The sequence below is a fragment of the Moschus berezovskii genome, chromosome 7 (assembly GCF_049115385.1).
Source record: "Moschus berezovskii isolate FMDL1 chromosome 7, NW_MosBer_1.0, whole genome shotgun sequence".
Classification (NCBI taxonomy): Eukaryota; Metazoa; Chordata; class Mammalia; order Artiodactyla; family Moschidae; genus Moschus; species Moschus berezovskii.
Window position 1 is genome coordinate 104,947,964 of NC_142466.1, and position 144,179 is coordinate 105,092,142.

Below are 144,179 nucleotides of genomic sequence, written 5' to 3' on the forward strand. Positions count from 1 at the left end.
TTTGCATTAATTTTTTTTACTGCCTCCCCATTCAGTGGCTCCAAATTAAAGGCTTTTTAACCACAAAAGTTTCTTACTTGAAACTGTCTCCCAGATTTACTGTCTCATCATCAAACTACCACTCTTCTGGCTGAATGGAATTGATGTGTCTTATAATTTAGATATGAAGATTCTGCACCTTGCCACTAAAGAATTCTCTGAATGGCTTTGGATGAGGCATTTGAGATTTCTGACTTTCCGTCTTCTTCACTGATGAATGGTGGCTTGTTTGCATTCAATGTAGGATTGCGACAACGGTCTGAATATGTGAAGGATAGCAGAGAAAACTATTAGTCATTGCCACTAAATACTAAACCAGACCTTGTGACTCAAGTTTTGGGTAGTATTTATTTCCATTAGCAGAGAAGTACTGCTGCTGCTGCTGCTAAGTCACTTCAGTCGTGTCCGACTCTGTGTGACCCCATAGACGGAAGCCCACCAGGCTCCCCCTTCCCTGGGAGTCTCCAGGCAAGAACACTGGAGTGGGTTGCCATTTCCTTCTGCAATGTGTGAAAGTGAAAAGCAGAGAAGTACTAGGTCATATGAAGCTTCTTGTTTTATTGTGGCATGTGGGAACTTAGTTCTCCCAACCATGGATCGAACTCGCAGCTCCTGCAGTGGAAGTGTGAGACTTAACAACTGGAAGGCTAATAAAGCCCCTTCATTTGTTTAAAAGCAGCGCTGAGGCTCGCCGCCAAGCACTGGGGATTTAAAAACGAATGACACCAGCCTCGACCCTCACAGCTCCGTGGGGTTGGCAATTACATAAGCCAATTACTGCAAAATATTGTGGTAAGAGCTTCAAAAACAGCATATTTTTCAAAGTACAGCGTTCACAAACCCCTTGCTCTACTTGAGGAAACAGAAAATGCTCAGAAGAAATACTGATTGAGCTGAATATTGAAAGATAACAAAAATGTAGTGGTATATAGTAGGCAGAATAATATTCTTCTCCCTAAAAGACATCTATGTTTTGATCCCTGGTACCTGGGAAAGAAGGGACTTTGCAGCTTGATTAAGATGAAGGATCTCAAGTGAAGAGATGGGCCTGGATTGTCCAGGTGGGCGCCATCTAGTCAACCACACAAGTCCTTCAAAATGGAGAACCTTTCTATTTGGGCTACAGACACAGAGAGATGTGAATACATAAGAGTGGTCAGAGGGATGTGATGTAAAGACAAACCGCTGAAGGTGGAGGAAGGAGCTGTGAGCCAATGAATGCAGGTGGCCTGCCTGGCAAAGGCAGGAAAAGAATTGTGCCGAGAGACTCCGGTGACAGCTTGTCTTTGTCCAGAGAGACCTGTGCTGGACTTCTGACCTCCAGAACTGTGAGATAGTAAATGTGTGTGTGTGTGTGTGTGTGTGTGTGTGTGTTTTCCTAGCCACTGAACTTGTGGTAATTTGTTACAATAGAAAACCAAGAAAATGGGGAAGATCTACCAATATGGAAGCTTAAGCAAATGCCCAAAGGCATATGAGAAAATGATAACTTCCAGTAACTGCAAGTATTTCTGTGTGGCTGGAATGTAAATTGTATGGAGGAGAAAAGACAGGAGAGGGGCTGGAGAGACTCAAACCCTTGGTGATAACAGCAGCAATAACAATAGCATAATTATGTTAATGTTTATTGGGCACTTAATGTGCGCCAGATGCACATCTAAGAATTTTCCATGTATTAACTCTCAAACTCAAAAATGTCCTATGAGATAGTAACTATTATTATATCTCTGAAACCGAGTTACAAAGAAGGCTAAGTAGCTTGCTTGAGCTTAACACAGTCCAGCGCAGCCAAGCTAGGATTCAGACCTTGAAGCCTGGCTCCAGTTTCCTCCCTCTAATCACTACGCCCTGATGGGCAATGTTGGAGGCCAAGGAGGAGGTTAAACAGCAGAGAGAACATCAGAGTTGAGGCTGGGGAGTGCAGAGGGGAGATATAGAACTTCATTTCTTTATCGTTTGTGAGCTCTCTCTGTCTCCGTGCTGGTCTTGTTTATCCTGGAGTGAGAGCCAACACAAGAGCAGACAGGCGACTAGAAAGATCTACAGGAAAAAAGATCTACAGGAATTGAGGAAAATGAAACAGCAAGAGGGCCAAGGAGATATTTCTCAAGGATGGATACATCTGCTGCAAACATTTCCAGTGAAATTGGCTGTTATTATTTCACAACTCCCAGAGCCTCTCTCCTTCCTGTCTTTTGACAAGAATCAGGAACCACTTCCTTGGTCCACACTTCCTGTCACTAGCGATCATTTGGGGTGTGAACGTGGGTGTGTGTATGCCTGTGTATATGTGCTCTTAATTTTTACAGACCAAAATATTTTCAGATACAAATTACAATGTGGTTAGATCATTTAAAACTAAGCAGTATCAGTCCGTCTTCTTAGTGGATCCCACTAGCGGTTTCACTTAGAGACCAGTCCCTCCTGGTATACAGACAAATTCCCACAGATCATGGGTATTCTTTTTGCTCCTCACCTTTTTCTGCTTAAGGATCTCCTCAATGAATAAATGAGTAAATGAATGTCCCTGGAAGCGGATTTGACGCTAGCTCCAGAGGAATGAGGAGCTCTTCTGAATGCTGTAAGTAACAAAACAAAACAAACAGGTTGCAATCTTAGAATCATCTGAAGATTTTAAAGTATACCAGTGCCCAGAACCCATTCCAGATCATGGAGACAGGACTGTTAGGAGTGGGCTTGTTTAGGCTTATTTTCAGAGTGATCTGCTCCTCACCTCAGGTGATTCCAACGTTCTCTATCTCTCTAAGCTTGTGAGAGCTCTTTTAACCTTCAAGGAGAAGAAAAACCATGACTTTGGAGTCGAAACACAGGTTGGATTCTTATCTCTCTCCTTTAGTAATTTGAGGACGTTGTTCAGTTTTTTTGAACCTTCATCTTTAAACTGTGATTTAATAGTTTTCTCAAAGGGTTTTTGGAAGAATTAAATGGCATCAAATATGGGAAGCCACTGGCACAGCTTAATAATAGTAGGTGCTTTGTGTCTTGGAATTTTTGTCTCCTTTTTCCACATTTCTTCCCTCAGAAATCCAGGTAGGACATCTGTAGGGAGACAAGCAGCATTTTCCCCTGAGAATCTCAGTGCCTCTCTCCAGTAAGAAGACTTATGCACAAACTCTATTTTTCACCAGGTCTTCAAGGGCTCTTCCCATCACTGGTTCACATCTTTCCTGGGCAGCTGATGCTAGAACTTGAACACACTGTTCCCAGCTTACAGGACTGCTCCCTTCTTGCCCTGCACCAAAGAGGATCAGCAGGGTGGTCCCTATTCTAGAGTGTAATGTCATGGTGTGTTCAGCTGTGCCTGGCCCTGACCACCTGTGCACTGGGCACCTGTGTAGCCCGCTGACCTTTCCACCTCTGAGTTCCAGTTTTCCAGAACCTCTTATTCACCACCTTCTTTCCAAGAGCTTGTTTGGGACCACTGTTTGAATGCCTCTGCTGCAAGGATGCATTCTGAGGAGCAATTGTCAATAGTCCTCTCGCTATCTGCAAGCATCAAGCCTTTGGCATGCTTCCAAATGATCTATATGTTGAAACTGCTTGAGGTGCTATACTTTTGCTCCCAATACTGATGCAGGGTCTTTCCCACACCAAGCAATTATCTGATATCAGCTGGGTGTCCTACAGTTCAACTCATTTCCGACACTGTCGACCTGGAGATGGCATTGGAAGCCCACAGGTGAAGGCTCAATCCTAGTCCTACAAGACTGCCCCTCCCATCACTTCAGACACCAATCGCAAGTCCAGGTTGTCACCTGTGCTCCTGACTGACTGGCTATAGATCGGATATTCCAATGACCCGCTCCTTGGAATTTGCCAGAGCAGCTCACAGAACTCAAGAGAAAACTTTTACTTACTAGATCACCAGTTTATTATAAAAGGAGATAAGCCAGGAGCAGACAGATGAAAGAGATGCTCAGGGCAAGGTGTGTGAGAAGAGACAGAGTCTCCGTGCCTTCTAAGAGCAGGCCACTCTCCCCAAATCTCCATGTGTTCACCTCCCCGGAAGTTCTCTAAGCCCTGCCCCTTGTGCATTTGTGTTGACTTTATTACACAGGCATGGTTAATGAAATCATTGTGAGTGAATTTCATCTCCAGTCCCTCTTCACTTCCGGAGGTCCAGCAGGTATGGGATGGAAAGTTCCCTCCGTCTCATCACATGATTGGTTCCTGCAGTGACCAGCTCTTAGCTGTAAGTGACCCAGGGCCATTCCAAAGTCACCTCATTAGCATAATAAAGTATACCTTAGCCGCTCTCATCATTTAGGAAATTCCAATATTTTAGGAGCTCTGGGCTTCTTTGCCAGGGGTAAAGAAGGTGCATGCCAGGGCAGGAGATGCAAGAGATGGAGGTTCTATCCCTGGGTCAGGAAGATCCCCTGGAGGAGAGCATGGCAACCCACCCCAGTATTCTTGCCTGGAGAATCCCATGGATGGAGGAGCCTGGTAGGCTGTAGCCCATAGGGTTGCAAAGAGTCAGGCACAACTGAAGTGACTTACATGCACACAACTGCCAGAAAAGGGGACAAAGACCAAATAAATATTTCCTGCTATAAATCACGACACTGCAAATGCGCTTACAAGTCTGTCCTTCACAGCATCAATGTCATCTGAACAGTACTCATACCCCAACCGGGAAGGAAAAGCAAAAGCGTTACCCTTCCCTACTCCTCAGGAATGCCACATGGTGCTGAACATCTGTCTATTCTGTACAAAACACTTTACAAATGCTTTCACAGTCCTAACCTCCTATGGTTCCTTCCCAGATGCCACTGGGATAACAGGAAAGACACTGTTAGTACATCACCCCCATTTCACCAAAGAAAAGTCAGAGTCAGACTTCAGAATTAAGCTCCCTCTCACCAAATCAGAGGCAAAATCACAGAAATGTACTTTACATGTTTCAGGAGATGAGTCCTGGGTTTCATTTACAGACAGGCATGCTGACTGGCTGTTCAGTCCGAAGTGACTTGAGACAGGAACTATAGCTCAGTGAACACATGTCACTGTTACTCTTGGAAAATGAAAGGCGCCATGACCTGGGTGATGAACTGGCAGGTAAACGAAATCCACGCCCATGTTCCAAGCTGTGCTAGATGTATTTGTTGACAGAATTTCCAGAAAATTGCCGGAAGTTGTTACTCTTTATTTGCATGATAGAAGGAATTTCTCCTTTGTGGTAAATCCTTCCCTGGGCTGGGATTTGGGAGGTAAAATCTTCTCCCATTTGGAGATGCCCCGTAGCTTTCCTGAGACACGTCTCTTTTTGGCATGGAATGGATCAAGGCTCTTTTCTCTAAGCCCCAAGCTCTTCATGCCTGAAACCACAGACTCCTTTTCAATAAGACCAATAAGCTGAAATTTCTGGGGCCCTGGAAAACACACCACTTTCCCAACTCCAACTACTGGAGGATTTGGGTTGGATCTCTGAGTACTTGCATAAGCCAGGGAAAAAAAAAAAGGAGAGAGGAAATCCATCCCTTCACCGAACTCTGAACAGCTGTCTCTCTAGTTGTTTGCTGATAGTCAACAGATCCTTTGGAGGCACCATTCGGATCTGAGAGACTCTCCGCTACCCTGGGTCCTGATGTCACAGCCTGCCTAGGAAGTCAGGTCAGAGGGAAGCCAGAATCTAGAACATGGCAGATGCATCTTAGATGGGCCTCAAGGAGAGAGATCTGCCAGGTAACCACCTGATAATAAAGAAGATAGATGACTGACCATGTGACTCTCTAGTCACCGAGTTGCCCAAGGGATGCAGAAGAACCAGGTGCAAGAGAAAGAAGAACCGCAGGGCACGATCTACCTCTCACTGCCGGCACCGCTCAGACACCCAGCCACACAGCCACGTCATTACCGTCGTGAATGTCGCAGCTCACTCTGAAGAAGGGCATGGTATCCCCTATTCTCAGATACTTGGAGAGAGATCAAAACAAAGCTCCAAAAGCCACTGGAGGATGGAGACTTGAAATGATTCCCATTTGTACTCCATCAGCAAACAGTGTGTTAGTAGATTCGGAAAATCTTTTATTGTTTCTAGACACTGAAAAACTCCCAATTTGGAGATCCTTCCAAAACGTGCTGGTATTCCACAGTTAGAGCCATCCCCCCAGAGACCTTTCAGCTGCCAAATGCCAATTAGAAATGGACCTGAAGCATTTCTTGCAATTTTAGAGAGACACAGTAATTGATCGCAATCTAAATTTTTGGCTATCTGTTGGTAAAGCATCTACAGTACAGCTGCTGCTGCTGCTGCTAAGTCACTTCAGTCGTGTCCGACTCTGTGAGGCCCCACAGATGGCAGCCCAGCAGGCTCCCCCATCCCTGGGATTCTCCAGGCAAGAACGCTGGAGTGGGTTGCCATTTCCTTCTCCAATGCATGAAAGGGAAAAGTGAAAGTGAAGTTGCTCAGTCCTGTCCGACTTGTAGCGACCCCATGGGCTGCAGCCTTCCAGGCTCCTCCGTCCATGGCGTTTTCCAGGCAAGAGTACTGGAGTGGGGTGCCACTGCCTTCTCCAACAACACAGCTAGTTCTTGTCATTTCTTCCCAGACTTCAGATTGTTGTTTCCCTGCCTTCTGGTCCATAGGGAAGAGCACAGCCAGAAGGAAGTGTGAGAGCCTCCACTTTCTCTGCTTCCTGGCTGCTATGTGCATCTGACCAGGTGTCAGATGATGCTCACACTGTTCACTGCACTCTACAGATGCTGTTTATTAGCAGTCAGGGTACTTTTTTCATGCAAAAGCTGGAGTGTCTTCCCTGATCTTCTCAGTGTGGGTGAACCTATTCTAGAATGCTCTGTGCTTCTATCCACCACCAAACTGTCTTCATTGCATGAGTGTGTGCATGTGTGTGTGAGACAGAGACAGACAGACAGAGAGATTGAGATTCCCGGCAGTTTTCTACCCATTTGGTGTCATATTGGTATCTTGGTGTTGGCCATGGTTGGCAATATTCATGCCATGAAAATTGATAAATGCTGTAACTGAGGCTTTACTTTTTTCCCCTCCAGAGATCTAGTTGTTAAATAATTACCAACACACCCCTAACTTAAAGTTGCATTCAGCTGTGGGGACCCACAATTTCGCTCACACCTCCTGCTTATATCCTCTTTTCCCTGCCTCCCCTGTTGCTATTGAATTCTACCCCTAAAACTTTCTGTGCCCTCCTGGAGAAATTCTAGTATTATGTTCACAGAGGTCAAAGCAATTGACTGTTTATTTACACAGAGCCTTTACATCGTTGGAAGTAATTTCACACACATTTATTCATTTTGAGCTGTACCACAACCCCGAGAAAGGCAGAGTTTGCATTCTTGTTTCCATTTTGCAGATGGGAAGTCTGCCTTTCGGAGTGGCTCCATGGGAATTACAGGGCCAGGTAAGGACCAGGGGATTCTCTCCACCACTCTGCGGCCTCTGAGAGTCCCTAGACAAAGCAGTCACTATTCCCAGGACAGACTGTGGCTGGCTGGGGAGAGCCAAACTGCAGCGAGAGCAGAAACAGCTTTTATGTGGTTTGGGGCTGCGTTCTGTGATTCTTTATGAAGAAACAAATTGTCCTTTTAATTATTGTGTGGGCTGTACTGAAATAGATGTGCATTCCTTGAGCCACTGGCAGCAGGCAGAATGGCCCAGGTGTTCAACCTGAAGATCCGCCAAGTTTCAAACTTGATGCTCATAATTGGGAGTGGTATCTGTATTTCTATGCGGAAAGTTTTGTGCTTTTTTTTTTTTTAAACTAAGCCTTTGGGATATTGTGAATAAGAAGTACAATGGAATCAAGGCATTCACAACATATTCATTATGAGAAAAGGCTGGGGACAAGGCTGTGGTGAGCAGTGAGTGGTCACTGGAATGTCAGAGGACTGGGGCCTGTTCACCCTGATCTGTCTCAGGCATGGGAATCTTATAACTGTTGCCAAAGGGTAAGCTCGTGTGGTTGAATGGCTTTTCCAAAGGGACCATTACCTTTGGAAAATATCCCCCTATATTCTCATATAAGTTTGATAAAGGGAAGTATGTTAGTGTTCACTATATGTAGCCTACATACAGAATCAGGGTTCCCAGGCAATGAACACCAAGAAAAAGCCATACCCCTATCATGTATTTCATTGTTGCCCTTCTGTCTCAAGGCCAGAGTGATCCTTCCCCCCTCACTGCCTAGCTCAGATGACCTCTCCCTTTGCTCTTTCCCAAACAACTTGAAAAGGAAGCACAGAACTCACCCTGCACAACAAGGCTCTGGTTCACCCCCTGAAAGTTCACAGGACTCCCCAAGTGAGTGAGTGGGTAACAGTGCTTGTCCAATGTCCCCTCCCACCTCTTTTCATAATGTCACCCCGACCGTTCATTAGGGCACTTCTGCTTCTCCGGGTCATGCTGTCTTTGTGGGAATGAGTGTCAGCCTTCGTGGGATTTTTAACCAGAGTGTCTTTCCTCTCTTGGCCCAGGAGAACCCCTGCCCCAGCTAAGTCACTCAGACTCTCTCCCAGGAGCTCTGAGCAGTCCCACAGGGGAAATACACCTAGCACCAGCTCCTCCCCAGAGAGGAGGTGTGAGAAAGGTTGTCCACATTCCCGCCACCTGGGTCCTCAGGGCTGCCCCGGATCCTGGTTTTCCCGATTTTCTCTCCTGTGATTTCAGTTACACTTTTCTGATCAATTTTGGTTTGGGTTTGATTTCTTCAAGTTAGCCAATAGATCTATTGCTAACGATCAAAACAACGTTAATTTGTAGAGCCCCAAATAAATAAGATTTTTGCCTGCTAAGGCTAGGGGCCTCTAGTCATTGCCCACTGGCATCTCTGGGCAGGTTTGAATGTAGAGTAGCAGTGGGACACCCCCATGGAGATACAGTAAACCAAAGTGGGGGTGGGGAGTTGGGAATGAACCTGAAAACAATGTAAAACTTTGGGTTAGACATGACCAAGACCTTTCCTGGCCCTGAATGAGCACAAACAGGGAACTTACATATCATCCTCAATCGGTTTCTGAGTTCACTCATCTGTAAATGATGAAGCTGGGCCAAATGACCAGATCCTGAGAGTCTATGATGTTAACACACAGGCATTTTCATCCATTCGGTAACCGCGAACCGAGCATCTTCTCTGTGCTAAGTGCTGGCCCAAAGAGGTGGGTAGGGTGAAGCTTCTGCCCTTGAGTGACATGGTTTGATTTGTGTTGAAGGAAAACTCCCAGGCTGGAGGCATGGTGTGATATCCTGGTGTAGGATGGTTGGGGCTACAGCCACTCTGTAGAGGCAGAGGGGCTCGGTGACCCAGTTAGTAACATAGAGGGAGCAGTTCACGGGAGTCCGTTTACTGACTTCGGTGATGGTTGTTGTTCTTTAGCCACTAGGTTGTGTCTGACTCTTGTGAGCCCCTTGGACTGTACCCTGCCAGGCTTCTCTGTCCTCGGGATTCTCCAGGCAAGAATACCGGAGTGGGTTGCCAATTCCTTCTCCAGCAGATCTTCACAACCCAGGGATCGAACCTGAGTCTTCTGCACTGGCAGGCAGATTCTTTACCACTGAGCCACCTGGGAAGCCCTAGGTGACGGTATGTCCCTGATATTAACTGGTCCCCATTTGTTTCTGCAGCGGGTACTTGAGAGGGAATTGAGCCATAAGCCTCAGAAGTCGGTCCCTTTATAGTCTGTTTCTCAGGATGGTTGCACTTTTCCTGGCCGCCCAAGAAGAGCAGCCCCTCCGCAGCAGATAGCACAGAGACCACACAGCAGGCCTCCCGGACACCTGCTTTCCTCACAGCCCTTGTACTTTCCAAGACCGCGAGAAACGCACACAGCAGGAAACTGCTTAGCAACTGCACGTAGCAAATTAGGATTCCAAAATATTACTGTGGGATTTTTCCTCCCCGCTTTGTTCTCCTGTTTTGTTTTCAGTTGTTCGTGATTCAGCCATTGTTCCATCACACAACAACATGCCAACCGGTTCTGCAGGCCCTGGGGTGGGAACCCTGCTGGGCCACAGCTCAGCTTCCTGGGGGGCTGCAGGCAGAGATCCTAGGTGATTGCCCTCCAGAGCCGGCTGGCCGAAGGGCAGCCGCAGGAGCTCGGAGTGGGCGGCTTCCAGCGTGAGGCTGTTCTTAGGGCCCCTGGGTTTCTCTGGGGCCGAGGCTGCAGGAGTTTCTTCTCATCTCTTTCTCAACTTGTCAGGCCCCTTGCTATCATTCTCTCTCCTCATCTCTGCACTCTGGCCAGCTCCCAGCATTTCCACTTCCTCTCCCGGCAGGACGAGTCTCTTGCCCATCCCACCTCTGTCTCTCTGAATATCCGTCTGTCTCCTCCGTGTTTCTCCAGGTTACCGCGTCTCTATATTCTCTGTCTCTTTGCCTTTCTGTTCTCTCACAGTCTCTCTCTGCGTGTCTGTACTTCTGACTCTGTCTCTTTCTGCCCCTGTAAGTTTCCATCTGCGTCTCGCTGTCTCTCTCTCTTGGGTTTTCCTTTCTCTCTCTTTCTCTCTGTTCTTTTCTCTCCTGCTGTATTTCTCTCTCTCTTCCTCTCTTCTCTTTCTCTTGCCCTCTCCTTTCCACCCCCCATCCCTCTCTCTTTCTGAATCTTTTTGAAGCTCAGCGGCTTGGCTCCGTTCCCAAATGAAATGGGCTCATTTTCCAGGAGAGGAAATACTGCACAGGGAGGGTTAATTTTTCTCCCGCATCATCAGCTTTCCTTTCATTTCAGAATCCCTGGGTCTGGCCGAAAGAGCTTCCTAGGAGAGGTTCCACGTGCCGTGGCAGAAGCCACCCAGCCACGCTGCACCCCTAGAGAGCTCTGGAGAAGAAGGGATTGACAACTGCAGCGTGAGCCACGCCAGGATTTCTCTGGCCGTGCGCCAGCTAGTCAGAGGCAATTAATATGAAATCAATAGGCCAAATCGACGTTTTCAGAAGTTAGCTCAAAAAAAATCCCTGAAGATTAACCAGCCTGTGGCCTTTGCTATGAAATTGTTACCACACCACTTTCTTTTCTTTTGAAAGTCCAGATGGGCAGATAAATCCAAAGTGGATCAACCACATCTGTCATTCCTCCACACAAATTACACCCCCTCCCACCACTTCCCTCTTTACTCTCCAGAATGCAACAGCACTCAGAGCCCAAGCCGAATTCATATTTTATGCCGCACAGTATGTTTTGAATTCCCTATTGTATTAAGAGGAACCGCATCATGACCCCTCTGAGGCAAAGAGCTGGCAGATTCTGAAATCTGCTTTTTCCAAAGGGGAGAACTGTAGGAGTGGAGGCGACTGCTTTCTTCTAGGCTCAAAATGGACTGACAGTAGAACTCAACTCATCCGCTACCTTCTCCACTGTTCTGAACCAGTATTCAAACCAAAAAGGTCACGTGGCTGTGTTCCATTTCCAAAGCCCTCTTTTCTACATCTCCCAAGGAACGTAGTATCATGTCCCATTTAGAGATGACTTTAGAACTCAAGTTCTTTCCTGATAGACAACAGGGAAAGGAGAGACACAGCAGGACTCCTTGGGTGAATGTCTCTTATACTCTGTGTTGGGAAGATCCCCTGGAGGAGGAAGGACACAGCAACCCATTCCAGTACTCTTGTCTGGAGAATCCCACGGACAAAGGAGCCTGGTGGGCTACAGTACATAGGGTCACAAAGAGTCGGGCACAACTGAAGTGACTTAGCATGCATGCATTCAGGGCTTCTGAGCCAAGTCTGAAAAGTTAAGACTGGTACTCCAAGATGTCTGTCTAAAGGGTCCTTGAAACAAGGAGAACTCAAAGTAAATGTCGGCAATGGGAAAACTCCAGGAAGACCCAAAGCCAGAGTATTGGGAACACAGTAATAGGAAATAGTAAAGAGATTATATCTATGCTGCTTTTCAGCGCTTCATGGGTGGATACACAGGGGTGTTAAAAAGGCTAAGGGCAGGGATCTCCCTGGTGATCCAGTGGCTAAGACTCCACGCTCCCAATGCATGGGGCCCTGGCTTCTATCCCTGGTCAGGGAACTAGAGCCCACATGCTGCAACCAAGACCCCGTGCAGCCGAATAAATAAATATCAAAAGGCTAAGGGCAGAGAGACAGAATCTCAAACAAAGTTAGGAGACTTTTCAAGCCCAAGGCTCCTAATGCCAAAACACATGCTCCTTAGGTAAAATAGCATTTCCTGAAGTTTCTTTATACAAAGCAGCCAAGTGAATGTGCATTCTTTCAGGTCAGGGACACCTATTACTTTCCCTTTAGGATTATTAAGAAAAGTATGGAGAATTTTCTGCTTTGCGTGAACGGAAACTCTTGGCACCAAAACTAGGTTTCACATGAAAAGCTACAATTGTGGGATTCCAGAGCTGGCGGATATTTAGAGGTTGGAGGATCCGTCCTCTTCATTTGACAGATGAGGGACCAGAAGCTGAAAAATAGAGTATCATACATAAGGTCACACAGTAGGTGTGCTGGGAGGTAAGCATGCTTCTCAACTCCACTCCAGCACTGCAAGTTCATTGTGTGGTTGCACCGTTGCTTCATGCCATGCTTGGGGGAATGGGGAAGGAAAAAGACATTGCCTGAATAGAATGACACTCCTGGGATTTGAGGCTATAAACTATGGCTGTTCGGAAAGTTGAGAGAGGCTAGACTTAGAGAGAAGAAACATGCATTTTGCATGGTGGTGTCAACACAACCTGCAGAAGCCCTGGTCTGTCCTGAGGGTCTGACACTGGCGATCTCTGTGCTTTGATCAGAGTGCCTCTTTGCTCCTGATCACAGCATGGCCTGGGTAGATTCCCCGCTCCTTGCTAGACTCCACCTTGGACCCTGAGAAGCCCTAGCTGTGTCAGCAGCTTTGTCTGTGTCTGGCCCTCTGGACTGGAGCAGGTTTGTCCCTTCTTCGCCTGGCCTGACTTCCAAGCCGGCTGTCTGGTCCTGGTCCTGATGTTGGCTTGAACTAGAGAGCCTCTCTCACTATCCCTGCTACATGTTCAAGCTGGCACTGGGAATCAATAACTTTTGCCACGTGCTCGATGTGACCTTGAAGTGCAGAGTTAGACCATCGTCTGGTCCAACCACAGTTTCTCCCCACCCCTCCTGCCATCTGCCAACACCTGCAAGCCCGCACATGCACCTGTGTGCACACTTTACAGATCAGTAAGTTGAATCTCACAAAAGAGAAGCAACTTGCTCCAAAGCATACTGTCCTTTGTGACAAAGTTTCGGCTGAGATAGAGACGTCACTCTACCGAGCCACCTCCCCACTTCTAGTTCTAATGAGGAAAATCCCTTGGGGTTATTGTTCCCACCTGCATTTTACAGAAGCACATTCTCAGTTCCAGCCTAAATTTTAGGTGATGTCAGCAGAAGAACAGCAAAGCCAGGTCTGGATCATTTCCTATGACTGCAAAGTCACTGCAATACCAAAATGTATTTTTTGAAAAATGCTAAATAAACCAATATCCATTAAATGCTCCCTAGTTGTGGGCCCTGCTTTCCATAGCTTTATGTGTACTAACTCACTTAATCCTCACAATATCCCCATGAGGTCCATACTAGCACTTCTCAGCTTTACAGATGAGGAAACTAAGGAATGCGGAGATTAGGTTAGCTTGCCCAAGACCACACTGTAGTAAGTAGCAGAGCTGGGATGCAACCCAGGCGGTCTGGCTACAGAGCCACACTTTTAAAGGCTATTCTGGGTTGTCAAAAATACTGTGGCAGCGAATAAATAGTCCAAATCAAATACAATTAAGTTTATTGAAGAATAACCGCTAATCTCCGCAGGCTTTGCATCTTCTTTTTCAGCAGTGCTTGGTCTCTCACTGGCTGCCCAGGCTCCGTGCAGGATGTGGAGTTTCCTAAAGGAAAGCGACTTTAATGATTGGTAACAGAGTCGGTCCAAATGAAGAAACATTACTTCATCCTCCATTTTACGGAAAGGGAAACTGATGCCTAGAGGCCTTAGGTGAGGTATACCCGTTTGTCTGCAGGGAATCTGGAACAGCAGTTTGCACAGGGCCAGTACTGAATATATATGAAGTTCTAAGTCAGTTCCAGCCTCTGGACTGAATTAATTGGAGGCCACCGTACTCCTTAGACCCCTTGGGGAACCTGGGATCTCCACTGCCCCCATGCTGGAGAGATGAGATTTTCCTGTGACATAAGCAGACACTCTTCCTGTGTTTAGGGGATGGACCCTTGATCTGGACATCCTCAGGGAGGAAGCAAAGAGCAACGATCTGCTCCAACAGGATGTAGGGTTTGCCCTCAGTCACACAGCTCCAATCTCCAGACTGGCCACCCTGGAGTCTTACTTGCTTCATGTGTAAAGTAGGGTTGAAATACTACAGATCATGGTAAACTGTTTAGTGATTGAGATAAAAGAATGTTTTCTTACTGATGGGACACAGTGGGCTAGGCAAACATTTTCCTTTCCCATCTTCTCTATCAAACTCTGTTCTCGTCAATAATGATCTAGAGAAGGTATTGTTGCTATTGCTGTTGTTGTTAATTGCTAAGTTATGTCCAACTCTTGAGACCCCATGGGCTGTAGCCTGCTGAGCTCTTCTGTCCATGGAATTTTCCAGGCAAGAATACTGGAGTGGGTTGCCACTTCCTACTCCAGGGGATCTTCCCAACCCAGGGATCGAACCCGCATCTCTCGCGTCTCTTGCATTGGCAGGCAGATTCATTACCACTAGCGCCAACTGGGAAGTTCCACACTCAGAGGAGCATGCCCATATTATATAACTGCATTGATAAACAGCTATGTGACCCGAAACCCATTCATTCCATGTGACTTGTCGGCAGGCTCTCTGTAGGGACTCTAACTGCTGAAATGCATGTGTTCCAGATGTTTATCTCCTAATTACGAGTCTCTGATGTGCCACTTACAGTAATGTACTTGTCCATGCTAATATTGTGTCTTCCCCTGGAGGCTCTGCCAGGGTGGATTTGAGGCAAGGAGAGACAGAGTGTCTCTAGCCTGTTTTAATTAGGAGTTGTGCCCCTGTCACAGCCAGCACCGGGTGCCAGGCCTCCGGCAAGGCTGTTCACATCAGCAACTATACACTGAGGTCTGTTCCGACCAGGCAATCCTTGCTTTTGAGGGGTCTCAGCTTTCGGGGAGGGCACACAATAGGCTGCTACTGCTAAGTCACTTCAGTCGTGTCCGACTCTGTGTGACCCCATAGACGGAAGCCCACCAGGCTCCCCCGTCCCTGGGATTCTCCAGGCAAGAACACTGGAGTGGGTTGCCATTTCCTTCTCCAACACAATAGGCACAGGTTGCTAATTAGCATGCAAGGCGACCAATGTTCCAAACCCATTCTGGGCAGCAGGCTGTGGGCTGAGGAGCTCCACTGGAGTTCAGTGAGGACGGGACAGTGCAGCTGAGCTTTTCTATGGGACAAGTGGAACAGGCCACTCATGGATCAGTGATCAGGCCGAAGTGGAACAGGACAGCATTCCCAGCAAAGGACACAGCCCGAGGAAAGGTGCAGAGGTGTCAAAGAGCAGGATGTTCTGCACGCTGCGCCGCTGGGTTAAGGGGAGAGAGTAGGGAGGGATGAGGCAGGAGAGGGCGCTGGAGACGTATCCATCGGTGCCTTGAAAGTCAGGACAAGGCGTTGTTCCCACAGACACGAAAGGGGTATGGCCACGTTCAACTGGGAAGAAACATGATCAGGATGGTGCTGTAGTTAAGTCAGCTGCTGCCGCCCAGAAGACTGATGAGAGGAGGCCAAGGGAAAGAGGAAGGGAGAGAAGCTCCATGTTCAAGTTGATGGTGGTCTGAATGGGCCAGTGCCTGGGGAATGGGCAAGTGGAACTGATAGGATGAGAGGACTGTCCATAGGAGGCTGAGGCAGGCAGGAGTGGAGAAAGATATTGATGCTTCTGTCCAGACTGACTCAGATGGATGATTCTCTTAGAAGAGGACTGCAGGAGGAGGCACGGTCTAGAGGAAGTGTTGGAAAAGGTGCAGTAGAGATGAGGAGGGTTGATTTTGGAGCCACCAGCTCACCATGAGCCCCTCCTTTATGTTGAGTGGGCTATGCCATTTTAGGTGCCTGAGGAGAACATCAGTTTGCCTACTCCCCAAAGTCAGGTCTGACCATGCAATTCAAGGACTGCAGCCAAGATTCTAAAACTCCTAGTGTTCTCTTTCACTTCCTCCCCCCACCTTTCTCATTCCTTCCATTGCATTTCTTTTCTTTTTCTTTTTTTTCATCTTTCCGAGGAAGACCTTGTGATCAGTTGAGGCTACAAACTGAGGCTTGTGGAGAGGTAGTGTGTGTGCTTAGTAGGCCGGAGTAATTCACAGACATTGAAAAACTCGTCCCACGGTAACAGACAGTGAATCTGTTGCCCCAGGAGTCTCCACTTCTGCAGGTCTTTCGTCTCTGCCATCACACCATTTTTTTCTCTCTCTCTCTTCCATCCCCTTCCTTCCTTCTTTCAGTAAGTGTGAACAGAACACTTCCTCTGGGCAAGATGGGGCTAGACTCTGGGACACAGAGACAGGTATGGTGAGGAGGGTGTCCGCCAGGAGCTTGGGGTCTAGTGGAAGAAAAGAAAGCCAACACTCACATTTCCACATACGGGGGGGCCCATGACAGAGGAAAACCCAGAGGAAAGGAAGAAGCAGTTTTAGAAGAGAGATTCCTCCATGGAAATGACACTGGAGCTGGGCCTCCGAATGAGATTTCCGAGGAAGAAAAGGAGAAGGGCGTTCTGGGCAGAAGCACAGAGGACCATGGGCCACGCCCGCTCCTTTTCCCTTCCTTTCCTACCTCTCCTCCTTCCTTTCTCCATCTTCCTGCTTCTCCTCGCTTCCATATTTTTATGCCAACAAACTATTAATGAAATATGTTGAGCATATATATGCCAAAGTGAAAGCAAAAGTGTTAGTCACTCAGTTCAGTTCAGTTCAGTCGCTCAGTCGTGTCCAACTCTGTGCCCAACTCTTTGCGACCCCATGGACTGTGGCCCACCAGGCTCCTCTGTCCATGGGATTTCTCAGACAAGAATACTGAAGTGGGTTGCCATTCTCTCTCCAGGGGATCTTCCCGACCCAGGGATCGAACCTGGGTCTCCCACATTGCAGGCAGATTCTTTATCATCTGAGCCACCAGCCAAGTCCTGTATCAAACACTTGACATACATTATTTTTGATCTAATGTTGCCTACGATGTAAAGGCAACCTGCACTCTATTATTCCCATTCTAGAGGTGAGGATAGTGGGCTCAGAGATCTTAGGTGACATTCTACTAGTTGGCTACTGGGTAGTGGCAGGCACTTTCTCCTTAACTCTCTACCACCCACCTCTTTTTAGACTTCTGAAAAAGTGATAAATTTGTTTCTAAATGTCTCTTGCCTGTAGATGAGAAAATAAAGTGAATGGAGTAGAAAACACACTCAACAGGAAGTCAGGAGACATGGTGCTATGATCTTTCCAAGGGAGCGCTGAAGAAGAGGATGAGGAAGGTCCTCCCCGACCACCCCCAACTGGCATCCCCTGCCCTAGGCAGTGGAGGGTTCCTTGACCAGAACGAAGGGGACCAACCACCCAGGCCAGAGGCAAGGTGCGGCTCTTCCACAGTTGCCTTGGGCCTGTGCTTGTTTCATGCTCTGCTCTTGCCATCTTAAAATTCTTCATAATTTTAACAAGAGGCTCCACATTTTCTTTTGCATCAAACCCAAAAAATATGTAGCCGGTCGTTCTGGGGAACCGGCTCTCCTGCCCATCCGCTGTCACTCTCTGGCCGCCGCCCCTCCAGAGACGCTCCCCTGTGGCCCAACCGCTCCTTTGATCTGAGACACAGGCTGGTTCCTGGGTCCACACACAACAGCAGGATGATGGTGTCCAGCACCAGATGTGATTACTCAAATCACTTCCTCCTGTGACCAGGACCCAGCTTAATACTTCCCAGGTACCAGGTGTTCCCTGAATCTCGGCATGTGGAAGGGTTTGGGTGGCTCCATTCTTTTCTCTTTCGATAAAACAATTAGGTTATTTAAAATATGAAAAGCTTTGAAATCATGAAAGTACTTTATTTGAAGTTTGGGGAAGAAAGGACTTTGATGGTGAAAGAAAAGACAGCTATTTCCATTTTAAACAAGGGAAGAGAGGGAGAGATTTCTGTGAGAAGGTTATAGCTTGGACTTCATTGTCCAGGGTACTAGATAGAGACCCTGTAGAAACCATCTTTTAATAAACTGGGACCAAGTCCAATGGGTAGAAGTTGAAGAAATAAATCTTTGAACTTGCCGTTACTCCATTCTGGAGTCATGAGGAGGTTCCAGCATCAAGAAATTTCTAGATGGGGATTTGACTGATTCACAAGGGGTTGAAGTGCTTATCTCCAGAGGAATGGAGCCTGCTGCATGCCCATGCCCATTGCATAGCAGGCTAGAGGAACTTCATCAAAAGGGCACTCAGACCAGATGGCGTTTAAGGTTCTTAACAATCCGGGCGACATTTGCTTACTAGTTAATTATAATGACTCTGGATACTGAGTTTTTCTGACCCAGTAAGTCTATCAGTCTGTCTGTTTATACATAAAAGCTAAGGTCACCAACTTTCCTTTTATATTTCTGCAGGAGACAAGTGAGAAGTCCACATTCTTGTATCTACCATCAAATATATAAGCAGGAGAATACTGACTGGCTCATATTCTGTCATGATTCCCTGAAGTTGGGGACCTTCTCTGAAGTGAATGAATGAACAAAGACAGTGAGAAACACTCAATGTAGAAACAAGCGGATCCTTTTAGATGAACAAGATCAGAAAGGGTGGACCCCAGCTGGCGGTTCTCTCAGGTTATGGGTTTCCACGACCCTAACCAGTTCCCACGACCCTAACCAGTCCTCCCGACTGGCTGCAGCCGAGCCAGCCAGCCTCTGGGGTGTCCCTCCCCCTCAGGGTAGAGCTAACATCATTAGCAAACACCTGGCTGAGGGCCGGGAGAGAGGATGTTCATGAAACGCTAATAGAAACTTCTGTGACCCTTTAATGTCCCTGCGTTCCCAGCATTTCCTCAGGCATAAACCACATCCTGGAAATAAGCCATGCACAGGTACATGAAGACACAGCTGGAAAATGCCTGTGTTTATTCAATTAAAAGCATGGAGAGCATGGATCTGAGAGTCAGGAGACCTTGGTGCTCCTCCTGGCTCTGCCTTTGAAGACCTAGATGGCTTTGGCCGAGTTCCTTCTCCTCTTGGGGCCTCATTTTTCCCATTTTAAAAAAGGCAGATAATCGTCTTACTCAACATGATTGAGAATTGAATGAGTTAACATAATAAACTGCTTAGAAAAGTACCTGTAACACCATAAATACTATATAAATGATGAAGACCAAAGCATCACTAGTCTTTACAGAAATCTTTTAAGATAAGCATTCATATTACCAATTTGCCTGAGGAATCTGAGGCTCAGGTATCAGAGTGATGTACCCATTCTTCCATGTCCACCAGAACTAGATCAGCTATGAGATAACTGGCAAGTCTGATATTCAGTGCTTCTGTCTTTATAAACTGACAACCCTGCCTGGATTTCATCTGGCCCTTGGTTTTTATGGGTCCAAGCTAGATGCACAAAAAGTTCACATTCAAACATCTCCAATGCCATCGATGATGTGGAAAGCCATCTGTTGCATCAGCATTTTGCTCAGTGTTAGATACAGTCTCAGAGACTCTGATAAGCCCTGGCTCTGAAGCCCAGAAATTCTGGGTCCACTTTACATCAGTGATATGAAGCCTGGTTCACCCAGCTCAGCAGCAATTTTGAATATGTTCTGAGTAGCCAAAATGAATGTCTAATCCTGTTAATCCCCTATGTAGGTCAACGACATCAATAGCTACAGCCTTCCAAGATACTAGCATGTCAGAGATGTTCTCCTCCTCCCTCACCCTCATAGGTAACTGGTCACCACTCCTGTCTGCAGGCTTGCCTGCTGGTTCTTTTGGTAAAGAATCTGTCTGCAATGTGGGAGACCCACATTCTATCCCTGGATCAGGAAGATCCCCTGGAGAAGGGAATGGCAACCCATTCCAGTATCCTTGCCTAGAGAATTCCATGAACAGATGAGCCTGGTGAACTACAGTCCATGGGTCTCAAAGAGTCAGACACAATTGAGCGACTAACACACACACACACACACACACACACAGTCTTGTCTGTACGGTAAGTCCCATCATGCTGCTTGGAATCCCTAAGTGAATAACCATTATCTACAAGATACAGTCTCAACTTATCACTCCAGGCCCTTCCAGTGGAAGGCCCTCCTTAACCTCCTCTCCTAATCTCCCATCCTCCTCCTATAGCTTCCTCCCATTGGCCTCCAAGGCAGGCAACCCTCCAGTCATGGAGAATCTCTTGTGTAACCTGAATCTACCAAGCCCTCCTCAGCCTTCCTGTTCTACATTCAACACTTCCAGGAGAAATGATCCATCCTTTCCTCCTATTAAGATGCTTTGGATTCCCCCCCTCCACACCCCGCCTCTCGCAACCCCCACAACCGTTGTCTTATCAAGGACTTCATCTTGTCTCTGGTTTCTTCCATTTTCAGTTGATTTGTTCCTTTCTATGAGGCTAAAGATGCTGACTCTCTCTCATTGTAACAAAACCTTCTTACTCATGGCTCCCTCTAGCTATCACCCTTCACAGCCAATACTTCCTGTCTCTAATTCTCTACTTCCTAATTCTCTACTTTTCTTCCCTGGAGAAGGAAATGGCAACCCACTCCAGTATTCTTGCCTGGAGAATCCCATGAACAGAGGAGCCTGGTGGGCTATTGTTCGAGGGGTCACAAAAAGTTGGCTGAGTGACTAAGCACCGACTTAATCCTCAATCCATATAATCTGACTTCTGATCTCTCCATTCTATTGAAATGACTCCTCCCTATTGTTCTCCAAGCCATCTTTTTTTCCTAAGCCTAATCACTCCCAAGGAACTTTTTATCTGATGTTTCAAAGGTACTGAATTACTCCCCTTCCCTGGTGGCTCAGGTGGTAAAAAAAAAAAAAAAAACCTGCCTGCAATGCAGGAGACCCAGGTTCAATTCCTGGTATGGGAACATCCCCTGGAGAAGAGAATGGCTGCCCACTTCAGTATTCTTGCCTGGAGAATTCCACGGACAGAGGCGCCTGGAGAGCTATAGTCCACGGAGTCTCAAAGAGTTGGACACAGCTAAGCAACTAACACTTTTCACTTCTTGAAAGACTCTCTTCCTTACCCTGAAGTGTGTTGATTTTTATTCTGTCTCTATTTTATTCTAAACTCTCCACCTGTCAGTTTCCACTCAGACCTCTCTGCTTTCTCTTTAAATTCTTTTTCCCCATGATAACTCTACCAGTCATGATGGGCTAGGTTCTGCTGCCCTAAAAAACAACCATTAAAATCTTAGTGACACTCAATTATTTTTTGTTTGGGCTACATGTCCAATGCAAGGCAGCAGTAGGGAAGATCCAAGAACCATAGGGAGTCAAGAACTATTCCTCAGCATGAGCAAGACTAAATACTAACCAAGGGAATTCCAACATTTTCCTGGCTAGATTTCAGAATCATTCTGGTGATGTTTTAAGAAAAACAATGTCTACAGCAGTCATCCTATGCCTGTCCTACCATTTGTGGGCGGCAGATAAATTTTCTCTTGAGTTCACAGGCGTTCAGATCAAGGGGGTGATATTCTGGACTTTAATTTGATACTGTGATTGAATGAGACTGGGGAGAGCCTTGGGGAAAAGTGTGTTTTGAATGTGGAAGGGATATGAACCTTTGGGGGCTAAGGTCAGAGTGTCACAGCCAGACTCCAGATGGTCCTCAATGGTCCCAGCCTTTTGGCATTTTCTTTCTTGCACAGCCTCCTCCCTCATAGTGTAGAGCTGGTCTTGGTGACCAACAGCATATTTCAGAAATGATAAAAGTGTGGCTTTTGAGGCTGGGTCATAATATACAGCACCTCACTCACCCTGGAGGAAATTAGATGCCATGTTATAAGGGCATCAAGTAGCCCTATGGAAAGGTCCACATGGCAAGGAACTGAGACTTGTTGTCAACATCCATGCACATGAGTCATGTTGTAGATTCTCCAGCCCCAATCAGGTCTTCAGGTAACTACAATCCTTGTCAACTTTCTGTCTGCAGTTTCATGAGAAACCCTGAGCCAGAACCTCCAGACGAGAGATCCCCAAATTCCTGACCCACAGAAGCTATGTGAGATATGGATGTTCACTATGAAACCTGTATTCTATTTTTGGACCATAAAGAAAGCTGAGTGCCAAAGAATTGATGCTTTCAAATTGTGGTGCTGGAGAAGAGACTCTTGAGAGTCCCTTGGACATCAAGGAGATCAAACTTAAAGGAAATCAATCCTGAATATTCATTGGAAGGACTGATGTTGAAGCTGAAGCTCCAATACTTTGGCCACTTGATGTGAAGAACTGACTCACTGGAAAAGACCCTGATGTTGGGAAAGATTGAAGGCAAGAGAAGAAGGGGATGACAGAGGATGAGATGGTTGGATAGCATCATGAATTTGGACATGAGTTTGAGCAAACTCTGGGACATAGTGAAGGAGAGTGAACCCTGGCATGCTTCAGTCCATGGAGTTGCAAAGAGTCAGACACGACTTAGCAACTGAAGAAGAACAACATTCTGTTTTTGTCTAATCCATGTTAACTCTTACCTAAACTACTGCAACTGCTTCTCTAATCTTTCTCTTTGCTTTCCCTCAAATCACTTTCCTTTTCCCCAAATTACTTTCCTCATAGAAACTTAAATGAAATGTCAAAACATGAATCTGCTAAAAATCTTTGTTAAGAATTTCCATCTTTTCTCAGAATAAAGTCCAAACTCCTCAATATGGCTGATAAGGCCTATGTGATCGGACTTATATATATTTAGTCCGGCCTTTCAGGCTTTACTCTCAAGGCTCTTTCCTTTCTACTCAACATTCAGACAACCAGATTTCTTTCAATTGCTCAAATTCTTTCCTCTTGACCCTTGGTTGGAGTTCTCACACAAGCTTCTCTCTCTCTGGAACTTCTCTACTCTTCTTTCTCTCCCTAACCTCTATTCTCCTTCTATTGACCCCACATCTCTGAGAAGCCTGTCCTAACTTTCTTGCCCAGGTATAGAAGGTGACCTTCATGTTCAAGCTATGTCATAGCCCTATCACATTCTGTAATATTAACTTATTAAGAAGAATACTGGGCTTCCCAGGTGGCACTAGTGGTAAAGAAACTGCCTACCAAGACAGGAGACATAAGAGACACAAGTTCAATCCCTGGGTTGTGAAGATCCCCTGGAGGAGGGCATGGCAACCCATGTATTCCAGTATTCATGTCTGGAGAATTCCATGGACAGAGGAACCTGGTGAGCTACAGTCCATTGGGTTGCAAAGAGTCAGACACGACTGAAGTGACTTAGCCCAATGAGAATGTTAAAAATATCAACAGCTACTAGAAACTTCCCAAGTGGTGCTAGTGGTAAAGAACCTACCTGCCAATGCAAGAGACATAAGAGACACAGGTTCAATCCCTGGGTCAGGAAGAGCCCCTGGAGGAGGGCATGGGCAACCCACTCCAGTATTCTTGCCTAGAGAATCCCATGGACAGAGGAGCCTGGCGGGCTACAGTCCCTAGGGTCACAAGAGTCAGTCACAATTGAAGCAACATAGCATGCATGCATACACTAGAAACCGAGGCTCCTTGGGCCTATTTCTGAGCCATCTGCAGATGTTTCTCCTATTGAAGAGATTCTGTGCCTCTGCCTGAAGATGCTCGTCCTTGCAGAACACGTTTGACTGATACCCAGGACAGCTGGAAACTCTGCAAGATTACTCTCAAGCAATGAGGCCTACCAGTAAGTAAACAAATAACCCATCTCTGTAATTTTGTTGGGACAATCCTGTCCCAACCTTGTGTCTCAGGGAGTCCCCGAGTGGGAATGAACCCCCACTGCCCAGAGAAGTAACCTGCTCATTAACACACTCCTTATTCTCTGCTTCCTTTCCCTCTGTCATTTCATTTAGTTCTTCTCTTATAGCTTCTTGAATTCTTTTCCAAATAATCTGCTGGCGTACACAATCTCATCTCAGAGACTGATTCTGGAATATCCCAAACTTAGTCACTCAGTCAGCATTTACCATGAGCTGGACATTAAGTCAAGCTCTTTGTTCAGATTATAAATTTTAATTCTCTTAGCAACCCAGTGAGATAGGTACTAATCCACAAATTTAGGGTAATAATACTTACTCACAGGATTTTCATGAGGATTAAATGGGATAATTCATGTAAAGAGCTTAGCACTTGCTGTGTATGATCATGCATGTAAAGAGCTTTGCATTGAAAGAGAAAATGAATCTGAAGAGTTGAGCAAGGCCCTCTGCATAGTAAGCAGTTAGTTACTCGTCCAAGATCACACAAATGCAAAGTGATAGTTTTGTTTTTTTACCAAAATCTTTTGGATTCTAGATCTTTCCATTACTATTCTAAACTGTCTAACTGTAATCTTCTATTGAACTACTTTTCCACAGCAGACTGTAAGCTTCATGAGACTAAGAGTCATTCAATTACATTCAGTTTTATCCCCACAACCTGGTATTCAGTGGGTAGCAAGACAATTGTGTAAAAATGAGCTGATTCTCCCCATTGAATATAAAACAACCAAGTCTGTTTTATATTCAGTTTAGAATACTCATTACTCAGAATAATTTTCTGGGGCTTCAGTTAAAATAATCATAAAATTATATATAAAAAGAGAGTGTCTTCCATGAAAAGGCTAATTTTTCTGTTTATTTTTTCCCTTTTCAGGATAATAGTGCATTTCATCATGGGAAGGCAGCATATTTAGTGGCAGATCATGCTAGTTTTGGAGTGAAAAAGAATTGGTTCAAATCTAGTATTTTCAACTGTATGACATTAAAAAAATACTTAGCATCTGTGATTTATAATTTTCTCACTTATAAAACAGGAATGACCATACTTCCTATATAGTTATCAATTGTTGCATAACAAATTAATCCAGAACTTAGTAGCTAAAGACAACAAATATCTTTTATCTTACAAAGTTTCAGAGAGTCAGGAATATAGGAGTAGCTTAGCTAGGTGGTGCTGGAGAAGGCAATGGCAAGCCACTCCAGTACTCTTGCCTAGAAAATCCCACGGATGGAGGAACCTGGTAGGCTGCAGTCCGTGGGGTCGCTAAGGGTCGGACACGACTGAGCGACTTCACTTTCACACATTGGAGAAGGAAATGGCAACCCACTCCAGTGTTCTTGCCTGGAGAATCCCAGGGACGGAGGAGCCTGGTGGTCTGCCGTCAGTGGGGTCACACAGAGTCGGACACGACTGAAGTGACTTAGCAGCAGCAGCAGCAGCTAGGTGGTGCATCAGATATGCAGATGATACCACTCTAATAGCAGAAAGTGAAGAGGAACTAAAGAACCTGTTGATGAGAGTGAAGAGTGAAAAAGCTGATTTAAAACTCAACATTCAAAAAACTAAGATCATGGCATCTGGTCCCATCACTGCATGGCAAATAGATGGGGAAATAAAGGAAACAGTGACAGACTTTATTTTCTTAGGCTCCAAAATCACTGCAGACAGTGACTGTAGCCTGCTCCTTGGAAGATCTACAACAAATCTAGAAAGCATATTAAAAAGCAGAGACATTACTTTGCTGACAAAGGTCCATATAGTCAAAGCTATGGTTTTTCCAGTAGTCAGGTATGGATGTGAGAGTTGGACTATCAAGAAGGCTGAGCACCAAAGAACTGATGCTTTCAAACTGTGGTATTGAAGAAGACTTTTGAGAGTCCCTTGGACAGCAAAGAGATCAAACCAATCAATCCTAAAGGAAATCAAGCCTGAATATTCATTGGAAGGACTGATGCAGAAGCTGAAGCTCCAACACTTGGACCACCTGATGCAAAGAGCTAACTCATTATAAAAGACCCTGATGCTGGGAAAGATTGAGGGCAGGAGGAGAAGGGGATGACAGAGGATGAGATGGTTGGATGGCATCAGTGACTCAATGGACATGAGTCTGAGCAAGCTCTGGGAGGTGGTGAAGGACAGGGAAGCCTGGCATGATGCAGTCCATGGGGTTGCAAAGAGTTGGACATGACTGAGCGACTGAACAACAACATCTAGGTGGTTCAAGCGCAAAGCTTTTCATGAGGTTGCTATCAAGTTGCCAATGGGGTTGTAATTATCAAAAGGCTTCGCTGGGGCTAGAAGAGGCACTTCTAAGTCCATTCACATGGTGGTTGGAAGGGGTCTCAGATTCTTACCTTGGGAGCCTCTCGTAGCATGGCATCTGATTTCCCCAAGGCAGAAGATCTGAAAGAGGATTCAAGATGGAAGCCACATTGTGTTTTATAACTTAATTTAAAAGTGACATACCATAATCTCTGCCATATTCTATGAGTCACACAGACCTATGCTGGCACAATGTGGGAAGGAGTTACACAAGGATATAAATAGTAAAAGACAGGATCTTTGGGGGCCATCTTGGAGGCTAAGTACAACACTACCCATATACAGTTGTAGTGGAAGGTTTCGTGTATTTAGTACAGAGTTATCTCTCAAAATATATTCTTTCTGTGTATGCATCCCAGAGAAGATATGTAAGCTCTGGGATCTGGAAGATACAGTGAGAAACCCAGAGTTTAATAGTCACCCCAACACAACTACCATCTAACAAGTCTAGTTACTACAGCTCACATTCAGATGAGGACAAAACCAGTGATACTGATGACAGCCAGCATCTATCTACAAAGCATCTCCAGCACTTATTTACACTTATCATTCTGTTTTAATGTTGTATCATCGTATATTTCATGCATCTCTACAACTCCATGGCACATTAATTATTATTGTCACACTTTCCAAGTAAGGACAATGAGTTTTAGGAAGATTACACGATTTGTCAAAGGCACCCGGCAATCAAGCCAGGATTCAAATCCAGGACATCTGATTCCAGCATCTATTCTTTTCTAATCAATTATCTTATTCTGTATCATCACCAAGTCCTTCCCCCTGCCCCCACTGACAGCCCCCTCTCTGAATATATACATGTATGTATGGAGAATGGAGAAATGGAGAATGTTGCTATTTCTGTCCTTTGCAGTGACCTTTGCATAAGCACCCAGTACTTTCCTCAGGGTTCTCTTGCACGTGACTGTTAAGTGGCCTGGCATCTCCCAGAGCATGTTCACATAAGCAGAGCACTAACCCTGCAGTGCTGGTAGGACTGTCTTAGGGGGTTGTTTTCATCCTCTGGGTCCATAGATCAGTGACTGGTGCATTTTGCCTGACCCTTCTCCCTCTCACTACCTACCCTCCACACATGTACACGCACGCAGGGAGAAGATGGTGATTGGAAAAGATTTCTCAGCCCACAGATTCCTAGAAATTAATAACAGTCAAATGCTTTCTCTCAGGAGCCTCCTAAGCCATGAGGTGGGGGATGAAAGAGGGCTGTGTGTATAAACGCACATGTGTGTATAAGCAGCATGGGCCTCCAGCCAGCAAAGGGTCTAGGCAGAGCTGCAACCACCAGAACTTGGAGTCTTGAATGCAGGTAAGGACAAGGCACAGTCCCATAGACATATCCCAGGCTTTTGGACCATCTACAGTCACGGGTCATGATGACAGCTCTGGTACAGCTACAGGGGTAGAATTACCATTCAACCTGCTAAGTGCAGAATAAAAGAAGCAAGGGCAAGAAGGTCTGGGAGCATAGCTAGGCCAAGGGACTAGGAGTGCTGAACTGTACTGGCCACTTTATAAGTATCCCCTCACTCAGCCTCACCTACAAACCCACCTGTGGTGGCATGGGAGGGGCTATTCTTCTATTTTAATGTGAAAAAATGTTTAAACTTTTTATTTTGTATTGGGGTATAGCCAATTAACAAACAGTGTTGTGCAAGTTTCAGGAGAGCAGCAAAAGGACTCAGCTATTCATATACATGCATCCATTCTCCCCAGTAACCCCTCTGCCATCCAGGCTGCCTCATAACATGGAGCAGAATTCCCTGTGCTATAGAGTAGGACCTTGTCGGTTAACCATTTTAAATATAGCAGTGTGTATGTGTGGGAGGGGCTATTCTTATCTCCATCTGACAGACGAGGAGACTGTGACTCAGAGAGATAAATGACTTGGCAAAGTCTGACAATTAACAGTAACCACAGAGTAATGATTTCTAAGCTATTGATTAACCATTTACACATAAGAAACTGGCCTTTCAGTTGGGACTTATTAATGAGTCTCTTAAAGTCACTTATCAAAGATGACTATGCAACAGCCCTTCCTCTGCACTCGAGGTAGACTTGACCTTGCTATTATTGGACAGGGCAGGATGTAGCACTTTAGCTAGGCCTTATCAACTCTTACCTCAGTGGTAGGATTTTTAGTGACTCCAGCCTCCCAACCACTACCACTAGTTTCCTCTCTGACCCCAAAATGATACCACGGAGTGAAACAATACACTCCACCAACACACACACACTCAGAATTTTCTCTTCCACATGGCCCACAACTGGTCCGTAGGAAATACAAATCCTTTGCTCTAACAACCTAGGAAAACAGACCGATGCCAAAGCAAACATGCTCTACTGATTCTGGCCTTGAAGCTCTTAGTCTCTTACTCCCTAGATCCTCCAGGCAGGAGGGACACCAATTTCTACACCAACCAAACACAAGGAAAACACTTCCAGGTTCTTCAAGTGGTCCTATTAAAATCTCATAACTTGTCTTGAGTTGAAAATAACTTAGCACTAGAACGGTTCTCTTCAAAAAATTCTCTTAACAGAATCTACCCACTCTTATTCAGAAGTGGTTGAGGGGACTGAATTGAGACAAAATAGCTTGGGCTCTTAATGTCGTCCTGGCAGTTTCAAATGCTTGTGCCATATGATCTTGGGTGAGTTATGTATTTTCTCTATGCCTCAGTTTCATTATCTGTAAAATGTGGGTAAGAGCAGAACTTAGTTACAGATTTCCCATGAGGATTAAATGAGACAATGCATGGAGATCAATTTAGTTCAGTCGCTCAGTCATGTCCAACTCTTTGCGACCCCATGGACTGCAGCACGCCAGGCCTCCCTGTCCATCATCAACTCCCAGAGCTTACTCAAACTCATGTCCATCATGTCGGTGATGCCATCCAACCATCTCATCCTCTGTCGTCCTTTTCTTCTCCCGCCTTCAATCTTTCCCAGCATCAGGGTCTTTTCAAAGAAGGGAGTTCTTCGCATCAGGTGGACAAAATATTGGAGTGTCAGCTTCAACATCAATCCTTTCAGTGAATACTCAGGACTGATCTCCTTTAGGATGGACTGGTTGGATCTCCTTGTAGTCCAAGGGACTCTCAAGAGTCTTCTCCAACAACACAGTTCAAAAGCATCAATTCTTTGCCGCTCAGCTTTCTTTATAGTCCAACTCTCACATCCATACATGACTGCTGGAAAAACCATAGCCTTGACTATATGGACCTTTGTTGGCAAAGTAATGTCTCTGCTTTTTAATATGCTATCTAGTTTGGTCATAACTTTCCTGCCAAGGAGTAACCATCTTTTAATTTCATGGCTGCAGTCACCATCTGCAGTGATTTTGGAGCCCCCCAAAATAAAGTCTGCCACTGTTTCCCCACCTATTTGCCATGAAGTGATGGGACCAGATGCCCTGATCTTAGTTTTCTGAATGTTGAGCTTTAAGTCAACTTTTTCACTCTTCTCTTTCACTTTCATCAAGAGGCTCTTTAGTTCTTCTTCACTTTCTGCCATAAGGGTGGTGTCATCTGCATATCTGAGGTTATTGATATTTCTGCCAGCAATCTTTTTTTTTTTTAATTTTTTTTTTTAAATTGATTCCAGCTTGTGCTTCATCCAGCCCAGCGTTTCTCATGTTGTACTCTGCATACAATTTAAATAAGCATGTTGTTTAGTCGCTAAGTTTTAACTGACTCTTTGCAACCCTATGGACTGTAGCCCACTAGGTTCCTCTATCCGTGGGATTTCCCAGGCAAGAATACTGGAGTGGGTTGCCATTTCCTTCTCCAGGGGATCTTCTGAACTCAAGAACTGAACCTGCACCTCCTGCACTGGCAGGCAGATTCTTTACTGCTAAGCCACAAGGAAAGCCCATTATTCTTTATAACTAATAGCACATCTCTGTGTAAGCAGTTGACACTATCACTTAACAGAATGACTCAATAGGTTCCTCACTGATTTTGGAATCAGTTCATAAACTCCCATGAATCTGTGAGAGGATGTATTCATGAGTATGAATCTACCAGAAGAAAAGCCCTAGATAATTTTTATCACTATTTCCATGTAATTTGCTAATGAACAACAACTGATTATCAAAACCACAGTGATAACATTTCTACAGAAAATGAATAGGGCTGCTACTCCCTCATTTTGTGGTATGCTACTGCTGCTGCTAAGTCGCTTCAGTCGTGTCCAACTCTGTGCGACCCCATAGACGGCAGCCCACCAGGCTCCGCCGTCCCTGGGATTCTCCAGGCAAGAACACTGGAGTGGGTTGTCTGGCTGCTAGGAACATTGATAGTAAGGGTCTAGGATACCCTTTCTTCCTTTTGTGATTGGAAAGCACAAATTCGTCAAAATTCAGCTCAAATGTCATCTCCTCCATGAAAGTTGACCTTGACCAACCTCTACAAATAGAATTACGTACCTCCCTCCCTTATATCCTTACAGTACTTTGTATAGCTCCCTCTTCTGACTACAAGGCGTCTGGCTTCTGCTTGTCAGTGTGGCCCTCTTGAATTAAACCCTTTGCCATTTTCTTAAATACGACTTTGAGTGTTGTCTTCAAACCGGTGTTTCACCTACAGTGGACGGCTCGTGTGACCACACATTCCAGTTTGTCTCCCTTCCTCATCCTGATAATGTCATTTTCACCTTCAGACTCCTACTTGTATCTGACATTTCAGGGTCTCCTTGTCCCTAGCAGAAATTTTGAAACTAAACAGAAGTAGAATCAGAAGCTCAAATAGCATGGCAACGGGAATTCCTGTATTTGGGAGTGATGAGGGTGGAGAAGAGAGGAAAACAAAGGGTCTGAGATCTGTGTCTTGTGGGCAGAAGTGTTTTCTGGGCAGAGGTGTACAAGTATAAGTTTATTTAAGGCAGATGGAATGCACTGGCCAAACACAGAGAGGAATGGCAAAGGTTGCCATGTCAGGAACCATGAAAACAATTGACGTATGGGAGTGTAGAATGGCAGGGCCAAGGAAGATGACAGAAGGTGACACTGGGAAGAAAGGATGAAAGTTGATGAAGGCTAGCTTAAAAGAGTTTGAGTTTTCTTATTTATGCATTGTAGGGAGATCTAGAATTGTTAAAAGGAGATAGGCAGGGTACTACATTTCAGAAAGTTCACCCTGAATGCCACAAGGTTGGTTTGGAGGGAACCCTCAATAGCATTAGCCTAGAAGAGTCAGTTCTTTGATCTGTTTCAACACAGTGGATGTCTCCCATCTCATTAGTACACATCTGCTATGGCTGAGGAATGTCTCCAGAACTCAGATATAATGAGGATTCTTCACCTGGTGTGTGCAGGTGGGGAGTCAGGGAGCAATGACAGCGCAGGGAGGAATGAACAGGACGTCTGATCCTGATGAATGTTGGAGGATACATATGGCTGGGACTGTGGTCTTTACTCAGGAAGAAGACAAGGTATCCAGGAAGACACTGCTTTGAAGCAAAAGATATAAGGGGCCAGGGAGAGCAGATGAGCAGGAGAGAAGGAAGCCAGAAAGATACACAGATGACACTGAACAGTTGTGGCACAAGTGGGAACTCTGCTCCATCAGTCTATTCATTTGTTCTGAGCTTGGGATTCCCCTGGGTCCTGTTCCTGCTGCTTTGCAGACGTGAGGGCAGTCATTGAGTAATGTGCCCCTCCTTCCTGCCAGAATCCTCTGTTCTTGGCTGAAGGTCACTGACAAATCCAGCCTCTTCTGCCTTTTGCAGGATGGGATGGTCAGTGGAAAGTTTGCTCAGTGGCCTGAATAGAGATCTGGATCTTGGATTCTTAAATTTTTTTTTTTTAATTTTTTCTGGCCCAGGATGTTTAAGGGACTGCTACACCAAGGTGGAGAAGGGGATGACAGAGGATGAGATGGCTGGATGGCATCACCGACTTGATGCATAAGAGTCTGGGTGAACTCCGGGAGTTGGTGATGGACAGGGAGGCCTGGCGTGCTGCAATTCATGGGGTCGCAAAAAGTCAGACACGACTGAGTGACTAAACTGAACTGAACTGAACACCAAGGTGGACCTTGGGTATTAGGTTTTGGCTGATACTGCATCTTGTTTCTAAGTTTGGAAATAGGTACAACCAAGACCTGATCTTAATAAATGTAAATTTACTCTCTGGCCTCCAGAGAAAAGGAGTTACCAGAAAGCATTTCATCAGTATGGAATCCTAACTGTGGCCCTAGGTCATTGGATTTTAATAAATCAGTGTGGCTGAATGATGACTTAGGAGACTCTCTTTCTAGGAGAACTGACAGGATTATGAGAAAAGCTCCTAATGACTGATATCTCATGCTGGAATCTTAATTACCGCAGAATTCATAGGAAGCACCTTATGGCTCTACAGATGATTTGATTAGAAACCACATTTTGCAATCTCTCCTGGATGAGTCAGTGATCCTTTGGGAGCCAAGTGTGCTTGTAAACTCTCATGCACAGAGTAAATCTCAACACTGCAGAAGAAAAACAAAATTCCCTCAAAACCTCCATTTTTCATTTCTAGCCTTAAAAATGAAATATATTCGGAGAAGGCAATGGCAAATATATCGGAGAAGGCAATGGCAAGCCACTCCAGTACTCTTGCCTGGAAAATCCCATGGATGGAGGAGCCTAGTAGGCTGCGGTCCGTGGGGTCGCTAGGGGTCGGACACGACTGAGCGACTTCACTTTCACTTTTCACTTTCCACTTTCACACATTGGAGAAGGAAATGGCAACCCACTCCAGTGTTCTTGCCTGGAGAATCCCAGGGACAGGGGAGCCTGGTGGGCTTCCGTCTATGGGGTCACACAGAGTCGGACACGACTGAAGTGACTTAGCAGTAGCAGCAGCCTTAAAAAATTGTTACTCATTTTTTCTTGACCAGAACTTTTCAGGCTAAGATAGACTGAAGTTAAAGACAGGTTGGAGTTAAAGTATTATTCTCAATATTTTTGGTCATTATCAATCATTATAGGTAGAGATCATGGAAATGCCATGGCATGACATATGAAGTCCCACAACATAGGAAGCCAGTCTATTCACTCATGTACATATTTAGCCACTGAGGCCTTGAAGAGCTACATGCCGAATGCTGGAGCAGCAACAAAGAGAGCAAAAACAAAAATGGTATCTTGCTCTCTTATGCTTACAAGTTATTGAAGCAGACACACCTAATCAAAAAGCTATCCCATGAAATGTAAATGGGTTAGGTACAATGAAACCAATGATGCAGGAAACTGACCTATGTTAATCAGAGAAACACAGCTTTCTGAGATAAATATGCCTTTCAAAATCCCTTCCAGGGCCAATACATTGGAAACTAAATTCTCCAAGAGTTCACACTCTCTCCTCTCACGTTTCCAGACACTTTTCACACTCACATGTTCTCTCTTATCGTTACAGTCAAGGTAGGTCACCTGCCATGTCACGTTCCAGGTGTAGTGTTCTCCACCTAGGTTGTTTTACCCCAGGCATCACCAATCTCCAACTACCCAAATCTATCTAAGTGTCATCTGAAATGTTACTTTTAGGGAACTTCCAGATGTCCTCTGGGAAGGAGGCCTTCTCCTCTGAGTTCACAGTTTCTTTGCACTCCGTTCTGCTCTGTGTACATGGAACGCTGTTGGAATCCCAGTTCCCAAAGTAGGATAAACAGATGTTCAGCACATATGTTCAAATGAATGGGCAACGACTTCAACAGTTGTGTTTCTCTTTTCTTCCCACTTGGGGTAAGATCTCAGTGGGTGTCTTACTCATCTCTGTTCTCACAGCCTGTGACAGTTAACGGTGCACAATAGCATTTTTAGGTGCTTTGTTTTTGCAAGATTTACATGAATGAATCACTTATTGAGACTCAATTAAAACCAAGTTTGAGAAAAAGACTCACAGACTTAGAGAACAAACTTATGATTGCCGGGTGGGATAAGGATGGAGGGAAGGGATAGTAGGGAGCTTGGGATGAACATGTACACACTGCTATATGTAAAATGGATAACCAACAAGGCCATACTGAGCAGCACTCAGAACTCTGATCAATGTTATGTAGCAGTCTGGATGGGAGGGGAGTTTTGCGGAGAATGAATACGTGTATATGTGTGGCTGAGTCCCTTCACTATTCACCTGAAACTATCACAACACTGTTAATCGGTTATACCCCAATACAAAATAAAACGTTTAAAAAACAAAGTAAACCAAACCAAGTTTGGTAGCATCATCCAATGGCTCTAAATTGGGACTGGAACTGTTCCTCTGGGGATGGTTGTTCAGCGAAGGGAAAGGCATTTCTGGTCATCTTGATGACTGGTGAGGACTCTACTAACATTTAGTGGCAGAGATCAAGAAGGATAAATATCCTGCAAATCAAGGGAGAGCCCAGCACAACAGAAAAGTGTTCTGTCTCAAATTCCACCTGCACCACTGAAGAACTGCTCGCTTTAAATGATGTTGAGAGACTTGAAAATATTTTGAAGAAAGTTGTAGACTCTTCGCCTCTGGGGAAATTAAAACAAGAAAATGTTGTCCTGATGGCCTCTCAACCCCACCCAGCCCTGTGATACTAAAATCCTGGGGAATGTAAAATCCAGGCCAAATTGTCCAGACAAGAAGACCCACCCCTCTGTATCACGCAGGGACAGCCTCAGAGATCCCTGCTTCCATGAGAAAGGGCTGAAAGCTGGACAACTCCCCCTCTGGCCAGGAGAGACATTGCTTCATTGCTTCTCTCCTTGTGTTAATATTTTAACTTCTGGAGAAAAAACTCCCAGGAAATTGTTGTTGTTCAGTTGCTCAGTCATGTCCGACTCTTTGCGACCCCATGGAATGCAGCACGCCAGGCTTCCCTGTCCCTCACCATCTCCCCAAGCTTGCTCAAACTCATGTCCATTGAGTCAGTGCAGTCACCATCCCCAATTTTGAAGCCTATGTATATGTAGTTTTATATAATACAGTTATATTCTCAATAAGCAATAATTTAGTTTGATAATATGTGATATTTCATGTAATAATATAATGTACCATTAATGATAAGAAGAGAAAGAAGTGGTAGTTGCTCAGTCATGTCCGACTCTTTGCAACCCCATGGACTGTGCCCACCAGGCTCCTCTGGCCACGGGATTCCTCAGGCAAGAAAACTGGAGTGGGTTGCTGTGCCCTTCTCCAGGGCATCTTCCTGATACAGTGATCGAACCCACATCTTCTGCATTGCAGGTGGATTCTTTGCCATCTGAGCCACCAGAGAATCCTATCATTAATGATATGATTATTATAATAATAATTCTATTACAATAAATAATAATTTTATGCTCTCCTCTAGTCCTGGAGTTCCCTGAGAACAGCGGCAATATTTTACTTATCCTTGTGTTCCCAGTACCTAAAAAACACCTGAAAACTTCCTTATACTTCATATACATTTTTGTTTCATTCCAAAGCTTGTATGAATCAAAAAATTTATACTCATGCCATAATCTATGGCACAAAATCTTGAGAGTGGTAAGTATACTGTACTTACTTCTATATTCCCAAAATCCAGCTGAGTTCCACATACTCAGAAGGTATTCAGCAAATTTTAGTTGAATCAAAGAGAACAATCAGTGCAAATAAACTGAGCTTTGAAAGTTCTAGTCTGAAAGATATGAATGATGCATGATGGTACTATTGGAGAAAAAATATATTGAAGAATATATTCCCTGGTGGCTCAGATGGCAAAGAAGCCACCTGTGATGTGGGAGACCTGGGTTCGATCCCTGGGTTGGGAAGATCCCCTGGAGGAGAGCATGGCAACCCACTCCAGTATTCCTGACTGAAGAATCCCCATGGACAGAGAAGCCTGGCAGGCTACAGTCCATGGGGTTGCAAAGAGTCGGACATGACTGAGAGACTAAGCACAGAACACATATTGAAGAAAAGAGATTGAGTAGGCTGAAGGAATAAAGGCCCTCTAACAAGGTCTGTCTAGTCAAGGCTATGGTTTTTCCCATGGTCATGTATGGATGTGAGAGTTGGACTGTGAAGAAAGCTGAGTGCCGAAGAATTGATGCTTTTGAAGTGTGGTGCTGGAGAAGACTCTTGAGAGTCCCTTGGACTGCAAGGAGATCCAACCAGTCCATTCGAAAGGAGATCAATCCTGGGTGTTCATTGGAAGGACTGATGCTAAAGCTGACACTCCAATACTTTGGCCACCTCATGCAACAAGTTGACTCACTGGAAAAGAGTCTGATGCTGGGAGGGATTGGGGGCAGGAGGAGAAGGGGATGACAGAGAATGAGATGGCTGGATGACATCACCGACTCGATGGACATGAGTTTGAGTGAACTCCGGGAGTTGGTGATGGACAGGGAGGCCTGGGGTGCTGTGGTTCATGGGGTCGCAAAGAGTCGGACACGCACAACTGAGCGACTGAACTGAACTGAACAAATAATCTCAGGAAACACATTTAGATACCTCAGAAGGGAATGCGTTTCTTGACAAAGGAAGTAGTGAAGCAGAAAGTGGACACCTTGGCAGAAGAAATTCAAAGACTCAGCCATCAACTTATAACAGCTGGACTCATTGTCTAGAGACATGGACTGGAAACATTCCAGAAGCTGATGGAAATGTCAAGGTTTTTATCTGAGTGTTCTACAAATATAGATCATTCAAAATTAACCATGAGTATGGAGTCTAGAAAGATGGACAGTAGTGGAGATGCAGACATAGTGAACAGACTTGTGGACATAGTGGGGGAGAGAGAGGATGGGACAAATTGAGAGAATAGCATGGAAATGTAGCTATTACCATATGTAAAATAGATAGCAGGTGGGAATTTGCTGTGTGAAGCAGGGAGCTCAGCCCAGTGCTCTGTGACAGCCTAAAGGGGTGGGGTGGGGAGGGGAAGGTGCAGGGGTTCAGGAGGGAGGGCACGTATGTGTCCCTACGGCTGATTCCTGTGGATGTACGTCAGAAACCAACACCATGCTGTAAGCATTTATCCTCCAATAAAAAAAGAAGCTCCTCAAGAATATCCTGCCATAGTAATCCAGCAGAAAAGAAACAATGGACAAACAGAGAAATGAATTATATTCCACACCTTCAAGTCATTCCTAAACCATTTCCTCCTCCTAATTCTATAACCAAGGTATGTTCACTTAAACTCTTTTAAGTTAGATTTCTGTAACTTAAAATCAGGAGAATTTGAGCTAGTAAAAGCACCTACCATTGCTTTCCCCAACATATCTTTTTTTTTTAAGCTTTTGATTGCTTGAATGAAATATAAAGATACTCCATTATTTTGAGGCAAAGGATCCATTACACATAGTTTCCTTTCCCCTTATCTTAAAGCAACTGCTTGGAGGGATAGCAATTTCTAAGTGTGCTTGAGAAAAGCTGACTGCTCTAGATCAGTGGTTTAGAAATGAGACCTTTTTAAACAAACAGATTATTGAATGTCCAGGATATTTGTTCTCAATCAACAAGGAGCAAGAAGAGCTTCAAAGAAAAAGGCCAGTGAGGAAGCTTCCCTCTCTCCTGCCACCAATGGCTTTGTCTTGCCTCTTTGAGACAGTTATCAAAACTTGACATGGTCTCTCCTGGTCTTCATTCTGAGCAAGGAAGGAGTCAGCGTATAAGCTAGCCAGTCTTTCGTCCACTCCACTGGGGAAAAGATAACAGTATTGCCTGGCTGGTTTGTATCTCACAGTTTTACTGTCTGCCTCTCTGAAGACACAGGTGGCAGCGGCTTCTCTTCCCTGTTTGGACCAATACTCTAAACATCAATAACCATTTTCTGCAACCATGATAACACTAACTCCCTGTTGGTTTAATAATAACAACAGTAATCACAATCATGATCTGGATGTATATGTGCTTTCCATAGGGAGAATATACTATCAGTATTTCAAAAAAATGTCTATGGCCCCTTCAGAACTTTTTCTCAATAAGTATGTTTACAAAGAAAGCTTGTGAAAAACTACTCACCACTCCCAGCCCCAAACAGTTACAGTTCTCTGATTATTCATGGTTTTCTGTCTCACAGGAAAGTGAAATATAATCAGACTCATCTAGTTAATCTTCTAGCAGCCAAATCTAGAAGAACGTGTATTAGAAAGGCCTCTGGTCAAAGGCTGACTCATCTAAAACCTGATATCAGAGGCATCTGGCCACTCTACATTGGTCTCAAGCTCTTCAACACATTCAGTCTCATTCCGCTCCAGCAAAGGGAAGTTGGAAATGGTCCTGATCATTTAGGTTGACAGATGTGAAGGCCTGAAAAAAACAATAACAACAATTGACCATTTACTCTGTTCTAGACATTGTGTCAAGACTTTTATAAATGTCGTCATATTTCCCCACAGCAAAAACCCCGTCCATTTTATAGATGAAGACACTGAGGAGCCCAGAGATAAACTGCTGCAGGCCAGCTAGCTACTAATTATGGGGCCAGGATTTGAACTCCGGAGTCTGTGCTCCTCACTTAACAGAGCGAGTGGTCTGTCTCTCCTGAAGAGTGGTCCCCACAACGGATTGTCATTATTTACTTAAAACTTTAATGATCCAATCAGTTTCTGAACTCAGTTTTATTAAGCTCTCTATGTGAACACTGCTTGGCCATCAGCAGGGGCTCAGTACATGTTTGTAGAGTAGTGGAATGAATACACAAATGAAAGAATAAAGGAAATAAATGAAATAAACAAAAACACCTAACATAAATGGTTACTTTCTTCCCTAGCTTCCTATTTGAAGTCTTTCTCAGATCTTTCCTGATTTGCTTTTTACCAGATATATTGGAGACTACTCTTGAGAGTCCCTTATACTGCAAGGAGATCCAACCAGTCCATTCTAAAGGAGATCAATCCTGGATGTTCATTGGAAGGACTGATGCTAAAGCTGAAACTCCAATACTTTGGCCACCTCATGCGACGAGTTGACTCACTGGAAAAGACTCTGATGCTGGGAAAGGTTGGGGGCGGGAGGAGAAGGGGACGACAGAGAATGAGATGGCTGGATGGCATCACCGACTCTGCGGACATGAGTTTGAGTGAACTCCGGGAGTTGGTGATGGACAGGGAGGCCTGGCGTGCTGTGATTCATGGGGTCGCGGAGAGTCGGACACGACTGAGCGACTGAACTGAACTGAACTGAACACATCATAACCTGCATGATTCAGTGAACCTGTACGGAATGGAATTTCGGGCACATCCTTTATGTGCAAACTTGATTTAAGCCAAATCTTGCTCAGAAATACTCATGATGTAGAGAAACGAGCAGGAACATAATTATTCAACTACAGCTGGTGTGGACCAAAGAGATTTGCATTCAGAGTCCATTGGAGCAGGAATAGGTATCTGAAGGTTTCACAAAGAAATTAGTGCTTGAGATGGGCTTTGAAGAATGAGTTTGAACAAACAGGATTTCAGAAAATTGGTGCTTAACATCAGAGAGTTTGTTTTATTCTCTAGGAGTAGTATGCTTCATATGTGCTCTTCAACAGCTTTCATCAGACAGGGAAACGATTGAGAGAGAGAATGACAGCAAGAACTGTCTATGATGTAAGAAGCTGAGCCAGGGGAACACGGCAAGGAAGAGGCCACAATGAGGCTCTGTCTCCTGGGGTGGGGTGAGCTGTCCATGGCACCATGACTGTCTTTGAGAGCATCACTGATTCATAGAAAATAGTTGACATTCCTTACCACAGTACACTGAGCAACTCTCCCTGCAGAGAACAGTTCTTCCTCCTGTCAGCTGTGAATGGATATAATTTGTCTACGGTTAACAGAGATCCTATCAGGCAGGGAGGAGACTAGGAACCACATCTTATCATCCAATCTGCCACTGCCTTTCTGTGTTATAACCATGGAACCCAGACATTCAGAGCAAAACAGACGCGTGGGTTGGCCATATAACACCCCCATTCCAAACTCCGGTCACCATGGATAGAGAAGGAGCCAAAGGAGATACTCATCTGATCAAGACACAATGGCATGCCAAAACAGAGGCAAGCAGGGGCAGGGAGACTCCAGGGAGCTTACACGCACTTGGAAGTCTGTCTATAGCTCCAGAGCCAGGGAAGAAGCTTGAGGATTGGGGCTTGGAGCCAAAAGGTGCTCATGACGAGAGATGAGACAGGTATATCCCTCAACTCCGTCAGATCCCAACTGGCAAACTGCACCGATTACCATGGTCTTTGGTTTCTTGGTGTTTCATGAGTTGCATGACAGTCTTGGTTCCCTTCTGCAAAGTGATGGTCCGTGCTCCAACTCAGTTCTCATTATTTCTTGTCTAGAGTGTTGTAATAGCTCCCCCACTGTTTTCCCTTCCTCTGCTTTTATCTTCTGAAACCCATTCTGCGTATTACAGACAAATCTATCCATGACAGTCCCCTTGAAACCCATCTCTCACGCTTTGTTGGTGTTGTTCAGTCACAAGTCATGTCCAACTCTTTGCGGCCTCACAGATTGCAGCACTCCAGGCTTCCCTGTCCTTCACTGTTTCCTGGAATTTGCTCACATTCATGCCCATCAAGTCAGTGATGCTCTCTAAGCGTCTCATCCTCTGCTGTCCCCTTCTCCTTTTGCTACCAATCTTTCTCAGCATCAGGGTCTTTTCCAATGAGTCAGCTCTTTGCATCAGGTGGCCAGAGTACTGGAGCTTCAGTTTCAAGCATCAGTCCTTCCAGTGAATATGAAGGATTGATTTTCTTTAGAGTTGACTAGTTTTATTTCCTTGAAATCCAAGGGACTCTCAAGAGTCTTCTTCAGGACCACCGTTTGAAAGCATCAATTCTTTGGCACTCAACCGTCTTTATGGTCTAACTCTCACATCCATGTGTGACTACTGGAAAAACCATAGCTTTGACTATACAGACCTTTGTGAGCAAAATGATATCTCTGCTTTTTAATGCGTTGTCTAGGTTTGTCATAGCTTTCCTTCCAGGGAGCAAGCATCCTTTAATTTCATGGCTGCAGTCCCCATCTGCAGTGATTTTGGAGCCCAAGAAAATAAAATGGCATTGTTTCCCCTTCTATTTGCCATGAAGTGATGGGACTGGATGCCATGATCTTAGTTTTTTGAATGTTGAGTTTCAAGCCAGCTTTTTCACTATCCTTTTTCACCCTTATTAAGAGGCTCTTTAGCTCCTAGCAAGATCCACAGAATTCTCTGCAATGATGAAAATGCTCTGTATCTGTGCCATCCAATATGGCAGCCAGGTAGCTCAGAGGGTAAAAAATCTGCCTGCAATGTAGAAGGCTCAGGTTCAATCACTGGGTCAGGAAGATCACCTGGAGAATGGAATGAATATCCACTCCAATATTGTTCCCTGGAGAATTCCATGGACAGAGGAGCCTGGTGGGCTACAGTCCATGGGGTCACAAAGAGTTGGACACAATTGAGTGACTAAATACTTTTCACTTTTTTCACTTTTTCAGCATTGAAATATAGTCAGTACAACTGATGAACTAGATTTTATATTTTGTTTAACTATATTTAAAGAGCCATACATGGTTAATGGATACCATAGTAGACACTGTAGCTCTGCAGAACGGTATCCAAGCTCTTTATGGGCTTCCAGGTGGCACTAGTAGTAAAGAATCTGCCTGCCAATGCAGAAGACACAAGAGATGCAAATTTGATCCCTGGGTCAGGAAGATCCCCTGGAGAAGGAAACAGCAACCTACTCTAGTACTCTTGCCTGGAAAATTCCATGGACAGAGGAGCCTGGTGGGCTACAGTCCATGGGGTAACAAAGAGTTGGACACAACTGAACAACTGAGCATAGCACACAGCAACAGCCCAGCCCTTTAGCCTGGCATTGAAACCCTTTATGATATAGTCCCAATTTACATTGTCAGTCTCACTTCCTACTACACTTCCTATCTGATTTCCCCATAAACAGGCTAAACTCTTTATTTTAAACCTCTATGCCTTTTTCCAACTGTTTACTACACTCAAGCATCCTATTCTTCATTATCTACTTAACACATTTCTATTCAGATTTCAAGATCTAAATTAAATGACACATCCTCTGGGAAGCCTGTATCAACTTCTCTTGCCCCACATAATGAATCCCTCCCTGCTCTGTGCTCCCAAAGCTCATTGCATCTGCTTCAATTATAGTGGTTATACCACATTGTATTATAATTATTTGTTTACTGGGGCCTCTCATCAACTAGTCTGGAAACCACAAAGGGAGGGGACTAACTCTTATTCATCTTGGAAACTCTGTAACCCAAGGAAGTCCACATTGGCAAATGTGTGGTGAACATATGCAAACCTGCAGAATGAATTCATCATCCAGTCAATCAAGTGTTTATCTCAAAGAGCTCCCTGAACTGACAGACTCGTTAGTAAACTGTTGTAACATCAAAGTGGCTCATGCTAACCCGTGATGTCAGAACAGATCTGTATCCACGAGATGGTACCTCTAGTTAACATGTCACATGGAACTCTCAAATCTACTTTAAACCTGAAAACACATGAACCTGAACGCATGGTGCTCAGGGATGAGAGGTTAAGCTGAAGGATGCTGGAAACTGCAGATGCCTAGATAACAAACCAGAATCCTGAGGCCTCTTGGGGCTCAATATCTTTGAATAGTTACTCAGAGCTGCTTTAATAAGCCAGACACGGAAAGATAAATATTGCGTGATCTCACTTATATGTGGAATATAACAAACAAAGAATCCCTTATTCTTAAGAGTGGGAAGAGGATCTGTTGTAAGCACGGTAGTTAACAATATGGTATTGTGCACTTCAAAAATATGTTCAGAAGATAGACCTCATGTTAAATGCTCTTACCATTTAAAAAGGACATTTTTGGAGATGATGGTAACTTGATGGTGGTGATGGTATCACAGATGTATGCCTATGTCTAAACTCATCAAGATGTAAACATTATCTGTGAATCTGTTTCTGTTCTATTTGTTGTTTGTTTCAATTTTTTTTTAGACTCTACATGTAAGTGAAAACATACAGTATTTGTCTTTCCTTGTCTGACTTATTTCACTTAACATACCCTCCAGGGTCATGGTTGCCGGTGGGGAGAAGGTTAGAAGATACATGAAATAGGTAAAGGGGATTAAGAGGTACAAACTACCATTTGTACCAATTAGTAAATTACCATTTACTTATTTATGAAATAAATAAGACACAGGGCTGTCATGTACGGCACAGGGAATATAGTTCATAATGTTATAACTGTGCTGTATATCTGAAACTAACATAATATTATAAATCAACTATACTTTAACAAAAATGATGTATATATTTACTGTGTGCAATTTCTGGTACATCAATTATACCCGAACAAAACTAAAACCATATAATATGTATAAAATAATTATTTCAAAGGAAAACAAGATCATATATTTTAAAAAGAGTGGGGGTAAAGGAAGTATCACGTTTTCCTCCATAAAGAGAACTATTATTTATTGAGCTCCTGATTTGTACCCTGCTTTATCTCATGTGACCTTTCTAAAAATCCTGAGACATTGTTATCTACCTCTCACAGATGAGGAAACCGGAGCTCAGAAAGAAATGATCTTGCATGATCTCCCACATAGTAAATGGTGAAGACAGGATTAAAATCCAAGCCTGCCTCTACAAAGCAATTTTACTAGCTGCTTTATAAATATATATATGTGAAAATATCACACTTTAAGTTCTGAGCCACCTATTGCTGAAAGACAAGTTATATTCTCCCAAAATGTCAAGGAAAATTTGAGCTGGAACAGTTTACATGATCATCTGTGCACACACCCCCATTTCACTTGGGAATACTGTGATCCAGAGAGAGGCAAAAGCACTAATCCGATGTCACACGGGATGAATCGCAGAGCAGAGACGAGGTTTCTGGTCTCAGGCCAGAGGCCTTCTAACTTGTTTTCAGATTCACTAAAAAGGTAAGCTTCTGTCAGTCTCCTCATGATACATCATTGTATTAGCAGGCTTTGGATAAACCAGTAAGCAAATGCCCTGCCAGCCTCAGGGGGCACTGGTACAACCTTCCAGAAAGCACTTGGATAGTCTGCATCAGAGGCTTTAAAACTGCTCACAAGAATTGACTGAATAAGCTCTCTCATTTCCTGGAAGTCATCCTGAAGAAGTTCTCTGCAATGTAGGCAAAAATGGTCGTCTCAGCCTCACTGATAATGGCAAAAATAAAACATAACACCAAAGAGCAAAAAAGAAGCAAATATAAATGCCCTAAAATCAGGACTAAAATAGTTCCTACTACATTGCATTGCTAGAAGAAATAATTTATAAAAAATACACTTAACCCAGTGTTCGGTTCAAGGTTAGCACTTAAATGAGATACCACAGTTCTTCATATTTGTTACTTCTCCTAGATAATAATGAACCCAAGGACAAAAGCAGTCATTTCACATGAAAGAAAGGTTATGCTCAAAATCCTTCAAGCTAGGCTTCACCAGTATGTGAAACGAGAATTTTCAGGTGTACAAGCTAGTTTTAGTAAAAGGCAAAAAAACCAGAGATCAAATGTCCTATATTCATTGGATCATAGAGAAAGCAAGGAAATTTCAGAAAAAAAAATCTGCTTCATTAACTACGTGAAAGCCTTTAACTATGTGGATCACAGAAAACTGCAAAAATTCTTAAAGAGATGGGAATATCAGACTACCTTACCTGTCTCCTGAGGAAACTGCTTGTGGGTCAAGAAGCATCAGGGTGTGGAACAATGGACTGGTTCAAAATTCGGAAAGGAGTATAAAAAGGCTGTATATTGTCACCTTGCTTATTTAACTTTCATGCAGAGTACATCTTGCAAAAAGTCAGGCTGGATGAATCCCAAGCTGGAATCAAGATTGCCAGGGGGCAGGGTGGGGGGCAGGGGGAAACATGGCTGGGACAAATTTTAACAACCTCAGACATGCAAATGATACCACTTTAATGGCAGAAAGTGAAGAGGAACAAAAAAGCCTCTTGATGAAGGTAAAAGAGGAAAGTGAAAAAGCTGGCTTGAAAGTCAACATAAAAACACCGAAACAAAACCTCAGATCATGGCATCCAGTCCATTATTTCATGTCAAATAGAAGGGGAAAAAAATGGAAGCAGTAACAGATTTTATTTTCTTGGCCTCCAAAATCAGTGCGGATGGTGACTGCAGCCATGAAATTAAAAGACCCTTGCTCCTTGGAAGTAAAGCTATGACAAACCTAGACAGTGTGTTAAAAAGCAGAGTTACCACTTTGCCAACAAAAGTCCATATAGTCAAAGCTATGGTTTTTCCAATAGTCATGTACAAGTGTGAGAGTCAGACCATAAAGAAGGCTGAGTGACAAAGAATTGATGCTTTTGAACTATGGTGTTGGAGAAGACTCTTGAGAGTCCCTTGGACAGCAAGGAGACCAAACCAGTCAATCCTAAAGGAAATCAAGCCTGAGTATTCATTGGAGGGACTGATGTTGAAGCTGAAACTCCAATACTTTGGCCACCTGATGAACTGACTCATTTGAAAAGACCCTGATGCTGCGAAAGACTGAGGGCAGGAGGAGATGAGGGTGATGGAGGATGAGATACCTACAGTCCATGGGGTCACAAAGCATCAGTATCGGGGTCCAGCCTCGATATGACCCAGGGTATCCTTGGGATGAACGGCGTCGGCATCAGAGAGAGAGAGAGAGAGACAGGGGCTGATGATTCCTTGGTTTACACTGGAAACCAATAAAACCCCAGCACGGGGTTTGCTCTGTTTACGTAGGCCGCAGGCGCCCTCTCGAATCACTGGAGGCACCCCACTAGGGCACCCCCTCGAGTGGGTCTTAGAAGCCCAGGCAGATAAGTAAACTCAGAGGGCCCAGTGCTCCAAGGATCTCAACCAGAAAAAGGAGAATAGAGAAAAGGATGGAAAAAGAGAAAGAACGACACGGGGAGACCAAGCTTCAGTGAGCAAGGCCCGAAACTTTATTTTCCAGTGTTGCTTTTATACCCTAAGTTATGCTCATAAGAAACAGAGAAAGAGAGGTATAGAGTCACGCCAAAATCACGCGGGGTCAGCAGTCTTGACCCTTATCAGGATCAGGGCTCATTTTTGTATGTCTCGTGATATACAAAAGTTTTGGGTGGTTTACATCATCTTCTGGCCAGGTGGCCTGCTAACAGTTTATGGCCCTCTCTCCTAACAAAGGTTAGTTAGCTAGAAAAAGGCTTATATTCTTTTAAGTTGATTTTCCTAAAGTCAGGTGCTATACACATGACAAGGTTACATTCCTATAAGGTACAGGTGTAGTGAGCTACAAGAAAGGAATTTATTAACTTAAGATCTGATGTGGTTAAATCAAAGGCTACTACTTATATTCTCTATATGTGATTAATATATTTCCAAGGATACAACAGATACAGGAAACTTTGCAGCAAGCATTGATTCAACAATGAAATCTCTTTTAGTACTATTCTAATGATTTTAACTTCTTCAACAGATTTCTGTATTTTAGAATATCAGACTTTCTGTCCTTGCATGGCTGGGAGGCTATAAACAGTCACACTCATAGTTGTAAGAGCCCGGACAAACTTGTCATGCAAGTTAGAAAGCTATCAGAGGGGCTTGGATTGGAACACTCCTATTAAGCCGAGGAGAACTTTTAAACTACAGCTCTGAATTAATGTTTTCAGAGAAAGGTGGTTGGGGGGAAGCCCCTGTAAGTATTAGAGGACTTGGTAAGAGGCGTAAGATAGTAAAGCAGTCAGACTCCAGTTTTCTTTGGGGTAGATGCTCAGGTAAGTCCAGGGGGTTCCTCAAGCCCTGATTAGCCTTTGCCCGTCAGGCCTCTTCCCCAATTGACCTTTGCCATGGGTAGGATTTCCCTCGCTGGCTCCCGGCACATCAGATATGACAGAGTGATATATAAAACCAAATCACTTTGCTCTATAACCCACTTTGCTCTAAAACTCACAAATATTTTCAGTTAACTATGAAAAGTGAAAGTGAAGTCGCTCAGTCGTGTCCGATTCTTTGCGACCCCATGGACTGTAGCCTACCAGTCTCCTCCGTCCATGGCATTCTCCAGGCAAGAGTACTGGAGTGGGTTGCCACTTTCTTCTCCAGGGGAATCTTCCCAACCCAGGGATTGAACCCGGGTCTCCCACATTGGAGGCAGATGCTTAACCTCTGAGCCACCAGGGAAGCCCCATATACATATTATATATACATATATATCAAACAGAAATACGCAGAGATCAGAGATAAGGTCAAGTGCAGAAAATAAAAATAAGCCAAATTAGAGAAGCCTAGACCAAGGCCTCACTGTTCTCTGTTCCAGTTTCTATTTTGAAGCAGCAAGCACTTAGGGGTGTAATTACCATAAAAAGAAATTTCTTGCTATGACCCTGTTTAACCCCTCTTCTCTTCCATGATTTATTTCCCCCACTGTCTTCAGGTCTATTTGAGGTTTGGTGACAGTATGCCTCTTCATAGCCTAACTCTTCCTGGTACATTAAAATAGGCACTGGCTTTGAAGGGTTAAAAAAATTCCCCTTCTTTCCCTAACAGCTGCATTTAATCTCCTCCTTCTCTTATCTGCAAAGCAGGGTTAATACTAACTATCAGGAGATTGTGTGAGGATCAAATAGTACATGTGTGAATGTATTTGCACAGAGCCTGGCACCCAACAGGGACATCGCCAAAGGGAATTCCAACCATTTTGATCCTTGACAGCTTATGCCAAGAAAGGAAAGATACATGATTGTGGGGCTGGCACATATGATGGGAAAGCAGAGACTGAGCATGAGTAGCAGCCAAGACACCAAGTGCCCTGGGTGTCCGGGTAAATGTGGCCACAGAGTTGGACCAACTCTTAGTCCTGCAAGGTTCATCGTTCGCAAATGAGGAGCCTCATTTATGACATGAAATAACAATCATGTGTATCTTTGTATGGTAAATCCAATCAATAATAAGCCATCATTTTTTTCCCTACAAATAGGCCAGATGGCCCCTCTAATGAATTAATATTCTCCAATCGACAAACTCATGAGCTCAAAAAGCAATGTGAAAAGAGACGGGGACGGTCAGAGAGGATGGTGTGAATGAGCAAAGGGTGTTCTATTCTCAAAGTTTCAAAAACTGGAATTCCTTTTTTGGGGGCCAAACAAAATTTGTGAGAATAAACCAAGCATTTTTAATTTTAAAATTGCAGGGTTAGGTGCAGCACAGAGGACTTTCAGGCCAGTGAAAATGCTCCGTGTGATGCTATAATGGTGTCTACCTGCTGTGCATTTGTCCAAACCCATAGAAAGTACAACAGCCAGAACAAGTCCGAAAGTAAACTATGGACTTTGGGTGATTGTGATGTACCAGTGTAGGATCATCAGCTGTAACAGATGTACCACTCTGGTGGGATATGCTGATAATGGGGGAAGCTGTATGCATTGAGCGGGGAAAAGGGAGCATTTGGGAAATCTCGGTACCTTCATCTCAATTTTGCTACAAATCTAAAACTGCTTTTAAAAAGTTAAGCCCTTAAAGATGTATTTATTGTAAAATACATACTTATAAAAATGCATTTATGTCATTTTAGGTTCTAGTCAATAAGGATTAAAGTCCGTTTACAATAAGGGCCAGGCATATAGAGATTCACTAAAGAATAAGCAGTAAAGCAGAACCAAAAAACATGAGAAAAAAGAAGACTGGGAATTTTAAGGGAAAATGTAATTTTCCTTGATGTGGTGGAGCACCACGTTGGGCTCTGAGTTTCCCAGCAGTGGGAAAAACAAGAATATAAAATTCTGTAGCTCTTTTTTTATCTGAGGAGCAAAAACTATAAAAGCTGCTTAAAGATGATAAACGTGTTTGCCTTTGGGGATTGCTGTAGTTTTGCTTTGTTGGGTTTTTCTTTTCCCTTTTCCCCTGAGGCTACATTTTTTTAAACAAACATCTTACTTAGGAATTCATGTGAGTAATATTGAATAACAGAGGACAGACTCTCATCCTTGGAGTGTGAGCTTTGGGGGAAGGGACCATGTTATCCTGAATCTTTAGATTTCTGGAGTCCAGAGGGGTTGATGGGTCTCAGTAAGACAACAGATGACGGCTGGGTGAGTGATCAGTGTGTCATAGACGCCTGACTGTGGTCTGACAGCAAGTACAAAAGCAAATTACACACAACCAGTGCTGATGGTAGCAATGCTTGATGTGACCTTAAAGATCAAAGGTGCGGGATGTGACCCTAGTTAACAACCTTCCATTCACCTAATTTTGAATGAATAGAAAGTAGCATACAGTCAAGGCAGCGCTGCTATTCAGCCTGAACATGCCAGTATGAGCTACCAACTTGCTTCCAGCCTGAATCCATCATGAGTGAGTGGTTAATGTTAAATATTTTGAATATATCCTGCAGACAGGAAGGGGCATATCATTCTTTGCTTGAACTCTCCCTTCTGAATTCATTTAAAAATTTTAAATAAAATTATTGTACTTTGAACAAAATTTTAAATAATAATATAAACCTTGTATGTACACATATATACATATGTAAACATATATAGGTTTATATATAATATTTATATTTTATATATATAATAGAAACCTATGCCATTTTACTACTTTACGGTATGAAATATCATGTGGGATGAATGCTTGCATTTGTTCTAGAGCTCAGTCTCTTTTCACAAATAGTTCTCCTACCTGGGAGGCCAAAATATCAGAAAGTCACCTGATGACACTAAAATCAGAGCAGCCAGAATATGTTGACTTTTCCCAATTTTTGGCAGTGACCTTGGGTTTGACTTCTGATTTTTCTCTCCGGTGCATTGGAAATTTTCCAGTCACAAAGATGTGGCTGGTGTGAGTGGGTCAAGATATCTTCTCTTTTGGAGCCTCCCAACCTTGGTCAAGGTTTTCAGACAAAGTGCATGAGGAATCCTTCATGTCATGAATAACCTGACTCTTACTCCATATGAATATGAGAAACCCTGCTGCTACTGCTGCTAAGTCGCTTCAGTCGTGTCTGACTCTGTGCGACCCCATAGACGGCAGCCCACCAAGGCTCCCCCGTCCCTGGGATTCTCAAGGCAAGAACACTGGAGTGGGTTGCCATTTCCTTCTCCAATGCATGAAAGTGAAAGTGAAGTCACTCAGTCGTGTCCGACTCTTAGCGACCCCATGGACTGCAGCCTACAAAGCTCCACCATCCATGGGATTTTCCAGGCAAGAGTACTGGAGTGGGGTGCCATTGCCTTCTCCGATGAGAAACCCTAACCACCCCCAATCTTTCGGAGGTGGTAATAGCAATGGAGGATATCCCCGGATATTCATGTTCCACTAAAGCTTTTAGCCACTCTTACCTGCTTCTCTCTGCATTTTTAAGTAATATCAAAGAGAACAGAAGGAGCAGAGCTATGGCTGAAGAATTCACCAATAAACCCTGTTTCACAAGAAAGAAGAGAAACCACAAAATCTTTTTAAAAAGGCTTTTATAGACGAACTGTTTCTAAGCACGACCACACTCCTGAAATAGTGTGTGATGGTCTTGGGATGCAGGGTGCTGTTGGCATTTATCCAAGACTTCAGATGCTCTGAGTATTGGCCATTATCCTTGCCAGACAGGCTTGTCCATCTTCTCATCAGTTGCAAGACATTTAATAAAAACAGGCTGCGTTGATTCACGCTTGTTTTATGGACTGCTCCACGGGGCTTCAACTGGGTAAGCCTGCAAGACGCAGCCGTGCATGGCAAATGGCGAAGCAGATGGTTTCAGTTTAGATAGTGGCTGTCAATGGTTGGTGTGAACAGCTCTTGCAAGCCAGCATGAAGTGAACAGATTGCATGGTGGCTGGGAGAAACATATGTAATTGAAAACAGTAGCCACTTACAATGGGGGCACATTTTCAATCTTGAGCACAGTGGCTCCAGTTGGGAAAAAAAAGGGTTGATTAACTTAATATCTTTTTGGCTGTAATGAACCCAATACTAAGAAAGTTTGGGTAGTGTCTCTGGAAGGTTCTGGGCATGGCTGGTCAGCTGCTATGAATCAAGGATGTCAGGGCCTCAGAACGAATCCCATTCTCTGGAGACCGGGAGGCAGTGGCAGAAAGAGGAGCCCAAGTGGCCAGCTGAATACTGAAATACCCGGGGTTATGGTGGCAGAGTTCAGATGGTTTGGGCAAACGGCACAGGCGTGAAAGACCAGGTAACTTAGAAATCCAAGGTGCAAGGGTTTTTTGGAGACCCCGACCCCCCCATAGAAAGAGGACATATGACAGTCTAAAGCACACAGTATAGCCAGGGTTTTTGTCCAGGGCTAGATCAAAGAATGTGGATCTTGAAGGTAAGTAGTTTGAGAAAGACAGTAATATTTCTCAAAATGACAGCAAAATAAAAATAGTTGCTGAAGACAGAGGAACAAAACATTGATATTGCCTTAGGACTGGACCTCAGCCTCAGAGCCAACTTTGGAGACAATGTAGCTTCAGTATTTATAAACATTTACTGTGCAACTTTCAGGTCCTGCAATAGACTTGGGACACAAGGATCAATGAGACATGGGTGAACCTCCTGATTCCTTGCCTATAACCCCAACTCCTCCTCAGCTCCATCAACACTTCTCTGGGAAGGCTTCCTCTGCCCTCCCTGACTATATCAAATTCTCCTGCTTTTCAGTGTGCTGTGGAATTGCCATTCCAAGCAATTTTAAATTTCAGCTTTTCATGTACTGGACAATGATCTTTTTAACTCCCTTACTAGACTATATGTATCATGACACTGGGGACAATTTAAGAGTTTTTTTTTTTTTTCTTGAAGATTTGTGTCTCATGGAGAGGAAGCACATATGAATATTTGCTTAACTGATGGATGAGTGAAGGGCTTCCCACGTGGTGCGACTGGTAAAGAATCTGCCTGCCAATGTGAGAGAAGCAAAAGATGGAGGTTCAATCCCTGGGAGAAAGAAATGGCAACCCACTTTAGTATTCTTGCCTAGAGAATCCCATGGACAGAGGAGCCTGGCGGGCTACAGTCCATAGGGTCGCAAAGAGTCTTAGCATGCATGTATGGATGAGTGAAAGCAGAAAAAAATGATTTCTTTTCTCAAGGTTCTCATAATCTTGGAAATAAGCAGAGTGACAATGGCAAGGTCAAAGGAAGTGCTGGGTTCACTGCCCAACATAAACTGTGGGAAGTCAAGGAAGGCTTCCTGGAGGAGGTGACCCTTGAGCTAAGGTATCAAGCTTGAGGTGAAGTAGGACCAGCAAAAGCAGCAGGAAGAGCTGGGAAAACTTGGTGCAGCTCCTGAAGATGGGCTGAAGCTGCTTCACTGCTTGCTGTCCAGTGACCCTTGTTTCAGGGAAATGGCAGGCAGAATGAAACCAGTGTTGGGTGTCCCCCGACTCAGCAAAAGAGTACACAGGACAGAGGACAGAGAAATCCTGCACAGGACAGAGAACCAGGCACCATGGAAATAGCAGAGTGTTTCTTGGAAACATTGTCCTTCTCTGTTAGAGTGACTGAGTCTGAGGTCTGATTGCCTAGGTGTCCCAGTTCCAAGAGCACCCGAGCCTGTCTGAGCTCTCTGAATCCCGAGAGCCTGACGCTGCTCTGCACTTTCCCACAGAGGCCTGTCCTGGGCCTGGTGCCATGTTTGCTGAGTGGCAGAAAAGCTGGCTGCCCAGCCCGACATCCTTGGCGAGGAAAGCCAGGCTTGTAGGGGCTGCCCACCGATAGCCAGGCTTTCTCTGATACCAAGGTGCTATCTCCCTGAGTCAATTTCCTTTAGTGATTAACACTCACCCCACACAAATGGCCCATGTGAAGGAGCCATTCTTTCCTCTGCCCATTGCCATAGCCTGGCTCAGCTCTTTTGGCAGTTTGAGTTGGCATGACAAGGTTGTGAGCCACCCACACACACTGGACTGAATCAAAGGAGGCTTGATGCCATCTGGCCCAACACCCTCATTTGACAGATGAAAAGACTGAGGCCCAGAGAGAGAGACTAGCTCAAGATCCCACATAAAGTTACCAGTCGCAAGGAGAGAACTCAGGCCTTTTGAGGCTCTCCCTTCAGGTGCTGAGTCATCAAGGAAAACAGAGCATGGAAGAAACAAACTACCATCCGAAACCCCAGCTTCAGAAAAAGAAATAATCAGGTTGGGTCTTTACAATAATCAGGCTGTTGGAGCCTTACAACGGGAGACCCAGTTGAGTGACTTTGGGCAAGTTGATCTACCTCTCTGAATCTGCAATGGAGGGATGAAAATGACTACACTTCTTCCACTGCCCCTGCCCTTGAGAAGTTCACAGGTCACTGGAAAGACTGGTGCCCCAAACCAATTATTTCCTAAGATGAGTTCAATTTCCACAAATATGTACAAAGCACACAATTAGTCCAGGGTATAAGAGCTTCTGGGAGTGCCCAGGTGGGCTTCCCAGAGGAGGTGACAGGTTAGAAGGGTTTTTTAACAGCTCATGTGGGCATAACAGATGGGCATTAAAGGCAGAAGAAACAGTGTATGTTCAAAAGCATGTTGTAAGAACTCCTTGCCATGTGTCACGACTCGAGTATCAAGTGCAAAAAAGTGGACAGGGACTGGGATTATGGGGTTGAAGCCAAGAGCTACAGCCCAGATAAGTGGGGGCAGGAGGAGGTTGGTCAGATCTGAGATGAAATCAATCACTCTGGTTCATCAAGTCCAACATCAAAATAATCAAGTAGACAGCAAGTGAAATATTCCTCTCTGAAATTTGCTGTGAAACTTACACACTTGATTAATCTTCAACACACCTTATATCTCACTAAAGTTTTCAATTTGAATTGTACTGCTCATATAATTTAAGTTCGGTAGTTTTAAAAGAGCCACAAGTTACAGAGTTAATAACTACTTTTATGTTTGCATATATTTAAAGAGTATGCTTTTGAACTGTGGTGCTGGAGAAGACTCTTGAGAGTCCCTTGGACTGCAAGGAGATCCAACCAGTCCATTCTAAAGGAGATCAATCCTGGGTGTTCTTTGGAAGGACTGATGCTAAAGCTGGAACTCCAATACTTTGGCCACCTCATGCGAAGAGTTGACTCACTGGAAAAGACAGGGATTGGGGGCGGGAGGAGAAGGGGATGACAGAGAATGAGATGGCTGGATGGCATCACCAACTTGATGGACATGAGTTTGAGTGAACTCCGGGAGTTGGTGATGAACAGGGAGACCTGGCGTACTGTGATTCATAGGGTTGCAAAGAGGCGGATGCGACTGAGCGAATGAACTGAACTGAACTGAAATCAAGTTTTGTAAAAGTTCATTTAGAGATTGGAATATTAGGAACCAGACTGAAGTTAAAAAAGACAGATAGAAGAATGGTGTAATTGTCCAGCTAAGAAATCATCCCTGAGACGGAATACAGGTTTTAAAACATGGACTCCTGTGTCACAGTTTCTAGCTCTTGTTATTTAACTTGGATAAGTAAAATCACTTCTCTAAACCATTTCCTCTTCCGTAAGATGGAGATAACACAGTGGAAGTACCTCACTGGATAACTATAAAGGTTAATGATAATCCAGATGAAGTACTCAGCACAGAATGTGGCCAAAGCATATGTGCAAAAACAAAAGAAAAATTTACAGCAAATACCAACAAAAGACAAGGATCAGACCAAGAACGAGGTAACCAAGACCTTTTACATGTTGATACATAATTTTGATGTGACAGGAGAGAAAGGAAACTGGAGGAGGGAAATCTTTGGGAATCTAAGATTCTGAGAGCTCCAGAGTGCAGCCAGCAGAGTCCTGCGATCAATTTGTTTCCTTTCCTTTCATTGTTCTGATGCTCACCCTGCTCTGCAGAATTGAGAGGGAGGAACTACAGCACTTACAGACCACAGCTAGTGAGAAAGGATGCCTTCACATCTGCAACGGGGCCTCACTTCAGAGCATGATGTACTGACTGCTACAGAGTTTCAGGGCTTCCTTGGTGGCTCAGTGGTAAAGAATCCACCTGCCAATGCAGGAGATGCAGGTTTGATCCCTGGGTTGGGCAGATGCCCTAGAGTAGGAAATGGCAACCCATTGTAGTATTCTTACCTGGAAAATCCTACAGACAGAGGAGCCTGGAAGGCTACTGTCCATGGGGTTGAAGAAGAGTTGGACATGACTGAGCAACTAAACAACAGCAAAGAGAGTTTCAGTTAAAATTCTGAGAGTAAAGGCAAGCAGAAGGCACATTGAAATATAAGGTTTATCTAAAAGCGAGCACTGCCGATGGCACTGCATGGTCAAAGTGTGTGAAAGTTGCTTAGTGGTGTACGACTCTTTGCAAAGATTCTGCCTAGATTCTCTAGGCCAGAATACTGGAGTGGGTAGCCTTTCCCTTCTCCAGGGGATCTTCCCAACCCAGGGCTCAAACCCAGATCTCCCGCATTGCAAGCAGATTCTTTACCAGCTGAGCCACCAGGGAAGCTGGTTAAAGTAAGAGATGTGTCTGAATAACTATCCCGACAAGTCCTCAGATGGCCTAGGCTGGGGCTGGATACTTGCCTTCCAGTTTCCATCCCCAGTTCTCCTTCTACTGTATACAAGGAATTAAAGACGATTAAAATTTTAAGTGATAAATATGGAAGTTCCTTTCTTAGTCATATTTTAACAGATATGGAAAAATACTCCAGGGTTCCCTTTACGCTTATGCTTTTAAACCCTCCATTTTTATCATAAACTCTATTTCCTATAACCGCATTAGATTTGAGGACAAGTTGTAGTCTTCTAACTCAAATGAGGAAGAAATGTAAATTTTTTTAAATTTAATATTCCTTTGTATTAGAGAGTTACGACACCTTTGGTCAGCTTAAACACAACCGGTCAGCACCTCTGTTCTCTGGCCAGCTTAAACCCAACTTTCCAGAGAACTGAAGAAGTATAGTCCAGCAGAAATTAAAAATCTCTAAATGGTAAGTTAGAGAAGGAGACCTGGATTCCTTGATTGAATATACGGAATGAATATTTATTGAGCTTTTTGTCATACCTGTGATCAGTGCTGGAGATACAACAGTAAGCTACAATCAGAGTTTATGGCCTTAGGGAACTGCTCTCCCAGTGCTGTGCTGTGCTTAGTTGCTCAGTCATGTCCAGCTCTTTGCAACCCAATGGACTGCAGCCCGTCAGGCTCCTCTGTCCATGGAGATTCTCCAGGCAAGAATACTGGAGTGGGTTGCCATGCCCTCCTCTGGGGGATCTTCCAAACCCAGGGATTGAACCAAGGTCTTCTGCATTGCAGGCAGACTCTTTACCAGCTGAACTACCTGGGAAGCCCTAAAAGGCAGAAATGAATCAAATTCAATTAATAGCAACACAATAGTGTTTAACATTGCAAGTGGGGTAAGTAAAAGTATGTGCTTACCCAGGGCTTCCCTGGTGGCTCAGTTGTAAAGAATCTGCTTGCGAAAGCAGGAGACATGGGTTCGATTCCTGTGTCAGGAAGATCCCCTGGAGTAGAAAAATGGCAACCCACTCCAGTACTCTTATTGGGTAAAGTTGCATTCACAGAGGAGCTTGGTGGGCTGCAGTCTGCTGCTGCTGCTAAGTCACTTCAGTCATGTCCGACTCTGTGCGATCCCATAGACGGCAGCTGACCAGGCTCTGCCATCCCCGGGATTCTCCAGGCAAGAATACTGAGTGGGTTGCCATTTCCTTCTCCAATGTGTGAAAGTGAAAAGTGAAAGTGAAGTCACTCAGTCGTGTCCGACTAGTAGCGACCCCATGGACTGCAGCCCACCAAGCTCCTCTGTCAATGGGATTCTCCAGGCAAGAGTACTGGAGTGGCTTGCCATTGCCTTTTCCGGGGCTACAGTCTATGAGGTCTCAAAGAGTCAGACACAACTTAGCAGCTAAACAACAACGCATGCAAGGATAAGAGTGCTTACTAGAGACATTTTATCTACTCTGGGGGTTCTGCCCCCAGAGAATCACAGTTCTGCCACTTTCTACTCATGTGGCCTTGTCAAGGAACTTAAATTTCCTATGCCTCAGTTTCCTCATTTGTAACCCAAGGTTCTGTATTTCAGGGCTGTGGTGAGGATCACAGGAGATAAAGTGTGACTGTGTCTGCTCTGATTCTAGGGTTAAAGCACTAAATTTTTCTATTTGTTTGAAAATTACAATGATAGAATTCTTTTGGAGGAGGAGAAATAGTTGATTGCCTTACAAGGTTTTATCAAGTATAGTATCTTCAATCAAGTTAGTGGGTACATGCAAGGTAATTTTGGAAAAGTAAGGAAAGTTATGACTAACCTAGATAGCATATTAAAAAGCAGAGACATTACTTTGCCAACAAAGGTCCGTCTAGTCAAGGCTATGGTTTTTCCCGTGGTCATGTATGGATGTGAGAGTTGGACTGTGAAGAAAGCTGAGCGCTGAAGAATTGATGCTTTTGAACTATGGTGTTGGAGAAGACTCTTGAGATTCCCTTGGACTACAAGAAGATCCAACCAGTCCATCCTAAAGGAGATCTGTCCTGGGTGTTCATTGGAAGGACTGATGCTAAAGCTGAAACTCCAATACTTTGGCCACCTCATGTGAAGAGCTGACTCATTGGAAAAGACCCTGATGCTGGAAGAGATCGGGGTCAGGAGGAGAAGGGGATGACAGAGGACAAGATGGTTGGATGGCATCACCGACTCGATGGTCATGAGTTTGAGTGAACTATGGGAGTTGGTGGTGGACAGGCAGGCCTGGCATGCTGTGATTCATGGGGTCGCAAAGAGTCGGACACAACTGAGTGACTGAACTGAACTGAACTGAAATAGGATTTTAAAAATATATATTGTTTCCATTATAGGCTGCTATACATTTGAAGGGTTTCCCAGGTGGCACAGTGGTTAAAAAAAAAAAAAATCCACCTGTGAATGCAGGAGATGCAAGTTCAGTCCCTGGGTCAGGGAGCTCCCCTAAAGTGGTAAATGATAACCTGCTCCAGTATTCTTGCCTAGAAAATTCCATGGACAGAAGAGCGTGGTGGGCTACAGTCCCTAAGGTGGTACACACAAATGCATACCCTTGAAACTAACACAGCATTGTAAATCAACACTATACTTCATTAAAAAAAAAATTAACTCCAAACAATACGTTATTTTAAGAAAAGGATAAAATAGTAAATAACTTGCCAGTTAATCAAAATTGTAATAGGAAAGCCAGGCTGTACTATTGGTTTTATGTACTAATAAGCTTATCTATTTAATTCAGGGAAAGTTCTGAGCACAGTATCAGTTTAACTCAGACTTCTACACTTTCTCTATCTTTGCATCATACAGCATTTATTGAGCTTCTACCATGTGCTAGGCACTACTCTTGATATGAAGCATTGAAGTTATTGTTCAGTTGCCAAATTGTGTCCAACTCTTTGCCACCCCATAGACTGCAGCATACCAGGGTTCAAGCATTCAGGAAATGATCCAAATATTGGCCCTGTATTAATACGCTTACAACATAATGAGGAACTTATAACCCGATTATGCATTACAGGAAGTACCTGGTCAACTTTTATAACTTCTTCATAACAGCTCAGCTGCCACCATCTCCAGGAAGTTTTCCTTCATGTGAAGAATGAGTAACTCATTTCTAATTGCATTTAGTAGTGCACGTGATATATTATCTTGAAATTATTGGTTACATATCCATCTCTCTAACAAAGCAAGCACTTCCATCAAGCAAGGACCATCTCTTTACATCTCAGTTTGCAACAAAGGGACTACAGATGTAAAAATGAAAGGACTTTTGTTAAATGTTGTAAGTATGGTAATTGTGTGTCATGTGGAAAAAAGAAGCAGCAAGAAGATCCATTAGGTACATGCATGATAGGGATGAAGCAGGAGTAAGGCATGACAGAGAGGCTGATGAATCCTAGACGCAAAGCATAAAGACACATGGACCACGAAAGCAAAGGGCCTTATCTTCCCATTGCAGGCACTGGAAGACCCAGGGAAAACTGCAAACATTTAGATTAACCAAAAGGGAGATGGGAAAATTAAGATGAAACTGGAATATACATTTAAGTTCAGCAGAACAGCTATTTCAAAATAACTTGATATTTTTACAATCAGTATCACCAAAATTTCTCAAGAAGAGTTGTGTTCTTGATTTTGTGTGCCTACAACAGTCAGTATAGTGCCTGTTTCCTAGTAGTTACTTCATACATCATGTTTAATCAGACTTAAAAGTGATGATATAGTGGGAAAAAATGATTAAAATAAGGTAGGGGGAAAATGCAGTGACTACAACTGAGGAAAAATCATTTGAGAAGTAAATACAAGCTTCGATTATAAATTGTACACATCCCCTGAAGGAGGAAATGACAACTCATTCTAGTATTCTTGCCGGAAAAACCCCATGGACAGAGGAGCCTGCCGGGCTACAGTCCATGGGGTTGCAAAGAGCTGGACAGGACTGAGCGACTGAGCACACGGGCATCTTCCTCTCCTTCTGCCTCAAAACTCCATTTGGGCAAGTTTAGCAGTAGTAGTGCTAGTTGCTCAGTCATCTTCGACTCTTTGTGACCCCATGGACGGTGGCCCACCAGGGTTCTCTGTCCATGGGATTCTCCAGGCAAGAATACTGGAGTGGGTGGCCATTCCCTTCTCCAGAGGATCTTGCCAACCCAGGGATCAAACCCAGGTCTCCTGCATTGCACGCAGATTCTTTACCATCTGACCTACAGGGAAGTCCTTGTACAAGTTTAGGGATTGAGAAATAAAGACAAAAACCCACAAGGATAAATACAGGAGAAAACAGAAACAGTTTTTTGGGAAGATGGAAAGCAGATGGGACTGAATTAGCAGTCCCAGTTAAGCCGAATTGTAAGGCAGCAGTAGAGAAAGCTGCAGAATGCCCAGGCTTGGTAGCATTAGGTACCTCTGTAAAGAGAGTTCAATAGAGGAGGACTGCTTGAAACTATATTTGAAAATCAGTGAGAGCCCCTTCCTTTCACCATGCAGAATATTCATCTGGCAGAAAACTGGAGCCCTTTTCTTTGATGAGACTAAACAACACATTTTAAGATTAGAGAATGCTGTACAGAGTTGAAAAGTGGGTGCCACACTGAAAAGGGGTTATTGATTACAAATGTATATACCACATGTTGTTATTCAGACTTTTCCCTCATATAGCTTCTGGGGTGCAACAATTAGACTTACATTCTCCAGGAAGGAGGCTGGAGGGAAATTTGCTGGGGAATCTGATCATTTTGAGAAGAAGAAACCTACAAATACTAACACTAGGGAATGAGATGGCCCAAACAGAAAACCATATGCTGAAGTTCATGGAACATCCTCCCATGTACACAGAGCTTTTTAGTGTCCCACACTTAAATATGAGTTACTTGGGGAAAGCAACTAACATGAAGTGCAAAGATCAAATTAATAAGCAAACAAAAAATGTAGCCTAAGCAGGGACATGAAAATTTCAGGAAACTATCATCATTTTTTTTCTAAGAGATGAAAGAAGAATTTGCACCAATGAAATAAGAACAATATATAAGAAAAGAGAACAAAAATCACATAGGAAAATTTTTTAAATGAGAATAAACCAAAAAGAATTAAATGAGGGAATTAAAGGTAAATCTGAGGAATTGTCCAGAAAGAAAAATAAACAAAAGAAGAGGAAAATAGATGTCATTCCATAAGGTATAACATCCAAAACAAGAAGAAACTCAGAAAAAAAAAAGACATAAAATAGAAGGATCAGTTCAGTTCAGTCGTTCAGTCGTGTCCGACTCTTTCTGACCCCATGAATCACAGCACACCAGGCCTCCCTGTCCATCACCAACTCCCAGAGTTCATTCAAACTCATGTCCATCGAGTCGGTGATGCCATCCAGCCATCTCATTCTCTGTCGTCCCCTTCTTCTCCCGCCCCCAATCCTTTCCAGCATCAGAGTCTTTTCCAGAAGGATAGATATCATTAAAGAAATAAATCAAGAAAAAATTTCAGAATTGAGGGATGAAGTTCTCAGGTTGAGTGGGTTCAGCATAATAGCTGAAAGTATATTAAAACACATTATCACAAAATCTTAGATTGCTGAGAACAAAAAGAACCTTTAAAATCTTTCAGCAAGGGAAAAAAATGTTTACATAAGAAGAACCAACAATCAGCAAAGCAGCAGACTTTTCTAAGCACGTCTGAAAGCAAGAATAAAATTGAGCAATATATTCAAAATTGAATTGAATTAAATTGAAGAAAGTTGGGAAAACCACTAGACCATTCAGGTATGACTCAAATCAAATCCCTTATGACTATACAGTGGAAGTGAGAAAGAGATTTAAGGGACTAGATCTGATACACAGAGTGCCTGAGGAACTATGGACGGAGGTTTGTGACATTGTATAGGAGATAGGGAGCAAGACCATCCCCAAGAAAAAGAAATGCAAGAAAGCAAAATGGCTGTCTGAGGAGGCCTATGAACAGCTGTGAAAAGAAGGCAAGCAAAAAGCAAAGGAGAAAAGGAAAGATATACCCATTTGAATGCAGAGTTCCAAAGAATAGCAAGGAGCGATAAGAAAGCCTTCCTCAGCGATCAATGCAAAGAAATAGAGGAAAACAATAAAATGGGAAAGACTAGAGATCTCTTCAAGAAAATTAGAGATACCAAGGGAACGTTTCATGCAAAGATGGGCTCAATAAAGGACAGAAATGGTAGGGACCTAACAGAAGCAGAAGATATTAAGAAGAGGTGGCAAGAATACACAGAACTGTACAAAAAAAGATCTTCACGACCAAGATAATCATGAAGGTGTGATCACTCACACTCACCTAAAGCCGGACATCCTGGAATGTGAAGTCAAGTGAGCCTTAGGAAGCATCACTATGAACAAACCTAGTGGAGGTGATGTAATTCCAGCTGAGCTATTTCAAATCCTGAAAGATGATGCTGTGAAAGTGCTGCACTCAGTATGCCAGCAAATTTGGAAAACTCAGCAGTGGCCACAGGACTGGAAAAGGTCAGTCTTCATTCCAATCCCAAAGAAAGGCAATGCCAAAGAATGCTCAAACTACCGCACAATTGCACTCATTTCACACGCTAACAAAGTAATGTTCAAAATTCTCCAAGTCAGGCTTCAGCAATACATGAACTGTGAACTTCCAGGTGTTCAAGCTGGTTTTAGAAAAGGCAGAGGAACCAGAGATCAAATTGCCAACATCCGCTGGATCATGGCAAAAGCAAGAGAGTTCCAGAAAAACATCTATTTCTGCTTCATTGACTATGCCAAAGCCTTTGACTGTGTGGATCACAATAAACTGTGGAAAATTCTGAAAGAGATGGGAATCCCAGACCACCTGACCTGCCTCTTGAGAAACCTGTATGCAAGTCAGGAAGCAACAATCAGAACTGGACATGGAACAACAGTCTGGTTCCAAATAGAAAAAGGAGTAGAGCAAGGCTCTTTATTGCCACCCTGCTTATTTAACTTGTATGCAGAGTACAGCATGAGGAACGCTCGGCTGGAGGAAGCACAAGCTGCAATTAAGATTGCTGGGAGAAATATTAATAACCTCAGATATGCAGATGACACCACCCTTATGGCAGAAAGTGAAGAACTAAAGAGCCTCTTGATGAAAGTGAAAGAGGAGAGTGAAAAAGTTGGCTTAAAGCTCAACATTCAGAAAACTAAGATCATGGCATCTGGTCCCATCACTTCATGGCAAATAGATGGGGAAACAGTGAAAACAGTGGCTGACTTTATTTTTCTGGGCTCCAAAATCACTGCAAATGGTGATTACAGCCATGAAATTAAAAGACGGTTACTCCTTGGAAGGAAAGTTATGACCAATCTAGATACCATATTAAAAAGCAGAGACATTACTTTGCCAACAAAGGTCCATCTAGTCAAAGCTATGGTTTTTCCAGTAGTCGTGCTTGGATATGAGAGTTGGACTATAAAGAAAGCTGAGCACCGAAGAATTGATGCTTTTGAACTGTGGTGTTGAGAAGACTCTTGAGAGTCCCTTGGACGGCAAGGAGATCTAACCAGTCCATTCTAAAGGAGATCAGTCCTAGGTGTTCATTGGAAGGACTGATGTTGAAGCTGAAACTCCAATACTTTGGCCACCTGATGCGAAGAGCTGACTCATTAGAAAAGACCCTGATGCTGGGAAAGATTGGGGGCAGGAGGAAAAGGGAATGACAGAGGACGAGATGGTTGGATGGTATCACCGACACTATAGATATGGGTTTGGGTGAACTCCAGGAGTTGGTTATGGACAGGGAGGGCTGGCGTGCTGCAGTTCATGGGGTCTCCAAGAGTCAGACACAACTGAGCGACTGAACTGAACTGAACTGATTCAAAATTGATCTCTTGATGAGTATGCTATACCTGGCCAAGTGAAAGTGTAAGTGTTAATTGTTCAGTCCTATCCGATTATCTATGACCCCATGGATTGTAGCTCACCAGGCTCCTCTGTCCACAGGATTCTCCAGACTAAAATACTGGAGTAGGTTGCCATTCCCTCCTCTAAGGGATCTTTCCCAACCCAGGGATTGAACCCAGGTCTCCAGCATTTCAGGCAGATTCTTTCCAATCTGAGCCACCAGTGCAGCTCCTATACCTAGCCAAGCCATCAATTAACTGAGGTAGTAAAATAAAGATATTTTCAAACAAGTGAAAGTCACTCAGTCGTGTCTGACTCTTTCAACCCCATGGACTATACAGTCCATGGAATCCTCCAGGCCAGAATTCTGGAGTTGGTAACCTGTCCCTTCTCCAGCGGATCTTCCTGACCCAGGAATTGAGCTGGGGTCTCCTGTATTGCAGGCAGATTCTTTACCAACCAAGCTATCAGAGAAGCCCCTTTCAAACTTAAAAGGTCTCCAAAAAATGACTGACTGTAACACCTTAGGAAGTCATCTGAGAATGTACGCCACCAAGAGAGAGAAAATTAAGGAAGAACTAGAATCCAGGGAACAGTGGATCCAACATGGGAGACAGGCAAAAGGGAGCCACCAAGATGAAGGAAGAAGTCCCAGAGTGTCGATCATGCCTGAGGTCTAGAGAGCAACCTGGCTACAAAAGAGAACTTCAGAGGACTCTGAAGTGTTTCTTCAAGATGAAATCAGTATTAGCTAATGTATTTGAACGTATTAAGAGAGTAGTCATAACTTGAGATAAATTGAGGGATAAATTAGTGATATGTATGTAGAAATTTAAGCCAAAAGGAAAAGCTTTTGGAAGAAAAAAAGATTGTTCAGGAATAGAAATACATAACATGAATCAACTCTGAATAATATTTATACAATCACCGAAATGTAAATACTGAAAGTTGGTCAAACCACAGTTAGAGCATAGTTATCTTTGGCTAAAAAGGGAGTCAAAAGTTTGCCTGGATTAAGTGTAGCAGAGGGTGAAAGAGCTCTAAATCCTCATTTTCCATAATTGTAAGTTAATTTACAATACCTAAATTAAAATAAAAATTAAGTAGCATTCTAAGCATGTTATTTAGATGATATGAAGCAAATATGAAAGAATAAACTAAAAGAATGAGTGTACATACTTGCAAGTAGAATTATTTGATGCTTTAAGCTACGTGTGTGAATCTCATTGATAAAAATGGAAATTAATTAAAAAAAAATAAATGTATCAAGTTATAGAGAATGATTCAACATTAGCATCTATCCTTGGTTCTCAGGAACTCTTTTAATTTCTAAACACATATGTATCCATATTAACTGACACTAGTTCTTTCTTTAAGGATTTAAGATACCCCCTGGGCCAATTTAACAACGCTTTATTTGCATCTTAAAGACATAAGTCATTGCTTTTGTGATTAAAATTGCTCTGGAAGGCTAAGCCTGGTGGCCATATTGTATGTTTGCTTTAGCGAATTAGGTTACAAACGCTGAGCAAAGACTTTGTCTGTCCATTCTGTATTTATGTTTACTCAGGCAGGTACCATTTTGTGGCAAAGCACATAAGCTCGGTTCCCAGGCCTGTACAGGGTGACAACTATTATTATTTGAATGTGTGGGGAAATTATTTAAATAAAAAATGCACAAGATTATCAACACCCCTGTCACTCAGTTTAAACAGTAACCAAATAAATGTCACTCTGCCATCATGTACTTTGCAGCTTATTCCTGAAGTGTCCATAGGGGACAGGAAGGAAAGATGTTGATAACAGCTGAGAATTCATCACAGTGGGTATGGGGAAAATAAAAACGGCAGCTACTATTTACTGGATGTTAACAAATTTTAAACCACTACTATCTTTTTTAATCTGTAGGCCAAGCCTATCAGGTGCTTACAGCTGGTTTAATCACTAAGTTGTGTCTGATTCTTGCAACTCCATGGACTGCAGCCCACCAAGCTCCTCTGTTCATGGAATGGGTTGCCATTTCCTTCTCCAGGGGATCTTCCCGACCCAGGAATCAAACCTGTGTCTCCTGCATTGCAGGTAGATTCTTCATCGACTGAGCTATGAGGGAAGCCCAGGTACTTACTACCCCTAATTTACATATAAGGAAACTGACAGAGTTTAAGCAACTTGCCTAAGTAAAAGAGCTGAGAATCAAATATATGGCTATTTCATTATTGACCAATATCTCAATATCTGCTCTTCTTAGGTTGGAGCTTATAAATTGGGTTAATACAATGGGGAGTTCGTATTTTTGTGAGGATATGTGCATGCATATACACACACGTTGTTGTTGTTCAGTTGCTAAGTCATGTTTGACTCTTTGTGACTCCATGAACTGAAGCAAGCCAGGCTTCCCTGTCCTTAACTATTTCCTGGAGTTTGCTCAAACTCATGTCCATTGCGTTAGTGATGCCATCCAACCATCACATCCTCTGTCACCCACTTTTCCTCCTGCCCTCGATCTTTCCCAGCAAAAGGGTCTTTTCCAATGTGTTGGCTCTTCGCAACGCATTGGAGCTTCAGCTTCAGCATCAGTACTTCCAATGAATATTCAGGGTTGATTTCCTTTGGATAGACTGGTTTGATCTCCAATACACACACATACACAGATGTTTGTTGAGAGAGAGAGAAATATAAGAATATTAGAGAATTCTGGACATCCTATTTTGACCTGTCATCCTTGCAGTTTCTAAGGCAAATAAATGTCCCAAGGATAGAGTCCAATCTAGAGACAGTCTTGGTAACTATGCAACCTAGGCCTAAATATCTACGTAGCTCCTTGATGATCCAGGCTGTTATATGGAAAATGCCTTAGCCAGTCCCCTGTTCTCCTTTGCCATCTTTCTAACCAGTGTTGCCCTGGAGAAGCTTGTACTGGCTTGTGTGAGCAGATAGCTAAATTTTCAGGAATTCTGTGAGTCAACTGATGTCAAGTTGGTTGTTTGATATCGGTGACGATGAGGATATTCATACCACAGAATTTTGCAAATGCTATAAATTGGGACTTTGTTTTCTTTTCTCTTGTCTTATATCCTTCTGTTGTTAAACTTTTACCAGCATGTCACTGCCTGAATTCGGACCTTAGCTCCTCGAATCTGAGCACTCTTCTGCAGAGAAAAGGCAGCCCAGGAAGAGAAAGTAGGTCAACACAAGTGCGAAGGGCTTTCCCCCAAACCTGGAGCTGACCTAATCTAGGTCTACCAACCCAGACCTTCTGAAGACAGGACAAGAGCTTCTAACCTTACTTAATTCTGCTAAAGAAGGTCTAAGAGGGGCAAGCAGTGAACGGGAGATGAGAGTCAAGAGCGAGTCAAGACAGTGCTGAATCACTTCACAGGGCAGCAGCTTCTTCCTGCCTCTTCTGGCTTCACCTCCTTTCTCCGGCCTCAGGTTTTAACCCCTTTGTTCCTTCACAGAGAAAGTTCCGTTCTCAAGCTCAGTCACCATTTACTATCTTTGAACTTTACCCACCTTAAAAGACCCATCTTTAAGTGAAGGAGTCAAAACTTGCCCAAAGCTACAGAAACTTACTAGCTGTACAACTGAATGCAAATCATATCACCTATTTGAACCACAGTTCTGTGTGGTGTAAAATAGGGTTTTTAATACCACCGTTTCAGGAATGCAGTAAGGAACAAATGTCAAGTTTCCTTCAGTTCAGTTCAGTTCAGTTCATCCTTAATTACTGCCAAATAAGAGAGATGTAAAAGATGGTTACTGTCAATATTATGATTGTGGATTTTGGCATTTCTGTCAGGGAAGATGCTGAGAAACCAGAAAGGATCTAACTGGAGTTATGTTACCCTTCTCAGAGACTCAAAGCTGAAACTCCGATAATTTGGCCACCTGATGCAAAGAACTAATTCATTTGAAAAGAGCCTGATGCTGGGAAAGATTGAAGGTGGGAGGAGAAGGGGACGACAGAGGATGAGATGGTTGGATGGCATCACCAACTCAATGGACATGAGTTTGTGTAAACTCCAGGAGTTGGTGATGGACAGGGAGGCCTGGCGTGCTGCAGTCCATGAGGTCAGAAAGAGTCAGACACGACTGAGCGACTGAACAGGACTGAACTAAAATGAAATGAATAGCAGGCTCAGGAAGACACTAATGCTCTAGAGCCAACCTTCCATAGATCAAAATAGCTTATTCCTCCATCCCTAACAATAAAAGAGGTTATATTAATACTGCAGATAAACTTGGGTATTTTGGTATAGCTCAACCACATAAGATGTTTCTTAGAAGCACACATGAGCATAACGATGCCATCTGCCGGCCCATCCATCCCTTTTGCCTGCTGCTGCTGCTGCTGCTAAGTCACTTCAGTCGTGTCCGACTCTGTGTGACCCCATAGACGGAAGCCCACCAGGCTCCTCCGTCCCTGGGATTCTCCAGGCAAGGACACTGGAGTGGGTTGCCATTTCCTTCTCCAATGTGTGAAAGTGAAAAGTGAAAGTGAAGTCGCTCAGTCGTGTCCGACCCTTAGCGACCCCACGGACTGCAGCCTACCAGGCTCCTCCATCCATGGGATTTTCTAGGCAATAGTACTGGTTTTTAACCTGGGGCCCTTGAATCTTGAGCCACTTACTTCCCTCAGGTGCAACATGGGCTTAGAGGGAAGTTGTCTTCATATATGGCGTCAGGCAGACGTGTCTTTCTTGATAGTCTTTTCAGGTAGCTGAGAGATGGGAGTTGGGAGTAGAGTTATCCTAATTTGTTTGCCCATTTGCCAGTGGGCCCATAGGTCAGTAGGCACTGCCTGTATGTTTCCAAACCCTCTTGAAGACAGAAAGGCTGGGGTGAGAATAATTCAGGATCAACCCCTATCTCCATAACACCTCCATCTCCAAATCAACACAAATAAATGCACAGAAGACATCAGAATAGCATGCTTGCCATGCAAAGGTAGTGCTCCAAGTCCTCTGGCTCCTTAAGCAATCAGAATACCCCCCTCAAATCTCTCTACACAGAAATCTGGAGCTACCACTCACGACAGTCATCTCCAAACAGTTGAAGGTCTGCAGTTAAAAGGAAGAAATGGAGTTGACTGGTGTGGCCCAGATTTAAAATTTCAACAGGTGGGTAGAATTTCTGAGGAAGCCATGATAGCTCTGGTAAAACAGATCTTCAGCATGAGTAGGAGTTCATCAGAGGGGTGTACACAGAGCATATGAAAGAATATGACTGCGAATAAACTTCACAGTTGATCAGTCACCTTAAAAGAAATTTGGAAACTTCTCCCACTAACAGCCAATCTTCATGGAAGGACAATTCATTTAGGAAGTGTCATCTTTTTTAATCAGAGTATTTCACTGCTTATAAAGCCTGGGAGTGAACTACAAATGACCTTAACCTTCCTGTGACCAGTCACTACCCTTGAAAGCTCAATGAATAATACAAAAAGGAACTTCATTGCTCCTCTCATTTGTATCACAGTTGGTTCAATGGTTCTGTCGACAATAATGACTGTTATTTAAATGTCCTCTGTGTGTGTGTACATAAAACAGTAGATGGATTTCTCTTTTAGTTTACTGCATGGGAACATTTTGTCACAACCTATGTAGAGGCACACTTCTTATTCTGATAGTGATAGTAAGGTTACATTCGGTTTCCTTTTCTTTCTTTTTTTTTGTATTAACTAACAAAAGACTCAGCTCAATTTGGTCCTCACCTGAGGAAACTGCCTGTGAATAGGATTTTGTTAATATTTTAAAATTTCCCTCTTTTTCAAAGGCTTTCAGTGGCAAAACTTTTATTGGAAATTTGGCAGAAATTGAATGAATAAACACACCAAATAAATAATAAAAGGGTAAATTCACACATAAAATGTTCTACTGAGCTGGTCTCAGAACTCCAAGGTTAATGCTGGTTGACTTTACCAGATGGTTGTCTATTACAGTTGTCTAAAGTAACAGATTGCTTATTTAACTTATATGCAGAGTACATCATGAGGAACGCTGGGCTGGAAGAAGCACAAGCTGGAATCAAGATTGCTGGGAGAAATATCAATAACCTCAGATATGCAGATGACACTACCCTTCTGGCAGAAAGTGAAGAGGAACTCAAAAGCCTCTTGATGAAAGTAAAAGAGGAGAGTGAAAAGGTTGGCTTGAAGCTCAACATTCAGAAAACAAAGATCATGGCATCTGGTCCCATCACTTCATGGGAAATAGATGGAAAAACAGTGGAAACAGTGTCAGACTTTGTTTTTTTGGGCTCCAAAATCACTGCAGATGCTGATTGCAGCCATGAAATTAAAAGACGCTTGCTCCTTGGAAGAAAAGTTATGACCAACCTTGATAGTATATTAAAAAGCAGAGACATTACTTTGCCAACCAAGGTCCGTCTAGTCAAGGCAATGGTTTTTCCCGTGGTCATGTATGGATGTGAGAGTTGGACTGTGAAGAAGGCTGATCGCCGAAGAATCGATGCTTTTGAACTGTGGTGTTGGAGAAGACTCTTGAGAGTCCCTTATACTGCAAGGAGATCCAACCAGTCCATTCTAAAGGAGATCAGTCCTGGATGTTCATTGGAAGGACTGATGCTAAAGCTGAAACTGCAATACTTTGGCCACCTCATGCGACGAGTTGACTCACTGGAAAAGACTCTGATGCTGGGAAAGGTTGGGGGCGGGAGGAGAAGGGGACGACAGAGAATGAGATGGCTGGATGGCATCACTGACTCTGTGGACATGAGTTTGAGTGAACTCCGGGAGTTGGTGATGGACAGGGAGGCCTGGCGTGCTGTGATTCATGGGGTCGCGGAGAGTCGGACACGACTGAGCGACTGAACTGAACTGAAAGTAACAGAAGTGCCATTGGAAGTGCTTCCCAGGTGGCTCAGTGGTAAAGAATTTACCTGTCAATGCAGGAGACACAGGAGTCACAGGTTCGATCCCTAGGTCAGGAAGATCCCCTGGCGTAGTAAATGGCAACTCGTTCAGCATTCCTGCCTGGAAAATTCCATGGACAAAGGAGCCTGGCAGGCTATAGTTCATGGGGTCATAAAGAGTCAGACATGACTGACCAACTTAGCACACAAAGTAATAGAAAAAGTTGACATGTATCTCAAATTCATTATATATTAGTTTACCAAACAGTAAAAACAGGACAACAATATCTGTACTTCTCTCAGTATATAAAACATTGCCAGATTCAATAAATATATGTTAGAACTCCCAGATTATACATCTACATAGCCCTGATTATATTAATATGTTGTTTCTGTGGGACAAAAATAAACATCCCTGTTTCCTGAGAAAAGAACCACCTTTTCTTTTTTTAATGGTGAGAAGCATGTCAAATGTTCAATAAATTTATATAATTCAGTCTTGGCTGTCAATATAAAATTTTGCAAGGCCGGATACGAATTTGGCAGTAGCATTGTGAAAGAAGATGGGTGTCACTTTTGTCAAACAAACCAACCTGTGTAAAAAAACATTCTCTATTTGATAAGCCTTTTGTCACCAATACATCTTGATTAAATTAGCGTCATGCAAAACACGAACTTGGCAGTGGCGATGCCAATATTGATACTGACCTCACCTTAGCCACCTAACACAGAAGAACTTTTTCCTTTTATTTGACTTGCTCCTTTTTTTTCATCAACATGGTCCTGTCCGTGTTTACTCTCTCACCCGCCAGTGCCTCGTACCCACAGACACTGGAGACAATCAGCGACCACGTTTCCTCCACATTCATCCAGCTCTGACTACCTTTCTAATTTGCAAGATGTGGTGTTGATGTGAACAAACCCACTACCGACAAATAACGATCGTGCAAAAAAGTTGATTTCCCAAATCACTTCCTGTGGTAGCCATGACGGCCTCCAAGAATTAAAGTTTAACTTGATGAGTAATTAGGCAATGCACACTCAAGTGCTGTACACTTGGAGATCGCTTTCTTATTACGTTGATAAGGGCAGTAATAAGATGGGTAAAAAAAATTGTTATCAATCATAAGTTATAAAAAGAGTACTGTTTTTGATCAGGTTGATTCAACTTCAAGTAATATACATTAATATACACGGATACTATACTTGTGATTTAAATCCAGAGAAATTATATATCAAGTTGAGTATCTACCCAAGAAGAGATTTAATTGTATTTTTCCCCAGATAATTTCAGGATTCTATTAGCCAGAGGATTAAATGCCAATTGTCATGCTTGATATCACATACAATATGTAAATGGTGAAGAGCCAGGGGTTACTTCATGGGATGCCCTGAGCTGGAACAGCAGGAACATGAAGAGTGTTCCCATTATCACTATCACTGTCCTATCGCTAAGGGGACAACTATGGACACTCATTTAAGGTGAAATCACGGAATGAGTTGATCCTAAATGACCTTGAAGGCATAAAGGCTCAGACAGTCTCTGTAAGACTCAGGTACCTTATTTATAAACTGGGTAAATTGTTCTACTACAGTATTGTGGTCAACTCAAGCTTAAGTTAGATAAAAGATGCCATTTCACACATGATCTTAGTATGAAAGGTATTTGATGATGAGTTTAAGAATATGGGCCCTGATCCAAGGCAATAACCTCTGTGAGAATTTGGTCAGCTCATTTCCTTTCTTTGAATTTGTTTCCTGATGCATAAATGTGACCTCAGCAATTTTACTTATTAATCTGGGTTTGAGCATTCTATGCCATCCTGGGTTCCCATGACTTTTCCCTAGTAAAAGGTGTTATTTGGATACTCTGGTATCATTCTGGCCCCAGTAGAGTTTCTTAAAAAGACTTTTTACTAGAAAGAAGGATTAATATCCAAGCATCTTTATCTCCTCAGAATATTTTCAGGAGACCTGTGATGAAAATATGTAAGTCCTGTGAGTAGGAGCAGAAAACCTAAAGTCCATGTCTATTGTCTACTTAGAATTATTGTCCATCATTTGTCTCTAGTCTTCCTCCTGGTATACTCCTTCTACACCTTGGCTGTCCGGTCAATTCTTTTGAGACTAAATTGCAACTTGCATCGTAAGAAAAGGAGATGTTCCTTCTTAGTCTCATGTTGTGTTTAATATTACTTCTTCATCCTCACACCCAGTGCCAGATCCTTTATGAGCTCTTACTGGAGAGTATTAAGTAGCATTGGGCAAGTAGCTAGTCAAATATGTATACTAAAGTGATCATTTGGATGGAAGTATTGAGTAGTACATAAATAGCAACTGTCTGTCCAGTATTCCACTAATTACTCAGGGTAAAATTATGACTGGCCAAAGTCCCTGCTCTCAAGGAGCTCCTGGGACAACAGGTATCCTCAGACAATGAAGGGGAAGGCAAAGGAAAAAAAAAGGAATTTCTGTAAATCACAATGAAAATCCCTGTTACCAGCAATGAAACTCATTTTTCAAAAAATTTCTTCCTAGGTAGTAGGGTACACTGCAATGGTTTGCAGAATCTTAATTTAGCCTGGAACCCTTTGCTCAACCTAGAGATTGGGTGAATGCAGTAACAAAATAGTCAAGGAGAAATAGAAGCAGGTCTTATAGAAATAGGATAAGGAGATAGAATCTATCCTTCTGTGGTCCAATCCCAATTCTAGCTTTCAGGCAGTCCATGACTGACTAAGCCTATCCTTGCACCCAACTGACAAAGGCAGTTCAGCTGAGTAAGACCTGGTTGAATTTCATTATCTGCATTCTTTGATAAGACTTGACTTTTATCCTTTCCATAGCAGCCCTTGGACTGACTGTCCATCTCTAAGTGTGAATCACTCTCAATCATGTTTCAAAGGGTCCTTGTCTCTAAATTCTGAAATATTTTATGTTGCTCTCTATCTACTGATGTCATCCCTTGGTTAAATGTCCCTTCTGCCATACAATCTCTGTTACTCCATGAATTTGTATAAGTATTTTCGTATAAAGGTATATACCTTTGTTTACCCTTTACTTCCTGAATCTTCGACCACAGTAACATCCTTTACATTTTTAATGTTATTTCCCGATTTTTTTATCTTTGAGATAGCCTTGTCTTAAATATGCAATTTTTTAATTCCTAGCACTTAGAAAGAACACCATCTAAAATTTTAAAGGCACTTAAGTGGTCCAACTTTTGCATTGAATGCTGATTGAGTGAATAATGAATAAATGAAGATGATAAAGAGAGTATTAAGGGCAAACTCCAGGAGATAGTGAAGAACAGGGAGGCCTGACATATTGCAGTCCATGGGGTCACAAAAGAGTCGAACCTGACAGCAACTGAACAACAACATAAAGAGCAACCCAGACTGCATTAAAATTTCTGGACTAACTTTGGAATTCGGAAGAAAGGAGCTAAACACTCTACATATCTATTTTATTAATCCTTGACTAAAAGTTCTGGGAGTGGGGCGGGGCTCAATCTTTTCATGGCCATTTTACAGATGAGAAGACTGAGGTCAAGAGGACACTGCGATTCAATGAGGAAGCTGACATTTCAGCTTGCACCTCTTGGGCTTGAGCCTTTGTTCTTTCTACTCATAACATCACACTGCCTCCCTACTGGTGAGGGAAGCAGTAACAATATCGCACCCCTTGCGCAGTTCTTTAGAGCTCAAGGCACTTTCACAGCCAGCACCTCCTTTGTGTTGGCAAGGCAGCTGTCACTCGTGGGACATGCCGAGCCCTCTGCTCTGTGACGGAGCCAGTGGCAGAAGCACAGCCAACAGCTTCCAATCAAAGGAAATCCTGAAAAAACAGCCTCAGCGATCTGCTGCAGGTCCTCCTCGTCACATTCCCTGGCAACAAATAACACATGAAAAGAGATCAGCTCCTGCCAAGGTGGACTTCAAAGAGGGTGGGGTGGCAGTGTTGGACCCTTCCACTTGGCATCTATGCTGTCTGCCCATTCCAGAAGTTAATTCACAGAGAGTGGGCTGAAGGGAATGCCTGTCTCCTCTTCAGCTGATTCGTGGGAACTCTGTGTCTGCTAGCTAACTCTCACTTGTCTTTAAAGAGAATGTTCCCAGCTCCAAGCCTTTGAATTAAGCCTTGAACCAGTGCTGTGACATGTGTTCTGAGCTAGTCCCAAACAAGCGCAAACACAACAGCCTCCAGTGATCAATGCAGCAGGCCTGAAGGATGGAATCCAAAGCACGAGCCCTGAGAACAGAAAGTTCCAGCTCTTGCTGTGTGCAAGTTGCCATGAGCTCCAGCCATGCATCCTGCAGCCAAGGATGGGTGGCCCCTTGAGCAGGAAACTCTTTGGCAGCCTCTGCTGCGTGCTTTGCTTGCTGACAAGAGCACACCCTGGTCTCGGTTATTGCCCTTATAAAACAGCTCAAGTCGGATGTGAGCCAAATGTTTTAAATGTGCCTGGAAGAAAAATGTTAACTATGAATCCATGCGGTAGAACAGTACAGTACAACTGAAACAACACGCAGTTCTGCTCCCAGAGGAGGGGCCAGCGACGAAAATACAGCTGCTACCCAGGCTCCCAGTGGCTTCTGCTCTTCCTTCTGCAGAAATCCTATTGGATCAAGGACTGCTTTGACAGCCACTTTGCCCCGGATTCTGAGAAATGGGTGCTATTTTGGCTCTGATTAGAGAGTAATCGGAGAAGGCAATGGCAATCCACTCTAGTACTATTGCCTAGAAAATCCCATGGATGGAGGAGCCTGGTAGGCTGCAGTCCGTGGGGTCGCTAAGGGTCGGACACGACTGAGCGACTTCACTTTCACATATTGGAGAAGGAAATGGCAACCCACTCCAGTGTTCTTGCCTGGAGAATCCCAGGGACGGGGGAGCCTGGTGGGCTTCCGTCTATGGGGTCACACAGAGTCGGACACGACTGAAGTGACTTAGCAGCAGCAGCAGCAGCAGAGAATAATAGAATTTTCAGAAATTTCCCAACTAAGAGAGACTGTACTAACCATTTAGTTTGTATGTAAGTAGACAACAAGGACTTCCCAGGTGGCACTAGTGGTAAAGAACCCACTTGTCAGTTCAGGAGACGTAAGAGAATGCAGGTTCGAACCCTGGGTCAGGAAGATCCCCTGGAGGAGGGCATGGCAACCCATTCCAGTATTCTTGCCTGGAGAATCCCCAAGGACAGAGGAGTCTGGTGGGCTACAGTCCATGGGGTCGCAAAGAGTCGGACTGAAGCGACTTAGCACGCAGGCACAGAAGACGAAGTTTAACTCCACAGAGGTCACCAGCAAGGTCTCGCCTTTCTTATTAAAATTCATTCTGCAGGTTTGCAATCCATGTTTTGCAGAACAAAACAATATACACAAAATATCTTCCATGCCCAGACCCTCCTGTCTACCAGGTACTGCTCTAGGTATTTTTCTGTTATCTTATTGAATCTTCAACACAGTCTTATAAAGGAATATTATCACCTACACTGAAAAAAGAAAGAAAGAAAAACTGAAAGTGTTTTGTGCAAATTGTCCACCCAGTAAGTGCTAGAACAAACATTCAAACCCAAGTGCCCCGACTCCAAAGCAAATGTTCTTTTCTTTGTCCTAAAATGCTGTTGCAAATGCATAAACGTTGTCTGTTGTATTTCTGGGTTATTGACATACATTTTTCTAATAATTCTAATGAAGATATTCAGGAGATGTAATTAGAATAATATTTTAGTGCTTCCATGAGGAGAAAACCTACTTTGCCCGAGTTCATGGTGAAATTCCAGAAGCATTAAAATTAACATATTAATTAAAAAAGACAAGGATACCATCAATTACATTAATGCTTATTATTTTTCTGGACACCTTAGCCAATACAATAAAGCAAGAATCAGAAAAATAAAGCAAGAATCCTGAGGGAAAGAACATAAAATTATTAGTTTTAAATGATTGACTACATATTGTCAAGGTAAAGGAAAAAAGTCAGGGAAAAACTATTAGAACTAATAAGAGAGCTGAGTAAATTAGCCAGTAAATTTGTAATTAAGATTAAGAATAAAATCAATAACTTTTCTATTTAGCAATAAATCTATTTTAAAAATAATAGTGGGAAAGACTGTTATATTCATATTAAAATATACTCCTAGATAGCTTTAATAAAATTGTGTGATTTATGGAAATGAAACTTTAGAATTTTATAGAAACTCAAAAGAAAATTTTACAAAATCAAGATATTTTAAGTTCCCAGATGAGATGAATGAACAATGATGCCAGATCTTCCTAAATAAATATATGAGTATCATAATCAGAGAGAGATTATTATGATCATAGTTTTTACATTAGGGAAAGAAGTGCAAAGTTATTCAGAAGAGAATGACTAGAGGAATAAAATAGTGCAGAACAAGTTTAAAACAAGAGAAATAAGATACACTTCACCTACCAAAGCATATATAATATTATTATCATTAAAACTGAAACACATTGTAATAAGACTAGACAGCTGTATCTGTCAAAAATAACAAAGTTCTAGAACAATCATAAAATAGTATAGAACTTACTACACAGCAAAGGAAGCAATAAAATTCAATAATATTCACCAAAATATGGTTAAAAGGATGGGGAGAAAAATACTTTTATGATCCTCAGCTTACATAGCCAACAGTTCAAATTCCATATATTGCAGATTTAAGTGGAACAAGGAAAACAGTTATTTTGAAATAAATGATAGGAAATATTTAAATTATCTTGAAAATAGGGCATGACTTCTATATATGAAACAGTTAAAATTTTACAAAATGTTTCTAGAAAGGATTTTGGCAAGGTGAATGAAAAGTCCTCAAAATATTCTTACCCAATAACTCCACTTCTAGGAACTACACTGAGGAAACCATCAGAGAAATTCTAAAAATGTTTTCATTTATAAGGAATCTCACTATAGCACTTTTAATAATATTTTTAAAAAAGAATTGAAAATAAAATTAGTCAAATTGTGAAACATCCAAAATGTGGGTGTAGTCCATGAAATAATGCCCCTGCAGCCCCTCTAAATATCCAGGTCCTAGTCTTCAGAACCTATGAATATGTCACCTTCCACAGCAAAGAGGAATTTGAAGATATGATTAGGTGGAGAATATTGAGATGAAGAGATTATCCTGGATTATCTGGATGGGTACACTGTCATCACAGAGGTATGGTCAAAAGACTCAGAGAGAGAGCAGGCAATCTGACAGTGGAAGCAGAGAGGGAGAAGAAACAACGTGATGGAAACAGAAACTGGAGTAACGTAGGGCCGAAACCTGTATGCAGGTCAGGAAGCAATGGTTAGAACCGACATGGAACAACAGACTGATTCCAAATAGGAAAGGAGTATGTCAAGGCTGTATATTGTCACCTTGCTTATTTAACTTATTTGCAGAGTACATCATGAGAAACACTGGGCTGGAAGAAGCTGGAATCAAGATTGCCAGGAGAAATATCAATAACCTCAGATATGCAGATGACACCACCCTTATGGCAGAAAGTGAAGAGGAACTAAAAAGCCTCTTGATGAAAGTGAAAGAGGAGAGTGAAAAGGTTGGCTTAAAGCTCAACATTCAGAAAACTAAGATCACGGCATCTGATCCCATCAATTCATGGCAAATGGGGAAACAGTGTAAACAGTGTCAGACTTTATTTTTTTGGGCTCCAAGATCACTGCAGATGGTGATTGCAGCCATGAAATTAAAAGACGCTTACTCCTTGGAAGGAAAGTTATGACCAACCTAGATAGTATATTAAAAAGCAGAGACATTACTTTGCCAGCAAAGGTCTGTCTAGTCAAGGCTATGGTTTTTCCAGTCGTCATGTATGCATGTAAGAGTCGGACTGTGAAGAGGGCTGAGCGCCGAAGAATTGATGCTTTTGAAGTGTGGTGCTGGAGAAGACTCTTGAGAGTCCCTTGGACTGCAAGGAGATCCAACCAGTCCATTGTAAAGGAGATCAATCCTGGGTGTTCATTGGAAGAACTGATGCTAAAGCTGAAACTCCAACACTTTGGCCACCTCATGCCAAGAGTTGACTCACTGGAAAAGACTCTGACGCTGGGAGGGATTGAGGGCAGGAGGAGAAGGGGACAACAGAGGATGAGATGGCTGGATGGCATCACTGACTCGATGGACATGAGTATGAGTGAACTCTGGGAGTTGGTGATGGACAGGGAGGCCTGGCGTTCTGCAATTCATGGGGTTGCAAAGAATCGGACACAATTGAGCGGCTCAACTGAACTGAACTGAGGGCCATAAGCCAAGGAATGTAGGCAGCTGGAAAAGGCAAAGCAACATATTGTCCTCTGAAACTTTCAGAAGAAGCCACAGCCTCGCCAATGCTTTGATTTGAGGCCACTGAGAGTGATTTAGGACTTCTGACCTCCAGAACTACAAGACATTAAGTTTTCATTGTTTTACACCACAAAGTTTGTGGTAATTTGTAACAGCAGCAATAGGAAACTCATTTTAGTACTCTGCTATGTCACTTCAGTCGTGTCCGACTCTGTGCGGCCCCATGGATGGCAGCCCACTAGGCTCCACCATCCCTGGGATTCTCCAGGCAAGAACACTGGAGTGGGTTGCCATTTCCTTCTCCAACGTGTGAAAGTGAAAAGTGAAAGTGAAGTTGCTCAGTCTTGTCAGACTAGTAGAGACCCCATGGACTGTAGCCCACCAGGCTCCTCTGTCCATGGGATTTTCTAGGCAAGAGTACTGGAGTGGCTTGCCATTGCTTCTCCACATTTTAGTACTAAAACACCATTAAAAATCATATTTTTGGAAATAATGCTATAGGATCATAATGAAGATAAATGCTATTTGAAAATAAGGATAATAAAATCTGGTAAAAATGTTAAATCAGGAGAGTTTATTGTTACTAAGATTCAACCAGTCCATTCTGGAAGAAATCAATCCTGGGTGTTCATTGGAAGGACTGATACTAAAGCTGAAACTCCAATACTTCGCCACCTCATGCGACGAGTTGACTCACTGGAAAAGACTCTGATGTTGGGAAGGATTGGGGGTGGGAGGACAAGGGGACGACAGAGAATGAGATGGATGGATGGCATCACCGACTCGATGGACATGAGTTTGAGTGAACTCTGGGAGTTGGTGATGGACAGGGAGGCCTGGCGTGCTGTGATTCGTGGGGTCGCAAAGAGTCAGACACGACTGAGCGACTGAACTGAACTGAACTGAAGATTCAACAGATACACAACATTTCAAAGTGAGATTCCAGGTCTAGATGCAAATTTCTAAAGGAAATAGTTATTAAAAAGGCTGTTACTCTTTAAATCCCTATTCACCTTTAGAATATGAAAATATCCAGTTTTGAAAGTTAAGAAAGAGGAATTTTGAGGGAGAATGTCTTTGGAGAAAACTGGTGCTGTGGTGTGAGTACTCTCCATGTGTGTCAACAAAGTGTGTGTGTGTGTGTGTGTGTGTTGGAGAGAGAGTGCCCTGAAACTCTTCTCAAGCCTACTGAAAAGAGTTTCAACAGAACCACCCAGAAAGTTGACATATGTTTCTTGACTTTGGGAGCCACACAGTGGAAAATCTCAGTGGAGGCAACCAGTGTGGCTAGCTCTGCTGGTGGTAGGTTGTGTTGGAGGCAAGCACTCCAGCAGGAGCAAAGAATGTGTGTTTCTCATCGAACAAGTATCAAGAGGGAGAGAACCAGGATGGGCTTGGAGTCCTACTCACCAAGACTCCTGGAGGGTAGACAGTCCCACCAGAGAGAAGCTGAAGGCAGTGCTGGACTACTAGGGACTGAGAAAGGAGTCCACATGAGTTGGAGGAGAGGACATCACCAGCAACAAGAAAACTGCAGACAGAAGACCTTGGGAAGCATCATGTGGGGACAGGAGTGTCTTAAAGAACACATTAAAGATCAATGAGAGCAACGATTTCAGCATTTGCCTGACCAGGGAGTGGGAAGTCCACCTTGGATAGTGGCAGTCACCAAGAAACTTCTGTTTCTTCCCCTGACTTCCAACCCTGGAAAGGTCAGAAATGAACAAAAGTGAAGGGCAAAAACTGAGAGTGGAAGTCAGCTGCACCCGCTTTGCTTCTTCAGGTTTTCCAGTGGCAGCTAGTCTAGCTAGGGACGTGCGGAAGACAATTTTAAATCAAAGCTTTGATTACCATAAGGGACATGGAACTGTAATCTCCGAACTGCAATTGTGTGCTTGTTGAAAAAGAGACCATCAGCTCTCTTATCGCTTAGGGATAATCATGAGATTCCTCAGTCTTTCAGTTTAGGGTAGAGGAAGAACTGTTTCTTCTAATTAATTGTAAAAAGACAGTGGAAGAAGTGAAGCAATTTTGCTTTATGATTGTATCTCAAGAGTTGTTTTGTCCAAGACAGGGGCTACATCGTTTTTTACAGCATGTAGAAAGAGAAGAAAGGAAAGAAGGAAGGAAGAAAACGGGGGAGGGGAAGGGAGGGAGTGGAAAGTAGAGGAAGTGAAGAAGGAAGAGGGGAAGGAGAGAGGAAAGGGATGGCAGGAAGGAGGGAGGGGCAGGAGGGAGGGGGAGGAAGTACATGAAAATGTTAGCAGAGTTCTTTCGACGCGTGTTTTATTTTTTACTGCCTTCTAGTTTCAATACGTTTCAGTTCAGTTCAGTTCAGTCACTCAGTTGTGTCCGAGTCTTTGCGACCCCATGGATCACAGCACGCCAGGCCTCCCTGTCCATCACCAACTCCCGGAGTTCACTCAAACTCATGTCCACAGAGTCGGTGATGCCATCTCATTCTCTGTCGTCCCCTTCTCCTCCTGCCCCCAATCCCTCCCAGCATCAGAGTCTTTTCCAGTGAGTTTTTTCCACCTCGTCACATGAGGTGGCCAAAGTATTGGAGTTTCAGCTTTAGCATCAGACCTTCCAATGAACACCCAGGATCGATCCCCTTTAGAATGGACCTTTATAATAAAACAAATAAGTTTTACATGCATCTACCCTCCCATGCAGAAAATCTCATGTTTGGTGTCTTGATAACATGTGACTTTATTAAAGAAGAGTTTGAAAAATGAAAAAGCTTTGGACAGGAAGACACTGGAGAAGCTTCTCTCTCCTGGCTTTATAGTTTTGAAATCTGTGTTTACAGAACTTTCTGAACCTGATGCTGTAGTATCCTTATTGTTAGACTGTTGCTTCATTATAGAAAGAACCCACACATAGTGAGCAGGAAACAGTTGAACAATAAAATACTGGTGGCCAAAAAAAACAAAACCTGAGCTGGCAGTTTTTAGCTTCAGTTCATAAAACGAGGGTGGCATTTGTTAATGGGATGCAGAAAACACCCAGAGAGACAAAAACTTCTGGATAACAGAGGGAGAGAGGGAGAAAGGGAGAAGGAGCAAGAGAAACACAATACACACACACACTTTGTTTAACTCACAGTGTTAGAGTAATATTTTTTATTAACCCCACGGCAACCTCAGCATCCAGCCTAGAGCACACAGGTACAGAAATGCAAGCAGGAACTGAAAAATAATTTGGGAAATTCCTACTTCCAAAAGGATTCTTGGGACAGTGACGTGCATAAGATATCTCACACTCGGCGCTTATCTCATTGTGTGTGCTTTGTACATGTCAGTTCTCCTCTGTTTCCAACCAAGCCCCCTCCACCTCCCCCGCCCCCTTCATAAACACATGGGCACCTCGCAGGGGTGGTTTGGCAGCAGATGTCGCCTCATCTCTGCTTTCTTTATTCCATTTCAGACTCTTGGGTGAATTGTCATGCCTGATATGGTTGATTTCAAAGCCAAGTTTAGACGATGTGAATAATTAAAATCATGAAACTTAAACTCTCAAGTGAAACATTTCTGAGTCCTGCACACAGAGAGGAAACTTGAACGTTGAATTGGAAAGGAGAAGCCAAACCACAGCCAAACGAAAAAGGCTACAAATCCAGCATTTTAGGTACCACAGAAAATTAAGCACAGCAGGCAGACAGGCAGCAAAGTTTGTCTTGAATCTGGGCCAAGAGTGAGCCAGGAGGAAAACAAACAGCAAACAAAACTCTCGAGTGAAATGTATTATTCAACTAAGGTTCGGTGGATGCTAGTTTAGCCTTTGAGCTGATCTCAGCTAGGTGTTAGTCTATCTTTTGAGACCACTGAGCAGATAACCATGTGCAACTACGCAAAGCCATGCATTGTCTCTAAATACAATAGTAAAATTAAAGGTCTTTGTGGAGACCCAGAATAGTTCACAGAGGCTGCTGTGGTTGTCCTGGTGCCCACAGTCTTTAATTCTGCAAATGCATGCGCTGAAAAACGTAACAAAGATCCCTTCTGATAGGCATGTGGCTCTTGTGGGATCTAAGATTTCCTTCCATCAGAACAGCATATCCACAAGGAAAATACACCCACACTTACCCGCACACAGACTCAGAAATTTACTCCAGCCAGGCAGGGGTGCATAGATACACATACACTTTCGGACATAACAACATTCATACACACATGGGCACGTGCTTACATGCACATGAAATCCAAAAAAAGGAGTATGGAAATTCAAGGTTAAAAATAAAATTCAACAACTTTTAATGAGGTTAAAAAAATAACAAGATCAGAGGAAACTCTGCCCATGGTATTGAGGGTCTTTCTTTCCCCTTCTGTTCTACCCACTTTGCAATACACTTTGCATTATCACCCATAAAGGCTTCTGCTGGAAATGGAAAAATTCAAACATGTGTGCTCTGAAGCAACATGTCCAGAAATGCAGCTCAGGAATGTGTACTGGAGTAAATTCAGAGGTATTAGCAGGATTTCCCACCTATTAAGGTAAACTCGATGGACATGACTTTGGGTAAACTCTGGGAGTTGGTGATGGACAGGGAGGTCTGGCGTGCTGCGATTCATGGGGTCGCAAAGAGTCAGACACAACTGAGAGAATGAACTGAGCTGAACTGAACTGAAGGTAAATTCACCACCACCACCAACAAAAAATCAGTTGCATGCATGAAGCTCATTATCTCCAGTGGTTAAGGGGGAAAAAAAGGGCCATCTTAGCACAGTTGCCAATAATCTTGCTTCTTTAAGACAGTTAGTGTCTGTAGATCACCACATTAGAAAGTCTATACAGCATTTGGAGTAAATTATTCTTTGAAGACCCACTTATTCAACAACCTGAGTCTCTACTACTTTTCCAGTCTATAAAGGCAGCAGCATTTTCCCTCCAGAAGCTCACTATCCACCTGGTTGTATACTCTCCAGCTCCTTCAAAACATTCATTCTTTCAACATTGACCAAGGATGAGAAAGAGGATTGCTATTTCCCCTACTTGGCGAAAGAGGAAATGGAAGTGAATCATTCCGGAAGTAAGGATTCAAAGGCATGTTGGAACTGGCCTACAAACTCTGTTGGAACAAACTGTCCTTGCACTAGGCTAAGCGCTTTGTACTGCATGCAGTATAGAAACATGCACTTACCAGCTGGAAAACAGCCTGGAAAGGACATGCACTGCCTTGTTAGGCTTGACCCTGATGGCTATGGCAGAGCTGCATGTCTCCAGGGCTGGCATCATTTTCAAACTATAACCAACATTTAGTTTTTCCTCCTCTTAATCAATCAGTATGAGATGTTCTGTGGTCGGGCTGGCAGAACTGCACTGGAAAACTGAAAGGAGTGCTTCTGATTTCAGCCTGGGGCGGATCGTGAGGATGTGCAGCAGTCTTGCTCACTCTGAAGAAAATGGGTGGTGGCCGACACAGGACTCTGCCTGAGCCTCGTGCTGAGCGGGCCTCCTACACTGCACTCTGGAAGAGGAAGCTAATGTGCTATATCCACCCCTGGCCTTCTTTTCATGTGCTTATACAGGATGGGATCAAACACTGCTGATTCACCATCTAAGCTAGATCTCAGTATGATGTCTCACCAACAGTGCTGTCTTCCCCAGTGGTTCAATGGCTCAATGGTAAAGAATCTGCCTGCAATGCAAGAGCCACAGGAAACCCTGGTTCCATCCCTGAGTAGGGAAGATCCCCTGGAGGAGGGCATGGCAACCCACTCCAGTATTCTTGCCTGAAGAATCCCATGGACAGAGGAGCCTGGTAGGCTACAGTCCATAGACTCACAGAGTCAGACACGATGGAAGTGATGGAGCAGAACAGTATCTTCACGTCAGATGCTTAAGCACCATATTGTTTTGATGTGGTCACCCAAGCCACAGCTTGACTCCAAACCAGTAAACCTATATGTTTAGCCATAATTTCATGCCAGAGGTCCAGGCTTGCATCTACAAGTTCCTGATGAACATTCTCACTGAAATATTCTACAGGTACCACAAATTCAGCATATTAATAAAGATAAGTTATTTACCCCAATAGCTACCCTTCTAATAATACTAGAAGAATCTGCCTGCAATACAGGAGACCCCAGTTCGATTTCTGGATTGGAAAGATCCCCTGGAGAAGGGAATGGCTATCCATTCCAGTATTCTGGCCTGAAGAATTCCATGGACTGTATAGTTCATGTGGTCGCAAAGAATCAGACACAACTGAGCGACTTTCACTTTCACTAATAGTAACAATAATGACCAAAAAATCCATATTCTGTAGAGCAAGATTCAACATTTTTTTTTTTTGAAGCTCCAGATAGTTGATTTTTTGTCCTTGTGGGCCATATAGTCTTTGTCACAACTCCCTGACTCTGCCACTATGGTGTAAAATAAGTCACAGAAAATATGTAAATGAATGCATGTGGCTCAAATCCAATAAAACTTTATTAACAAAACTAAGGAATAGACTATTATGAACAGTCCATGACCACTCACTCATAGTCACTCAAAGCAGACACTCCTAGACTCTTATTTTCCCCTAATTTTTCACATCTTCCCGTCACTTACTAAATTTTACCAGTCTGTACCTCTTAAATGGATCTAAAATCTCTTTTTTCCCACCCTACCACCAATGCTTTTAGATCAATTATAGTAATCTGTGATATTTTGAGCATGAATAACTGCTATGCACAAAATTGAAGCAAATTTTATACAGTCACTGCCCTAAGTTCTCCACTGTGTTTAACTTTTTAATTCAGCAAATATTTATTTAGTTCCCATTTTGTACCATACATTATATTAACTACTGAGGGAACAGTGATGAACAAGAAAGATGTGGTCCTTCCCTGCATAGAGTTTCTATAAGGTAAAAGGAATGTTATGCAAACTTTACAACGGAATGGAGTATATGTTACAGTTGAAAACTATAACAAATCCTTGAGTACTTGACATCAAATAAAGGAAGTAAAACTTAAAAAAAAAAAGATAAAAACTTAAATAATCTCTGAAAGTGATTGGATTTTGTCTACTTCAATAGCTTCCCTGACATTAAAAGCCAATTAAAAAAAATTGCCAAATGCCTATTGAAGAAAAAGAAACTATATGTATTCTCTGTGTGCATGCTAAGTCGCTTCAGTCGTGTCTGACTCTGCGACACTATGGACTGCAGCCCACCACTCTCCTCTGTCCATGGGATTCTCCAGGCAAAATACTGGAGTGAGATGCCATGCCCTCCTCCAAGGGCTCTTCCCCACCCAGGGATCCAACCCATATCTCTTATGTCTCCTGCATTGGCAGGCAGCTTCTTTACCACTAGCACAACCTGGGAAGCCCTATATTCATATATAAACCAGTTGTTTAAGTAAATATTAAAGATGAAAGTAAAAACATCTTATTTGTCAAAAGAGGAAGGTATTCTTTATCCTATAATAATTTCTGAAGAAAGTATTAAAGGCTTTGGGGATACTTTTACCTCATCGCTGAGCATTTCTGAGTATTCTAAATATCACACTTGGCTTGTATAAATGGAAATTGCTAAATGCTTTTAATTCATTTTTATTCATTAAAAATAACACTAATTAAATCTAAAGAATTCATTTTTATTTGTGGAGTTATAACATCAATAGTATTAATAAAAGGGGAGGGGTGAATAATATTATACAAACCCCATCAGTCATGTCCAACTCTTTGTGATCCCATGGACTATACAGTCCATGGAATTCTCCAGGCCAGAATATGGGAGTGGGTAACCTTTGCCTTCTCCAGGGGATCTTCCCAACCCAGGGATTGAACCCAGGTCTTCCACATTGCAGGTGGATACTTTACCAACAGAGCTATCAGGGAAGCCCTCTATTTAAAATAGAAAGTATCAAAGCACCTTGAAAAATGGCAACTGAGATGTTTTGAGATGTAAAGCTGGAGAACAGAACTGGGATGGACCATAACACCTGCATTAAAGCTGGGAGAGATAGTGCTGATTTTGTGGGGTCTGCAGAACATTCCAGTGATGATAGTCATTAGGAAGTTATAGAAAGTTACAAACCTGGAACTCAAACGTAAAATTATAGCTGAACATTTAGATTTAGTAGTTTGTAGTTCTGATGGTCATGTTGAAACAAGCAGGGACTAAGCATCTAAAATGAAGCTATAATATGCAATATGTAAAATATAATATAATACATGAAAATATCTAAAATACACAATGCATAAATATTTCATAATGAAATATAATATATAAAAGATATACATAAAATGCATGTATTTTACAGTATATACGTATACATACAAACTTATGATGCACACGTACTTAACAGAAATTAAGCTTCACTGCTGTAAGTCAGTGAGATCTGCAGGTGTTTACTATCAGAGCTGAATGTAGCGTCTATAGTATACTATTTAAAAACCAATTTCAGCTTAACTCTCTATAAAATGAAGATGATGATAAAATATATCTCAGAAAACCGTTGACGTACATAAGTTTGTTCATGACAATTACTTCTAACAGAGTCTGGCACAGGGTGAGCGCTAAATAAATGTTACTTTCATTGTAACTGAACTATACAGAATTCCTGAGATTAATGCCCATTATTTCTCAGTACATGTTTTTCAATTACTGCCTGATACACCAGAAATGATCATTGGTAACAAGGAAGATTCCACTAGTAGATTAATTTAGCAAGAGAGTCCTGAATCTGTTTTTTTAGGAAACATCTCATCATCAGAAATAATGCAAAGAGAAAATGACTACTCCGACATTCGTGTGTGCTCAGCCATGCCAGCTCTTTGAGACGCCCTGGACTATAGTTCAAGGGGCTCCTCTGTGCATGGGGTCTTCCTGACAAGATTACTAGAGTGTGTTGCCATTTCCTCCTCGAGGGGATCTTCCCACCCCAGAGATCGAAGCCGAGTCTCCTGCATCTACTGCATTGGCAGGTGGATTCTTTTACCACTGAGTCACCTGGGAAGTTCCACCATGACTTTGGGAATGAAGAAACCTAAGCTTTAGAACCTTCCACTCCCTGAGCTTCAGTTTCCTCCTCTTTCACTGAGGGGTCTGAACCAGATGGTTTCCAATGCTTTGGCAACTTTCAAGTCCAATAGTGTTCCAGTAGAATACATTTCAACATTACAAATGACACATTCAGAGAATGAAATAGTAGAAGGTGGCCCTAGGGTAATTTGTTTATTCCCGTTCAGCAGTGGTGGAAATTTGAATTCCAGGTGTCCAAGCAAAGTTCTGGAACCCACAGTCTCTGCAGCATACCCAGGAGATGCCCTTTCTTTCATGGGCTCCCCAGCCTTGCAGGGGATGGCAGGCAAAGAGCCAGGCCTTTGTATTCCAGCCCTGTCCACATTTTGTGGCCAAGTCTTATGGGAATTCTGACTGACATGTTTGACAAACATATTCTACTCATTTGTGTCCCTCAAAGCACTGGCATGGGGGTAATAATCCAACACCTGCCACAGAGGGACAGATCAAACCAAAAAGGTCTCTGACATCCTCAATTTTCATTGCTATGAGTTCATAAACTCTCAGAGTTCACACAATAGCCAAGCAGTGGGTTTTTAGCCACACTTCAACTCAGAGAAATCTCCCCTAAAGAACCTCAATTTAAAAGACATAAAACACCTTCAGCTGCTAAGTTTGCAATAAAAAATGGCTTACAGTAACAATGCTGGTGGCAATGTAAATCGATAACTTTTTTGGAAAGGAATTTTATAATATCTACCAAGAATAACAAATAGTTCCATGAGTGACTCAATTCCAGGAAATTTACTTTACGGAACTAGTTCCCTAAAAGGGCAGAACTGGAGGAAATTAAATAGAAAACTAGATTCATCATAGTGCCTTCCATAATAGTGAAAAATTAGAAACAATTTTAAAGTTCTTAAATCGGAAGCTGGTTAAATAAATTGTGAAATAACCCCTCAAGTGAATTTGATGAAACCAACAAAACTGTAATTCAAAATTTTACATATTCATGTGAGATGTCTATGACATAAAGATAAAGAAACTCAGATATACCTTAACTCTGTATGAAAAAGAAACAATTACTGTTCTTGAGTTACTAAAGTGGCAAAATAACTAGCAATTTTTCCATTTATTAAATGATTTATCATACATTTACATTATCGAATATTCAAGACATAAATCTTAGTAGCCAGAAAACATCTGAGAAGAGTCATCTTATTCAAGTCTTATAATCAGTTTACTCTTTTTTATTTCCATCTTATTCAAAGATTGTACTTCCGTACTTCCTCTAGAGAGGAAAAAAGATTGTAATATTGTATGTAATATTATAGTAACATTATAGTGCCTAGGTCCATCCCAGGTGGTGCTAGTGGTAAAGCCACATGCCTGTCAGTGCAGGAGATGTAAGAGACATATGTTTGATCCCTGGGTTGGGAAAAACCCCTGAATGAAGAAATGGCAACCCACTCCAGGAATCTTGCCTAGAGAATCCTATGGAGAGAGGAGCTTGGCTGGCTAAGTCCATGGGGTCGCAAAACTTCAGTTCAGTTTGATCCCTCAGTCATGTCCAACTCCTTATGATCCCATGGACTGCAGTAAGCCAGGCTCCCTGTCCATCACCAACTCCCCGAGTTTACTCAAACTCATGTCCATTGAGTCGGTGATGCCGTCCAACCATCTCGTCCTCTGCTGTCCCCTTCTCCTCCCATCTTCAATCATTTCCAGCATCAGGATCTTTTCCAATGAGTCAATTCTTCACATCAGGTGGCTTTAGCATCAGTCCTTCAAATGAATATTCAGGATTGATTTCCTCTAGGATGGACTGGTTGGATCTCCTTGCTGTTCAAGGGACTCTCAAGAGTCTTCTCCAGCACCACAATTCAAAAGCATCAGTTCTTCGGTGCTCAGCTTTCTTTATAGTCCAACTCTCAAATCCATACATGACTACAGGAAAAACCAAAGCCTTGACTAGAGAGATCTTTGTTGGCAAAGTAATATCTGCTTTTTAATATGCTGTCTAGGTTGGTCATAACTTTTCTTCCAAGGAGCAAGCGTCTTTTAATTTTATGGCTACAGTCACCATCTGCAGTGATTTTGGAGCCCCCAAAATGAAATCTGTCACTGTTCTCATTGTTTCCCCACCTATTTGCCATGAAGTGATGGGACCAGATGCCATGATCTTAGTTTTCTGAATGTTGAGTCTTAAACCAGCTTTCTTAATCAAGAGGCTCTTTAGTTCTTCTTCCCTTTCTGCCATAACAGTGGTGTCATCTGCATATCTGAGGTTACTGATATTTCTCCCAGCAACCTTGACTCCAGCTTGTGATTCATCCAGTCCAGCATTTCTCATGATGTACTATGAATAGAAGTTAAATAAGCAGGGTGACAATATACAGTCTTGATGTACTCCTTTCCCGATTTGGAACCAGTCTATTGTTTCATGTATAGCTCTAACTGTTGCTTCTTGACCTGCATACAGATTTCTCAGGAGGCGGGTGAGGTAGCCTGACCTTGAAGAATTTTCCTGAAGAATTTTCCACAGTTTGTTGTGATCCACACAGTCAAAGGCTTTGGCATAATCACTACAGCAGAAGTAGATGTTTTTCTGGAACTCGTTTTTCGATGATCCAACACATGTTGGCAAATTGATCCCCGGTTCCTCTGCCTTTTATAAATCCAGCTAGAACATCTGGAAGTTCACAGTTCACGTACTCTTGAAGCCTGGCCTGGAGACTTTTGAGCATTACTTTGCTAGCATGTGAGATGAGTGCAATTGTGTGGTAGTCTGCACATTCTTTTGCATTGCCTTTCTTTGGGGTTGAAATGAAAGCTGACCTTTCCCAGTCCTGTGGCCACTGGTGAGTTTTCCAAATTTGCTGGCATACTGAGTGCAGCACTTTCACAGCATCATCTTTTAGGATTTGAAAGAGCTCAACTGGAATTCCATCACCTCCACTAGCTTTGTCCCTCGTGATGCTCCCTAAGGCCCACTTGACTTTGCATTCCAGGATGTCTGACTCTAGGTGAGTGATCACACCATCGTGATTATCTTGGTCGTGAAGATCTTTTTTGTACAGTTCTTCTGTGTATTCTTGCCACCTCTTAATATCTTCTGCTTCTATTAGGTCCCTACCATTTCTGTCCTTTATCGAGCCCATCTTTGCATAAAATGTTCCCTTGGTATCTCTAATTTTCTTGAAGAGATCTCTAGTTTTTCCCATTCTATTGGTTTCCTTTATTTCTTTGCACTGATCACTGAGGAAGGTTTTCTTATGTCTTCTTGTTATTCTTTGGAACTCTGCATTCAAATGGGTATATCTTTCCTTTTCTCCTTTGCCTTTTGCTTTTCTTCTTTTCACAGCTATTTGTAAGGCCTCTTCAGACAACCATTTTGCTTTTTTGCATTTCTTTTATTGGGATGGTCTTGATCACTGCCTTTTGTACAGTGTCACAAATCTCCATCCATAGTTCTTCAGGCACTCTGTCTATCAGATCTAATCCCTTGAATTTATCTTGTCACTTCCACTGTATAATCGTAAGGGATTTGATTTAGGTCATACCTGAATGGTCTAGTGGTTTTCCCTATTTTCTTCAATCTAAGTCTGAGTTTGGCAATAAGGAGTTCATGATCTGAGTCACAGTCAGCTCCTGGTCTTATTTTTTACTGACTGTATAGAGCTTCTCCATCTTTGGCTGCAAAGAATATAATCGATCTGGTTTTGGTAGTGACCATCTGGTGATGTCCATGTGTAGTGTCTTCTCTTGTGTTGTTGGGAGAGGGTGTTTGCTGTGACCAGGGCGTTCTCCTGGCAAAACTCTATTAGCCTTTGTCCCGCTTCATTCTATACGCCAAGGCCAAATTTGCCTGTTACTCCAGGTGTTTCTTGACTTCCGACTTTTGTGTTCCAGTCCCCTATAATGAAAAGGACATCTTTTTTGGGTGTTAGTTCTAGAAGGTCGTATAGGTCTTCACAGAACCATTGAACTTCAACTTCTTCAGCATTACTGGTCAGGGCATAGACTTGGATTACTGTAATATTGAATGGTTTGCCTTGGAAATGAACAGATCATTCTGTCGTTTTTGAGACTGAAAAAAGTACTGCATTTGGGACTCTTTTGTTGATGATGATGGCTACTCCATTTCTTCTAAGGGATTCTTGCCCACAGTAGTAGATATAATGGTCATCTGAGTTAAATTCACCCATTCCATGGAAAAGTGACTTAGCACATAGTATATAGTATAGACCTATGGGTTTTTAAATGCATTTGGTATTTTTAATCAGAAATACATATTGATGTTTATGAATTTATTTGTACTTCCAGTGTGGCTGCAATTCAGCTTGGGCATTTTTTTTTAACAAGTGATAAAATTACAGAAAAAGCATCCCAAATATAGAATTTTGTAACAAATGTAACTCTAAATGTGAGGACAAAATGAAGAGGCAAAACCTACAAGTATTTGCCTTCCTGGAGTGGTGACCCTACCCAGAGCAAGAATGTGGCTCCATCTCCCAAAAAGACATTGGGTTTGCTTTCTGAACTACGCCAGTTTGAAAATTTCCAAATGATGGCAAGAAGCAGCACTGAGTAAGCCACTAAGACAGATCCTTAACTTTCTATTGACTATTACTTGATAAAGTCTTCCCATCACACTTTGACAATTTAAAGCCTTGCTCTGACTATTTTTACTTACAGAAGTTGGGTATTATTTTTTTAACTCAACGCCAAGGCAAAATTGTCATGATTTATGAAATGTTTAACAACTTTTTTTCTCTTTCAATTATAAAATCAATGTTTGTATTTAAAAAAAAAAAAAAAAAGCCTGGAAAACATCCCTCAGGCAGAAAGAACCATCAAATAAAGGCAAATTGTGTCTCATTATTCTGGGCAGGCCATGAGTGTCCATCTGCTGTGAAGAAGGCATCTTTGGCCCAAATTATTTTCACTGGCCAAGACATCCTACAAGAAAAAGCACTGCTTTTGCAGGCAGTCTTATTCAGCCAGTGTTTGCCTCTTGCAATTCAAGACCCTCTTTTTCCCTTTTCTGCCAATCCCCACTTCCTGAAACAAATCCTAAGTTTCAGTTTGCAGCTGAGATTCTCATTCCCCCTGCCAAGAAACCTGTGAGCACGGCAATGCCTTTATCTTTGAAGGAATATGTTTGTGCAGGAAGCCAACACCCATCAGAGTAACACTGACTCAGGTCCATTCAAATGCGCTAAAACTCAGAGGAGGCGTGGCCTGAAAGGACTTTCTGGGTTACATAGGCAAGGGGTTAAGACCTCAGTTCTGCCCTTGCTCAATTTTAAAACCTTCACCAAAGTCATTTATGTTCTCTAAGCCTTAGTTTTTTCTTTTGTAAAATGGTAATCAGGGAGGCCTGGCGTGCTGTGGTTCATGGGGTCGCTAAGAGTCGGACACAATTGAGCGACTGAACTGAACTGAACTGAACTGAATCATAATTTCAACCCAATTTCTATGATGATTGAACAAGATAATATATGCAAAGCATTTGACTCAGTAGCATGCAATAAATACTGCTGCTGCTGCTAAGTCACTTCAGTCATGTCCGACTCTGTGTGACCCCATAGACAGCAGCCCACCAGGCTTCCCCATCCCTGGGACTCTCCAAGCAAGAACACTGGATCTATTATTATTATCTCAGGTATTTTATTTAGCGGGCATAACTAGCACAGTCTATCTGTCAGCATATGACTCAACATATGTGTCCAAAAAAAAGTAAGCTGTGCCATTGCTCCATTTTGATTTTTCTCTTTTTTTCCGTAGTAACTTCTATTGGACACTGCCTAACTCTCCATATAATGTATATATGTTGACAATTGCAAGGGCAAATAGGTAGAAAAGGGAAAGAAGACATAATAAAAGAGAAGGTGTGGGTTAAGCAAGGTAGTTTGTAACTGGTCAATATAAGATGACATATAACGATTTTTAATTTTAAAAAGTGATCATAAAACTAACTAAATATTACTTCGTGTGACTAGAAAAACTTTTCTTGTTTGTTTTCTGGCAACTAATACTTTCAGATGTGCATTTAATTTTAGCACTTGAATGTTAATCTACTCGAGACAATTAACATTCCATTAGCTTTATATGCAGGCTGCAGTCCATGGGGTCGCTACGAGTCAGACATGACTGAGCGACTTCACTTTCACTTTTCACTTTCACACATTGGAGAAGGAAATGGCAACCCACTCCAGTGTTCTTGCCTGGAGAGTCCCAGGGACGGGGGAGCCTGGTGGGCTGCCATCTATGGGGTCACACAGAGTCGGACACGACTGAAGTGACTTAGCAGCAGCAGCTTTATATGTAAATGTGTTTCGGGCAGGCGAGTGGCCCATCATTCAGTTCTCCTTCCGTTGGTGGGTAGGAAGTGGGGAACATTTCCCATGGCATGTTTTCTTAATAGCAAATGAAGGGAAATATCTACTCTCCCTTTTACAGTCAGAGGCACAGGCATATAACCCAGATTGAGCCAAAGACACATTTTTACTAGGAAATTGAAATCAGAAGCAAGAGATGCTAAAAAGAAGTGATGGTGGAACTAATTATGGTGTCACACGGATCCATGGCATTTAAGCTCAGCGTCCGGTATTGGCAGTGATGACCCACAGTGCAGAACACTAACAGCAGTGGAAGTCACACGCCTCCGCTGCAGTCGAGTCCAGCAAGGGTGGTTTATGGCCCTGGTCAGGTTGCTATTGCAGCCTGGCTTCCAGACGCTCTTTGAATCTTGTCTGTTTGCCAAATCTATTTCTTCAAACTTCCATGAATTACAAAAATTCTCTTTTATTCCAAAAGAGTTGGATGCTGCTTGCAACCAAGGAGTCTGGCTGGCACACTATTTTTCTCCCTATGAACCATCACTGACACCTTTGTCTTCATTCTCTTTGGAACCTGTCCAACCCAGGTTCTTTTTATACTACCCTCACCCTGGTCTCAGACTATAGTCTCCATTGGCCTCTCCCCTTGAAAACTGCTGGTGTTAAAGACTTCGCTTAGCAGCGTTGCTGAATGGGATGATTGATTTTATATGTTGATCTTTAACTGTGTTACTGCTTTTCCTAGACCTAATAGGCTGTTTGGCCCTGTGTCTTTTCACCTGCAAGGCTGTGTTTCGTCTGTGCCCATCTGTTCGCAGTTCCTAATTTCTACTCATACATATCATGCTTGCTGTATACTAGGGTTTAACTGTACACACTAGGGCTAGAGCCAAATTCTTTTAGGGTATTTAATGTACAGCTTCATTATACATTTGTAAACACAGTCCTCATCTCTTGCGTTAGTTTTGCTTCATTTTTGTAGAATTCATCCATTGTGCAGTACCCACCAAGTATGGTCGCCTTGCCAGAAATGAGCTTAGGGCTTGTCCCAGTCAATAAACATACAAGCCACATTTCAAGATGTCTGATTGACCTGTAGATCCATGTGGGGCCTTTCATGAATACAACAGGGTTTAATGTAGTGGGACATGACTCTTAAGGATATCTTCTGAATTTTCTCCCCTCTTCTATAGACTGGCGTCTACTATCCTGTCATAAATACGAGGAAGTACTTCCCCGACCCTTAACTCTCTACTTCTCACCCCCAACTGAAAGGAGTAGGAAAGACTTCTCTGAGAAGTTTCTCTTTTCGGGTGTGTGTGTGTGTGTGTGTGTGTGTGTGTGTGTGCCGAATGGAAGCGTGTGTGTGTGTGTGTGTGTGTGCCAAATGGAAGCATATTTAGACTGGAGCCCAGAGGCAGCTCTGAAGACTCAAATATTCTGTTCTTACCCTGAGGTCCAGGTGTGCTGTGGCCATGATTCCTTGAGGTTCAGTTCAGTTCAGTCGCTCAGTCGTGTCTGACTCTTTGTAACCCCACGGACTGCAGCACGCCAGGCCTCCCTGTCCCTCACCAGTTCCCATAGTTTACTCAAACTCATGTCCATTGAGCCGGTGATGCCATCCAACCATCTCATCCTCCGTCGTCCGCTTCTTCTCCTACCCTCAATCTTTCCCAGCATCAGGGCCTTTTCAAATGAGTCAGCTCTTCGCATCAGTTGGCTAAAGTATTGGAGTTTCAGCTTCAACATCAGTCCTTCCAATGAACACCCAGGACTGAGCTCCTTTAGGATGAACTGTTTGGAATTCCTTGCAGTCCAAGGGACTCTCAAGAGTCTTCTCCAGCACCACAGTTCAAAACCATCAATTCTTTGGCGCTCAGCTTTCTTTACAGTCCAACTCTCACATCCATACATGACCATTGGAAAAATCATAGCCTTGACTAGATGGACCTTTGTTGGCAAAGTAATGTCTCTGCTTTTTAATATGCTGTCTAGTTTGGTCATAACTTTCCTTCCAAGGAGTAAGCGTCTTTTAATTTCATGGCTACAGTCACCATCTGCAGTGATTTTGGAGCCTTGAGGTTAAGCTGGCTGGTTAAATAAGCCCAATTACTGAGCTAAGGCAGCTCTTTCCAAAGTCAAGATTTAAGGACAAGGAGGAGGAAGCATACTCAAAACACATTCTCTGATCCAGCATCACTAGCAACAGTTATTTTGATCACATTCTTTCTGACTTCTCTCTGCCTCAATTGGTTTTAAACACAATGTGTGTGCTTGTGTGTGTCACCATGCCCTGTGAGGTTGGAAGAGGTATAGCAAAAGATGCAAGTAGCTTTTGTATATTAAATTCCAACATGGGTAGAACTGTGTAGATGTCATCCTGAACTAAAAGAGTAAAAAAAAAAAAAAAAAATTGAAAAGCTTAATTTTTTTTCTATCTCTGTCTCTGTCATCCCCCAAGTTTTATTCCATTTCCCTGAATAATCTGGGCTGCAAGATGACGTCTCTCAAATGATATGTATTACATCATTGATTTTCATTTATTTAGCACCTACCTGCACCAGGCACTGAGCTGGACACCAGGGCTGTCCCTCAGAATACAAAGATGGATACAAGTAGCAAAGGACAGAGCTGTCAGGGAGGAATGGGCCACATGATGAAGGACCTTGAGGAAAATGCTAAGGAAGGTTGGCATGACCCAGAAGTTAGCTATTTGATATCTCAGTCACCTACTTATCACAGCAAGTCTGTGACCCACAGGATGGCTGCAAGCTGACTGTCAGAGCCCTCGTACTCCACAGGCTTCAATTACAGCCAATCAGTGTGAGAGACAGGCCAAGTAGAAGGGCTCTGGGTCCCACCAACTCCAATTAGGATGTTCACACTTTCACGTGAATCGTACATTGACATAGTGCATAAAGGGCTTCCCTGGTGGCTCAGACAGTAAAGAATCTGCCAGCAATGCAGGAAACCTGGGTTCAATCCCTGGGTCAGAAAGATCCCCTGGAGAAGGGAATGGCTACCGGCTCCAGTATTCTTGCCTGGAGAATTCCATGGACAGAGGAACCTGGTGGGCTAAACTCCATGGGATTTCAAAGAAAATTTGGCATTTCAGCTAAAACAAGATAAAAAACCAAACTCTTATTTTTTTAAGGATAAAATTACCAATGTATAACATTCCTGTTGAGGGCCCTTCTGTAAGTAGGTACCACTAAAGGCTCAACTTATTTTATAAATGAAAATATGAATCTCAGTTTGCATCTCCAGGCATATAAGAAATAAAAAAACTTCTATATTCTCTTTAAATCAAATTAAACATGACTCTGAGTTGTCATTCTACCAGGGTAGCATGAATCCAATTTCAGTTACAAGGGGTAGACCCTTCCTTTCGTAAAGCCACATCAAAATCTGGGAGGCCTCCAAAAGAGGAGGGCTCTCTGATTCCCAATCCATCATGGTCATTATGAATCTTCACTGAGCCCAAAGCAGCCCCTTGAAAACCAGCTGTTTCCATGCCAGGTGGGACTCTGCCACTCCAGCATCCAGAACTCTGCCTTCTATATACACCAAGAAGCCAGCAACTCTCAGGTTTGCTCATTTTCCTAGAGAATAAAACAGGGTGGAGCAGGAGCTGAGTTCATCACTGGACATATAGCCCTTCTCCATCTCTAATATGCTCTCCTCTCTCTACTTACGTTTTCCATCACTTTTCTCTATAAAGGACACATGACGCTTTCAAGTCAAGGCTTCAGTGAAACTACATTCTACCGTGTACAGTTTCATGAACTGTGAGATTAATTATATCCTGCTGCCTGATTAAAACAGAGGTTGAAGAAGACACAGAGAGCCTCATTCATATGTTGACAGTTCAATAATATAAAATGCAGGGTTTTGTTCTTGAGTCACTATATAAAGTGTCTTTCTAATTACTGACTCTTCTTCCTGGAAAAAATTCTGATTAGCTGAAGAAGAAATTCCATCACTCAGCATTGAGTCACTCTAGGCACTTGTGATCTTTCCCTTTTCTGTTTCAAATAGGGACAAAATCATCAGCCCAAGGCTGGTCTTCAAAGAAGTTCCCAACAAAGGGCAAGGTGTCACTTTGAGGCCCGACTTGACAGCTTAGGAAGAGGTTTCTGTCTCCTTCCGACCCGGGGCTCTGATGGGCCCTCCGTGAGGCCAGGTGACTCTGACTTTCCACAGTCTTGGTGGAACCTCAGGCAGCCCATCCACTGATCTCTTCTTGACTCCCGTGGGGAGGTTGGAGCTCTCAGCTGTGGGAAAAAGTGAACTGGGAACAGCCCATCTATAAAAGTGTAATAATAAGAACTATTCAAAAGCCTCATGAAGAGCCAATCAAAACACCGATACAATACCAGCTGGGCGGACAGGAGGAAACCAGGAACCAGAAAGAGTCCAAGTGACAACTCCAGGCAGAATGAGCACCTTCAGTATGCTCAACTATCTCCTTTCTGCTCAAGGGTGTGAACTGGCAGTGAATGCCGCAGTAACTGGATCCTGGCAGTGGTGGGGGCTGCGGGGAAGGCCCAGCCCCCGAGATAGGTACAGCCTGGCTTTAGTCAGGGCCTGAGTGTCACCGGTTGTGTCCTCTTGGATGTGGTCCACTGTGAACACTGTTGGCCCTTGTGCTATCCCTCACCCCACCTAATAAAGGTGGGATAAGTTACTTTATTGGCAGGCCACAGTCACTGATCTCAGATATTATAGATAGTTCTCTCAAACATCTCAAAATTGTTGGATTGAGTCTCTTTTTTCTTCCATTCTACAAGGACCAATGGGAAGGGGGTCCATGGCCAGACAAGTGTCCCCCCTCCTCAAAGATGCAGGCCCCAAGACAAACAGGACAGCAGAGCAGAGAATGAATCACCAGCGGTTCCCAGCAAATTCCAGGGACTGACAGAAGTGCCAAGACCATCATTAAATGGTAGCTGTAGTATTGTCACTCGCCATATGACTCTGCTAGTCATTTTCGAAGGGAGGCTCCAAAGGCAACATGAGTATGAAGAACACATGGGTTCAAAGAAACATAGGAAATTTACACATATTACCATCTTCTGTATGCTAGAATCTTTGTCTACATTACCTCATTTGAACCTTAAGACATCTCTGCAAAGTTAGCATTATCTGCATTTTTACAAAGGAGGAGGTGAGTGATTTACCCAGTGTCACCCTTTGGTAAATGTAGAGCTGAGAGCTGATGCCTGGTACTTCTGACTCCCAATAAGTACTATTTCTAGTACATTCTCTCTAGGAGGGTGCTGAAGCATCGCTTAATATCTGTATTCAGGCACTGGTGAGAAGAAATCAGTCCTATTGATCAGTCACCCTTTATAGAAATATTCTAATTACAGCCAAGAACCTGGAAACACACAGACCGAGCTGCTGCTGCTGCTGCTGCTGCGTCGCTTCAGTTGTGTCCAACTCTGTGCGACCCCATAGACGGCAGCCTATTCATCATCAGATCAAAACAGGGGTCTATTATATCTTTCCCAAAGAAGACAAGAATGTGATTATATGGCAGGCCTATTTATTCCTCAAATCCCATTTTGAGAGTTGTCTTTGAAATTGGTACAGAGTATTTTAGAGGAAAAACAAACAAACAAACCTAATTGCTTCAGCCTTGGTCTTAATTTGACAACAAGACACAGACAGGCAGCAAGGCAGGTTTGGGTGGTCAGCCTCCCCCCGGTGGGATACAGGCCAAGAAGCCCATCCCTGACATGATAAGAGGATGGTAACTCAGGATGTCGTTGCTTTATTTTAACCTCCAGAACCACAGGAACACCTGAGTTCAGAAAAGTAGAGACTGGATGATTATCAGACAGAGTTCTTCTCTGGAGAACTACATGGAACTCTCTCACTTTCAAAAAATTATAGGCAGCCAGAGAATTCCAGAGAAAAGTGTCAGCACTTCTCCAAGAGCTCAGAGTACTCACATCTTCATGACACATCAAACCAGATTTCTGGTAGGAACTTGAAGAGCCTGGGGGAGGTGGTTCATTTCATTCAATCATATACTCACTCATTCTTTTTTTCTATACTTCTACAGCACTTGTTTAGCGCAATGAAAAATAAAGATGAGCCATATATATTCCTTACCCCGAGTGTCTGGCACATAATAGGTACTAAATAAATATTTACTGAATAAAAGAATGCTCTTGAAAGACACAGTTAAAAGAGAATATAAATATATACATGTTATTTTATTGCTATCAAAGGGTGTTAGCCTTTCAATCGTGTCAGATTGTGCGACCCCATGGACTGTAGCCCACCAGGCTCCTCTGTCCATGGAATTCTCCAGGCAAGAATACTGGAGCGGACTGTCATTCTCTTCTCTAGAAGAGCTTTCTAATCCAGGGATCAAACCCAGGTCTCCTGTATTGCAGGCAAAAAGAATATAAATAAGTACATGTAATTTATTGCTATCAAGAGATTATATTAAACAAGGGTGGCAGTATTTCAGAGAAAGCTATTAAAAGGAAAAACCATTTGATCTAGGTTTTGAAGGATGGATAGACGATTGACAAGCATACAAAGGGAGGAAAGAAATCCAGATGGGAGAAGATATGTATGTACATAGACATGGAGTTGGAAAAGAGGATAGTGTCTCTGGGCACTCACCAGCATCCCTATGACACAGAACTGTGGCTGATGCAGATGGGTGAGGTATGCAGGAGATGAAGTTGGAGAAATCACCAGGGACATACCCTGGTCAGCTAAACAGCAGGACCTATCCTTCAGGCAGTAGGGCAGAGAGGAATTCTGCCCCACTTATGTTTAAGGACATAAATGTTCTTAAATGTTCTTATGTTATGTTTAAGAACACAGCTCCAGAGCTGTGGATGACTCAGCACACGCTAATAGCATTCCCAGGAACCATGCTCAGCTTTGTCCTTATGTTGGTGGGTGGGCACGATGTCTCTGGGCAGGAAGACCACCCGCCTGGTGTCATTGCACACACATCTGACTTCCATGGGGATCTTCCTAAGTCCCGTGGCATGAGGAAAGCTTATTCAGAAATCTGGAAGGCAATCCCCTGCTTTTACTTACATTTCTGTTCTCTCTCTTTTCCCCATTTGGCCCACATTCTTTTATCGTTATAGTCACAGAATTCCTTCTTGCTGCTGCTTCTTTAGTTCTCCAGCAGAGAAACTGTCACTTTGAACATCTCTTTCTCTCATTAGCAGATAATTCTAGCCACACTTCAAAGCCCAGTCAAATCCCACACTGCATGTTCAGTGAAAATTTAAGAGGCAACTTCCTGGTGCCTTCTGACCCAAGCCCCGCAGCAGAGGCTTGTCATTTTCATTTGATTCTCACACTGGACCTTCCTACCAGCCACTCTCTGCCGACCTCCCTACCGACTCATGCTTGGATTGATCTCCTCACCAAACCTCCTGGATACCACTCTTCACCCCACATTCACCTTGACGTGCAGCACATTGATTTAAGCCTTTTTTAAAAGTAGCAAAATCATGAGCAGTGAGAAACAGAAAGAATAGAATAGAATAAGCTCAAGAGTAACAGATATTTATTCAGGGCTAACTCTGAGTCAGCCTCAGCTCTAAGGATTTTTATCTATTAAAAGTCACAATGGGTTCGAGAGCAATATAAGGAATCCAGACAGAGAGGCTGAGCAGGAAGAGGAGGAAATAGGAAAGAGGAAGCTTGCAGTCAACAGAGGTGTCAGCTCCCACCACTTCCTTCCACTATCACCCAGCCTACTCAAGTCTCTGCCCAGCAACAATCTCGCACTTTCTTCCATCCACTAGGGATTTTTTCCCAGTGCTTCTATTCTCATTCCCATTCCTCTTCCCAAACAGAATCTGTAAGGAATGAGGATTCTCAACCTTCCCGTTCAAGAAGGTTTACTCTAGTGGAGAGGCATCAAATACTCCTCCTAACCACTGTGTGAAACAAGCCCCCACCTCCCCTTGAAGGCAAGAGGAAGCCATTGAAGGTGCCAGAAGAGGGAATAACATAATCCAGGTGGTGTTTTAGGATTTGTGGCAGAGGCTCTTGGTTTTCTCTGAGCTTCTGGCTTCACAAACTGGCAGAACATCCTAAAGGGGAGTTCAAAAGGATAAGTAAATGACTGCAGTGGGACAGGATGAGAGTACTATTCACAGAGCCACAGAGTTGGCATTGCATCTATTCTTTAGTGAGAATTTGAAAGACTTTGATACTTTGAACCAAACCAGCCTGCTCAATCCCCTCCCCACCTGACAACATTTTATCAGTATTCAGTGAAGTTGCTCAGTCGTATACGACTCCTTACGACCCCATGGACCATAGCCCGCCAGTCTCCTCCATCCATGGAATTTTCCAGGCAAGAGTACTGGAGTGTGTTGCCATTTCTTTCTCCAGGGGATCTTCCTGACCCAGGGATTGAACCGAGGTCTCCCGCACTGCAGGCAGAAGCTTTACCGTCTGAGCAACCATTTTAGCAGGCTGATAGTTAATTAGACTATCAGAGGGAATCAGACACTTGCTAGCTTACTGAATACTTGACACAGGATTACAGCAACTTCCCTGTGCTTTCTCTGTCTCACCTTGAATTCTCTCGCCCTTATACCCTGCAGCCACGCTGGTGGCTTCTGGACACCCAGTTTTATGACCCAACCAAAGGCCTACTTCACCCCCAGGACCTACTGACCATCAATTCTTTTGCTCCCACTGTGACTGCTCCTCCCCTCCTGGGCCTTCTTTCCTCCTTTTCTCAGGCATTCATTCAACAAACAATTGCTTATACCCACTACATTTCTGAGCACTCTGTTTAAGAATCAAGATACAAATGTGAAAGCAGTCTCCAGAGTGTCTGCCCTCTTGAAGCTCAAGAAGAAGAGAAAAGTAAACAGACAGACAGACATGTGGGAGGGGCTGTGATGGTGGCATGGCGACAGGAAACCATTCTAGCATGTCATCAATTCCCAGGAAAAAAATGACCACTGAAATCACAAAGTCTGAATGAAAACAGCAGATTTCATGAGTGTGGGTGTGTGTTTCATAGGCATTAACTCAAAGAAGGATGACGTTATAATTATAATTTAATGAAATTTAACTGAAATCATGGCAAGTTTAACAGCTTCTTTACATAAACTTGGCCATTTCAAGATTAAAATTTGGTGAGCTCAAGGTTGTCTCCTCTCTTTTTCTTCCTCTTCCAATGTAATTTAAGTTGGAAAAAAGATGGAGAGGTGGTGGAGAAGTTTCCAGCACTGGTGTGGAACTATATCTGGGCAACAGCCATGCCTCAGTACCTCCCTTGCCTCTCCCATCACCCACCTGCCACTATGTTGCTGGACCTCCTCCTAGCGTACCTAAGTCCCTCCTCCTGAGTCTTCTCTTCACTCTATCTCTTAGAGTCCTGACTCTGTATTTCTGGATTCTCTACCTTCCTAGTTAACAATCAAACAACCTCTCTCCCTAACAGAGACTCCTTTTTCTGTACAAGTAGAATAATTTATCCTCCTTTTGTCTTAAGTCTCCTCTCAGTTTTAGGTCCAAGATTTTATATTTGAATAACCAGTAGCTTCATCAAAATGCTTTTATAATAAAACAGCAATATTACTTCAAAGATGAACTGTTAAAATAAATAAATAGGTATCTGCTGTGCTTAGTCACACAGCTGTGTACGACTCTGCGACTCCATATGCTGTTTTCTGCAATGCTCCTCTGTTCATGGGGATTCTCCAGGCAAGAATACTAGAGTGGGTTATCATGCCCTCCTCCAGAGGATCTTCCCAATGCAGGGACTGAACCCCCGTCTCCTACATTGCAGGTGGATTCTTTACTGTCTGAGCCACCAGGGAAGCCCCATAAATATAGTTCTTTTAAATAAGCAATTTTTGTTATCTTTTGTCCTGTCTCATGAAAAAAGTTAAATCTAAAGTTTATTCTCTTCCACTGAATCATGCAGCCCTCTAAGCACAAAGTCCACTTTTCTATAGAACCATTTTAGCTTGGGCTGTTCACCCATGTTCCAAGATGATTTTTTTTTTAAGTGCATGAATTATGGTAATAAATTTGCCTACAGATCTTTAACAACAGTTATGAAAGTCCTTCATCCCACACAGACTATTTTGCATCTTTCCAGGGGTACATGTTCTACCAGTTGTACAAATATGATAACAAGTTCAAAATAAAAATATCAAGGATGTGGGGGATAAATGTCCCTCTGGGTTGCCCATGCCTCTGTCCCTCCTATAGTACAGAAAATGAAAAGTTATCTCTCTCCTGACTATTTTAAGAGAATGTGTTTTCAGGGGCACTTTTCCTTTAAAAGTTAAAAGATCGGTTACAACACAAAGAGAGGAGAACTCAAAACATGTTTATGGTTAGTCCTATGGTTGATTTAAAAACAGAAGGGACTGTTCTTTTCCATCTATATCCTCTTACCACACTCAGGCTTCCTAATATATCCACTGATTGAATTTCAAGAGAAGTGGTCTATCTCCAATTCCACCAGCCCAATACATATTCAAGTTATGCTGGGCATGAGGTAAAAGCAAGATGGAGGGCTGCTTGTAAGACAGCTCTGCAGTGAAAAGGAGTCTAAGGTCAAGGTCGAAGTAGGAGAGATGTTGCCCAAGACAGTCTAAGGCAGCTTGGCCAGGTTACCAAGGTTTTCACCTAGAAAGCAAAAGCTCTCTGGGCGTTAAGACAAGGAGGAAATGGTAGGGTATGGAGTGAATTCTAAGATGTGTGAAAGGTGTGAACTGCTAATGAGGATGGTGCCAGCATCAAGGCACCTTGCGGAGCTTCTCAGAGCACTGGTCCAACGCTGGTGAAAAGTGAAAGTGAAGCCGTCGTGTCCAACTCTTTGTGACGCCATGGGCTGTAACCTTCCACGCTCCTCCATCCATGGGATTTTCCAGGCAAGAGTACTGGAGTGGGGTGCCATGTCCAACGCTGGGACATCTATCATCTTGCTTGGGTCCCACCCTCCCGGAGCAGGCTGGTGCCTGGCTTCTCCTGAAGGCATGTGGAGAGCCCAGTCGACGGAAGAAACAGGGAAAACACAGCCTGCACGCTGTGAGCATGAACTCAGTTGAAAGTTCTCAGGCCGTGTAGTCCCCACAACCTCTCGTCCCTTTTTTCTAGGCCTGTGCTGAGTTATCAATTATTTAGAGAAATAATCCAGATAAACACAGGCTTCCTGTTATTGGTAAGTTCAGAGCTCCTTTAAAGAGTGAAGAATCCATTATTTCTTTGTTCAGCAGTTGTGCTCACATTTCAGAATAGCTAACCATGAGGTACGCAGGCAGCCAAACTAGCCTTTGATGTATGCCCTCTACGCAATAAAAGTTTACACTCTACCAGCCCAGAGGTAACCCTGCTACTCTAGATCAGAAGCAGAACATCCTTGATACTGTTTCCGAAGCCACAAACCCCAAAACATTCAGTTGTGCCTAAACCCATCTGCCCTTTTCCACTTAGGGAGAAGAAATAATGAGAGAGAAAATTTTCCTTTCCAAAGAAATGAACTTTTGAATTATAATTATAAACCCATTTTATATGTGATTCTTCTATGGTCACACAACTAGCATTGTGGATTTAGAACTTCACCCCAGATCCAAACCAAATACCTACCAGGCATCATGTCCAAAAACGAGGATGGGGAACACCATTTATTCACCAAGGTTCAGGGATATCAGGATTTCACAGATTTTTCAAAGATGCTGTGAAAGTCTTCTGTAAAGTACTTGATTCTTTCAAAGTAAAGCCAGAATAATGGGAAACACTACATCTGTTTTGTAAGGAGCCCTTATTGGTCTCTTTCAAAGTGCACCTTTTTCAAATTAAAAGGAATGTTACCAGTAATTTTGCTTTGCTGGGTCTGAATGGCCCCAGGGTGGCAGCAACCCAGAGCACGCTGGGAAGAGGCAGAGCTCCAGGGTGAGGGCAGTGACCCAGGACTGCCTCTCTCCTGACCAGGACCTGCTGCTGCTGCTGAGGCTAAAGATGAGTCAGGCTCCCTCCAAACCAAACAGTAATTAAGAGAGGATGAATTTTTAGACTGCTGTGGTCTTACTCTGCTGGCAGCTTCTGAAAGCTGTCAGAGCTCTGCCAAGGGAAGAGGGAGAGGACTACCATTTATTGGCTGAGTAGCTATGACAGACTGGGTACCATGCTAAGTGAGCTACATACTTGGTGCCATTCCATCTCAACAGCATCCCTGTAAGACAGGGTTTTTCTAGCCTCAGTTTTTTTTCTTTTTTTTTTTTAGGATGATAATAAGGTTCAGAAAGAAGAACTGACTTGCTCAAGACCACCCAACTGGGAACACACAGTTTCCAGAATTTAACCCTAGATCAGCCTGACTCCAATTCTTACCTCATCAATTCTTGGCAGCCAAATTTTAAGGCTCATGGAATTTGCTCTGTGCTTCAAGTTCTAGTCCCTCAAGAAAATATATGGAAACAATGGAGATCTGTGTATTCCATATTAACAAGGCGCGACTCACATTTGTCCTTTAAATTCAAATATGTGTCTTCTCATTGAGGATCATGCTCTGCCCTCCACATGTAGGTCGTGGACAGTGATTGCTATGCTCTCTTACTGATCCACCATGAGATAAGTACAAAAACTGAGAGTAAGTAAATCTTTACAGTTATTTGACAGAGCAAGATTTTTTTTGCAGTGAATCAAATAACAAAATAGTATATATTACATATGTCTTATCTTAGGTTTTTATGAATGTCTTTTCTTCTAGTATTTCATTTTTAATGTGGTTTATAAAAAACATCATATATAATGGATTGAAAAATTATAGAAATAGGGCTTCCCAGGTTGCTCAGGTGGTAAAGAATCCATCTGCCAATGCAGGAGGCACAGGTTCAATCCCTGGTCCAGGAAGATCCCTCAGGTGGTGGAGCAACTAAGCCCATACGCTATAGCTATTGAGCCTGCGCTCTAGAGCCTGGGAGCCACAGCTACTGAGCCCAAGTGTGCAAGTACTGAAGCCTGCGTGCCCTAGAGCCTGTGCTCGACAACAAGAGAAGCTACCACGATGAGACCTACACCCTGCAGCTGCAAAGGAGGCCCTGTTTGCACAACTAGAGAAAAGTCTGCACAGCAGCAGAGACCCAGCGCGGCCAAAAATAAACACAATTATTCTTAAAAATTAAAGCCATCAAACTTCTTCAAGTCTGAAAATACTGTCTCAAAGTTTGAGAGATCTTTGAAAGCAAAGACCATCTTTCAGTGGCCCTTAGACGAATGCTGTGATGTGGGTCTGTATAACCAGGGAATCTCCCACTTAATGGGGGACTTCTTGCTGAAAACCATTTCTGACCTATACCGCTAGCCACCTCAAGAATTTCTGATCTAAGAGGAGGCAAACCAGCAAGGCAATTAAAAACACAGAGTCACGGGAAACTGGGTTTGAATCTTGTGTTTACAGATTAGCATCTGTAACCTACAAATTAGCTCTGTGAATTTGAATAAGTTACTTTTGCTATAACTTGGTCTCCTCCCCCATACCCCATAAAAAAAGACACGCATTTGGGGAAATGCAAATTAAAATTAGAACTAAAATAAGGTACCAATTCACACTCATTAGGATCAAAAATGAAAAAATAATAAATGTTCATTAGGGTATGGAGAAATTGGAATCCTTGTCCATTGCTAAGGGAAATAGAAAAAGACAGAATCACCATGTGATCCATTGATTCCACTCCAAGGCACATGCACCAAAGAACTGAAAACAGGGGTTCACATAGCTATTTGCACACTCATGTTCATATCAGCATTTTTCACAATACCCAAAAGGTAGGAAAAGACCTTACTGCCCATTGATGGATGAATGAATAAACTGTGATATAAAATGGAATATTACCCACCCTGGTTAAAAGATAAAATGAGGAATATTAAAATTTTTAAGAGTATATTTGAGCAAAAATCGATTCATAGTGAGTAACCTGAAGTGTTAGGAGTCCTCCATCGGCAGTAGTAACAGAAAGACTTATTAGATGGTGTGAAGCAAAGCAATGATTTGGTTAGCTATAGCTTAAGCATCCGGAGAAGGCAATGGCACCCCACCCCAGTACTCTTGCCTGGAAAATCCCAAGGACGGAGGAGCCTGGAAAGCTGTAGTCCATGGGATCACTGAGGGTCGGACACGACTGAGTGACTTTTCTTTCACTTTTCACTTTCATGCATTGGAGAAGGAAATGGCAACACACTCCAGTGTTCTTGCCTGGAGAATCCCAGGGACAGGAGCCTGGTGGGCTGCTGAATATGGGGTCGCACAAAGTCGGACACGACTGAAGTGACTTAGCAGCAACTTAAGCATTCTACCTCCTTTGGGAAAGCCTGTTTATGATCAACTGTATTTAGGTTTCAATTTCTTAAACTTGATATATTTACAAGTTTAGGTTTTGATTTGGTTACAAAGCCAACCAGGCATTAGAGGCAATCCAGTCTAAAGGCCTCATTGTTTAATCAATTTAGCACTCTTAAGAAGGAAGGACATTCTGACACATGTGACATGGATGAAAAGTCCGACACAAAGGACAAACATTGTATGATTCTATTTATATGAGGTACCTAGAATAGAAAAATTCATAGAGATAAAAAGTATTGATAGAGGTTACCAGAATAAACTGTGGAAAATTCTGAAAGAGATGGGAATGCCAGATCACCTGACCTGCCTCTTGAGAAACCTGTATGCAGGTAAGGAAGCAACAGCTAGAACTGGACATGGAACAACAGACTGGTTCCTAATAGGAAAAGGAGTACGTCAAGGCTGTATATTGTCACCATGCTTATTTAACTTCTATGCAGAGTACATCATGAGGAACGCTGGGCTGGAAGAAGCACAAGCTGGAATCAAGACTGCTTGGAGAAATATCAATAACCTCAGATATGCAGATAACACCACCCTTATGGCAGAAAGTGAAGAGGAACTAAAGAGCCTCTTAATGAAAGTGAAAGAGGAGAGTGAGAAAGTTGGCTTAAAGCTCAACATTCAGAAAACTAAGATCATGGCATCTGGTCCCATTACTTCATGGGAAATAGATGGGGAAACAGTGGAAACAGTGGCAGACTTTATTTTTTTGGGCTCCAAAATCACTGCAGATGGTGATTGCAGCCATGAAATTAAAAGACGCTTACTCCTTGGAAGGAAAGTTATGACCAGCCTAGATAGCATATTAAAAAACAGAGACATTACTTTGCCAACAAAGGTCCGTCTAGTCAAGGCTATGGTTTTTCCAGTGGTCATATATGGATGTGAGAGTTGGACTATAAAGAAAGCTGAGCACTGAAGAATTGATGCTTTTGAACTGTGGTGCTGGAGAAGACTCTTGAGAGTCCCTTGGACTGCAAGGAGATCCAACCAGTCCATCCTAAAGGAGATCAATCCTGAGAGTTCATTAGAAGGACTGATGCTGAAGCTGAAACTCCAATATTCTGGCCACCTGATGCGAAGAGCTGACTCATTTGAAAAGACCCTGATGCTGGGAAAGATTGAAGGCAGGAGGAGAAGGGGATGACAGAGGATGAGATGGTTAGATGGCATCACTGACTCAATGGACACGAGTTTGGGTAAACTCTGGGAGTTGGTGATGGACAGGGAGGCCTGGCGTGCTGCGGTTCATGGAGTCACAAAAAGTCAGACACAACTGAGTGACTGATCTGAACTGAACTGAACTGAACCAGAAGCTGAGGGAGGAGCAGATGAATTGCTACTGTTTCATTATGGGAAAAAGTTCTAGAAACAGATATTAGTGATGGCTGAACAACTTTGGGAATGTAATTAATGCCACTAAATTGCACACTTAAAAATAGTTAAAATGGTACATTTTATGTTGTGTGTGTTTTGCTTCAATTAAAAAAGAGAAACAGATTTTATTTCCCCACCTATTCCTAACTGTTGTGAGTATAGGAGTCATACTAATCAGAGGCTAGACTGAGCACTTCATGCAATTTTCTGTGCTTTTCCAATGTTCTCTAGTGAGTGAGTATTCCTTTCATGCTTGGGAAATAAAGAATATGTTAAAAAAATTATTTTTGTTTGAAAAGTAGGGTTTGAAATCTAGGATTTTCTTCTATCCGAACTGAGAGTACGTTGTCTTTACCAAAGGATCACACTTTAGAGTGACTATTTTTATTTAGAGATATCACCATAATCAGCTAAACTCAGCCACATTTCGTGCGTGTTCATCTTTGACTATTTTTCAGATGTTTAGATGATTGGTGAGACCCCCATGGCACCTGTTTAGAAGAGGTCTGCTCTTCATTTCTAAGGTAAAATGCCCATGCATTACTATCTTTCTTCAGTCATCGGCCTTTGGAGTAGGCCCTTCATCGGCTTGCCACAGAGCTGAACTTCAAGGCGTCCCCTGATGCCTCCTTGGTCCCCCTACATCACTTACTACAATGCAGGCAGCAAGCAGATGTACCTGTTCAGCAGATTCTAACAAAACAGTTCCTGGAACAAAGAATGTAGGAGCACTCGGTGTGGTATCTGCTGATGAAGAGCTCAGCGTCAACAGGGAGAGACAGAGGAGCAAACAAACAAATAGGTGGAAAGCGTCAGGCTTAATTACAAAGCTAGTCAGAGTTAGCGGGGGCACGGTCTCCTACTACACAACTCAGGAGCTCTCCCTGTGGCCAGTGGAACGGCTCGGTGGCTCTGTCTGATCTCTCTCCCACTCACATCTATCCCTCCACATCACATCACCTGTATAATTTCTTTTGTCGTTAAGAGCTCAGGCCATCTTGTCTATTTACTTGTGACTTACATGGTAATGAAAGCTCTGGGAGCAGGGACACCACGGTATGTTCAGCATCTAGAACAGCGCTCAGCTCTGGTCAGCGACACCTGCAGAATTTCTACCCAGGAACTGACGGAGATAGCAACCCGTGTGGAAAAGAAACAGAATTAAAGCTCTATTTTCAAACAAGCCCTGTGTTGCAAGTATGTCTGGCATGGCTTTGATGGGGAGGTGTTAGAGATGAGGAAAGCAGCTCAAGATACCTCCCTCCACCGCCCCCTTGGGACGCCACGGTCCCATAGCATTTTAGAACTCCAGAGAGGCCCGTATTCATTTATTTTATACTTCTAATAAAATTTAAGAGGAAGCAATGCCAGAAAGAGATTACAAAATTTACGCTGCTTTTAAAATGTTTGCGTGTAATAAAAGAACATTCTGTAAACAGAATGTGTTGTTATTCTGTTAGTCACAGAATAACTCAAGTATTTTTTAAAAACTGAATTATAGTGTACCTTGGACAACATGTTCCAGTTATGGGACACAAATTTAAAATTGTATAAGTGACTTCTCTTAATCCTGTAAGTATTCTCATTTGAAGAAAATGCCTCACGCTTCAATTTACTGACATGAAGTCCATGCCAAATAGTTCTCAGGCTCCACCCCTATTTTATTATGCCCTGAGGCTTTCCTGGAGTATAGTAACTACTCACCAAGCGGTTCATAAATAAATGCTAAATGAATACACATATGAAGGAATCAGTGAATAAGACAAGAAAGGAGGGTACCTGAGTTGAGTCTACAAAGATGAACAGCATCCCCAGAAACTTGCTAGTACGAAGAGAAATGCCTTCCAGGCCCAGGGCACAGGTATGCAAAGGCACGGCGCTGACAAACAGAACCATGGGTTCTGGGAACTGCAAACAAGATATATATAGCACATGCATGCTCAGCCATGTCTGACTCTTTGTGGCCTCAAGGACTATAGTCTGCCAGGTTCCTCTGTCCATGGGACTTTCCAGGCAAGGATACTGGAGTGGGTTGCTATTTCCACCTTCCCGACTCAGGGATTGCACTCCTGTGTTCTGTGTCTGCTGCATTGCAGACAGATTCTTTACCACTTGAGCCATCGGGGAGCGGTTTTGCAATCAAGATATATCATGCTACAAATTCTGCAGGGGGTATAGTGTAGTCGCCAGTGTGAGAGCTGGCAAGGGGCCATATCTACTGGGCTTTGGGAAGAGCTGGGAGCTGACAGGGAGACAGTGAAAGTCGCTAAGCAAAACAGCAAATACAGTTGAACTTGACTTTTAGAAAGATCATTTTGATCCCAGGGTAGAGCCAGAGCCAGCAAACTATGACTTGTGGGACAAATCTGGCCCTCCACCTGTCTTTGTAAGTAAGTGATGCTTGTTTGGAACACAGCCACACTCATTCTTTTGTGTATTATCTGTATTGCTTTCACACAGCAATGACAGTGTTGAGTATTTGCACTGAAGAACTTTGGGCCCACAAAGCCCACCACCTGGCCCTCTATAGACAAAAAAAAAAAAAAAAAAAAAAGCTGATTTCTAGTCTATAGGAGAAGAGAGGAGAAAATGAGTTCAGAGGCAGGGAGACCAGCTAGGAGTCTGCCAAGAGCCAGGAGAGTGAGGATGGAGAGGACAGGCAGATACAGGAGATGTTAGAGAAGTAGAATTGTCAGGACTCGGCGTTCAGTGGGGGACAGAGGAAGAGTGCTCAGAATGACGTCCTGTTTCTCTCCTGGGTGACCAAGTAGAGGTTGCATTATTCACAGAGAAAGGAACATTGGTTTGAAGACAAAGATGCTCTTTGATTTTCAACATGTTCAGTTTAAGGATCCTCTGGGACATCTAGGGCTTCCCAGGTGGCGCTAATGATAAAGAACCTGTGTACCAATGCAGGGGGCATAAGAGACGTGGGTTGGGTCAGACACGGATCTTCCTTGGGTCAGGAAGAGCCCCTGGAGGAGGCCATAGCCACCCACTCCAGTATTCTTGACTGGAGAATTCCATGGACAGATGAGCCTGGTGGGCTATAGTTCATAAGGTCTCAAAGAATTGGACACGACTGAAGCGACTTACAGAGAAGGCAATGGCACCCCACTCCAGTACTCTTGCCTGGAAAATCCCATGGACGGAGGAGACTGGTAGGCTGCAGTCCATGGGGTCACTAAGAGTCGGACGAGACTGAGCGGCTTCACTTTCACTTTTCACTTTCATGCATTGGAGAAGGAAATGGCAACCCACTCCAGTGTTCTTGCCTGGAGAATCCCAGGGATGGGGGCCTGGTGGGCTGCCGTCTATGGAGTCACACAGAGTCGGACACAACTGAAGCGACTTAGCAGCAGCAGCAGAAGCGACTTATCACTCATGCACACACTGGGACATCTAGGTGGAGATGTCACCCAAGCAATAGGATAGCCAAGCCTGGGACACAGACCTGGGAATCCTCAGCATGTCATAGGAGGTGGTTAAGCAGTAGAGGAAAGCCTATGCTGAGAAGAGCTGCGGACTGATGGAGCTCTGGGAAGCCCACAGAGGTCAGTTGGGAGCAGACAAGGCATGAGGAACCAGGGGCCGGGGGAAGGGTAGCTCTTATCCAGAGGCCTGGTTCCCTGCTTCCTTCCCCCTCTCCCACCAAGAAAGAGTAGGGCTACAGGCTGGGGGGATTTCTCCTCTGCCTCCCACCTCTAGGGATACCATCATTTCACCTCAGAATGGCCCCATCCTGAGAGGCCTGTGGGAATCTAATCATTTTTTCTATAAGACCAGCCCAGCATTATTCTCATGCCACCTCAAAGTGGTGGCAAATGTCAGGGTGAAAAACAAACTGCTCCTTGAGATGCCCAGAAGCCTGCAGTGAGGAACCAGTTTACTGTGTTTGCCTTCAGGCAAAGGCTCATCGGTAGACATTTGTTCTATTCAGTTCAGTTCAGTCGCTCAGTCGTGTCCGACTCTTTGTGACCCCATGAATCACAGCACGCCAGGCCTCCCTGTCCATCACCAATTGCCGGAGTTCACTCAAACTCATGTCCATCGAGTCGGTGATGCCATCCAGCCATCTCATTCTCTGTTATCCCCGTCTCCTCCCGCCCCCAATCCCTCCCAGCATCAGAGTCTTTTCCAGTGAGTCAACTCGTCGCATGAGGTGGCCAAAGTATTGGAGCTTCAGCTTTAGCATCAGTCCTTCCAATGAACACCCAGGACTGATCTCCTTTAGAATGGACTGGTTGGATCTCCTTGAGAATGGACTGGTTGGATCTCCTTGCAGTCCAAGGGACTCTCAAGAGTCTTCTCCAGCACCACAGTTCAAAAGCATCCATTCTTCGCCGATCAGCTTTCTTCACAGTCCAACTCTCACATCCATACATGACCACGGGAAAAACCATAGCCTTGACTAGACGGACCATGGTTGGCAAAGTAATGTCTCTGCTTTTTAATATACTATTGAGGTTAGTCATAACTTTCCTTCCAAGGAGTAAGCGTCTTTTAATTTCATGGCTGCAATCAGCATCCGCAGTGATTTTGGAGCCCCAAAAAATAAAGTCTGACACTGTTTCCACTGTTTTCCCATCTATTTCCCATGAAGTGATGGGACCAGATGCCATGATCTTTGTTTTCTGAATGTTGAGCTTCAAGCCAACCTTTTCACTCTCCTCTTTCACTTTCATAAAGAGGCTTTTGAGTTCCTCTTCACTTTCTGCCATAAGGATGGTGTCTCCTGCATTTCTGAGGTTATTGATATTTCTCCCAGCAATCTTGATTCCAGCTTGGGCTTCTTCCAGACCAGTGTTCCTCATGATGTACTCTGCATATAAGTTAAATAAGCAGGGTGACAATATACAACCTTGACGTAATCCTTTTCCTGTTTGGAACCAGTCTGTTGTTCCATGTCCAGTTGTAACTGTTGCTTCCTGACCTGCATACAGGTTTCTCAAGAGGCAGGTCAGGTGGTCTGGTATTCCCATCTCTTTCAGAATGTTCCACAGTTTATTGTGATCCACACAGTCAAAGGCTTTGGCATAGTCAATGAAGCAGAAATATATGGTTTTCTGGAACTCTCTTGCTTTCTCCATGATCCAGTGGATATTTGCAATTTGATCTATTAAGTTCAGTTAAGTTCTTGTCTCTACAGTTTCTCCCAGAGGCATTTGACTCAGGCCCCTGTCCCCAAGATAATGACCTTGCTCTGGGTTTAGAGGAATACATATGACATACACAAACATACACACACACATATGCATACAACAGGGCTTCCCTGGTGGCTCAGTTGATAAAGAATCTGCCTGCAATGGAGAAGATCTGGATTCTATCCCTGGGTTGGGAAGATCCCCTGGAGAAGGAAATGGCAAACTACTCCAGTATTCTTGCCTGGAAAATTCCAGAGGAGCCTGGCAGGCTCCAGTCCATGGGGTCACAAGAGTCGAAACCACCACCACTGCCATACATATGATATATGCCATACGAATGATAATAAATGATACACATATGCATGCACTTTTTTTGGTACAACTGAAAAACCGAGGCCCCCAAAGAAAAGGAGTTTGCAAAACAGTCAACAAATTTTATAGAAAAGACAAAAATATCCCTTGTTTTCTTTGTTTTCAGTCTGTTTTAATATATTTATTTTTAACTGAAGAATAATTGCTTTGCAGCATTGTGTTGGGTTCTACCAAACATCAACATGAATCAGCTATAGGTATATTTATGTCCCCTCCCTCTTGAACCTCCCTCCCACCTCCCTCCCCATCCCACCCCTCTAGGTTGTCATAGAGCCCAGGTTTGAGTTCCCTTCACATGTCTTCTGATACTAATCTGGTATTTCCTCTCCCCTGGCTCCACCTCAGTGTTCCACAGCTTTTACTATCTTGGTGTGGATCTGAAGGCTGTTCCTCTTTCCTTCCCCCATCTTCCACTGGAGCCCTCCTTCCCGGATGGTGTCACATAGACACACACAGACATAGTATTAAAGTTTCAAGGGATGGAAAGCTCATCCTCCACACCTCTGAGCTTCCTTGAGCACTCTGGCCTCTTGCCCTGCCCTGACTTCACCCTCAAGAGGTACAGTCCTGACTGGGCAGACAACTCTTGCTCCATGGCTCCCTGTGGCTATCTTCATCAAAAATCCTGATCCCAAGGATTTGCTCAACTTCTCCTCTCTATCCCAAACCAAAACAATGCCGTGATTATGGTTCAGAGTGTCTGCTCTGCAGACTCCAGCTTTATTATGGTTTAACTCTTCCAGAGCCAGGTGCCTTTGACTCTCACCTTAAACCATGCATCCAAACAAAGGTTTATCATATTGAAAGACATCTTTTGATATCCATCATGCTGACTGTTACATCTTCTCTTCAATTTGTTCCAAATATAGGTGCAAATGAAGGAAGTTATCAACTTTTTAGAACAAGGAAGCAAGAAATATTCTCAGCCAAAACCCCAATGTGTCTCTGTAAAGGGTAGGGAAGTAATTCACATGATATCCACATGGTTTACTCCCTTTTAGAAAGAGTTAGTCCAAAGCTGAGAATACTGCATTTGGCTTGGGAATGAGTCTGGTCATAACCTGGCCTTGGGCTGTCTATCCAGCTTCATTCACCAAGGCTGGTGGCTGGGTAGCCAAGTTCATTTCAACCTCTAACAAGATCCAAAGCTTTCAGCCACTAGGCCTTTGCACATATGGGTCTTCCCACTCCTCAACTTTCAGCCTTATTCGTAGCCTCTGTGTGACAGGTCTTGGACCAGATCCGAAGGAGACATGAAAAAGAACAAGCTACTTGAAGACGTGAACCCTCTGATCCTGTATAAGTTTTCCAGGGCTACTAGAACAAGGTACAACAAACTGGGTGACTTAAAACAACAGAAATGTATTCTCTCACAGTTCTGGAGCCTAAAAGCTTGAAATCAAGGAGTCAAAGGACCTTGCTTTCTCTAAGAAACAGACTCCTTCCTTGCCTCTCACTATCCTCTGGTAGGGGCCAGCAATCCTTGGTGTTCCCTGGCTTGCAGCTATATCACTGCAGTCTCTGCCTCGGTTTTCACATGGTCTTTCCTGTGTATCTGTGTGTCTCTGAGCCTTCACAGGGCATTTTCCTCTTCTCATAAGGACTCCAAACATATTGGATTAAGGGTCCACCCTAATGACCTCGTTTTAGCTTGGTTACAACTGTTAATGGGCTTTCCAGGTGACACTACTGGTAAAGAACCCAATGCAGGAGACATAAGAGATGCAGGTTCTATCCCTGGGTTGAGAAAATCCCCTGGAAGAGGACATGGCAACACACTCCAGTATTCTTGCCTGGAGAATTCCATGGACAGAAGAGCCGGGCGGGCTACAGTCCATAGGGTCACAAAGAGTTGGACACAACTGAAGCGCCTTAAATGCACAACTCTTAAGACTCTATTACCAAGAAAGGTCACATTCACAGTACCTGAGATTAAGACTTCAGCATAGTTTTTTGGTAGACACAATTCAGTCTATCACAGGTTTTATTCATTTTGCAAGTCTCAGTCTAATATCCTTGGGGAACATACCTGGGTGCCTCAACCAGATGGATCCCCCCCTACACACACACACACACCCTCCTCCTTATCAGGATTTGGTCTCTCCATCTTTTGGTGCTTGTCTTATACTGCCTCATAAGATGTGATATTTTGGAGAAAATTACCAAGAGGAGCGGGTTGTACAGGGAGAAGTAAGTATTCATCTGGTCCCTAGGTACTACTTGATGCCTTGCACAGTTTCTCACAGACTATCGAGTGTCTGCGTGCCTTCTTTGGCCAGACCTGAAACTCTTCACAGTCATGGCCCAAGGAAAGTTTTCAGAGAATCTAGGACTGAACAGAGGCACTGGCAAACTCAGCATAGCTGGTCAAAGTCCTGGCTAACAGACACCCCATGGGTCCCTCTGTGGTGTGTGCCTCAGCCTGCCTGCCAGCCAAGGAGCGTCCTCCCACTGATCTTTCTGGATGCTGTTGAATCCAGAACATGGGCTGTTCAAGAGCAACATGCGGCTTGGCTGCATCAGGGCCACTTCCTTTCCCCACCCCGGTGTTCAAGGATCCCTGAGGCAGCCCTCCTGGCTGGTGTAGGCGGTTCTCCACCTACATTCCTAAGCCCTTCCACTTGGCCAAGATGAATACCTGCAGCCCTGCCTCCAGCACTAGGGGGAGACTGCCACCCCTTGAGGCCAGCAGCTGGTGACCAGGACTGAATTCTAGATACCCACAAACCTCCAAGTTGCAGCCACCATTTAGCCCAGGCCACAGGGCAGGAGGACTTTGTAAAGCAGAAGTCATCAGAACGAGATCCCCCAGCACTCCGAACCCTAGCTCTGCCCTTTAGGCAAAGCTCCGATCTCAGACAAAGTCATGTGATTCTCTAAGCCTCTGGAACTGATCTCTTGTTGAAATGGGTTTAATGACAGTTTCCTTTCAGCATTTCTGGAAGCCAGTTTTGTGGTTATGAACATGGGTTCTGGAGTCAACAGCCTAAATTCAGAGGCAGACCAACAACTGGAGCAAATCACTTACCCCATTAAACTTCAGTCTCTTCAGCTGGATGGGAACCAGTCAGGACAACTGTATTAGTTCCCTAAGGCTGCTCTAACAGACTATCACAAACAAGGAGGCTTCAAATTTATTTGCTTACAGTCCTAGAGGCCAGAAGTTTGTCCCTCCAGAGGTTCTAGGGAAGAACTCTTTCCCTGTCCCTTTTCAGCTCTGGAGCTGCACTCCTCGGATGGTGGTCTTTCTGTCCATCTTCAAAGCATCTCCCTCTGCTTCAATCATCACATCTCATCAGCCTTTTGTGTCGAATCTCCCTGTGTGCCTGCTCTTCCAAAGACACTTCTGATTGCACTTGGGGCCCACGGGGATAATCCAGGAAAATCTCCCCATCTGACAGTCCTTAATCATATCGGCAAAGCCTCTTTTAACACACATCAGGTAACACCACAGACTCCAGGGATTAGGACCTAGATATCCTTTGGAGCCATTATTTAGTATACTGCAACAATATAAAAGTCCATATCAACCCATGCAGCATGGCATGGATCCCTCAGGATAGCCCCCTGCTCTCCTTCCCCGCGGGAGGGGCAGAGGCATCCAGAAGGGTGGGGAGCCACTCAGGGAGATCAGGTCAGGAGCTATCTACTCACCGGACTGGAATTATTTCAGTGTTTTAGCACACAGTCATACCAGCTCAATATGAGGTCTGCTATTGGCAAATACCTTAGAGAGCAGTCATCATGATTACATTTCATAATCCATAATCCAGGCATGTCAAGTACTCAGCACAATGCCTGGCCTATAGTTAAGTGCTCAGTAAATGTTAGCTATTGCTATTGTTATTAATAGCAACATGGTACCTTCCAGGGGCCTCAGCTCTATTCTGAGTGTATTAATTCCACTGCCTTTCTGCTGTCCCTCAACTTCCTCCACTCTGCTGCTTGGACTTGCTATGACTCTCAGGTCCCTCAGAATTAGATCTTTATCCTCTGCAACTGGTACTCTAATCAGAAAGTTGGGTAAATACACCCATTCATCAAGTCTCCAGTTGGCACAAAGAATAAACCATGCTTCCCATTTCCTCATCTACATATTATGTGCTATGGCCAAGAATGCACTGGAGCTTCCAACTGTCTGGGAGGTGGCCAGACATCCTAGGCCTCGAGTTATGCACTGGAGCCAGGTTCTGACAGTTGGGAGGAGTTTCCTTTGTGAAGATTTATTACTCGGAGCTGATTGGCCAAGCCTCGAAGAGGGCCTCAGACCACACTCATCTCTGTGAGCTGAGGGCTCATAGGCTCTAAGGCAATTAACTTCTCATGAAGCTCAGTAGATGCAGAATCCTATGGGAATCCTCTCTACAAAGAAGAAGAGTCCAGGCATCACTTGGTCCAAATGACCAGTGAACCTTTAAGGTTACGTCTCCAATTATCCCATCATTTTTTTTTTTTCATCTAATACTTAAGAGTACCAATTCTGGGTCAGAACACTTGTCATGCTTAGAAATTCAAATCCAGTGATAATAGCTACTACACATTAAGTGTTGCTAACAATGTCAGACTTTATTTTTTTGGGCTCCAAAATCACTGCAGATGGTGATTGCTGCCATGAAATTAAAAGACACTTACTCCTTGGAAGGAAGGTTATGACCAACCTTGATAGCATATTAAAAAGCAGAGACATTACTTTGCCAACAAAGGTCTGTCTAGTCAACGCTATGGTTTTTCCAGTGGTCATGTATAGATGTGAGAGTTGGACTGTGAATAAAGCTGAGCGCCGAAGAATTGATGCTTCTCAACTGTGGTGTTGGAGAAGACTCTTGAGAGTTGCTTGGACTGCAAGAAGATCCAACCGGTCCATCCTAAAGGAGATCGGTCCTGGGTGTTCATTGGAAGGTCTGATGCCGAAGCTGAAATTCCAACACTTTGGCCACCTCATGTGAAGAGTTGACTCATTGGAAAAGACCCTGATGCTGGGAGGGATTGGGGGCAGGAGGAGAAGGGGACGACAGAGGATGAGATGGCTGGATGGCATCACCGACTCGAAAGACATGAGTTTGGGTAAACTCAGGAGTTGGTGATGGACAGGGAGGCCTGGTGTGCTGCGATTCATGGGGTCGCAAAGAGTCAGACATGACTGAGCTACTGAACTGAACTGAACTCATGTGCCAGAGAGGGTGCTAGGAGCTTACCTCTATCTACTCATTGTAAAAAGAGGTAGAAACTGAGGCTTGCACATGTTAAGTAACTTGTAAACAGTGTTGCTGGGCTCCCCAGGTGGCACAGTGGTAAAGAATCTTTCTACCAATGCAGGAGACATGGGTTTAATCCCTGGGTCAGGAAGATTCATTGGAGAAAGAATGGGAACCCACTGCAATATTCTTGCCTGGAAAATTCCAAGGACAGAGGAGCCTGGCAGACTGCAGTCCATGGAGTCACAGAGTTGGACATGATTGAGCACAGCACAGCAGCAAACAGTGTTGCCAGGTCTTCAACTCAGGATGTCAATGTCTCTTTTCCCCCTACAGTACCAAATTGTCTGTGAATGCAAACCAATCTATGAACTTCTTTAGGAGTTTCTATCTAGTGGGACTATGTTCCATAATTAAATAACTCCCCCCATCACTATCTGAGCAAGGTGGTAGGAGCATGGAAAATAGAGGACCTCTCTCTTATGCCACAGAACTAGAGCCCAGAACATCCTCAGAGACTACCTGATTTAACTTCCCACTGCTGTTCATAGACGAAAACTGAGTCACTGTGAGGGATGAATATTCTACCAGGGCTTCAGAGAGAATATAGAGAAGAACTCGGAAAAGAGCAGCTTTCTGAGGCCCACATACACAACCTCTCACCCCTGTTCCTTTTCACTGCCTGGGCCCCTGGAAAGGGAAGAGTTGGAATTATATATAGTTGCCAGATTTGGCTAAAACCAAAGCAGGGTGCCCAGATCCTAAACAAATAAATTTTTGTATACATATATCTCTAGCAAAATCTGGCAACTTGGGTTGGAATAGATCCAACTAGCCAATCAGGGCTTTAGGAAGAAACAGGTCGAAGGTGAGTGGCACCCACCCTTTGGCTGATTTCCAGTTGATTACATGAAATTCAGAGAACTGACCAAAGGAGCCAGAGTGGGAGACAAGGGAGAGGTCTGGGTGACGTATGATTGAATCCACAGCTTCCAGTCAGGCAGAAGGCCCGTACTCACACAAAAACCCTCCATGAAGGGAGGGGAGAAGGGACATGGAGTGACAACAGGAGCATTGAGGAGGTAGCTCAGAGGAAGGAGAGGGGACTCAGCCTGGATGAAGGAGATAGCTCTCAGAAGAAGTGGAGCTTTTCTAAGGTGTGGTGGTCACCAGAAAGATTGGGTAGTGGTGGTGGGAGCATCCTAGGCAGAAGGAACAATTAAAAAATCCCCTCCTGAATTTTTTATTCCCCTTGCTAACTTTCTCAGTATTTGGTAGCTTGTTAACGACAGGACAACAAGAAAAGAAAATGCAGGATTTGGCTTAAGAATCTCCAGGCACATCAGCACCACCTCCCAGCTATGTGACCTGGACACATTTACAGAGCATTTCTGAGTTTCTTTCCTCCCACCCTGGGTAAAATGGGTTTCATGGAGCAGTTGTTCAAGTCAGATAGGAAAACGAGGGTAGAACTTGATAAAGTGCTGGTATAAATGCCAGCTCTTATTTAGTAAATGCTAAGTGTCTATTGAATGAATGTTGTTTTCATGCCTCCTCTCCCCATCAAAACCACATCTGGATCTTAAAGCAAATCACATTCGTGAATCAAGTCCTCCACTGCTTTATCACTCCTTGCTCTTCCAGTGTATGAGGAGAGTAAGGGGCCAGACTGATCCCCTGGGCCTCTGGTTTCCAGTCGTCAGTTTAGGGAGTGGCTTTGGCTCTCAGCACCACACTGGGCACTATTAAATAGTTTCCTGTAGCAGTAAGTTGTGGGAAATGGTCCCTTAGTGAATAAAAGTTTTGAGGATGAGGTCAAGCACGGATTATTGGTGTTAAAAAGTAATTAAGTGAAGAGACAGGGGTGGGAGTTGAGACGATGGGGAGCCAAAGAAGGGAGGAGAAAAGACCGGGAAGGAGGAGGAAAGGCAGGAGAAGAGTTAGGCTGTGCTTGCGTCTGGTTACTCTCTGCCTGCAAGTTGGCACCTCTGGGGTCTAAGGCAAATGGTTTAAGCTCCCTGAACCATTTTTCTGATCTGTAAAAAGAATAGAACTGATTTACAGTTGGGTTAGCTGGTAATTACTGGAAAACACAAACAATCTTATTAATATTTATGTCATGCCCTATGGTACACATAGTACGTTCTGATCTGTCATCCTACTTGAATAGCAAATGACTCAAGTAGGCAAGATAGTGAAGTCCGGTAAATGGCAAAGCTAACTGCTATTAGACCAGCCCCTGCTCTCTGTGACCCTGAAATCCACAGAACACCTTCTGTAGGCTAGACCTTGTGATATGTGCTGAATGAGGTCAGCCAAACCAGGTTCCAGTGACTTCTAAAGGAGCAGTCTGGATGAGGTGATGGAGGCAGAAACCAGTGTGTAGTGTTCTGGAGAGTGACTCAGCCATACATTCATAGTGTTAAAAGATAAACTGAATCATATTAAAAAATTTAAGAGTTTATTTGAGCAAAAATTGATTTGAATCAGGTAGCCAGAACTGAAGCAGTTCAAAGCAAGGGGAAAGATTTTTACAGAAAAGATGTGGCAGCAAAGCAAGTAAATCATGTTATTACAGCTTAAGGGTTGCCTTGTCAGGAAAAGTTTAGTTGCCCATTTGTGATTGTTTATCTTTGTGTTTTGATTTCTCAAACTCAAGAAATTTTAGGCTTAGGTTTTGGTTTGCTTATGTAAGCTACGAAGGCATTAGAGTTATCTCAGTCTAATGACCTCCTTATTTAATGAATTTAACTTGTGGGAGATACTTGCATGTGAAAATGGGGAGTTCCATGGAGCTGTATTTACTGAAGCTGTGTTGATTTTTGCAAAAATAAAAAAGAACAACTTAAATATTCTTCTAGAGCAGAATGGAACATAAACCATACAGAAAGCTGTGAAGCGAAGAAGTGAAGTGAAGTGAATGTCACTAAGTTGTGTCCGACTCTTTGCAACCCCATGGCCTAGACAGTCCATGGCATTCTCCAGGCCAGAATACTGGAGTGGGTAGCCTTTCCCTTCTCCAGGGGGTCTTCCCAACCCAGGGACCAAACCCAGGTCTCCCACACTGCAGGCGGGTTCTTTACCCACTGAGCCACAAGGGAAACCCAATAATATTGGAGTGAATAGCCTATCCCTTCTCCAGTGGGTCTTCCTGACCCAAGAATCGAACCGGGGTCCTCTGAATTGCAGATGGATTCTATACCAACTGAGCTATGAGGGAAGCCCACAGAGTGAAGTGGTTAATGGCAAAGGCCCTGAGGCCAGACTGCCTGGTTCAAATCCTACACTTTCCACTTTCTTGCAGTGTGACCAATGGGCAGTTACCAACCCTCTCCATAAAAGGGCACTAAAAATAGACCATCTATGTCCTAGCTCTGTACTGAGAATTAAAGTAAGTTAAAATAGATAAAATAAGTTCAGATAAACATCATGAATTAATGAACATCACTATATAACTCAAAGGGTATCAAGATAATTTTTGTAACCCCCTTTTACAGATAAGCAAATGACAGCCCAGTGAGAGGAAAGTACTTTTGTTTACCTCAGTAGAGGCTATGAGCTCAATCCACAGATGCTTCTAATACCAAGCTCCTTCACCACGTCCCTCTGCTCACAGACAACAAAGTCGGATCTTAGGAGTCTAGTTCAAGGCCTTGATAAGGCAAAATGCTTAGGAGCAACACAAATTCCATTTTTTTTAAAAAATAAAGTATCTTCAAACATACAAAATAGCATCAAACACTAACAAATGTAAAGTGGTGGTCAAGGGACATGTATCTCATCCATGAAGCACAAGCGTTAAGTCAGGAAAAAAGAAGACTGTAAGTATGACGTTGTTGTCTGACATGCTTGCTTGCTTTTTTTGTTGTTATTAAAATACAAAGTAATCTGAGTTTAGCCTAGATCTAAGCCAGCCTTGTCTCCTCTTTCGTACACTCCTTTCACATTCCCAGTGTTCATTCTACTTTCTGAGTCTCCCTCCCAAGCCCAGAGCCTCAGTTTGCATGCCTGGATGTCCAGCAACCTCCTACATTTTCTTCCTGACCTTCAATCCACCTGCCACACTGATAACAGATAAATCTTTGTAAAAGGCCCATCTGCTCGTTTCTCTTGCTGGGGTCCCTTTCAAGTGCCCTTATGATCTTCAGAATGAGGCCTTTAGCAAGGCAGACAAGACCCTCTGTCACTCGGCGTGCTCCTATCTCACAAGATGCTCATTTCTCTTGCTGGGGTTCCTTTTAGGGGTCCCTTATGATCTTCAGAATGAGGCCTTTAGCAAGGCAGACAAGACCCTCTGTCACTCGGCGGGCTCCTACCTCAGAAGATGCTATGACCCTCCTCGCCTCATCACAATTCCTCCACTAGCTTTCTCACTCCCAGCCCTTGCCCAGATTTCTCTGTCTTTCCCCTCTCCCTTTATCTACATAGAAAAGGAAATGCTAACGTGCTTCAGTTTTCTTGCCTGGAAAATCCCATGGACAGAAGAATCTGGTGAGCTTCAGTCCATGGGGTCGCAAAGTGCCGGACTAACACGGAGTGACTAACACTTCATCTGCACAGCTCCTTCCTGCTCACCCTTCAAGATTCTAATCACACCTCGCACCCTAAAGGAGGCCATCCCTTTGACCCACTCCCCCATGAGCTGGCTGCTCTTCTGGGCTCGCACAGCAGCACGTTGAGTTTGCGTCTACTTCTGCACTGAGCACAGCCAACTGTCAGTGACTTGTCCCCCATCCTCCCTCTCACCTTCTCCTCAGTAACCTAGACGACCTCATCTAGGGCAGAGGTCATGCCTCTTGATGTCCCCAGTTAGTCTGGAAAGAGCTGCACACACACACAATAGACTAGATGCACAACTGAATTTTACGCCGGCATCCTGCACTTTGCTTTATAACTGGGAAAAGCACAGAGGAAGGCAGGGCTTCCCGCCTCTCTAGATTTCTCCTTGGACCTATTCAGGCACTGCACACATACTTGCTAGATGTTTCTGAGGTGCTAAGAAACTTGTTTTGTCTGTTCAGTTCAGTTCAGTTCAGTCGCTCAGTCGTGTCCAACTCTCCGCGACCCCATGAATCACAGCACGCCAGGCCTCCCTGTCCATCACCAACTCCTGGAGTTCACTCAAACTCATGTCCACAGAGTCGGTGATGCCATCCAGCCATCTCATTCTCGGTCGTCCCCTTCTCCTCCCGCCCCCAACCTTTCCCAGCATCAGAGTCTTTTCCAGTGAGTCAACTCGTCGCATGAGGTGGCCAAAGTATTGGAGTTTCAGCTTTAACATCAACCCTTCCAATGAACACCCAGGATTGAACTCCTTTAGAATGGACTGGTTGGATCTCCTTGCAGTCCAAAGGACTCTCAAGAGTCTTCTCCAACACCACAGTTCAAAAGCATCAATTCTTCGGCGATCAGCTTTCTTCACAGTCCAACTCTCACATCCATACATGACCACGGGAAAAACCATAGCCTTGACTAGACGAACCTTTGTTGGCAAAGTAATGTCTCTGCTTTTTAATATACTATCAAGGTTGGTAATAACTTTCCTTCCAAGGAGTAAGCGTCTTTTAATTTCATGGCTGCAATCATCATCTGCAGTGATTTTGGAGCCCAAAAAAATAAAGTCTGACACTGTTTCCACTAACAAAGTCTGGGTTTATGCTTTCCAAGTAAGATAGTTAGAAAGGTTTCACATTGTATAATTCCACAGATACAAAAACAATTGAGTATGTCTCATAAAGATGACTTAATTCCACAAATGAGTTGTACTCAAGTAAATATTTACTTCTAAATGCAATTTTGTCTCTTAGGACACTTTCAGGAAGCTCACATGATATATAGGCTGTGTAGTTATATCATCATTTAGTGAGATGATAAGTTTAAATAAAAAGAAACACACGCTTTCAATGCATCAAACACTTTTTTAGGACTACTGACATGCCAAGTCTTGAGGTGACCACGATACCCTGGATTTATTTCTTTTTCACTAACACACATACATATATTCCACGGACAGGTCCTAAATAGAGCCATGATCTCATATGATCTCTCCCTCTCACTGCTGTAACCCTGGTTGATTACCACGTACATGGATCCCTGCAGTAGGCCTCAACATCTCCTAATTTCACCCTTGTCATCCTTCAATCCCTCTTCTGCACAGCAGCTAAGCAAATTCTATAAAATCTAAACCGCATTATAACATTCACTTGTTTAACATCTTCCAATGACTTCCCAAGTGACTTGGAATAAAATCCAAGCTCCTTACCCTTGGCAAGAAACCCGACCTGATCCAGTCACTGCCTGCCTGTCCTGTCCCGCTTCTGACACAGCTATCCTATCCCCTTAAGCTCTCTGTGCACTGGACGTTCTGTCTGCCTTGATCACTCAAGCCAGCTCAGTTCTCACACCAGGATTTCTGCAATCACTCTTTCTTCTCCCTCGAGTACTCTTTCCCTAGTCCTTTGTATGGCTGATACCTTCTCATCATTCAGGCCTCAGTCAGAATCACTTCTTCTCTCAGAGCGTCCCTTCCACTCACTCCATCATATAACTCTATTTTACTTTCCTGACAACACCTACCTCTCACTATTCGAATTTAGCTTGCTGCTTTGCCTATGTTTTGTTTGACCTCCTATTGCCACAACCTTTGAATAAATACCTCCATGAGAAGGGTCTGCCTTGGCTTGTATCTAAGTCCAGCAGTGTCCCCAGGGCTTAGAATAGGTCCCAGTCCACGGTAGATGTTCAACAAAATGTCCATTCAGGAATAAATTAAGACATGAACACTGCCTGAAAGATTACTTGCAAAATTAAATTGAACATGGGACAATCTAGGATAAGTGCTACCATGGGTGAAGAAATGCTAGAGCTTTCTCTTGCTCAGTGTTGACCTCACCCTTTGATTATAATGACAGCATTCTGAAGAGAACTACCACCTCTACTTTCATTTTCCCCAGTGCAGTGAGTGCTTTGTCCCATGCTCATGACCTTTAAAGATAAAGTATTAACTCATTAGTACCCATTTAAGGCTTCCCTGGTGGCTCAGCCATAAAGAATCTGCCTGCCAAAGCAGCAGACACAGGAGACTCGGGTTCAATCCCTGAGTGGGAAAGATCCACCAAAGGAGGAAATATCAACCCACTCCAGTATTCTTGCCTGGGAACTCCCTCGGGCAAAGGAGCCTGGCAGGCTGCAGTCCATGGGGCCCAAAGAGTTGGTCATGACAGCGACTAAGCAACAACAAGGTATTTCAGGTTCTGGTTCTAGCCAAGCTCAGTGGTTTCACTTCTTGCCCTCTTTCCTGCAAGCATCCCTCAGTCCTCTGAAACCAAGCACGTGCAGACGCCAGTCGCCTTAGCTCTGCCTTTCTTCTGTGTTATTAACATCTTGTTCTCTCTGCCCCCAGTGCCACTCTCTATTTCTTAGCCTGGCTGACTCCTGCTCCTCGCTCAAGGCTCAGTCCAGATGACTTCCTTTCTAGAAAACCTTTGTCGCTTCTCCCCTGCACCTGCCACCACGGGCTGGGCTGGTGCCTCCCCTTTGCCCTGTTTCCTGTACTCATTCCACCTGTTTTTGCCGTTTTAAGTCTCTGCTTTTTGTCATCAGGCCAGGACCTGCAAAGGGCAGTCTGATTTATCACAGAAGTCTCAGGGGCAAACATAATATACAATAAATAGTTACAGAATAAGCAAATGAAGTAATGAATACATAGTATTCATGTCCCTGAATTAAATTTCCAGGGACAAGGAAAAATGGTGCACTGTGAACAGAGCAGGTCAAATCGGAGAGACATTCAGGAACAAGTAATATAGGTCTGTAGTCACTTATGAGTAATTCCAAACCCCAAAGCGTGAGAAACCAACTCTTTTCTTAGCAGGTGGTAAAGCTTCACTTGATCTATTTAGTATCTTAATGTATTCCACTTAGTATGAGTATTCTTATACTTTGCTGTAAAATAATAGTGCAGCGGAACGAAGGATGGTGCTCTAGACCCCACTGGAGATACTTTGTAATATAACAGTAGGAACTCTATTACCTTTCTTAAATCTAAAAAGGTTCTAAACTCCAAACACAACTGACCTCAAGGGTTTCAGATAAAGGATTATGACCCAGTGTTTGAACTGTCCTAAAGGATGGATAGGGCTTCCCATGTGGCTCAGTGGTAAAGAAACCTCCTGCCAATGCAGGAGACGCCGGTTTGATCCCTGGGTTGGGAAGATCCCCTGGAGGAGGAAATGGCAACCCACTCCAGTGTTCTTGCCTGGAGAATGCCATGGACAGAGGAGCCTGGTAAGCTACAGTCCCCCGGGTCTCAAAGAGTTGGACAATACTGAACACAAACACGCACACACGAAGGTGGTTAAGGTCCCAGTAGACAGGACTGTGTCAGAAGGAACAGAATGGACAAAGGAAATGCAGCAAGTAGGTCAGTAATGGTGATTTGTCTGGCCTCACGTGAGAGAAGTTGCCCAGACTGACAGATAATATGGAAGATGTGTGCGTCTGACGGGGTCCTTGAATTCTAGGCTAAGGAGACTGAACTTCATTCTACAAGTGAGAGAAAGTCAGAAAAGGATTTTTAACAGATAAATAAGGTCAGGTAAAGCATCTCTGATATTCTGAAAACAATCTGTCTTCCTAGTTATGGGGCATTTAACCGTTCCAGGCATCAGTTGTTTTACCTAAAAATTGCGGCTACTGCTGCTGCTAAGTCGTTTCAGTCGTGTGTGACTCTGGGTGACCCCATAGACAGCAGCCCATCAGGCTCCCCCGTCCCTGGGATTATCTAAGCAAGAACACTGGAGTGGGTTGCCGTTTCCTTCTCCAATGTGTGAAAGTGAAAAGTGAAAGTGAAGTTGCTCAGTTGTGTCCCACTCCCAGCGACCCCATGGCCTGCAGCCTACCAGGCTGCTCCGTCCATGGGATTTTCCAGGCAAGAGTACTGGAGTGGGTTGCCATTGCTGAGGATAATTTAAACTGAAAATCAAAGGAAGAATGCATGTGAAAATGTTTTCTAAGCTGTAAATTTATTTTAAAATATAAAGTGTAAGTATTATTAACTGACAATGAAAACTGAAGGGTGGTTTGGCAGGATTAAGGGATTCAGTGTTACACATGCTAAGTTTGTGAGATATCTAAGACACAATATCTAATAACCAGCCACAGGAATTGGGCCTAAGAGCAACTGTGGAATTTGTCAGAAAGATGCCCTTCATAAATCTTAAGAGGGAGTGAAGTGTTCCCCATTTCACTCATCTGAACTGAGACACTGTATTTACAAATTTAAGTTGCTTTCAAGAAAGGGGTAAGGAAGTAAATATACAGTCTTTGAGAGGATGTGTCATTAAGAAGCTGGAACAGTGAAATCGTCAATCCCTTCATGCACGGGACCTTGTTGCTAAGTCATTTGCATTTTATTGAAAGAATATATTATGGGAAATCACTGTAATAGACATTTTGGGATTTGTGTCTGGCTTTTTTTTTCCTGCTAAATGAGAGGACTGAGAGTTTGTTTTGCTTCTGAACTTTTCTTCCAAATTCATTTTTTTTCTCCCAAACTTTTTTTTTCTTCCAAACTACATCTCTGAGAATACAGTGAAATTTAATGGACTATAATAACTGGAAGGACCATTATTTTCAAACCTCAGTCATTCTGTATATTGAGAGTAAAGTCCAGATATGGGAAGTTAGCTGCCTATCAATGCACCATTAATCAGTATAAGAGCATAGTCTTAAGGCCATCTAAAGCCTTCTCAATTTTCAACAGCGACAGAATCCACTGCAAGGCTGGAGACAATGGCATGAGCCTGGACAGAGACGAGCCGATTATGTCAGTCATCTTTCTCCCCCATACCAATGAGCGGGTGCTCAAATATAACAGATTACCCTGAGGTGGTCACCAAGCCATTTAGAATACATTTAGCTGGAATATTCTGAGGAAATACAGTGAAGGCTGGGAGAGGTGGTCAAAGGAAGACAGAAATGGGCTATTTTGAAGGATGGCTCAGAAACTGAAAGTCTGGCTTTGGTTTTCTCTTTGAAGGTTTTCCTCTTAATGCATCTGACCATTTGGAAGAAAGTGAACAGAAGTATATCTATGTGTCTCTTTTCTCTCACCCAATCTCGTTTTAAAGCAATGATGAAAGAAAGTCTACCACATATGTCTGGGCAGCTTGAATATACTCTCCAGGTGATGCAAGAGACTGTGGAAACCAAGCTTTTATGAGCACCATGCTTTCAACAGATAGGGCACTTAGAACCAGGCTTTTCTGCACGTTTGTTTGTTTCCACATATCATATACATGATAACTGCCCCCATACTTCATACACATGTGTATGTACATATTTTTTCATGTTGTTCATTCCATTGGTATGCATTTACTGAAGCATCCTGGGTACTGAGAATCCAACAGTGAGTAAGTCACAGGAGAACATTTACTATGCTTTATTTCCATTTTGAAAAATTTTGGAGGATGCTTGTATTGTTTTGTTTCGCTTTCCCTCACCTTGATGGGACAATAGAATTGAACTTCTAGCTACCTAATGCTCTTCGTTTCTCCACTAGAAGTGTTCTTTGGGGCATTAAACAATTAGGTTCCTCATTTTTCCCAGGGATGATTTAGTTTCACCATCTTTTTCCAAATTGCTTTGTCAGTGCTATAATGAATTTTCCTTCCTTCATGGAAATATCAGTGTCTTGGGACATTTTACCTGTCCTTGCCCTTCTCAATATTAATCATTAATAATGCCTTTCTTGATTCCCCATAAGGAGCACAACATGGCATTCCTCTCACTTGATTGAGATGTATTTGTTTCCATGTCAACTGTGAAGTTTAATTTCCTTCTAAGTTCCAGGGCAGAGCTTAGGGCCTGGCACATAGTGGATGCACATAAATGTAGCCCTGAATAAATTCAATCAGGCAAAAATGCATTTGTCCTACTGAAGTCATTGTCTGATTCAAAAGAATACATCAGATGACCTGGAAGACAGACATACTATGCCAGCCTTAATCTCCCCAAATGCCAAGATAAGTCCCTGCCTTGGTAAAACCACCTCATAGAGATGCATGACCCTGCAGCTGTTGATGTTTTGAGCCCCACTCTCAGTCACCATGGGAAGGATCCAAAATGAGCCCTACATCTGAGTGAATAGGAGGATTCACTATTCATTTACATGAGTGACCTGGAAGAATTAAGCCTGGTTTGCTTCATATTTATCCTGATCCAGTTTCCATACATGATTAGAAAAATAAGGATAAGTATTTAGGCAATGATACAATTCAAATAAAGCAAAAATGTTTTGTGATGTATATAAGGGTCAGTGACAGAGCATATAGAGTACATGTGTACATGTGCATGCTCAGCTGGGTCCGACTCCTTGTGACCCCATGGCCTATCTAGCCTGCCAGGCTCCTCTGTCCGTGGTATTTTCCCAGCAAGGGTACTGATACTGGGATACTGAATACTGGAATATACTGGAATACTGATACTGATACTGGGGTGCCATTTCCTCCTCCAGGGGATCGTCCGATCCAGGGGATCGTCTGATCCAGGGATCGAATCCATGTCTCCTGCAGCTCCTGCATTGGCAGACAGATTCTTTAACACTGAGCCACCTAGGAAAGCCCTAAGGGTACATACCAAATGCCTATTTGGGGGATTGTTTTGGGGAGAAGCTAGATGTCTTAGAAGACTTGGCAAGAAGACAGCTGAGAGCTGTGTGCAGCCCATTGATGCATCATGGCTCCATTTCTGATCTTAAGTGTGTAATACAGTGGAAGTGAGGCCCTTGACTTCCCCTCAGAGGAGAGAAGGGATGACGGACCTCAGCATGGATCACTCTGGCACTGCTTACTACTGCTGCCACTACTTATTGCTTCTAGTAAATTCCACAGCCTGGGAGGTGGCATGCCATCTCATAAAATGAGGTCTCACCTGTGGGCAGAACATGGCCAATCTAATATTTCGTTATCTTTGACATGGTAAATGTTAGGGACCTGAGATGCATTTGAGAAGCAAATGTGTGTCTGAATTAGACAATATTTCTCCATCGACTCATTGCTTATTTACTCTGGTTCGTTCTAACACAGGGGAAAAAACTAAAAGGCAACCAAACAAAGGGACCTTCACTTTTCTCCTCACCCATTCCACTGTACTTTCACAGAAGCCATGAGTGAATTGGATAAGGGGCTAGAAGTGTATTTTCTTGATTGCAAGGAAATACACTGAGATGTGTTTAATGGTGGATTTGAGCAGCAGGCATGTGGCAATTAATTTTTTCTCCTAACTGCTACTCTTTTCCTAAAACGTTTTTAAATGGAAAATATGGTGTATGCACATGCACAAAGAGGTTTAAACCTGTAGGCAAAGAGTTTGGGAAATGTTGTTGGATACCTATTTACCACTCCCATTCAAGAGACAGTCACCAACATCCGAGAAGCTGCCCTTCCTAATTTCAGGAGGCTGGCCCCTCCCAACCATAAAGGTCCTACTCTCTAAACTTTTATGGTAATGGATTTGTTTATATTCATTGTTCAACCATTTTTCTCTACCTCCTGTAACAATACACTCTGTCTGTTTTAAAACTTTGTATAAATTGTCTCAAGCTGGATGTATTCTTTTGAGTCTGAATTCTTTTGCACAACATTATGTTTTTAGGATTCATTGGTGGTGTTGCATGTATCTGTAATTGATTTGTTTTTACTGCTCTATAGTATCTCATTATATAAATTTTCTATGACATACTGATCCATTCTGCAGTTGATGAATGTTTACGTTGTTTCCAATTTGGGGCTATTTGGACCAAGAATAATATAAATATCTGTATTGTAACTTCCTGGTACATATGTGCACACATTTCTTTATGGTATACACTTAGAACAGATTCCTGGACAAATGGCTGTGCATATCTTTAACTTTGATAGTTATGGAAAATGTTTTACTATGACAAATGCAGTATCCTTAATAATAAAAAGCATTTTAGTTTAATGAGGAGAAATATACTAAAAAGTTTTAACAGACAGATGACCCAAGCTTAATTTGGAGATGTATCACAAAAAGAAAAGAATTTATGAAGTCACTATGCCGATTTTACCATGAAGCCAGTGGATTTCCTTTATTGTGATGATTCCCTTTAGTCCCTTATTCCAGGGGTTTAAGAATGGAAATGGGGGGGGGCATGAAATAGGAGATGTATCTGTGTTTGTTACTTAACTGAGAACATGTATTTTCCAGACAGGATGGTTTTCTGTAATTTAGTAGAAAATAGCATTAGCCTTCCAGTACTCATTCTACACCGAAGGTTCTGGAAGAAAAATAATATAGGCATTGAAAAACATGACAGGTGGGAAACAGTTGGGAAAAATGGGATGAAGCTATGTGTTCTGGAGAAGAGAGAACTTAGAAAAATTAAAAAAATCCTAGCACTCCAGTCTCAGAAAGGTCTCATAGTAAGACTTTGAAAGAAATATATGCATTTATTTCACAAACATTATACACTGCTAAATATGTGCCAGGCATTCTTCTAAACCCCTGAGTGGGGTCACTTAGGCAGATGTCAAATGATTTTTCCAGCAGGCTGGATAGATTGCCTTATCAGATGAGAACCTTTGTCTCTGGAGGCACAAGGGCTCAGAGACTGCTAGTTGAGCTGTGCAAAGTAATTCACACACAGGGCGCAAGATTTGTTCTGCCCTTACTACCTTTGCAACAGTGGGCAAATACTTAACAGCTCTGGGTCCCATTTTTGTTATCCATAAAAGGGGAAAGGATGGTTAATAATAGTACCTTCCTCTTAGGGCTCTTGTGAGAACTCTGCATGTGAGTGTGTGTGTGTAATACTTAGTACGATGCTTGACACAAAATACATACTCAATATATTAGCTGTTCTGGTTGTTTTTTTCATTATACAAGATAACCTCAAAGATAACTTTTGATTTTTGTATTCTGCATTTACACTAGTCAGTATAGCACAGATTTCTTTGACAAAGACTGTGGTGTACACTGGGATGCTCCTCTTATGAGCTGCATGAGCTTAGGCAAGTTACAACCCTTTCTGAGCCTGTTCCCTCATCTGTAGAAGAAGAATAGTTATAACCCTGCAAAATGATGGCTGGAGTGACCAAAGGGTAAGTGAAAAGTGTAGCGTAAGGCCTGAAAGCCAACTGATCTGGGTGCTCTGCCTGCTCCTAGCTCCCAAGCTACTTAATGTCAACGAAATTCCATTTTATATAGGTAAAATCAGGATAACAATACCTGCCGCAGTTTAAGACGTGCCCTTGGCATGGGCATGATCTGCAGTAAGGCCTCAAAGCCTTTCTTGGCCTCTCTTGACTTTTCTGTGAAATGGAGCAAGCGATATCAGTCTTCTCTGACTCATAAGCTTGTTGTGAGGATCAAAAAAGATAATGGACATAAACATACTTTTTAAACTATAAAATTTTAAATTAGTGAGAATCTAAATTAGCAGGCCAGGGACTTCCCTGGTGGCTCGGTGGTAAAGAATTAGCCTACCAATGCAGCAGACACAGGTTTGATCCCTGGTCTGGGAGGATCCCATATGCCATGGAGCCACTAAGCCCATGGATCACAACTATTGATCCTGTGCTTTAGAGCCCGGGAGCCACAACTACTGAGCTCACGTGCCACAGCTGCTGAAGCCCATGCACCCTAGAGCCTGTGCTTTGCAGCAAGAGGAGCCGCTGCAACGAGAAGCCCTGCACACCACACCCAGAGGTTAGCTCCCGCTCATCGCAACTAGAGAAAAGCCTGTGCAACATTGAAGACCCAGCACAGCCAAAAATAAATAAATAAATAATTTAAAAAATCATTAGGTCAGGATTTATATTGCCTAGTTTTGTTTTATGAAAGTGAGTATTAACAAATGCTATTTTACCATTCAAGATCCTCGTAAACAGTGCATTCACTTATTCATCCAGCAGTTATTCAATGACTATATTACATCAGAGCATTTTCTTAATAGAATTCTTACTTAAAATTATTTTGACCTTGTCTAAAAGAAGATTTTTTTGACAATAACTGATATAAGGACAAAAATATAAAATGACGCCAGAGGTAAGATTATTCTATCAGAACTAATATATAATTCTATACTCTGATTAATATAGGCTATCTGTGTTATTCATAGGAGACACTGCAAAGAGAAAAGCAATTTCTTATTGTTGTTCAAAGTGTTATCCCTTGATTCTAAATTGAAATAATCAGGGGTGCTTGTTTCCTTTTCCCATCTCCTGACCATCTGAATTTCCACACCTGCTCATTGTTTCTCTGAACATTTTACAAAAGCCCTAATGCCTATGGAAAGCTGTCCTGCTATCTGAAATTAAGGATATGGGGAATGGTATTCACAGAAACTCTTGGCAAATCTGTTTTGGAAAATAATTTGGCAAAAGTGGTAAAAAAAAAAAAAAGGTTAACTATATTCAAAATTCTTAAATTTCTTCTTAAGAAAGTGGTTCAATCAAAACTAAAACAAAGGCCAAGGAATAAAGATGGTCATTGCAATTCTATCTGCAGTTAAATTGAAAACAACCCACTTATGCAAAAAAGGGGAAATAGCTAGTTACAGTATAGAATATCTTTTCTATTTGCTTACTCTGGAGACATAAAAGATGATAATCATGACTTTGCCAAATTGGCTCAATTTCCTTCATGAAATTTGGAGGGTTGAACTCAAAATGATTGCATTGATGCACAATATATAAACTGAAGACTGGAAAATCAAAATCAAAATATGTTTAATTATGTATAGGGATAATTTTGTTTCACGTTTTTAAAATTGTCTTTCATTTTGGTTTGGTTTGGCTCTCTGTGTGGTGTGTGTGTGTGTGTGTTCTTATTCATCCCAAATGGGGCAAGTTTATTATCTCCATCATCATTTATTATTGGAAAACTAAGAATTAAGCTTTAACTATTTCCAATTCTCTCTATCTGGACAAGGTTAAGGTGGGAATATCAGTGAAGGGAACAGATAAACCTTAAAATATCACTGAGAGAATTGAGAAAGACCTCAAAAATATAAATTCTCTTCACGGAGAGTCACAACCCTCCACCTCTCTTGGATTTTTAAAGCGTGCTTTTCTTGGCAGCTGCATTTATCAGCATATGTGAAAATATTATCCAGGGTGCATTCTGTATTTTCAGAAATGTGACATGATAACATCCCATGCAGAAAGGGATTTGGTAGTGAGCATCCATCAATTTTCACTCATGGGACTCCCTGAAGCAAGACCTTCTATGTCACGTCAACATTTTCCCCCTCTACCAGCAAAACTGGAAGATGTAAGGAGGGATAGCATCTCAACTTCTTGTCATCATTGCCTTCCTAACCCTCATGCAAGCCAAAATGACAGGAGGGAAAAACGTTGCTGTTATTGCCTTTTTAAAGGAAATAATGTCAAAGATAAACACTGTTTACAGATTTAACCCAAATGTTAGTCATAAAATCATCTTCCAATGCTTGGATATGTAATGAGGCATCTAACGCCAAGTTAGTACTGTCAACAGAAACCCCATCCAACTTTCTAAACTGTCTGCATCTGAATAAGGGGCAGCTCTCAGGATACTATGAAGGATAAGCTCATAAAACAAGTCCAAGGGCATATGTGCCTAGATCTTATGCTGCTAGATGCTGATCCATTTTCCTTCCAACACAAGAAAGCATGGAGTTCTTTGTGCCTTACCTATAAGAATTTCTTCCTATTCTAGCAGGTGAGAAACAAACTATTTCTAGCTCTGTGTGGGTCATGGATTGCTCCATCTACTCTATTCTGGTGACTCTTCCCAGCATCAGACCAGTTCTCACATGCATGAATAGATCAGTACTTGACTGAGGATTCAGAAGGAATCTCCATAGACATACAGAGTTCTCTCTGCATGCAGTTTTTCCTCTTAGATTTTCTGTTCTGAAAATTCTAGTTCTCTCAGCCTCCCTAAATTCTGAAGTCTTCCTCTTGAACTGAAGGAGTCCAGTGGGCTATGATTAGGATCCTTCCCCCTATCCTATGACCTCAACCCCCTCCCAGAAATGTTCTGGAACTTACTGTCCTTCTCTCAGGAGTCACTGTTCTAGGTTGCCTATTAGTCACTTTTCAACGTCTTAAAACTATTCTTTCATATATTTTGTTTAATTTTCTAACTATTTAGGGCTGGAAAGTAACCAGAGTTCCTGTTTTTCTACCACATGCAGAAGCATACATTTCCAATACATTTAATGTATACATTTTTGATTCTACTAATTCTTATAAAATGTGCACTGTCCTTTAATGTTACTTATTTTAAATGATGTAAATGCTTATATTTTAAATTCAGAAACATGTTTTAAGATCGATTTACTCTGCTACTGACCACCTAAACCATAACTTCGGAGCACTGCATAAACTCCATGATGTGCGTTCATCGCTATTTGCCAATATTCTTCCTCAGTGATATAGACCCTGGCAGCCTTCAACTTGATGTCACTGCACCTAATGAAGCAACCATCATCCTTTTACATGTGTCACTGTCTTTGGGAGATATACCAAGAGAAGAAACTGCTGGGTCATACATCATTTAAACGAGTAGTGCCAGACTGCACTCTAGTCTGGCTGCCAATACATTTCTTCATGAGATAGCCTGAAATCCAATGTTTCTGCTCAAGTTGGTATTATCCAGTTTTTAATTTTTGCCAGTATCTTACTCAGCTCGGGCTACCATAACAAAATGTCACAGACTGTGTGGCTTAAACAACAGAAATGTATTTTCAAGCTGTCCTGGAGACTAGACAGCTAAGATCAAAGTGTTAGCATAATCCATTTCTGATGATAGCTTTCTTCCTGGCTGGTAGACAGTCACCTTCTTTCTGTACCCTCACATGACTGGGGAGAGAGAGAGCTAGCAAGCTCTCTGCTATCTTTTCCTGTTAGGGCACTAATTCCATCATAAGGGCGCTACCCTCATGACCTCATCCAAACCTAATTATCTCCTGAAGGCCTATCTCCAAATATTAACAAAATGGGAGTTAGGCATATAAATTTGAAGGGGTGGGGGATACCATTTAGCCCATAGCAGTCAGTTTCACAGCAGATTCTGCAATGACTCAGTGGGATCTGCTTGCAAAGCAGGAGACACAGATGTGGGTTCAATCCCCGGGTCCGAAAGATCCCCTGGAGGAACAGACACCAACCCACTCCAGTATTCTTGCCTGGAGAATTCCATGGACAGAGGAGCCTGGTGAGCTATAGTCCATGGGGTTGCAAAGAGTCAGACACAACTAAACAACTAAGTATGAGCACAGTGTTTCATAGGATGATATCTCAGTTGTTATTTACCTGTGGTTTAACCTTATTGTGAAAGACCTAGCCAATGGAAGAAATAAGACAAACTAAAGATTTGAGACTTCTAAATACTGAGAAGGAAAGAAAATTATTCTTATTGTCTACTTAAAACCCTTACTCCAAATCAACTGATAGACTCTAGCAAGAAGAAAAAAAAGGACTAAGTTATTTATTTATTTATTTTTATGGCTCTGCTGAGTCTCCGTTGCTGTGTGAGGGATTTCTCTAGTTGCGGAGAACAGGGGCCACTCTTCGTTGCAGTTTCCAGGCTTCTCAATACGGTGGCTTCTCGTTGCAGGGCACAGGCTCTAGAGCATGGGCTCAGTGGCTATGGCACATGAACTTAGTTACTCCCCAGCATGTGGGATTTTCCCTGACCAGGGATCAAACTCGTGTCCCCTGCCTTGGCAGATGGATTTGCAACCACTAGACTACCAGAGAAGCCCAGCACTGAGTTTTAATTAAACAAACTATAACTTTCTTGCTGACAAAGATCCATATAGTCAAAATTATGTGTTTTTCAGTTGTCATGATGAATGTGAGAGTTGGACCATAAAGAAAGCTGAGTGCCAAAGAATTGATGCTTTTGAACTGTGGTGTTAGAGAAGACTCTTGAGAGTCACTTGGACTGCAAAGAGATTCAACCAGTCCATCCTAAAGGAGATCAGTCCTGGGTGTTCATTGGAAGGTCTGATGTTGAAACTGAAGCTTCAATAATTTGGCCATCTGATGCAAAGAACAGACTCATTGGAAAAGACCCTGATGCTGGGAAAGATTGAAGGCAGGAGGAGAAGGGGATGACAGAGGACTAGATGGTTGGATGGCATCACTGACTAGATGGACATGAGTTTGAGAAAACTCCTGGAGATGGTGATGGACAGGGAAGCCTGATGTGCTGCATTCCATGGGGTTGCAAAGAGTTGGACGTGACTGAGCAACTGAACTGATTGAACTGATAGCTTTCTTGAATGCAACTATATTTACATACATGTATATAGTTCATAAATATATACCTATTATGTCAATACTATGTATTCATACAGAATACATGTACATGCACATTATATATGCTAAGTGACTTCAGTCGTGTCTGACTCTGTGCGACCACATAGACGGCAGCCCACCAGGCTCCCCCGTCCCTGGGATTCTCCAGGCAAGAACACTGGAGTAGGTTGCCATTTCCTTCTCTAGTGCATGAAAGTGAAAAGTGAAAGTGAAGTCTCTCAGTCGTGTCCGACCCTCAGCAACCCCATGCTCTGCAGCCTACCAGGCTCCTCCATCCGTGGGATTTTTCAGCCAAGAGTACTGGAGTGGGGTGCCATTGCCTTCTCCGCATATTATATATATACATATATAATACATAATAGGAAATAATTCAATTAATAGCGCAAAAAGTAAAATACTTAGAAATAATAATAAATATGCAGTTGCTGTTCAGTCACTCAGTCGTGTCTGACTCTCTGTGTCCCTATGGACCGCCAGTCTTCCCTGTCTTACACCATCTTCCACAGTGTTCTCAAACATGTCCGTTGAGTCACTGATGCCATTCAACCATCCCATCTGTTGCCTTCTGCTCCTTGTGCCTTCAATCTTCCCCAGTATCAGGATCTTTTGTAATAATGACTCAGCTCTTCACATCAGGTGGCCAAAGTATTGGATCTTTAGTTTCAGCATCAGTCCTTGCAGAGAATGTTCAAGGTTGATTTCCTTTAGGATTGACAGGTTTGATCTCCTTGCTGTCCAAGGGACTCTTAAGAGTCTTCTCCAGCAACACAATACTAAAACCTCAGTGCTTTGGTGCTCAGCCTTCTTTATGATCCAACCCTCACATCCATACATAACTACTGGAAAACCATAGCTTTGACTATATAGACCTTTTTGGCAAAGTGGTATCTCTGGTTTTTAATATGCTGTCTAGTTTTGTCATACCTTTTCTTCCAAGGAGCAAGTGTGTTTTAATTTCATGGCTGCAGTCACCATCCTCAGTGATTTTGGAGCCCAAGAAAATATGCAATACTTAAAATTAACACTTTAGTGAGAATAATAAAAGAATGCTGGGTTAAATGAAGAGAACTCTTGCCTTTGAATGGAAAGATGCAATACTGGAAATATGTCAATCCTTCCCAAAATAATATAAAAATCTAATAACTTGCCAATTAAAATTGAAAGATTTTACTGTAACTTGACACATTTATTTTAAAATTTAGAAATCTTGCCAAAATACATTCAGTTCAGTTCAGTTCAGTCGCTCAGTCGTGTCCAACTCTCCGCGACCCCATGAATCACAGCACGCCAGGCCTCCCTGTCCATCACCAACTCCCGGAGTACACTCAAACTCATGTCCACAGAGTCGGTGATGCCATCCAGCCATCTCATTCTCCGTCGTCCCCTTCTCCTCCCGCCCCCAACCTTTCCCAGCATCAGAGTCTTTTCCAGTGAGTCAACTCGTCTCATGAGGTGGCCAAAGTATTGGAGTTTCAGCTTTAGCATCAGTCCCTCCAATGAACATCCAGGATTGATCTCCTTTAGAATGGACTGGTTGGATCTCCTTGCAGTATAAGGGACTCTCAAGAGTCTTCTCCAACACCACAGTTCAAAAGCATCGATTCTTCGGCGATCAGCCTTCTTCACAGTCCAACTCTCACATCCATACATGACCACGGGAAAAACCATAGCCTTGACTAGACGGACCTTGGTCGGCAAAGTAATGTCTCTGCTTTTTACTATACTATCAAGGTTGGTCATAACTTTCCTTCCAAGGAGCAAGCGTCTTTTAATTTCATGGCTGCAATCAGCATCTGCAGTGATTTTGGAGCCCAAAAAAACAAAGTCTGACACTGTTTCCACTGTTTTTCCATCTATTTCCCATGAAGTGATGGGACCAGATGCCATGATCTTTGTTTTCTGAACGTTGAGCTTCAAGCCAACCTTTTCACTCTCCTCTTTCACTTTCATCAAGAGGCTTTTGAGTTCCTCTTCACTTTCTGCCATAAGGGTAGTGTCATCTGCATATCTGAGGTTATTGATATTTCTCCCAGCAATCTTGATTCCAGCTTGTGCTTCTTCCAGCCCAGCGTTCCTCATGATGTACTCTGCATATAAGTTAAATAAGCAAGGTGACAATATACAACCTTGACGTACACCTTTTCCTATTTGGAACCAGTCTGTTATTCCATGACCGGTTCTAACTGTTGCTTCCTGACCTGCATACAGGTTTCTCAAGAGGCAGGTCAGGTGGTCTGGGATTCCCATCTCTTTCAGAATGTTCCACAGTTTATTGTGATCCACACAGTCAAAGGCTTTGGCATAGTCAATGAAGCAGAAATAGATGTTTTTCTGAAACTCTCTTGCTTTCTCCATGATCCAGCGAATGTTGGCAATTTGATCTCTGGTGCCTCTGCCTTTTCTAAAACCTGCTTGAACATCTGGGAGTTCACGGTTTACATACTGCTGAAGCCTGGCTTGGAGAATTTTGAGCATGACTTTACTAGCGTGTGAGATGAGTGCAATTGTGCGGTAGTTTGAGCATTCTTTGGCATTGCCTTTCTTTGGGATTGGAATGAAGACTGACCTCTTCCAGTCCTGTGGCCACTGCTGAGTTTTCCAAATCTGCTGGCATATTGAGTGCAGCACTTTCACAGCATCATCTTTCAAGACTTGAAATAGCTCCACTGGAATTCCATCACCTCCACTAGCTTTGTTCGTACCGGCCCCGGCGGCGCAGACGCGACGCGAGAGACGCCGGCCCCGGCGGCGCAGACGCGACGCGAGAGACGCCGGCCCCGGCGGCGCAGACGCGACGCGAGAGACGCCGGCCCCGGCGGCGCAGACGCGACGCGAGAGACGCCGGCCCCGGCGGCGCAGACGCGACGCGAGAGACGCCGGCCCCGGCGGCGCAGACGCGACGCGAGAGACGCCGGCCCCGGCGGCGCAGACGCGACGCGAGAGACGCCGGCCCCGGCGGCGCAGACGCGACGCGAGAGACGCCGGCCCCGGCGGCGCAGACGCGACGCGAGAGACGCCGGCCCCGGCGGCGCAGACGCGACGCGAGAGACGCCGGCCCGGGCGCAACGAACCACGCAAAGAGGTGCGGCCGTGAGGAGCTACCCCACGCCTGAGGCCAGGGCCGGCGGCCGAGAGGAGCTACCCCACGTCCAACAGGCGGTGGCTGCGCAGGCGCAGGAGGGCCGAGAGGAGCTACTCCGCGTTCAAGGTCAGGAGGGGTGGCCTTGAGGAGATACCCCTCGTCCAAGGTAAGGTACAGCGGCTGCACTTTGCTGGAGCGGCTGTGAAGAGATTTTCCACGACCAAGGTAAGAGAAACCCAAATAAGACAGTAGGTATTGCTAGGGGGCACCAGAGGGCAGACAAACTGAAATCATAATCACAGGAAACTAGCTGATCTAATCACATGGACCACAGCCAAATGTGGTCCCCTGGAGAAGGGAATGGCAAACCACTTCAGTATACTTGCCTTGAGAACCCCATGAACAGTAACAAAGGGCAAAATGATAGGATACTGAATGAGGAATTCCCCAGGTCAGTAGGTGCCCAGTATGCTACTGGAGCTCAGTGGAGAAATAACTATAGAAGGAATAAAGGGATGGCGCAAAAGCAAAACCAATACCCAGTTGTGGATGTGACCAATGATAGAAACAAGGTCCGGTGCTGTAAAGAGCAATATTGCATAGGAACCTGGAATGTTAGGTCCATGAATCAAGGCAAATTGGAAGTGGTCAAACAGGAGATGGCAAGAGTGAACGTCGACATTCTAGGAATCAGTGAATTAAAATGGACTGGAATGGGTGAATTTAACTCGGATGACCAAAATACATTACAAACTTAAAAATAGCAAAGAGGAGCTTTCACTGATGCTAAGTATGCCAGAAAAGAAAAAAAAGAACAACAATAATTAAAACAATGTAGCACTAATACCAATTAGGTGAATCGGAGACAATAACAGGTAAGAAACTGATGGAAAACGCTATAATAAAAGTACGGGAAAGATGCATTATTCGACAAATTGAACTTTAGTAATTGATTCACAATTTAGGGGGAAATTAGTCTTATCTAATACCATATGGCAAATAAATTCCAGACAGATTATATATTTAAACATTTAAAAAATACAAGTAACAAAGTACCAGAAAAAAGATGTAGGCAAATAATCATACAAATGGGGCTTTTAAAACATAATACCAAAAGCACAAATTATTCTGGCAAAGACTAATATATTTAACTACATAGACTTAGCAAACATTTGAATACAAAGCTCTAAACGAATCAATCTGATGCAGGATAAACTCTACTCTGCCCTTCCTGCTTTGTCTTGAGAGCTCCTAG